The sequence below is a fragment of the Herpailurus yagouaroundi genome, unplaced genomic scaffold (genome assembly GCF_014898765.1).
Source record: "Herpailurus yagouaroundi ecotype Mexico unplaced genomic scaffold, PumYag 162, whole genome shotgun sequence".
In the NCBI taxonomy this organism is placed as follows: domain Eukaryota; kingdom Metazoa; phylum Chordata; class Mammalia; order Carnivora; family Felidae; genus Herpailurus; species Herpailurus yagouaroundi.
In genome coordinates, this window is record NW_024412403.1 from 55645255 (window position 1) to 55789433 (window position 144179).

The window sequence follows — 144179 nt, forward strand, 5'->3', positions numbered from 1 at the left end:
CTCCACCTGGAGCAAAGGACTGGAGTCAGTTGGCTCACCTCTCCCTATGTGGGGTTGATTCCATGTGAAATAAGACTTGCAGGTTCTCACAGCTTGGCTCCCAAGCTGAAGTAGGGGTTCCTTGCTCTGTTAACCATTTGGTAGATAGTCTCCTTCACTTTATACCAAGGACCTGGTCTCTTGATTCTCATACATCCTTTGAACACCATTTGAAGAGTTTCCATTTGTACAGCACTTCTAATTTTGCAGAACTTTGCACAGAGATTCTTATTTGATCCTGACAACAAGCCAGTGAAGCAGGTGGCTGGATGTTACTGCCCTCACTTTACAGATTAAGAGACTGTGGTTATGTGATTTGTACCAAGCCACCAGCCTATAAGTGGCAAAGCGGCCTGTAAGTGGGACCCCAGGGTAGGAACTGTGGTTATAAAAGTAGTTTGCTTCTGCTCCTGGCCTCTTCCTCTTATTCTTCCCCTCCCCCTTCTTTTTCCTTCTTTCTCTTTTCACCTTCTCCATGCCCTCTGGCTCAGTTCCCTACTATTCATCTTCCTCTCTATTCTGATTATTTCTGCCAGTCTCCTAAACCTGAGTTTCTATACTAACTTCTTTACTAATAACTGTGTAACCTTAGATATATTTCTTAACTTCTCTGAGCCTCAATATCTTCATCTGAAAACAGGGTTAATACTGACTTCCATGCAGGGCCATCGTGAGGCTTAATAAGATTTTATACATACATACATACACACACACACACACACACACACACACGCGAGCACACCCACACATATCTATAGAGACAGAGAAAGACAGAGAAATTAATAATCTGGCATTTGGTTGGTAGTCAACAGACATTTCCTTTCTCTCCTTTTTTAGTAGTGTGGACACATAGCTAAGATTGTACATACATTCTTGCCCCCATTCACCTGTGTCATCCTTATCATAGAACTGTTGGATTTGATTTAACAGAAGACCCTGGCTGTGCATCTGTGACTATGAACCGTGGCCAAATGAGAAAAGCCTGATAGATGTGGCTGGGGTGATTAATAGCAGCCTGTCTCAGAGCTCTGAGAGTGGTGAGTGAGACGCATTGCCCTGGCTCTACTTCTAATTCTGTGTTGTCATGTGCGGCTGTTTGCCCAAGAGGAAGCCCTGTGTCCACAGCACGGCTTCTGGCTGCAAGCCCTGGATTTCTTGGGTCATCAAGACAGATTCTCTGAGTGGAAAAGAAAAGGATACAGAGCAGTGGTATTTACCCAGAGAAGGGTGTGAACACAGGGTGCGTGTGCGGGTGGACTTTGATCCCTGACCAATCTCATTGCTGGACACAGTAGGACCCAGAGAAGACACAACAGAGCCATGCCAGTGCTGGTTTGCCCCCATTCCCATGATGCCAGTATCTCCTGCTTTCCCAGTGAGAAATTCGTCATTAGGACAGAATGCCTAGGAATGGAAGAGCCCAGAGATATGGCTTGTTTTCAAATGTGCTATTTACTGACCTTCACCCATCTTCTGCAAATGAGATAGTGTTATTTTGCAAAGCCAGGTACTTACCTGCTTCTCTTCTGCATTTATCTAACTGCCTTAGCACAAGGAGGTTTAAACAGAAAGAATCTTGGGCTGTGTCATCGTTGCCTACTAAAGTTAGGATTTTCTCCCCCCACCTACATGTCTTGAACATTGTTGTCAGGCTGGAAATAAATCTTGAGGCAGAGCATTGATTCCATTCAAGGGGAAACAACAGTGAATATGACGTATTCTTTCAAAGGCCAGTTGTCAGTTTCTTAAACGGTACTTCCAGGGCTGTGATCAGCCAGGAATCGGGAAGCGGGGGTCCTGGTCTGCTGCGCCAGTGTCCCTGATATCAGCCTCACTCTGGAGTTGGATAAAACCCACAGTTCCTATTTGAAATTGGATAGTTAGATGATGTGTCTCTTGGCTTCAACTCTGAAGGCTGGTGCCCAGAGCCAATCTTTGGCAAAAGGGAGAAGAATGAAGTTTGTTTCTCCCTCAAACTTTCCCAGCTTCCCTCTCCCTCCCCTTTTCTCCTGTTCCTCTCCAAGTTCCCAGGACTTTGTCCCTCTTGTACCCCATCCACATGTGGACTCTGAGAGGATCTGAGGCATAGTTTCTACATGTGCAAGTGGATGATATCTATCATCCAGAGCAGTGCTTCACAACTTTAAAGTGTGTACGGATCTCCCACATTATTAACATGCCGGTTCTGGTTCAGCAGCTCTGGAGTGGGCTCTGAGATTGTGAGTTTTTAACAAGCTCCTGATGATGTCCATGAAGCTGGTCTGTGGACCACACTTTGAGTAATGTGTAGGGAAAACCTGCAATCCTCCTCTTTTGTTTCTTCATTACTCTGACACCACTACCACACTGACAATGCTTCTGGGACACCAGTTGTGTGGGCTTTCCCCACACCACCAGGCAATTCTGTGACACCAGCTGGGTGTTCTATAGTTTAACTCAATTCTGGCACTGTCTACCTGAAGATAGTGTCCGATCCCCCAAGGTTAAGCACTCAGTTCCATAACACTGTCCCCCCTCCCCACCTGATATGCCTCTCACAAGTAGTGGGTCCCTACGTTAACCACAACTTCTGTCCAACTTGGCTACAAACTGGAGGTTCCCATGACCTCCTCCCCTTTGGATTCAACACTTTGCTAGAACAGCTCACAGAACTCACGAAACACTTACTTATGTTTACCAGTTTGTCAAAGGATATGAAAAAAGATATGGATGAACGGCCACAAGAAGAGATACATAGGGTAAGGTCTGGGAGCTTCTGGAGTGCAGAACTTCTGTCCCTGGGAATTGAAGTGCATCACACTCCTGGCATATGGATGTGTTTACCCACTTGGAAGCCCTCTGAACCCCACACTGCTGGGAATTTTTTGAGGCTTTGTTACAGAGACATGATCAGTTATTTATTCCATTTCCAGCCCTCTCCCCATTTTGAAGAACGGAGGGAGGGGGCTGAAAATTCCAAGTTTCCAATCATTACCTTGATCTTTCTAGTGGCCAGCCCCCAGCCAGGAGCCCACCCAAAGTCACCTCACGAGAACAAGAAATGATTCTCGTGCTCTTATTATTTAGGGATTTCTAAGGGTTTCAGGAGCCCTGGTCAGGAACTGGGGGCAAAGACTAGTATATATAGATATTTCTTATTATTTCACAAGGACCAAAGCCTTAAAACAGCCCTAAGGGGAGATAACAGGAATGGAAAAATTCCCTCCTTTTCCTTTCTGGTTTAGGGAACAGTGTGTGTGTGTGTGTGTGTGTGTGTGTGTGTGTATATTTCTCACATTTCCTCGTTATTAGGTATATCTGTGTGCTTTTTTTAGATCCTGCACAACAATTGGTTTGCTTGATCAAAATTTTAAAATTAATTGTTCAGGTCAGTTCTCATTGATTCATACCCACGATAAATATAATTTTCACCTAGAAACCTCTCAAAATACCCTGATCTCTCATTTTGGTAAAGATCAATTAAATTTAAACTAAGTTCCTTACAAATTTTGTTACCACAGTGTGTTTTCGGGGCAGGAGTTAGGAGGGAGGAATCCAGAGATGGGGCCAGTGAAGATGGCCCGGTTTATGCCTTAACCACTGTTACAAGTTAATGAATCTAGTGAACCGCCAGGGGAAATGATTTGCCTGAGAAACCGAAGAGCCTAAGGTGGGAACTCATCTTGGAAGAATCCAGCCTATAAGCCAGACCCAGAACCAACACCTTAGTTCTCAATAAATCAGATGGGTCCTCATCCCAGCCTTCTACTGACTCAATATTCAAATCACTGGCTGTGAGCAAATACAAAACGCTATTTTCCTGAATTATTCTTTAAGAGATTAGCTTTGCCTTTTAACAGAATGGAATGCATAAAGGCAGAAGTCAACCTCAGGGTCTCCCCATCTCCACTGCCCTAGCAAGGGTACTCACTGAAGCTGAGCAGGGCCTGACCAGGCTGGCAGAAGTGCCCAGCAGAGGCAGTAACAAGGCCTGTGGGATTTAGGAACACATTGCCTAGAGCCCAAGGGGGCAACAAGGGCAGGAGGAGAGGGGAACAGAGTGCATACAACACAACGGGCACATGTAGGGAGTTGAACGATATCAGTCATGATCATTGAAAGAAACTCTCTGGAGGCTTCCAAGAATATGAGGGAAGAGGTGCTGGTGAACGGGGATTTGGCTGGGGGCCAAGGCTCTGCATTACCAATAGGAATAAAAGCTGAACACCACTAACTGAATTTATGCAAAATCCCATATGTTTAGGCCTCTACTGTATAATCTATAAAACCAGAACCTAGGACATGATGAGTGGTTGGGGTCTACACTCATGCTTTGGTCACAGCAGCTCTGTTCTTACCTGTTTCCTCTTCTTTCTTTTCTTTCTTTCTTTCTTTCTTCTTTCTTTCTTTTTTCCTTTCTCTCCCTCTCCCTCTTTCTTTCTTTCTTAAAATGTTTTTATTTATTTATTTTGAGAGACAGAGGGAGAGGGAGAGAGCACAAGCAGGGGAGGGACAGAGAGAGGGAGGGAGAGAATCCCAAGCAGGCTCCAAGCTGTCAGTGCAGAGCCCAACTTGAGGCTCAGACTCATGAATTGTGAGATCATGACCTGAGCTGAAATCAAGAGTCAGACACTTAACTGACTGAGCCACCCAGGTGCCCCTTGTCTGTTCTTTCTTATGGGGGCATCCATATGTGATTTTATTTGATGACAGAGTTCCTAAGCTTGAATCCCTGAGCAGGATGCTCCCTAAGGGCCCAGCCAGCACTAGGACCCTCCTGCTCTTCTTCTATGAGTAAGAAAGTAATAGTGGATGGTTTGATAAGGTTTCAGAACACACAGGGCTTCTGGGAGCCAAGACCAGGCCCGGGGAGGTTGTAGCCAGAAAGGATTCCCAGAGTCTGAGCCCTTGTTAGATTAATAGCTCTAAATGTTGACCAAGTCCAATTCCCTGTAGACACCTGAGCCATTTAGCACAGTTGTGGCAGTGTTTAGGGCCAGGGGAGGATCTTTGGGACATGAGCTGAAATCCCTGGAGAAAACGAAGGTGGGCAAAGCCCCAGACCTCACAGGCTATTTTTAACCAGGAATTAAAAAGCTCTTGCTCACATTCCTAGCTTTGCAGTGTTCACATTCAGGCCCCATCACCAGCTGGCCTCAGAAGCTCTGAATGTCCCCAGGGAAGGAGGCCATTTCCAAATTAACCAGGATCCAAATCAGAGACCTTATTCTACCACGATTGAAATGTTCCGAGTAATAGGATTTTGGATAATTTAGTTATTCATCATGAGAGAGGTATTACAGATAAATACCATACCTCATTGCTATTCCAAGCTGTCCACTAGTCATCTCCTTTAAGGAGAAAAATAGAAGAATTAACATGGTTCTGAACAGTGATCTGCTTAGTGATTTCAAGGTTTTTATCTGGAGAAGATTTCAATAAACTACTTTAAAAGAAGTGGAAGCCCAAAAAAACCCCAGAAAACCCCCAAAAACCCCTGTGTGAAGGGCTTGTATAATTGCTGAAAGGTTGGTTCTCTAGGTCTAGAAATCAACGAAAAGGGTGAATGTTATGGAAAGATTTTTAAGTAGTTATTCAGAAGAAACTAAATAGAAAATCAATCAGGAAAATAAAAAATTCATAAATCCAATTGCTTCTAATTGGCTCTGAACATAGTACAGAATTCAAAATGTTTGCCTATGAACAGCTCTGTCTCTTGAAATTATGACTCTTATCATAGGAAAGAGCATTTAGGTTACTTTTTTTTTTTCTATCAAAGAAAATTCATCAAGGGCAAAGCAATCCTGCAAATGGCTTGAGCTAAAAAACTCTTCATTATGGTTATTTATGGAGAAATTCCTACCAAAGATTTACTCAGACTAGGAAGAACATACTTTCATTTCAAGCCTTTAAACATTTATTAAACCCCTACTACGTACACACCACTAAGCTGGGCCCTATGGGAGATAAACAAACTTAAGAGCTAGGATTCCTGAGAATTCACAATTTCAAAGGGGAAAGAGATGAATGCCTAATTTTTTTTTTAATTTTTTTTTTCAACGTTTATTTATTTTTGGGACAGAGAGAGACAGAGCATGAACGGGGGAGGGGCAGAGAGAGAGGGAGACACAGAATCGGAAACAGGCTCCAGGCTCTGAGCCATCAGCCCAGAGCCTGACGCGGGGCTCGAACTCCCGGACCGCGAGATCGTGACCTGGCTGAAGTCGGACGCTCAACCGACTGCACCACCCAGGCGCCCCGATGAATGCTTAATTAAAAAAAAATTTTTTTTAACGTTTATTTGGTTTTGAGAGAGAGAGAAACAGAGTGTGAGTGGGGGAGGGGCAGAGAGAGAAAGAGGGAGACACAGAATCTGAAACAGGCTCCAGCACAGAGCCTGATGCAGGGCTCAAACTCACAGACCGTGAGATCATGATCTGAGCCAAAGTTGGACACTTAACTGACGGAGCCACCCAGGCACCTAGAATGTCTAATTTTTTAAAAATGTTTATTTATTTCTTTTGAGAGAGAGAGAGAGATAGAGAGAGAGCAAGTGGGGGAAGAGCAGAGAGAAAGTGAGAGGAAGCAAGAGAGAGAGAGAGAGAGAGAGAGAGAGAGGATCTCAAGCAGGCTCCACCCTGTCAATACAGAGCTAGAACTCACAAAACATGAGATCATGAACCTCAGCTGCAATCAACAGTCTGAAACGAAACGGACTGAGCCACCCAGGGGCCCCGAGATGAATGCTTAATTAACTTTAGGACAAGCATTAATACAGTAAGGGTTTAATAATAGAGATATCACCACACAGTGTAGGAAGAGAGAGGGGCACAGATGGTTTCTGACGAAGGAGATCTACAAAGGTTTCTTAGAGGAGGTGAAATAAGAATTAAGAAGATACTTCACACAGAGAGAACACTCTGAACGAATGTCCAGTGCAGATGTGGACTAGGCTTGAGGAACACAGAATATTTTATAATAACTGAGAAGAACTGGTACAAGGTAAAGTCCTGAAGAGTATGATATTTATGTTTAGCACTATATTCTCTGCCTCTCCCTCGCAAACTTTGTGGGGGCAGCCATAATTTGTGTCCTGCTCTCATGTCTCTTGTTAGGACGAAAATTTCCCAATAAACATATACACTCTTAAATGTTACTGACTTAATAGGTTACCCCTCCCAAGGAGTATTTGCACTTTAAAATAATTTTAATTTTTTATTATGTATTTATTGAAGGTATAGAAGAATTCAAGATATGGAAGTACTCTTGATTTCAACAGTAAACATACCCTTAAGAATATTCTGTTCCCCTTTTCTTTATCGTGAGCATTTTCAACATTCCAAAGCTTGCTCAGTGTTTGTTTTTAAAACAGGGGCATAAGGAAAAAAACACATTCTGTTCCAAGGTATTATCTTTCCTCTGGTAGAGTAATTTCAGGCATCTGTGTGAAGATGGTATTTTCAGGTGGGAAGATTTACCTAAGAAAGCCCTCTGGGCCTTACTTAGCATTGTGGTATGAGCACATGTTTTAGCGACAGAAAGTCCTGCATTTCACTTCTAGCTATGCTTCTTAGAACGTCGAGCCTGAGGCAGACAGTTCTGCCAGGACTTCCATGTGTGCAAACGGGAGTGCTCTCCGGCCATTATCAAGTCCAGAGTGGGGCATAATATTCAAACCACGACAGCAAGTCACCCCTAGCACAGGTGCAGAGACAGTGAGGGGCGGATGGAGTCCCCAGAACAGGTATAGGCCACGAGGACCTCAGGACAGCTCCCATAGCCCTCTCCCACTGCTCTTGCTGACACCCACACTCTCTCTTCCCAGCCAGTGTCTCCTAGCTGGACTGGGCATCTTTCAGATTTCAGAGGAAAATTATTTCTTCCAGGGGACTTTGTCTTATCGTCCAGACCCAGTCTCTTGTCATTCATGGCAGCTTCTAATTTACTAACATTTAGTGTCTACGTTCCTTGCCCGACTGGAAGATTCATGAGACCAAGTATCAGATCACTACAGCTTACTACCTGGCCCCTGGTAGATGGCCTCAAATATTCTTGGATTACTTAATAAAAGAAAGAGAAAAGGAAGGAAGGAAGGGAGGGAGGGAGGGAAGGAGGGAGGGAGGGAGGAAGGAAGAAAGGGAGGGAGGGAGGAAGGAAAGAAGGGAATGGCGGACCCTGTTAAAATTTACTCCATTATAATCAAATAAGCCATCTAGAGGACTGAAGAAGGGTGTGTTCAGACTGATGTGGCAGCCACTGAGGAAGAATTAGGCGTAGCTTCCATTAATATGCTATGATCTTCCTGAGAGAACAAAAGGCAACACTGGGGCCCACTCATTCTTACATATGTCAGCTTTGCTTTCAGCGCTATTCTTGCTAATGTTTAAATGCCAACATCATGGCCCTGGGGCTTCATGAACTGCACATGATAAATTCCCACGAACTGACACTCTTCTACGGCTTGGCAGAGAACTTCATAATATCTTTCACCTGTTTTGCAAACTGGACCTCTTTTACTGAGTATAGTAGATGAATATTTTAAAAGAGTCTTTCAAGAAAATATAATAGAGTATTCCATCAGAAAACATTCTGCTTCTGTTTGAAATTCAAAATATTTTATGGGGTATAGGAATGGAAGATTTGGATTATTCCTTTCATTCTTATCTTGACTTCAGATAGGATTCTGAAGAGAAGAGTTATGTTAGAGAGAAGTAAGGGTGCAGTGATAAGAGCTTAGCAACGGGATTTAGCATTCAATTCAATGCAAAGAACATCTGTTAAGTACTTATTGAGTTGAGTGTTCAAAATAATGCCAAGGGTCAGACACTGCACTAATAATTAAAATGTTTCATGCAGTTATGATGTCAGGTAATAAATTGCTTCATTTAATCCTATTGGCTCTATAGTTGGTACTGTACTACTGTTATCCCAACTTTATAGATGAAGATAAAGGCACAGAGATTAAAAACAAAAACCAAACAAACCAATGAATTAAAAATAATATCCCCCGGGGACACATAAACATTAAGTGGTGAGTCCAGGAGTCCAACAGGGGAAGTTAACTCCTCAGTGTGTACTCTTAGTCACTACAGAGAGGGGCAGGGTGGGGTCTGAATGGGAAGTGTTGGTGAGAAAAGATTTTACTCTACCCTTCAAGATTCTTTTGACTGGTCATGAGACAGATTAACAGGAGAAAATCAAATTTAATTGCATATGTACAGGGTCCATAAGAATATGGAAGCCCACAGGCAGTCAGGCAACTGAGGCTTATACGACATCCAGAACTAAGAAGAAGGGGGCAGGGGTCTGGAGCCTCAAAGAGAAGGAAGACAATTCATAGAAGATGAAAAAGAGTAAATGTTTCATAAACAGATGCTTGCTAGGCCATATAGAAACAATGAAATAGAGAACTTGCTAAGTTCCTCCCTGTCTACCTCCCCTAGTTCATATCATAATGTTGGTATCTATGGTGACAGATTCCTGTTGGAGCAAGTCCTCTATCTAATCTTCTAGGCAGTTAGGGGGAATGTCAAAGGTTCTTCCTGAGCCTTCTGTTTCCTTTTCTCTCTCTCTCTCTCTCTCTCTCTCTCTCTCTCTCTCTCTCTCTCTGTTTTTTTTTTCTTTTTTAAATTTACATCCAGGTTAGTTAGCGTACAGTGAAACAATGATTTCAGGAGTAGATTCCTTAAGCCCCTTACCCATTTAGCTCATCCCCCCCCCCACAACCCCTCTAGCAACCCTCTGTTTGTTCTCTATATTTAAGTCTCTTATGTTTTGTCCCGCTCCCTGTTTTTACATTATTTTTGTTTCCTTTCCTTTATGTTCATCTGTTTTGTATATTAAAGTCCTCATATGAGTGAAGTCATATGATATTTGTCTTTCTCTGACTGACTCATTTCACTTGGCATAATAATACCCTCCAGTTCCATCCCTGTAGTTGCAAAATGGCAAGATTTCATTCTTTTTGATTGCCGAGTAATACCCCATTATATATATATATATACCACATCTTTATTCATCTGTTGATGGACATTTGGGCTGTTTCCATACTTTGGCTGAGCCTTCTGTTTCTTAAAAATAAACAGCCTAAAATAATCTGCATGCCAAGGAGACACATTTTGGGTGGCAAAGTTTGCTCCCATACAGAGGACAGAGATATTATGAGGAGACAGAATCTCAATCATTGAGAGGCTTGCAATCCATCAAAGTGTCTCACAACAAAAACCCAGATATCATCATCCTTTTAAAATGTATTTAATTTTTTTAATTTTTAAAAATATTTATTCATTTTTGAGAGAGAGAGACACAGTGTGAGTTGGAGAGGGGGAGAGAGAGAGGGAGACACAGAATCCGAAGCAGGCTCCAGGCTCTAAGTTGTCAGCACAGATCCCGATGCAGAGCTTGAACTCATGAACTGTGAGATCATAACCTGAACTGAAGTTGGACGCTTAACTGACTGAGTCACCCAGGTGTTCCCATCATCTTTCTTTAAATGTTTTTTTAATTTATTTTTGAGAGAGAGAGAGAGCACAAGAGTGTGTATGGTGGAGGGGCAGAGAGAGGGGGACAGAGAATCTGAAGCAGGCTCAGCACTGACAGCAGAAAGCGTGATGCAAGGCTCGAATTCACAAGTCGTGAGATCATGACCTGAGCCAAAGTCGGTCATTTAACCGACTGAGCCACCCAGACCCCCTTCCATCATCTTTTTAATACTTCTTTGTAGTTAGAAAGTCCTCCTTCTGGAGTTGGAGAGAAGTCTATTTTGTCTGCACCTGACATCCACACAACTGCCTCTGTTTACCTGATCCTGCCATCATGCCCATGGCTGATTAGCACACAAATGCAAAGGAAGGAGACTACTTTCTAGGAAGAGAAAAGAGCCTCTGAGAAATCCCTGGTATAGAATTTTCCAGGAACTGAGAAAATAGTGGTATATAGAGAAAGACAGAGACAGACAGAGGAAGAAGAGCAAGAGGTGAGCAAGGCTGGACTGAATCATGTCTAGCCCTGTGGTCCAATACATGGCACCCTTTAAAACTTTGTTTTTTAAATATTTACTCAACATTTGTTTATAGCAGAAGCTGAGAGCTCTGCTTGGGAAAAGGGCAGAAGAAGAGGCTGTGCTCATTTGCTCATTTGCTCCATTGTCACAATTTAGCCCTGACCCCAACCATTACATCCAACTCAGCCAAACAGAGGTTCTAGGGTAACTAGCAGCTTCCTACTTCATATCGTCCCTCTCAACTGACCCCAGGTCTCATTCTAGCCATCTTCTGTTACTTCTCCAGCACATTCCTTGGGGTGTCATCCTCTCCCCACCGCCCCAGAGGGTCACAATCTCCCTGATCAGCTCTGGTCAGGATCTTGAAATATTTTAAGATCTCCAAACACATGCCATAATCTCTAAGAGGGGATATTTCTCTGGTAACGAGTCGGTGCCTGGTTATATTTTGTTGTCTCCCACAGAGAGTACTCCAAGCCTGTCCTTGTTTCTGAGATGAGGATAGATGGACTGCAGTGTCAAGTTTATAATCCCACGGGGCATTGTCCTAAGGGCATTGGGAGCATTGGAGGGTTTTATGCAGAATGAAGCGGCTTGTGTTCTAAGCAGACTACCCTGGAGGCAGTGGACAGAATCCTGCACAGGCCGTGTTTGGTGGGTCTGGAGAACTGAGGATGGAGAGGGCTGACGGGGACGACATTGGCACCTTTCAGTCTCTAGTCTGCCCAAATCCCCCACTCTCTTCCTTTTTCTTTTCTTAAAAGTAGTCATTGTTGCCATTGTGATCACCTTCATTATTATAAATTGCATGGCCCAGGATAAAATAAAAATGCAGAGTCCCTTGTTTAACAGTTATTAAGAATTTCAGGGCAAAAATTGCAAGTTGAGAGTTTTTTTGAGCCCAGTGCTGTGAGACTGCACAGGTCACACATCTGTGAAGCTGGCCTTGCTGGTAGCCACAACTTCTCTGTTCTAGTATTTTCTATGACAGGAACCCAGCTACTTACTGTTTCAACTTCTTCTTTGACTCTTTATTGACTCTACTCTATTTTTTCTGCTTAATAGTTTCTGCTTGCTGTTTTCTTTCAGTATGTCATTTGACCTCCATCCTGCTACTGACTAATGATTTTCTCTGAATATCCTGTTTTCACACCCCACATAAGAGGGTCTGATAGGTTGGAATAGATACTACCTAGGAGAGATTGTTTTTGTTGGGAAGCGCCCCATCATAATTACACTCAAGGTCATAGGCTGACCTTGACTCAGGTGTCCACTTCTGGCCAGGCTGGCAGTGACACGTGGACAGAAGGGAATCCTGTGTAGGGCAGGCACAAGTGTATAATAGATTCCTCTCCAATAAAAAAAAAAATGTAGGGTTGAACCCTTGTCCGGGTTCTAGAACTATAAAGAATTATAGGAAACCATGATAGAGTCTCTCTTCCTGCACTCTCAGGGCTTATAAACTTACTGGAGGAAAAGGAGATAAAAACCTACATCACACTGTGAAAAACCTTACAGGACTGTGATAAGAAATACACCTCACTGGTTACCTGTGCCCCCATGCCCCTTGCTCTCCCAGTGGTAGTTGGGGAGTCAGATTGCCTGTATGGCATTCCTGGCCCTGCCACTTGATTGTTATGTGTCCTGGGGCATGTTCTTCTTCTTTGTGCCTCAATGTTCTCAAATTTGAAAAATTAGGACAATAAGAGTACAGTCCCAATCTCAGAGAGTTTTGTGAGATTATATGAGGTCATCTATTCCTGGTAAATAATTTGGCCTGATACTTTCTACCATAAATCTTTCTCTTCTTTGGGGTGCCTGGGTGGCTCAGTCCGTTAAGCGCCTGACTTCAGCTCAGGTCATGATCTCATGGTTCATGAGTTCAAGCCCTGCGTTGGGCTCTGTGCTAACAGCTCAGAGCCTATAGCCTGCTTCGGATTCTGTGTCTCCCTGTCTCTCTCTGCCCCTCCCCCACTCTCTCTCTTTCTCTCAAAAATAAATAAATAAATAAATAAATAAACAAACATAAAAATCTCTTTCTCTTCTTTTATTTATAAATTTCTCCTCCACTTCTCGGAAAAGCAAATCATCTCTCTCTTGGTGCTGAAGGCCCATGCTCCTTTCTGATCTTATCATTTTGCTCAGAGTATTTCCACAAGAGATTTATCTTCACAGGCCAGCTTAAGTCCCAAGGCCTTTATGCAACTTTTCTTGATTATTTCAAATCACATATGGAGACTCAGAGAAGAGCTGAGTGTTGAAAGGACTTAGAACTCAGAGTGCTGCACCTCTTTACAGCTCAGGAAATTGAGGTTCTCAGAGCCCAACCTCTCTCTTTCCTAATCTACTACATCACTCATCTCTGGCATCCATAGTCCTAGGACTTCAACGTCCACTTCCTCTGGTCCTCCTGCTTCCTGTCTTAGCCTATAGAGCACAGTTTGAGTGACTCTTCCTTATCCTTCCTCTCCCCAGAATAGGTTAATCCTATAGACTGCCTTTTTGCTGAGCTGCCTGTTCTTCCCCTTGGAAGACTTCATCAAAAAGCAGTTTAGGAATTACTACTGTAGTTAGTGGTTTAATACTCCTTCACTCACTGGAATGAAAGCTTTTTTGTTTGTTTGTTTAATCAAATATTTGCTGGGTGTCTACCATGTGCACGGTGGTATGCTGTCTGTTGGAGATTTAATGGTGAACTGGACAGGTCTGGTCCTTGCCTTCATGGATTTTAGATAAAGCCATCAGATTGAACAGTGAAAGGAGCTTCTGGAACTTTTGGGAGCTCTCATGGACTACATGTAGCTAAAGAAAATGAACAGTACTGGAAATTTTATCCCTGCTAAACGGAAGCAAAATAGTGACGTTATTTTTACAATCAAACATAAGCTAACAGAAATATCTCAAGTGATCCGAGTAGCACAACAAAGAACAATGTTTTGAAAATGAAATACTACCTTCTTTAACCTAGAATCCTCTTTCAAAGGCCAAGAATCAACATTTACTCCAGTCTTAGTTGTCTAAGCCACTCTAATCCTCTGTTTTTTCCAACTGTTTGTTTCATAAAACCAATCTAGTTCCTTGTCACACAAGTGGCATGAACCCTGAGCACCTGAGCAGTTATCTTCCTTTGCAAACTAATCTGAGTGCAAACAAAGCCCTTCACTTGAAGGTCAAGAGTTTCTTTTGTCCTTTTTTTTTTTTTTTTCCAACATTTATTTATTTTTGGACAGAGAGAGACAGAGCATGAACGGGGGAGGGGCAGAGAGAGAGGGAGACACAGAATCGGAAACAGGCTCCAGGCTCTGAGCCATCAGCCCAGAGCCCGACGCGGGGCTCGAACTCACGGACTGCGAGATCGTGACCTGGCTGAAGTCGGACGCTTAACCGACTGCGCCACCCAGGCGCCCCTCTTTTGTCCTTTAAATAAAAAAAGGAATCAAAATCTGGTGAAATGACACTAACTTGTAAACATCCAATCCATTTAGGGTGAGACTAGTAATTTTCTAGGCTTCAAATTGTCCACTTAGGGAAACCACCTTCTGCTAGTCTGTTTGAAAATACTCTACTTAGAGATTACAACGTTCACGCCATCCTTTGAATGTTAGGTTTCAATTGCCTAATGGACATTTCTGTTTCACTGTCTCATAGGCAGTTCAATATCAACAAGTCCCAAATTAAATTATGATCCAGTCACCCTCTTTTTATTTTTACTATGTGTTAATGACACCTCTGAACTAGAAATCCAAGATTCAGTCTCTTATTCAAAAACAAATTCTACACTTTTAACCTAAATGTCTCTTGAATTTGCCTCCCAATCCCCCTTGCCATCCTGCCTTCTGCTGCTGGCTCAGGTCTTCACATCTTCATCAAGCCTTCACTGTACTTGGGCTGTGGCTTCCTAATTTTTCTCAAGCCATCACTCTCCTCTTCCTGTATCTTACATTCCCATTGCACCACAATGAACTGTCTGAACTTCCCCTCCGGTCATTTACCTGTTGCAACCCCATCAGGGATTTTGTATTATTACCACCAGTTTTTCTCAAGATGATGGGACTCTTTTGAAAGTTTTTGAGGGAAAAGAAATTCTTCGTTGTGCTGGACAGTCCACTGACACCGTAAGACATTAAATGTACCTGGATGCGGGCTACTAAGTGCCAGTAGAAACCCCCTGGTCTTTGTGACAACCAAGAAATGTACTCAGACAAGCCCTGGTACCGGCCCTGTAAAAGAAAAGCCTGTACTTCTCAATGTGGTCTAGGAAGCCCTCAAAGACCCAACCCCTCAAAGACCTAGACTTCTGGCTGCTGTACTTCTACTGCACACTGGGTTCTCTTACACTGATTGCTGTGCAGTGTCACCCATGTGACATCTTCTCCAGCCTTCTTATCCAGTTAAGTCCTCATTCTTCAAGACTCAGTTAAGGGTCTCCTCCTTCCAGAGGCCTTCCATGAATATCTTCCTTTACTTTGTCTCTCTTTGTCTCTTCCTTTTGCCCCACCCCCATTCCAGCACCAACTGGACAAATGCTCCTCCTTTGAGTGCAGCCCACACCGTGCGAATACTATCCCAACACCGATCAAGTTACAATGACCTTTCCATGTTTGACTGCTCCATTAATGTTTCTGTGCACAGGGTGGAAGAGACAGATGAACCTTCCAGGTTCCCCTATATTTGTGTCCTAAGGCTGCTGAAACAAATTCCCAAGGACCAGTTGGCTTAAAACAAGAGACATGTATTCTTTCAGACCTCTGGAGCCTGGAAGTCTGAAACCAAGGTATCAGCAGGGCCAGACTCCTTCCAAATGCTCTAGAGGAGAATCCTCCTTGCTTCTTCCAGCTTCTCATGGCTCCAGGTGTTCCTTGACCAGTAGTTGTATCACTCCAGTCTCTGCTTCTATCTTCACTTGGCCTTCTCCTCTTCTCTGCCTCATCTGCTCTTCTGTCCTTTATGTGGACACTTGTCATTGGATGTAGGACCTACCTGGGTAATCTGGGATGATCTTGTTTCAAGATTCTTAACTTAATTACATATGCACAGACTCTTGTTCCAAATAAGGTCATAACCACAGATTATGGGGTTTCAGAGGTGGACATACCTTTTTCGGGGAGCCATTATTTAACCTGCTGCACCGTCCAACTGTGAGAAGTCTGTTTGCCAAATAGCCTCAGGCTGTCAGCTTTTTCAGGGACTGAGGGATCAGTTCCATTAGGAGAGCTCTGTTAGACCAGGTTACCTGATCATAGCAAATTGGGATGGGTCACTGAGAATTAGGCCGCCTTATCACCTGGCACTGATTGGAAACACCCATAACCAAATTCTTTCTTCTTTACTTTAATTTCCTTATAGAGTAGTCTCCTCTCAACACCCCATGCCCGGCAGTTTCACTTTCTGTGGTTTCAGTTACCCGTGGTCACTGCAGTCCCAAAGCAGATGATCCTCCTTCTGACGTATCATCAGAAGGTCAATAGTAGCCTCATGCTATGTCACAGTGCTTACGTCATTCACTCCCTTCATCGCATCATGCAGGTACTTTGTCATCTCACGTCATCACAAGAAGGAAGAGTACAGTGTAACAACAATATTTTGAGAAACAACATATTGTTATAATTGTTCTATCAGTTGTTGTTAATCTCTTGCTGTGCCTAATTTATAAAATCATAGGTGTGTATGTACAAGAAAAAACAGTGTATATAGGATTTGGTACTACCTGTGGTTTCAGGCCTCCTCTGGGGGTCTTGGAACATGTCCCCTGCAGATAAGGGGGCTGCTGTACTCATACTCACCAAGTGTCTTTCAATGCAGGTATTTGTGGAGGGCCTTCTGAACCTGACACAGAATGAGACACTGAGGTTGCTACAGAAAAAGCCCCCTAGATTCCCTTGTCCTCCTGAAGCCAACCTTCCCATAGGGTAGATGGGAAGCAGGAAGAACACAGGCAGCTGGCGAGTAAGTGCCATGAGGAATGGGAAAGTGGTGACTTCTGAGAGGGGGCGAGGTTGGGCTCTGCCAACCTCAATTTCTTGAGCTGTAAAGAGGGCTGCGCTCTGAAGTCTAAGTTCTCTCAACACTCGTTTCTGCTCTGTGAGTCTCTAGATATGGGTTGAAATAATTGAGTAAAGTTTTTTTAATGTTTATTTATTTATTTATTTTGAGAGAGAGAGAGAGAGAGAGAGAGAAGGTAGGGGAGGGGCAGAGAGAGAGAGGGGGAGAGAATCCCAAATAGGCTCCACACTTTCAGCACAGAGCCTGACATGGGGCTTGAAGTCATGAACCGTGAGGTCATGACCTGAGCCGAAACCAAGAGTTAGACACTTAACCAACTGAGCTACCCAGGCGCCCCTTGAGGAAAGTTTTATAAGGGCCTTGGGACTTAAGCTGGGATGCCAAGGGTAGGTGGGGCTTAGAGAAGAGGGAAGTGAAGGGAGGACAGCCCAGCCTGAAGGAAAGGATGGGGGCAGGAAAAGCATGGATATCTTTAGGGAGGGGGGTAGGATGTGCCCGCCCCAGAGGAGGAGACATGGCCGGGGCGTAACATCAGGGCTTCAGATGTGAGACAGCAGGCAATGAGGATGGGAAAATGCGGCCCATGTGCAAGGCCTCAAAGGCCAGTTTGCTGACAGTGAATGGCCCTTCACAGAGCCATTGAAGGAGTTTCAGAAAAGAGAGGAGTTGAGGTTATAAAAGTAGTATTTTTCTTTTTTTACGCGTTCAAGACATGGTATAGGTGAGAAAATGTGAGAGACCAAACACCGGAAGCCAACTCAAGATGTTGTGGTAGTTGCCCGGGTGTATGACAGAGGAGGATTGGGAATTAAGGCAGCAGTACTATTAGAAACCCACATGAGTTGTAGGTTTAATTGCTATGAACTTTAAAGAGAGAGGAATCCTAAATGATTCCAAAGTTAAGATCCTGGGAAACGCCCAGAAGTAGGAACACTTGGCAGTCCAGATGAAAAAGACTCTGACCTTGCTTTGGGACATGCTGAGTTGTGGTAATGTCAGGACATTCAAATAGAAATGTCCGGCTGTTTGTTAGAGATGCCTCATTGCGGCCCTGTCACTGCGGCAGCACTGTCCTGTCACAGTCTGTCCTAATGGGCTGTCTCTCCATTGCTCCTGGGAAGACAGCCTCCTGTTAACTCCACAAAGGCATTCTCTGTCTTATCTTGAATGTGACCTTTCCCTCAATGTGTAATATCTCCTTCTGGATCTTTTGGTGTGTTAGCATCTGTTTTCCAGTCTCTGGTGGCTGAAAAGAGGCAGAGGAAAGGAGGTCAGGGCAGCATCTATTTATTTGGGCAACAGGTATTTATTGAGCACCTCCTGTGTGCCAGGCATGGGCCTCTGAGAGGAGTAAAACAAACCGGGTCCACATGGGGGTGGGGAAGACAGATGGTAAATGAGGGTGAAGAGGGCAAGAAGGAAATTGTAGGATTCTTTGAAGTAAGGCAGGGAGGCCTGGAGAGCCCCGAGGGGTTACGAGAGTTTCTAAAGGAGCAGCTTTTAAGCAAAATCTCAAAAGGTCCTCAGGAATTATTCAGGGCAGGGCTGCACAACCGCAGGGGGTGCCTTTCACATTGTACTCTGTGTAACTGAACCCCATGGAGATAAACAAGAAACTGGTGCAGGATGAGGGTTGGGCAATGTGATGGGGTGGGGGGCGGGCAGCAGGTGGTGGGATGGGACTTTTTTAGTTAGAAGAAAATCTTGGGGAATTTACTGCAGCTCAGTTCTTGCAGGGACCCTGAGCTGATCAGAGTTAAGATACTGACTCATGCTAACTAAACTCACAAGGCATTAATAAATATAAACCAGCATAGTTATTTGCTCATTTCCATGAGAAATTAGAATATATATCTGTCACGCAGACCGGAGATTGACAGCTTTGAGGTGCTGATTCATGCTAACTAAACTCCCAAGGTATTAATATATGCAAGCCAGCATGCCAGTTTGTTAATTTTCTATGAGAAACAGAGTTGATCTGGCAAGGAGACTAGAGATTGACAGCGCGTCCTCTCCTTATGTGGGGGGCTCCCTGGGAAGACCAATTATCCCAGGGTTTCGTGGAGAGCCTGGGATCAGAGGAAAGAGCAGTTAGTGACACAACTTGAAGACCTAAGGGACCTCGGGCTTTATGTCTAAAGTGTCCATCTCTTGTTGGGGACAGGCTCAGTGGGTTTGTCAGGGGAGAGGGGCGAGGTAGGGGCTCAGCCTACCTTGACCTCTTTGCACCTCTCTGCTCCAAAGCTTATTAACCTTCCTGACCCTCCCACTCTTCCTTTAAATGTGTGACTGCTAACGGTAGCTTGGGATTAACCCATTTACTGCATAACTTTATAAAATCAGCCTTTCATGCGGGTTTCAGTAATTTAACTCTCTGGTACTCCCATTGTTCAAGTTCTCAGTGTCACCTTTCTGCTGATTTCGGCTCCACCCTCTCGTGGGTGCCTGTGCAGGCCTGGCTAAGCACTGCCCTGCCACCGGAAGCTCGGGCGTGACCTACACGGGCTCCTTCTCAGTCTGGATACTCAGCGTGAAAGGCAGAGTCATAGCCCCTCCCAGAGATGGCCATGTGACCATGTCCCTCCCACAGCCCAGGGACTGACACAATTGAGGATTTTGAGATGGGGATTTGGGGCGGTGGCTGGGGATTGCTGTGGGTTATCCGAACCCAGGGTAATCACAAGGGGCCTTATGGGGAAGATGGGAGGCCAGAGAAGTGAGAGAAAGAGACGTATTGATGGAAGCAAGAAGTCAGAGAAAGGGAGAGGTGGCGGACTCTGCTCTGCTGGCTTTGAAGATGGAGGAAGGAGACCCCAGCCATGGAGGGTGGCAGCCTCTAGAAGCTGGAAAGGGCAAAGAAGGACTGTCCCATGGAGCCTCTAGGAGAAACACAGCCCTGCTGGCATCTTGATATTAGAGTTTCTGATACACAGAACTGTAAGATAATAAACTTGTGTTCTGTGTGTGTGACACCACCGAGGTTGCAGTCATTTGTTGTAGCGGCGATGAGAAACTTATATACTCAGCTTTTCTTGTCTCCAGGACCTACCTGGCAATGTTCCTTCTGCGCTTGAGAGCCCTGAGACGGAGCAGAATATGGGACCACTTTGGCGTGTGGACTATTTTGAGCTGATGGCAATCTTAAGTCCTAACAGACTCAGAAAGAATTGGGTTTTTCTCTCTTTCTACCTCCTCCCGCCCTCCCATCCTTCTTCCCTTCCTTCCTTCCTTTTTCTTTCTTTCTTTCTTTCTTTCTTTCTTTCTTTCTTTCTTTCTTTCACCTCTCCCTTAACTGCTTAAAAGAATTTAGATTAAGGGCTTATACCAGGAAGAGAGCTATTCCCAAAGATAACTTTTTTAAAGTTTATTTATTTGAGAGAGAGAGAAAGAGAGAAAGAGAGAGCACCAACAGGGGAGGGAGAGAGAGAGAGGGGGAGGGAGAGAATCCCAAGCAGGGGGGGTATGCACTGACAGCACAGAGCCCAATGCAGTGCTCAAGTTCATGAACTGTGAGATCATGACCTGAGCAGAAACCAAGAGTCTGGAGCTTAACCAACTGAGCCACCCAGGTGCTCCCAGAGATAATTTTTAAAAAATGCTTATTTTTGAGAGAGAGAGAGAGAGAGAGAGAGAGAGAGACAGGCAGAAAGAGAGAAGGAGACACAGAATCCAAAGCAGGCTCCAGGCTCTGAGCTGTCAGTGCAGAGCCTGATATGGGACTTGAACTCACAGATCATGAGATCATGACCTGAGTCGAAGTTATATGCTTAACCGACTGAGCCACCCAGGTGCCCCGAGATAACTTTTTATATCTGCATGGCATGCAAACATGTGTGTATCAAGCATTGGCTTTTCCCAGCTTTCTGTGAATTGTCTTCCTCCCCTGTGAAGTCCCAGATCCCTACCCCCTTTACCTCAGCTCAAATTGTATACAAGCCTCAGCTGCCTGGCTATCCAAGAGCCTCATATCTTTGGGGTTCCCATACATATGAAATTAGCTTTTTTTTTCCTCCTGTTAATCTGCCAATTTAATCACTAGACTAGCCAAAGAATCTAAAGAGAAGAAGGGAAAAGTTTTCCTCCCCTACAGCCCCATCACTCAGGATACATCCGAGAGTCTGCTGGTGACAGCCAAGTACCCAGTGTTTATGTAGGGTGACAGTTATGCTTCTCACAAATAGTACAGCATTAAAACCTCCATCTTGCTGCTGCCTGTTGGTAAGTGGTGGTCCCATGCCCTGGGCCCAAAATACAGTTGTGCTGTCCCTGCCTGTGCTGACTCGGCCCTCCTAGGGTGCTGATGTCACCCCTGCAACTTCCCCTGCAACTACTTGTTCAGATCAGCTCTATGGGGGCCTCAAGCAACATGAGAAATAGGTCCAAGATTCTCATCATGATGCAGGTTTTGTATCAAAAATGCACAATCAAGCGACTGGAACAGGAAATAATTAATCAGGACATTACAGAGCAGTTAAGTATAATTAATTCATACAAAAGAATGTGAGTGTGCAGTTTTAGCTGCCAGAGTGATTTTATTTCCCTGCAAATTTAGTTCAAGATAAACAAACATCAGAATAATCTTTTCAGGTTTTTCATGACTCATGGGTTATTTCCTTCTTTCTAGTTACCAAAAATATGATTAAACTCGTACACTAATAACACCTCTAAGTTGATCATAATCCAGAGAAAGAGCTCCTTGCTCCTAGGAAATGAGAAATTAACCCTGTAGTAGAAATCGCTTCCTGCATTTGTGTGTGTGTGTGTGTGTGTGTGTGTGTGTGTGTTAGAAGGTGGTGCTGAATAAAAGCTGGAAGGAAATTTGATTTCTGACCAAACATCTTAAAATCTAAGCAGGATGCCTAAAAGAATTATGTTGTGAAAACACCATCTAAGAAAGTGACTTAATCTCAAGGGTAAACTTACTGATATTGTGTGGATTTTCCTTTCCTCTTATCCTTTTTTCCCCCCCTGGCTGGGAGTTCTTTATAAGGAAAGAGGTGAAAAATGTAAGGCAGTGTGAGTTGGGTGCACAGCAGTGCTTCAAGTCAGTTCTCCTGTCATAGTTGGGGCATTAAAAAACCCAAAAAGACAAGACCTATAAGCAGGGTTTTATGTAGAGGTGGGAGAATTTATCATGCAGGAATATTGGAGGGAATATTTTCTCCCCTTTGTGGCTCCAGAGAGCACAGTGTGCCCTGTAGAGCTAGAACAATAGAACTGGGTCCATGTGATGGATGGTTATTGTTTAGAAGTGCAGATCTGTCACAGAAGCAATAGGAGAGGCCGGGCTCCAGATGCGCGCAGGGGCGGTGGGTTCCTCTCCCTGATAGACTCACTGCTTGGATCAACCTAATCCCAAGTGACAACCAAAGAGCTGTCTGATCACCTGAGCTTGAAATAGTAGCGTCCTGTTACGTGACAGACATAAACATGCTCTAGCTTCTGATCCAATTCGCAGTGTAATGATATTCCAGTCTCTTAAGAGTCTTAATTCTTACATTTGGAATCAGTCTAGCTCCCAAGAACTTTACTGTCACGCCCTGTGATTTCCACCTTCACTGCAGGGTTATAGTTTTTAAGATGAAAGTTATGACCCATCAGTGGGTTTTGAAATAAATTTGGTGGGCCACACCCAGCATTCTTTAAACAAAGGCATAGGATTTAAAAAATCAGAATATCTCACACAAAGCAAGGGTGATAGTGTGTGAAACTTGAGTCTGAATGATTATATGTGTGTGGAAGTGTGTGCATTTATATATCTATATCACAACATACACTCACCTACATACCTGCACTTCTGTACTTGGCCATGATAAAAATTTATTAAATAGTGGTCAAAAAGTTTGGGAGTGTCTGCTATATGTATTGGGCATTCTAATGGCCTGTCTCGGCCACAGAGATATGCAGAGTAAAGCCTAACGAAGCTAGTCTATACTGGCAAGAGAAGTGCACAGAGCCAAGAAGAACTGAACACGCACACTGGGGGGCTACTCTGGTCCCTGCAGCTGCCTCAGACCCAGCTGATGCCCCTGGGAGGTCTGCTCGCACACTTGGCACTTTCCCTGCATGCCTGTAAGATCCCCATGTTTCTTATTGCTATGTGTGTGTACACATGGGTTTCATATGATAAACGGAACATTACATGACTTGATTAACTAGGGGACATGCACAGACTCTTAAGACCAATGCAGAAGTAGATAATGTGGGCACAGGGAAGGACCCGTTGCTTAAGAGTATCAACCCCTTTGTTCTGCAGAGGTGAGGGAAATGTGTAAGTGTTACATAGGTGATGGCCTGTGACATTATTCTTGAGCAAGAGTCAGATGGAGTCCCATGCTGCTTTTTTATGTGAACATTTAAGTAACCTAGCTCTATACCTGAAACTATAAATAGTGATTTTGTTATAGTGATTCTTACAGTCCCCAACGCTCTCCCCATTAAAAAAAAAAAAAAAAAGAAACTGAAACACAAGTTTCCATAATGCTGTTTTGTTAGGGGAAGGTTGCCTGGGTACTGGACTCTCACATGACCAGAAATGACTGTGCTTCTGTTATTTGGGCCAGCCCAAAGGAATTGTTTTTCCTTGTCATCAAAAGAATCCAAGACTGGGCTGCCTGGGTGGTTCAGTCAGTTAAAGGCCAGCTCTTGATTTCAGCTCAGATCATGATCTTTTTTGTTTTGTTTTGTTTATTTATTTTTGACAGAGAGAGAGACAGAGCATGAGCAGGGGAGGGGCAGAGAGAGAGAGGGAGACACAGAATCTGAAGCAGGCTCCAGGATCCGAGCCGTCAGCACAGAGCCCGACACGGGGCTCGAACTCACAGACCTTGAGATTGTGACCTGAGCTGAAGTGGGATGTTCAACTGACCGAGCCACCCAGGCACCCCACTCAGATCATGATCCTAAGATTGGTGGGTAGGAACACCAAGTTGGACTTTGCACTGACAGTGTGGAGCCTGCTTTGGATTCTATCTCCCTCTCTCTCTGACCTTCCTCCACTTGTGCTCTCTTTCTCTCAAAAAAAAAAAAAAAAAATTGAAAATTAAAAAGATTCTCTCCCTCTCTGTCCCTCCCCCGCTCATGCTAGCTCTCTCTCTCTCAGAATAAATAAATAAACATGAAAAAAAGAATGGGACCTAAGATTGAACAGGTAGCATATCCAGCATCTCAGACTCATTATTTTTTATGGAATATTTTTGAGGTAGTTTTAGTAAATGGAAGCCATTTCAAAAATGCTAGTCACAACTTAATGTTATGATCATTAACAACTAATAATATCCAAAGACAGAGACAACCAGGCATTATGTACTTCCTAACGCAAGTACCAAAAAAAAACCCCAAAAACCAAAAAACCAAACTAAGTTTGCCCAAATCTCCTGCTCTTAGTACCTCTTTACAGGAAATACAGAAGAGAAGGAAACAAATTAAACAATGTCAAGAGGGTGTCATCAGCAGAATCCAAATCGTGGGAAACTACCAGACAAAGATAACTGTTCCCTTCAACAACAACACAGCAAATAAGAAACAGGAGTATGCACTTTATTTGGATTCTGAGCAAAGGAAATATGAAGAAATAGAGAGAGAAAGCGCCAAGAGAGAGTGAGCGAGTACAAGGGGGACTATTTATAGGATAATCAAGGGAATGTAAATACTGAATGCATATTCCATAATATTAAGGACTTATTAGTATTAATTTTAAGGAGGTCTGATGATTGTTAGAGAGGTGTGATAATGCTATCATCATTGGTTTTAAAAAGGGTAGTTCTTGTCTCTTATAGATAACATGTGGTAACATTTAGCAATGAAATGCCCTGGCACCTGGGATTTGCTTCAAAACAATGTGGGGCAGGGAGGGAGCAGAGCAGGAAACAAGATAGGTCAGAAGTTGAAAACTGTGAAGCTGGGTGATGAGAGTTCATTACAATACACTATACTTTAGTATACTTTAGTATATAAATTTTTCCTATTAAATAATCCAGTGCCAGGGTGCCTGGCTGGCTCAGTCAGTGGAGTGTACAACTCTTGATCTCAGGGTTGTGAGTTCAAGCCCCATACTGGGTGTGGAGATTACTTAAAAATAAAATCTTAAGGGGTGCCTGGGTGGCTCAGTGGGTTAAGCATCTGACTTCTGCTCAGGTCATGATCTCCCGGCTTGTGAGTTTGCCTGCGCCTGCGTAGGCTCTGTGCTGATGGCTCAGCTGGGAGCCTGGAGCCTGCCTCGGATTCTGTCTCCCTATCTCTCTGCTCCTCCCTTGTTCACGCTCTGTCTCTCCCTCTCTCTCAGAAATAAATAAACATTAAAAAATAAAAAATAAAAAAATAAAATAAAATCTTAGGGGGCACGTGGGTGGCTCAGTTGGTTAAGTGTCCGTCTTTGGATCAGGTTACAACCTCACAGGTTCGTGGGTTCAAGCCCCGTAGTAGGCTCCACTCTCAGTGAGAAGCCTGCTTCAGATCCTGTTTCCCTCTCTCTCTGCTCCACCCCCACTCTCTCTCTCAAAAATAAACATTAAAAAAATTTTTTTTTAAATCTTAAGAAAAAATTCAGTGCCTATTTTATTGAGATATTGGTTCTTTTAACAACATATATTGAAATCCTATTGCACATACAAAATAATGGGGATACTAGAACCAGTTTGTGTTCTTCTGGCCAGACTTATCATTGCTTCATATTTCTTCTTTTCTAAGATTAATTTTAATTAATTTTAAAGACACACAATTGTTTAGACTGCAGCTTTTGAATTCTCCCAACTTGCAGGTCAGAGCTCAGTTGGGGTGTGGGAGAAGAAGAAAAAAGATCGTGCCATCAAAATCACACACTGATTTTAGGGCACACCTTGATTTCAGAGTATCCAAACTATGTATCTTGGAATAAAGGAAGAACAGTAGTTTTTATCTCCTTTTGGATCTCTAGTAAATATTTGGTTGTAAAACCTGAAGGTTTCCTAAGACAAAATATGACTGTGTTCAGTATAACTGTGGGTTTTGTCCTTTATGGACCTTTTTTTCTTTTTTGTAAGTGTGTCAGAATCCAGCCATCAAGTTGAAATAGGTTAATCTGGTCTTATCACCAGCAAACGCATCTCAGTCGTCTGGAAGAAGATGCTGACATAAGAAGTAAACTACAGGTATGCTCTTTAGAAACTATGTAGCTGGTTTAAATGCTTCCGGTGACTCAAGGTGAATTCAACGTCTGAGACCAAAAAAGCTTTCTCCAGCACAGCCTTCCCAGGCACAGCTGCAGAGAGCAGAGCTGGGGCTTTGAGCCAGAAAGAACTGGATTGAAACCCGGCTGAAGCAGTTACCAACTGGGTGACCTTAGGTGTGTCTCTTACCCTCTCTGAGCCTCATATGCCTTATGAAGAAAATAAGCTGGAGAAACCTACAGTTGAGTGCTTCAAGATTGAAATGAAGTAACAATATATAGAAAGGTGGTAGGACATAGTAGAAACTTAAGTTCTTACCATTTTTTTCTGGAACCCAGTTCAGGCTCCATTGGTACATGTGTGGATTAAAGTTTTTTGTGGTCTTTTGACTGGTACCTAAAGTTAACTGGTCATTCTGCAAAGCTATCATTTGGTGAATTCATTGCCAAAGAACAGAGTTTGGGTGATGTTGTTGCAGGATTCTTTACCACAATACCTGGCATTCGTTGTCTCACTGCTTTGAAGAATGAACTGGTGGACGTAAAGTGAACAGCAGGCAAATGTTTATTAGAATATAAGATTCGAAAGTAAGAGTAGTAGGAAAGTAGTCTTTACAGAGAGGGGACATTGGAAAATAAATGCCCACCGACAGTAGGCAGAGGTCCTTGTTTTATAAGGTTCCGGTCGCCCCCCGCACCCAACCCCATCCTTTCCTCCTTGTTCCTTCTCAGGTTTTACCTTTATTGGCTGGATAACTCTAGGTTGTCCACTCCTGACTGGCTCATTTCCATTGTATGAGGGGTGGTCTAGGCCCATACCAGTTCCTTGTGGGTCATATGTTTTATGGTCTATTTATTTTTAGTTAGGTTTTTTGTCAAATTCTTGAAGCAAACCTCAGGGGGAGTCACTTGAGGGGGTTGGCTATGGTCAGACATTCTCAGCATTGTTTCAAAATATGTCTTTCCCCACCCAGGGACCTCAGGTCCTAATCCTTTAGCTCTCTGCCTATTTCATCCTATTTTTTTTCCTATCATATTCTCCCCTCTGAACATGTGACTCTTGAATGCTGTTAGGAATTGGGGTGATGATCGATCTTAACTGCTTCCTGGTGAAGGGGGGCGATGATGGGGAATGGCAGTCAGGGCAGGTTCAGAGGTCATCCAGAGGTCCTGTATAATGGGAGGGTGTTTGGAACATCTGGGCTACCAGAATTTTCTTGGATGTCTTATTTTTCTGGCATATACAATGGCATCTACGAATGACATATAAAGAGAATTAGAAACCAACAAGCATTAATATTCCAAATGCAATGCCTTTTAGGGAGGAGGTCACACCATAAGAAGGAAAGTTAAATTGTAGCCATTCAAAAAGTCCCTGACACATCTGGTGATATTTTTTATTAATTTAATTATAGTCTTTCCTCCCTCTTCCATACTTATTTGGATTTGTGTGATGTTGATTAGAATAATTAAGCACCTGAACTAGTTTTTCATTCTCAATCCTCAATTTCTCGTTTGGCCATCCAGTTTCCATAGGAACAACTCCATAAGGCATATTTAGTTCTACCTTACGAAAAGATTGATCTTCGATATCCAGATTATACTATAAGTTTAGGCAATTGTTTATCTGTTCTGGACGTACTAGCACTATCATCCCAAACTTAGTCATAATGTCCCTTCCTAGCAAGGGAGTGTGGCTTTCTGGCATTCATCAAAAAAGAATGTGAAAATACCAAGTCTCCCCATATGCACCCCAGGGGCTAAGAGAAAAATTTAGTCATAAGTTCTCCAGAGATGGCTTTAATTATACTGCATTTGGATAGTGGTCTGGGAGTGGAAAGGAGGACTGAAAAGGTGGCTCCAGTGTCAAGAAGCAAATCAATCAGTTTTCCTTTTATTTCTAGTTACCCAAGTCTCTGGGTTTCCAATAGACCGTTGGTTCAGGGGAGCCATCAAAAAGAGCCCTGAGTCCCATCAATCCCTTTCAGAGACATTGGTTATCTCAGCCCTTGCAGATTGAGGACACTGAGGGTATTTAGATCTCTAGTGATGGTCTCCACACAAGGGGCATGCCTTATGGGGTTTCAACATTGGTTGTCCCCTCTGAGGACATTCTGGTTTCCAGTGTCCTAAATGGCCACATAAATGGCACTTGGTGCCAGAACCTCAGGAAGCCTGGTCTGAAACAATATGTAAAGATGCGACTAAGGCCTCAGATTTTTTTCTTTTCTTTTTTTTTTTTTAAATTTTTTTTTCAACGTTTATTTATTTTTGGGACAGAGAGAGACAGAGCATGAACGGGGGAGGGGCAGAGAGAGAGGGAGACACAGAATCGGAAACAGGCTCCAGGCTTCGAGCCATCAGCCCAGAGCCTGATGCGGGGCTCGAACTCACGGACCGCGAGATCGTGACCTGGCTGAAGTCAGAGGCTTAACCGACTGTGCCACCCAGGCGCCCCTTTCTTTTTTTTTTTTAATTTTTTTTTTAATGTTTATTTTTGACAGAGAGAGACAGAGCATGAGCAGGGGAGGGGCAGAGAGAGAGGGAGACACAGAATCCGAAGCAGGCTCCAGGCTCTGAGCTGTCAGCACAGAGCCCGATGCGGGGCTTGAACTCACGGACCACGAGATCATGACCTGAGCCGAAGTTGGACACTCAACGGACTGAGCCACCCAGGTGCTCAGGCCTCAGATTTTTTCTTAAGCTTCCTTTCCTGTTCCTTACTCTCCTCTTGATCTTGGTTATAACATACCCAATTGACAGCTTGAAAGAGCTCCTCCAGGATCCCTTCCAGACCTACAGCCAATTTTTGCAGCTTTCTCTGAATATCTGGGGCAATTGAGATTCTGTCCTTCAGAATCAGCTAGGCCTCGGGTGTTAAAGGAAATGGCTGTATATTTAAGGAGAGCCTCCCTTAACCTCTCTAGGAAGGCCGCCAGGTTTTCATTCTGCGTCTGTAAAATAGTGGCTAATTTAGCATAATTTATTATTATTATTATTATTATTATTATGTTTTTATTTTTGAAGGAGAGAGAGACAGAGCATGAACGGGGGAGAAGCAGAGAGAGAGGGAGACATAGAATTTGAAGCAGGATCCAGGGTCTGAGCTGTCAGCACAGAGCCCAACATGGGGCTCGAACTCACAAACCGTGAGAAGCAGGGAACTGCAAGTCCCACAATAACGAGTTATTCATCCCCATTTCTTAGCCGCTGCCAGAACCCCACATTTCTCTGTCTCATTGAGTCTTGATTCAACAAAGACATTATATATTTTCAGGTCAATTAAAAAACGTACATAATATACTTCTGAAAGACCTCTATATACTTAACCAGATCAGAAAATTTACTTAGATCTCCTTTTATCTTTCTTAAATCTTGTAAACATATCATAGTGGTGCCTCCTTAAATCCCTTCTGCTGGCACGCTAGCTTCTTGTAGAGGACACGTGACTGTTACATTACAGAGAGGGCCTAAGGTGGGCAGCACGGAGAAGTGCACGTACTTAAGTCTGGATCTATGGATCAAGGACCCGAGGAGGAGGAGGTGGAAGATTTCTTTTCCTCCTTCTCTAAGTCTGCTTTGGGCGCAGGCAAGGAGCCCTTAATTTCCCCCTCCTGATTGCTGGACTTTAGAAAGGGTTGGCATTAAATTACGATGAACCTTACATTGCTTACACATCTCGTTGTTTTTTCTTAAGGCCCCAAAACACTGAACATAGGAGCCTTCTCCCCGTTTTCCCTCATGTTTGCAAAACAAGTCCAAGTATAGGATAGTGTTATAATTGATATTTCCTGGGGGCGCCTGGGTGGCTCAGTCGGTTAAGTGTCCAACTTCGGCTCAGGTCATGATCTCATGGTTTGTGAGTTCAAGCCCTGTGTCAAGCTCTGTGCTGACAGCTCAGAGCCTGGAACCTGCTTCAGATTCTGTATCTCCCTCTCTCTCTGCCCCTCCCCTGCTCCTGCTCTGTCTCTCTCTCAAAAATAAATAAACATTAAAAAAAAATTTGAGGGGCGCCTGGGTGGCGCAGTCGGTTAAGCGTCCGACTTCAGCCAGGTCACGATCTCGCGGTCCGTGGGTTCGAGCCCCGCTTCGGGCTCTGGGCTGATGACTCAGAGCCTGGAGCCTGTTTCCGATTCTGTGTCTCCCTCTCTCTCTGCCCCTCCCCCGTTCATGCTCTGTCTCTCTCTGTCCCAAAAATAAATAAACGTTCAAAAAAAATTAAAAAAAAAAAAATTTGATTGATATTTCCCTCTGGCATCCAGGTTTCCTCCTATCCCAATTTTTCACAATGCATTCCAAAGGAGTAAGTACTGAACTTGGTGGGGGAATTGCCCATCTATAGGTAGAAGGAAGAAAGGTGTCCCTTATCTCAATTTCCTATAGCTGGACAGGAGAAACCTCATGTCCTGACCCTGTGTTTTGGCTGGCTATGCTACTGGCACTCAAAAGTCCTGTCAGTCTCACGAGGTGCTGGTAGTAGTCACTCTAACCAAGGCTTGATTCTACCTCTGCAAGAGCTGACTTGTCTTCCCTGATGTCTCCTACGCCTCCGTTTCCCACCTGCAGGAGCTTGGGAGTAAGACTGTGACCAAGCAAGATTCCCCTGGTTGTAGAAGGATGCACTAATTTTATTTTGGTCCAACAGTAATTTACATATCAATCAACATCCATTGAGGGGGATGTTAAAAGGGCCAAAATCAAGGTCTATTCCCCTGCCGTTTTCAGCAATGCCTATATAAATATGTTCCAGCTAGGTGGATATCCATTTTGGGCATACACTGGGCTAAGTTGAGCAAAATGGCGCCCATGTATCTTAGTAAAAGCCTTTCCTATATCTTCCATCCCTCACATGGCACAGGTGTCCATTCCATCCGCTAAACAGGAACAACACAAATGTGGAGCATTTGGAGGCTGGTGCAAGGGTATTGCCACCAATTCCCCAGCTTTTGGATCAAAAGTAGGGGCAATTTTAATCTTATACCAGTGTACTTTAAAAAAAAACAACTTTTTTTTTAATGTTTATTTGTTTTTGAGAGAGAGAGAGAGAGACAGAGAGACAGAGCATGAGTGGGACAGGGAGAGAGAGAGAGAGAGAGAGAGACAGAACCTGAAGCAGTCTCCAAGCTGTCAGCACAGAGCCCAACACGGGGCTTGAACTCACGAACAGTGAGATCATGACCTGAGCTGAAGTCAGACGCCCGACCAACTGAGCCACCCAGGCGCCCTACCAGTGTACTTTTAAAATCCATTTCATTTTAACCTTAGTCCATCCTGACCAGACATAAAGTTCCTGTCCAAAGATTTCCCTTCACAAACCTTCTACAACTTTCCTTTGCATTCAGATTTTGTCCCAAGCCATTTCTCTCCAAACAACTGGTCTCATTTAGGACAAAATTACTTTCTTTTACCTTCAACCAAAATGTATTTCCATTCCTTATATCTTTTTTACACATCTACTTTTTTACATACAGAATTGCTCTCCTTGTTTCTGTCAGTCTTAACTACATTGTGCAGAATTTTAACTCTTAGAAACCTTAATCTTCAGTGAAAACTGTAGTAACCAATTGTAACCAATTGTAAACTGTTACACCAGAATTTTTAGATGGCAAATTTATGAATTAATCAAACACAAAGCATGTTTTCCCAACAGATGCAAATATCCTTAGTTTCTCTGCAATAAGTCAAAAGCACAAACCTATGTTTAGTAAGCCATGCTTTAATTTAGCATTCCATCCAATCTGGAAAAGGCCTAATGTCCAATGAATTTAATCCAGTTTATCATCCAAGCAAAACTTTAAAGTTTCAACAATTACCCATGAAAACTTTGAGACAGACAAAATTAACCATCATTTTAAGTCACCTTTTTGCTGACAAATTGCAACAGAAATAACATGAGTTTCCTTGACCTTCAGCAAATCTAGGTAGAACAAGTTTTATATTTAATGCTGATAACTCTAAAGTCATGTCTATCTTAATTAAACCAGACTTAAATTAGTTTAAATACCAATATGTTCCATCTGTGTCCATTTAAAAGTCAATTTGTGCTCCATTGTCAGTTTTACCTGGGACACCAGTAGGGAAATCTGAACCTGGGCCACCAGGGTGGTCCACGTGGTGTGCTCTTCCCTCCCAGAGTGAGGGTGGGAGGAGGAGCCAGTGGTGCCTGAGGCACTGAGGATGGTACAGGAATCAGTTTGTAGGCCCCACCCAAGGTGGTGCTGAAACAGGAGGAAGGAGAAGGCTGATGAGGTAAGGTGCCACCAAGAAGCCTGGAGGCAGATCAAAGTCCAGAGGGCAGAGAAAGAGGTCTCCTGGTCCTAAAGCCTGTCATCTCAGAACAGATGAGAAGATGCAGATTTTCTCTCTTTCTTTTCTTTTTTTTTCTTCCCACCAAAAAGTGGAAATGGGTGATCCATGTTGGGCCAGAGAGGACAGGGAAATTCCTTAAAACAAAAGGAGTTTCTGCAGCTGTTTGGGAATATTCCTTAAAGTCCCCATCCCAAGGCAGACTAACCAGAGATGGTTGGCTCTAATTATCATCTGCATCTTCTGGGAGGCTGCCAAATGTCTTCTCTCCCATCCCCACTGTGGGCATCAGGAGGAGGGTGAGCCCAGAAGATGTCGAAGTAAGTCCTGCTCTCCACTCTGCAAGAGGCCTTTGCAAATGAAAGGTCCAAAAAATGGGGACCTGGGAGGTGATCCAGGCCAGAGCATTAGAAATAGAAGCAAGCAGAGGGCCATCTTCCACTGTAGTTGGGACCTGTGAGGAGGACCCCTTGGTAGGTCCTGAGTAGGTCACTCAGATCACTCCTGGGAGGATATCTGAGGGATCAGTTTGAGCTTCTCTACTCATTTCCCAAAGGGAGAGGCTGGCCAAGACAGAAAAAGAAAATTCCACCCGATACCCAAATGGGATCAGGTTCTGCCAATAGCCTTCAGGCATCCAGAGTAGAATTGGTCAGGCCCTAGAAGTTGCTATTTCTCCTCCTGAGTTCAGTGCATCCGGGGTTTTTTCCTGAAAGGAGACTGGGACTCCACCACACCAACGTTCCCACCTATGATGGGGGATCAGCTGGGAGGAGATCCAAGGAGCCTGTCACCCGAGACTTGAGAACGGCAGTTGCGCTATTCGCTCTTAACTGGCTGACGGGTGCCCATTGCTTGGCCTGAGAGCTTTATTTAGGATAGAAAGAAAAGACGGGGTGCCAGCTGCTCTTTACTTATGGCTAGAAGATGTTGATATCCTGGACAAGCCCCCAAAGAAATGTTGCAGGGCTCTTTATCACAATACCAGGGATTCGTTGTCTGGCCACTTTGAAGGATGAAGAGGTGGACACAAAATGAGCAGTAGGCAAATGTTTATTCGAATATAAGATTAGAAAGTAAGAATAGTAGAAAAGCTCTCTTTGCAGAGAGGGGACATTCAAAAGTGAATGCCTACCAATAATCGGCAACGGTCCTGGTTTTATAAAGTTGTGGTTGCCCTCCCCCCTCCCCCCGCCTTTCCTTTCCCCTTGTTTCTTCTCAGGTTTTACCTTTATTGGCATGATAACTCTAGGTGCTGCATTGTCCATTTTTGATTGGCTTGTTTCCATTGTATGAGGGGTGGTCTAGGGCCACACCAGTTCCTTGTGGGTCATAGGTTTTATGGTCTACGTATTTATAGTCAGGTCTTTTTGTCAAATTCCTGAAGCAAACCTGAGGGGGAGTCACTTGAGGGGGTTGGCTGTGGTCAGATACTCCCAGCATTGTTTCAAAATATTTCTTTCTCCACCCAGGGGCCTCAGGTCCTAATCCTTTCCCTTTCTTCCCATTTTATCCTATTTGTTTCCTATCATAATGTCTCAGTCACCTCGGGCTGTTATAACAAAATACCAGAGACTGGGTGGCTTAAACAACAAATATTTATTTCTCACAGTTCTGGAGGCTAGGAAGTCCAAGATCAAAAATCTGGCAGATTCGGTATCTGGTGAAAGCGCTCTTCCTGATTTGCCTTTCCCTTTTTATAAGGGAGTTAATCTCATCATGAGGGCCCCACCCTCATTAACTATTCTAACCCTAGTCACCTCCCAAAGGCCCTACCTCCAAATACCATCATATTGGGTAGGGCTTTGGTATATGAATTTAAGGGGGGGGGGGCACATTCAGTCAATAGCTGCTGAATTGACTGCTTTAACACTGACTTGGAACTTCAGACACAGAAGCCTCAGAAGTTAGTCGGGATTTTCTGCAGATCTCACTCATGCTCAGCAAATATGCTCCCCTGTGGATTGTGTGGCCTTAGCCAGGGATGCTGGGGAAACTGTGTCTGTCTAGGTACCTAGCACTTCGTAGGTTTTGTACATAATTGGTGCAGAGTAGATGCATATCACTATGAATACAGTGATACACAGTAGTGCGTAGTAGGTGCATATCAATAGGGACTGAGAGTGTGACTGGAAAAAGGACCCTCAGAATCCACATCCAGGGTTGTATTTTTGCCCTGTCAGTGCCAATGCAATGGGTTGCTCTTTCTTTAGGATGTTTATATACACTCCAAGTCCCATGATATTACTAATCTTGCTTCTCTGCATCTTGGCAGAGTGGTCTCAGCTCCATTTCTGAGCTCAGATGAGTATTTACCCCTTTCCTGGTGCTCTCCCTCCTGAGAACTGGGTAGCACTGGCCAGCCCTACATAGAAAACTAGGAGACCTTCTGGCCTGTCCTTGTCCACATGTGGCCAGGTGCTCTGCTGAGGACTCCAGGCCCCTGCTCTTCATGGTCAGGCCTGCTTGGGGTGGCTGGAGTGGCTCCCCCACAGGCAGCAGGCCTGCGGCGGGCAGACACCAGCTGGCTCCTCTCCCCACACTGCCCCATCTGCTGGATGAAGGTGACCTTGGGCGTGGGGGGGGGGGGGTTGGCCAGAGATGCTGGGCAGTTTACAGCCTGAGGGCTAAGTGTGTGTGCGGGTAGAAGAGAGAAGGAGGTTGTGGGGGAAGGGCACCTTGCTTCCCCTGGAGAAAGAAGCAAGAAAACCTCCTTTCCCCACACCCCTTCTAGACCAGACGGTGCTAGAATTCCACCCTTTCAGCAAGTTACTTACCTGTCTGAGCCCGAGTTTCCTCATCTGTCTGAAAGACAGGGAAGATCATAATGGAAATTCATGTTATTAGTACTTCAAGCAAAGAAGCTAAATTAGTTTGCCAAATTCCCACCTGCCTTAAGATGAGACTTAAGTCTATGGCAGGTGATGAAGCAAACAAGGGCTAAGGACAACCAGAATCCTGCCAAGATCAGGTGCCAAGGCAATCCTGCCGTGACCTTGAATAACTCCAGAAGAGGAAGGGCTGGACAGAAGTTGCAGGCTGTCTGCAGATTTCCATCCTCCCAGTTTTCCAGGGAGAGGACAAGAATAAAATGCCTTTAAGAGCCAGGCCAGGTAATGCAAATGAGTGGAGTATGCCGGGGATTGCACAGAAAACACTAGCCACGTGCTGCACTTCTACAAAGATGTGTTCTCGACTTGCTGATAAAGCAAATGGTCCTCTGGGTATGTTTTATTTTCTCACTTTTTGTGGATTCATGAGCTCAGAGAAATTATTTCTCTACCACAAGCAAAATACTAAAATACAGGCCCAAGTAACAGCTGTGGAAAGAGCTATAAAGACCTGGGGAATGCGTGTCCCCCCCAACCCCCCAGAAGAGCAGAAGCTGGTAACCCCGGCTAATCCATGGGGGGTGAGCATGTGGGCTCAGGGTGGCCAGATCTTCTCCTTTTTTTATTTAACAGAAGCTGGAAATCCAGACTTTTTAAAATCTGGAATCTCCTGTTGTTTGCTGGGATATCTTTTTCTTTTCTTTTAATGGAACAAATGTTGTTTACAACTTTGTACACACCAAATAAAACCCACCTGCCTGTGGTCCATTTGCATCCCACCTTCTACATAGTCTGCTGAATGTTGAAGTGCTCTTGACAAATTACTCCAAATTCGGCATTCCTGGGAGGGTTTGCAGCTGGGAGGGCCATGTCTTTGACCTTGAGTTGGGCCTTGTATCCTCAGGACATTCCAGGGGGCTGGTGCAGGCTGGACAGAGGGGCAATCTCCTTTTGTCAGCAGAATTTCTTTCCTGGTGTCTTTATGTCACCCTAAGGTAGTCACTGGGGCACCAGCTCCTTTTGTAGGCCACCTCCTGACCTCTCCTTGGGTAGATATTAAAGAAGAAACACTTCCGATTGTCCTGATCAACTTCACAGCAGAGACGACAGGCCAGCAGCGTTGGGGGGAGCCCTGGTGGGCTCTAGGCCCAGCCCCTCATTTTAAGCATATAGAAGCTGAGATGCAGGAAGCCCAGCCACCTTGCTGGAGCCCCCAGCTCCTCAGTGACAGCTAAGAAGTGAGCTCCTAGGCTTCCTGCCTCATTGTCCAACAACCATGCCATTGCCACCCCCACCATGGACACTTAGCCCCTTTAGGCCTTCTGTAGAGGTTACCTGGACATTGGAACAGACTAAATGGCCAAACTTCAGAACTGAGGCTGGGAAAACTTGGGAAGGCCAGAAGAAGAACAGGGGTCTCTGCATGTGGGCAGAATTCACCCAAGATCCATCCAGAAGAAAGGTGTGTTATTTTGTTATCAGGATCTGGGGTCACCCATGCCCTGGAACTTACTGCACCATGATGCCAGGCAAAGCCAGCAGGAGGGCAGGCCTGGAAGAGGCATTTCCCTGGGTCTGCACAGGTTTTCCCAGAGCTGCTCCCATGGGCGGGTCAGGGAGGCAAGCTAAGGCTCTCCCTCCACCCTCCTCTCAGAGGGCTTTACACCTGCACACTTTTCAGTCTGGTGGAGGGTTTGCGTCTTCTGATGGAAGGTTTCTTGGAGGGAAGTGTGGCCAAAAAAACTGTTAATCCTATGATTCCTAACCTGTGATCTGCTATTTGATCTTAAATCACTCACTTTTAAAAATGAAGAGCTTTAGTGGCACTGGGGGTGGCTTTGTCGGTTAAGCATCTGACTTCGGCTCAGGTCATCATCTAATATGAGTTCGAGCCCCGCATCAGGCTTTGCCCTGACAGCATGGAGCCTGTTTGGTATTCTCTCTCTCTCCCTCTCTCTCTCTCTCTGCCACACCCCCCTCCCCAACCTCTCTCTCTCTCAAAATAAATAAACTTTAAAAAAATATCAAGAGCTTCAACTATACCCACCAACAGTCTTTTTGAAAAAGGTATAAATTATTAAGAAATTGGAAAATGTATTCATTTAGATTTTATTTCTTTTACTGCTTATGATTGACAGGGGTGAGTAACATTAATTCAACCCTGGTTATAGTTCCCTGAATACCTTTGTATACCTTATTTCATGGAGTATTCAAAGCATGTCTCGAAGGTGGGATTCTTATTTTTTACTTTTATTCCTTTCCTATGTACCCTTTGGGGGAAATCAAGGCTCAGAGACAGTAAAAAGCTTATTAAATTATCCACCCCAGCTTAGAAGGTCTGTCTGTCTCATTCTGGCTGCATTCTCAGGCTCTGACATGGTGCTTACGTGAAGCAGGTGCTCAGTAAGTAGTTGCTGATATGTAATTCCCCGGGTGGAAGTGCAAGAGGGTGATGAGACTTTCATGAACGATGAACAAAGACCTCATGGGATGAAGAAGGAAAGAAAGAAGTTTGCATAATTAAACAAAATTTTAATGCTTATTTATTTTTGAAGGAGAGAGAGTGTGTGAGGAGGGGAGGGGCAGAGAGAGAGGGAGACACAGAATCTGAAGCAGGGTCCAGGCTCTCAGCTGTCAGCACAGAGCCCAATGTGGGGCTCGAACTCACAAACCGGGAGATCATGACCTAAGCTGAAGTTGGACACCCAACGGACTGAGCGACCCAGATGCCCCAAGAAGTTTGCATAATTAATCTTGAAATAAGAAATGACTTTATATGTCACAACTTCTTTCTTCCAAGGACTTTGAGGTGTTTGACAGGTACCTCACTTGTCTGTCCACCCATCCTGGCAACATTTCTGGCCAGTGAGGAGACACAAGCCCAACATACAGTGATCTCCTGCCTCTGTTTGCTCCTGCACTGCTGGAATCTTCAGGCATCTTGAAGGAGAGGCCCTTCACTGCCCCATCACCTAGGAGTGGCCATCACTGATTTCAGCAAGGAAGATTAACTCAAATGTCACCTTGGCCTCTTAGTAGGTGTAGAGAAAACAACTTAACATTGATCGTGGTAGGGTATTTAGAGAAAACATGTGGGCACAATTCCCAAAATCTGCCTTCCACTCAAAATATGACCTTTAATGGAAACTGTGATTCCTAGAACATTGCAGGAGATAGAGTTGAAAAGAAGCAAAACCTCAAGTAAATGCAAAACATTTCTGTAAAGCTTTTATTATCAGAAAGCAACATACTTCTAATTTTAGCTATAGCTGTAGATATAAGCTTTGCTTATATTAATTCGTCCGATATGGTATGTTTTCATCAAAATCACAGAGAAAAAATAGGGGAAGTGACTTTACAGTCACAATATTCCTGGGATATTTCTATGTCCAAACTGGAGATACAGAAACCTGTAAATTGCACATCGTGGGAAGTTCACATGAGACTCCTAAATTCACCATTGCCATGACCTGTCTTAAAAGTTGGTATGAGACACAGAAGTCTCAATTAAATGCAGATGACAAGGTGTCCTGAGTTGATTTTTCTCACTTAACATTAGACTTTCTTAATTTAAGCAGCTCAGTAAGAAAGAAGACATAATAGAGTGTCTTGCTTTTAATTAAACATATATATATATATATATATATATATATATATATTTTTTAATTTACTAGTTTCACTGAGATATTGCTTAATTTCCATTAATGCTGTGGATTTTTTTCCCTTTCCATAGAACACCATTCTTATTAATCTTGCTTGGATACAATTAGTTGTGCTGTGTTTATCTTCCTGGTTCCACAATTAATTTCAGCATAGAACCAATTTATTTATATTTTTCACTGCTCAGAACATCCTTCCCACCGAAAATTCATTGATAGTGGCACAATTCACGTTGTACTTTTATTTTGGGTGGAACAAAGAGAGAGATTGGTTTGGAGGAAGAAACGAGAGGGAGGTGTCTATAAAATGTTCTTCATCCGGTAGCATGGAATAGCAATGTTCCTAATGGAGGATACTAGCGCCCACTTCTTGGTGTAATTATGGTGCTGTGATCGGCCCTCTGCATCACTTTCTGTTCCCTCGGAAACAGATGACAGACTAAGAAAAGACGCCAGTATAGTTATTGCATTTCTAAACACCCAACAAACATAAACAGCGAAGCATCTTTTAACAGACTGTGACATATTGATTCACCACACATCTCTTGCCAAGTTAGGAGTCAGGAACTAAAACATTGACATAGGACAGCTCAGATTCGCTCTCTATGGAGAGTGTATAATACTGTAAGCATTCAAGGCTTAATAGAAAACCAGGTCTTCAGATGTATCTGGGGCCTTTAACCAAGCACTGTCTCAAGCAAGTTTCCACACTCTGCTCAAAGGACAGGCCGTGCAGCCTCACTTGGCGTCTGATTCCCCCTTGAACTGGGCATCATCCATGGCCATATGAGTAGGCGGAGAAGAAGCAAATAGAAGCTACTTCCAATTCACAGCATGTCTCCAGCTGCCTTTTTTGCTTTCTACAGCCACCCAGAATGGAGCGAAGACTCTCATCATTTTAGAGAATGGGCTGATTACAGTATAACCTAAGCCTTATCAAAATCCCCCGACTGCAATCCTTGCATTTGTCAAATAATATTTACCAGGACTCAATATTTTCAACATTCATATTCTCTCCTATATACTTGGATTTAGTTTCTGCTGGTTTATTAGCCTAAAGGCAGCTCTAAGTTCTTAATCTAAGTCTTCTATCTAGAGTGATTGGAGGGCCTGCTCTTAACACATTTCGAGAAGTCTTGAGAATCAGCCACTGACACGAATGCATAAATGGATGAGCTGAGTAAAAGTGGCAGGAGTAGGGCTCCAAAGACCCTCCCTGTGCTATAGGGACGGGATCCTCCTCTTCCATCTTTGCATTCCAGGATGGGGAATTCCTCCTTGGCCAGTGTTTAATAAGAAGAGGAAAAAGAAATAGTTTACAGTTCCTGGGGACTCCCGGTGGGTCGGGTGCTGTGCTGAGTACTTCCCATACGTGATCTATTTCAATCTTCACGTTTCATTTTTATCTTGCAGATGAAGACACATAGGCACTGACAAGTGAGTTCCCTTGCACGGGGCCACACAGCTGGTGAAGTGCAGGGTGCTCTGACTCTGCACATGGCCTCTCCTCTAAGTGCCTGTTCTACCAGGTGCTTGGATGGCACGGTGTGTAGAAGCAGAGGAAACCTCGCTACTCCACAGAAGAAACTACGAACAGGAAACCAGAAACCTCTGTGGCTCTCTTTCAAGAGTAAGAATAAATGTGCTGAACTATCCTTCAAGGCACTAATGACTGGGCTGCTGAACACTGTCATGGCTATTATTGTTTTCCAGGCTGACACTTGGCCCGTTCTCTCTCTTCTTTACTTTCAGGCTAGTAATTAGATTTAAATCCCTGATAGGATTCTAACTTTGGTCACCCTGGGGGGTTCCAGATTTCTTTACTATTGCTTGCAAAGATTTTATTTAAAAAAAAAAAAAAAGCCCTTTGAAACTAAGTACGTTACACTCAGCAACAGCTTTTTAAAAAATCTATTATCTTGTTGGGTCTTTTGAAGAACACATGCTGCTCTCTCTCTCTCTCTCCTCTCACCTTGAGATGTCAACCCCTATTTTTATCTCCCAATACAAAGAATAAAAATACTCAGGAGGACCAGAGAAGGCAGACTCCTAAGACACTGTTTTCATCCATGCCTGTGTTACTGCCAGGTTCATTTGGACAGCATCCAGGCACTTGGAATCTGTTGACTCAGGAATTTGTTTTTTTTCTTTTTTTAAAAATAAATTTGTTTTCTACATATAGTAGGACTTATTGTGGTGGTTTTGCCTCTCAGGGGAAAAATAAGGAACTGTTCTTTACACGAATGAATGAATCTCTTGGCCTCTGTGCCCAGTTACTTTGAGCAAGGGAGCTAGAGGCATATTTTTGCATGGAGCTGTTTACCCACCACCGGATACCCGTGCCGATTTGTGGCAGCACCCAAGTGCTCGTGATCATGAAAGCAGCTTTTCTCTACGTAGGTACCTGACCCAAACAGGTATGTTAAGTACTTTGAGGAACTAGATGGAGTCCTATAAATGAGTAGCTGGCTCGGGAGGGGATCACCAGTCTCATTAACACATGTTAAAGCAACTGAGTGGCCTCCCAGGGGATCCAGTCACTCAGGAAAAATCTGTTCCGAGACCTACTCATCGCTATATGATGGCTCCTTCAGAGGATCCCGGATGCTTTTGAGGAGGGAGCTTGTTGGTTTCTCTACTGAGTCTACTCAGTTCATACAGCAAAGAAGGATCCCAGCCAGAAGGCACAAGGATGAGGTTTGGTAATTCTTCCAGTCAAGCCCTTCAGCCGGATGTTTCCCAGGAGACTGTATTTAATACTTTGCCAGAAACATAAAAATAATACAAGAGCATTTAATTTTACTAACTGGGATGCTTTTAAAAAAGCTTAACTTAGGGGCAGCTGGGTGGCTCAGTCAGTTAAGTGTCTGAGTTCAGCTGAGGTCATGATCTCACGGTTTGTGAGTTCGAGCCCCGTTTCAGGCTCTGCGCTGACAGCTTAGAGCCTGGAGCTTGCTTCAGATTCTGTCTCCCTCTCTCTCTGCCCCTCTCCTCCACTTGTGCTCTTTCTCTCTCTCAAAAATAAATAAACTTAAAAAAAGACTTTAAAAAAATTGTTGTATAATTTTGTTCACAATTTAGGCAATGAATGAATGCCTCATATCAGGCTAAAGCAATGAGCTTAAAGCATAAAGAAAAATTCCATTAATTTTCTGACAACTTCCTCTGAAAGTGAAAACAACTGATACTTGTTGATGTGTTCAAATATATCCCTCCATAGGTCCCACGGTAATATTTTCTGTTCCGATTTAGTAACAGTTGTTACCAGAACAATCCCTGTTGATAGCTAGGTATGTAGCTAAAGATAGGAGGAGATGTGGGCTCTATTGAATCCAGGATAATCAAATTAAAAAAAGATCCAAGACATATATACCCAACCAATTCAATTGTGAGAATTGAACACTTGATAACAGTGCAATAAAAACGTTTTTTTCAATTAACCAAATATAGGCATCCTCTAGCTTGCTAAAATGGGGTTTATGAACATCACATTCTAAAAAGGTCTGGTTGAGTTGGGGATGGAAATTCCCAAAAGAGTGAGAAGCATTCCTGGGGGGTGGGGTGAGAGGCCTGCCACCACCCAGCTCTCACCCAAGGTGGTGGGGAAACTAGTACTACAACTGGCAGGCAATGAAGCAAGAACAAAGATTCCAGTACTTTCCAGTTGCCCTCAGCACGAGAGCTATCTCCCCACACAATCTGTTATGTATACTGAAATTGCTAAATTACTCTATACTTAAAAAGTAAGTGAGTAGAGTGCTCCCACGGAAGATATACTCCATATCTTAAGCAAACAACACTTATATTTTGCCAACAATCCATGTGTTTAGACTGTCTATCAGCTTATATATCATGTCAGTTTAACCTTGAGGAATTTCGCAGGCAATTCAAAGAAAATTAGGAAGTGAAACGACAGTTGTCTTTTCTGGAAGGCAGGGCTGTGATCAAATAAGATTATGTGAAGAGGAGGGTCCCGAGCCTCGTGCCATGCCGCCAGTGTGACAGCATCTATAAGGGAACTGCAATTTTGCAAACGTGCACAACTCGCAGGCTACCTGGCATCGAGACTGACATGGAATTGCGGTTTTTAGACTTCTAAATCATTTCTCTCCAAATTGGACTCCTCCCCAAGCATACTGCTTAGGAAGCATTTCTCATTGTAACACCCTTGGGAAAAGATACCTGGCCCTCCGCGGGTGGTGGGCTATTCTCAGAGCTGAAGCGCTCCTGCATTCCAGTCAAACAGCTGACCAAAGGGATGGGTGTTCGCTAGAGTTCTAATTTCTAGGTCCACCATCACTTCTGTGCAGTCTGTACTACTATCTTCAACATGAAGCCATCAGTCCAATTATCCAGAACTCAGGGTTAAATACTTTATTTCTCTGATTCGAGCACGAAGCTTCTACATGCAAAATAAACACTGGGTGCAGAGTTCCGGCACGGCCTCATACTTACTAACACCAAGGCTGTCGAGTGTGCTCGAATCTCTGAGCTTCTGGGGAAATCATGTCCTACATAGATGGTGTTACCATAATCCAGTATTTTCTAAAGCTGTCAAACTTGAAGCCTTCAGCTGGAAAGGCGCCGTGCAAAAATGAAATCGAGTTGCATCTGGAAGGCTGCACCTCCGTGGGAGTCCTAATCAGGTTGAGTGCAGTTCCGTGCTATCCAGAGCAGCCTTCAGTGCAGGAGGTAGGCCATTTAAATGCTTTGTGAACTCCATTAGTTACTCCTGCTGAGAGTGAAAAAGTCCTCATAAATGCATAAAAAATTAAATTGCCTATAAGGTAAGAAATGAGATGGTACCTTGCTGCCAAATATTATTTTCCATTCAAATAGTCTACAATCACACATACAATGCAGAATCATAGAGCACATACCTGTAAGGCATGTGGCGCTGACTAGGGATGCTGTGCTGGAAAAGCTAGGGACATCTCATCACCTGGTAACAATCCCCTGACTTGACTTCAAGTTTCCTTCCCCTCTGTCCCCACCCCCATCCCAGATGGCACTCCCAGTCTCCATTCCAGGCTCAACATGGGGGTCAGGCCAGCCCAGGGGGAGTGTCAGAGACGCCTGGTCTAGATGAGCGAGAGAAGGAGGCCCAGACCTTGTCAGAACTGCCAAGGTGCAAGCTGGGGTGCATGGGACTTCTGAGAGAGATGCACTCTTTTTTTCTTCCCTCTATGTTCCCAGACCTTGGCAGAAGGTGTCCGGGACTGCAATTGCTGTTTCGCCATACACGTGCAACCTGTGAAGGTAGGCAAGAGCTAGCTGGAGAGCTGGCGAGACGCTGGGTCCTTAAGACACCGTTCTGAGGCCCACTATCCAGCTATGCATCTGAATTTTCAGTAACATTAGCCAATAAACCCCATTTTTCTTAGATACAAGTTTTCTTTCACTTGTAATCAAAACAGTCCTGACAAACAATTGAAATGGAGAACCGTTTTAACTTACATGTATCTTGGAAGAGGTTTCTCTCATTCTGCTGGTGAGGAAGGGCACAGAAACGTGGGGTGGGGTTGTCAAGTTCTCTGTTAGTTAGCAGTATAGATGGGACCATAACCCAGGGTTCTTACTTTCTCATGGGATGTTCACACTAGACCATGGGAAAAATTCAACACAAGGGACTTGCTTAAAACTTTTAGTTAAACCTTTGCTCCAATTAAAAGATTACTTATTGGTGGAGTGCCTGAGTGGCTCAGTCAGTTAAGCGTCCGACTTTGGCACAGGTCATGATCTCACGGTTTGTGGGTTCGAGCCCCACATCTGGTTCTGTGCTGACAGCTCAGAGCCAGGAGCCTGCTTTGGATTCCGTCTCCCCCTCTCTCTCTTCCCTTTCCCCGCTTGCATTCTCTCTCTCAAAAATAAACATTAAAAATATGTTAAAAGATTACTTATTGGTTATTTTCTTTAAAAAAGAACTTCTAAATTAGTATCTTAACTGATCCTTTGCATTGTTACCTCGAATACGGACAACTTGAAAATACAATAAATTTCTTAGAAAGGTGCTTGTGGCCTGCTTTAACAACAATAGAAATAGCCCAACAAAATAGCTTAAAATGTTTTATTAAGTATATATAATATTACAGGGTAATATTTACAAAGTTATGTTTTTAAATAAAAAAGTATCTTGGCAAAGATTGCAGATATTCAAAGCTTCAAACGGTGATAAATTGATTTAATACATATAAAAAAAACCTTTAACGGTAACACAGCTGTAAAACAACTTTGGTCTTTAAATCACTGCAAAAAATGGCTACTGACAAATAGCACACCTTTAATTGCTATGGAAAAAAGCCCCAAGAGAGGATCTTGCACATAGCAACACTGGAGTTTTTTTTATTTAGAAATGGTTAATGGATATTTATATGATGTGGGATCTAAATCTCAACAATGGCTTTTTGTAAATAATGCTCCATTTAATAAAAACAGAAATGTTTCTTTCTCTCATCAACCCTGATAACAACACTTTTAAGATTCCATTGATGTCGCCTTACAGAGAAGCTTATTACAAATGCTCTCTTTTTTTTCAAAAGGCTAAATTTATGGGAAAGCTGGTCTTAAATGATAAGTAAGAGCTGTCAAAAGCCAAAGGCAGGAAAACTTCCTGCTCACTGCTTATCTCCTAAAAGTTACCTGGATTATTATCCCTACTAGCCACAGAAAATGACTTAACAAAGGACCCCACTGGGTGATGGCAGTTAGTGATTTTGAAAATATGACACATGTAAAACTAAAGTTTCTAAACAAACTCTCCATCAAATAAAACATAATAAAAACATAAAGGGTTGCCCAACAATCATTTCTCCAGTTTCCAATGGCAGGTAAATAAAGAAGTATGCATTTCCATACACATCCCACAGGTCTGTTTTTGAATACCCCCTTTAGGACAAAAAAACTTCTAGAAGGTGATACAGAGCTTAATGAGATGGAGGAGTTGAACACATCACTTTTTGAGCTTTATTCATTCAAATCACAATTTGGTCATTTACTAAATTGACTGTAGCATCCCAGAATAACCAATACTCTCAAATTTGGGATAGCCCCATTATTTTCATCTTGACATTCTCAGAAATTTAAACAAAATGAACCTGGAGTTTCCAGGTGAAAAATCATCACCTTATCACCTTTTAAGGTTTTCGGAGCATGTGAAATTTGTTGGAAAAGAAAACTATCTAAATCACTCTACTGAAAATAGTAGGGCATCTACACACAGCCAACTCTCAATCATCGAACCTATGTACTGAACATCTAATGTATGCAAAACACTGCAGGAAGAGAAAGGAAAAAAAAAAAAAGCTCTTGCCATAACAGAATTTCAACATCAAGTGAGAAGCAAGACAAAAAAACCCACTAGACCTCAGCAGACACACGTGAAGTATTAAGCAAGGTGTTAGATGAAAGAGGGGGGTGGACTACAGAGGAGAGCCAGTAGGGGAGGCAGGGCTTGAGGAGAATGTTTTGAAGGAGACGGAAAAATCAGATTTGGCCAAAAACATTGGAAAGGTTGTTGCAAAAACGACAAGGGGTGTCAGAGAATGTACAATAAATAAAATCGAGTGGAAGAGTCGGTGGCAAAAATTGGGATCACTGAGTTAAAAGCACGTTGTGTGGGGGAGGAACAGATACGTGATGCTCAAAACTAATGTTAATTCTAATTTGGTAGAACAAAAAAAATCGGGAGCCCACTACACGTCTGATTTAAAGAGAATGACCTGGCCCAATGATGGCCAAGCAAGAGGGCTCCCGCTGATGTGGTCCCTTTTCCAGAGAAGCTGACAACTAGTAAGACCGAGAGTTGATGTCACCTGGCATCTCTCCTGCTTCCTCTGTGCGTTGTCTAGGGCAGTGAGTGCCTCAAAAGACAGGCAGCATTAAAGAGAACACAAAGGATGGGTGGGTCCCAAGACTGAACCCCAAAGAAATGAGAGTTTATTGCATATTAAAAGGTACAACCTTAGTTTATAAAAAAGTTTACTATAAAGGTTTTCATGCCTTTCTTTTTCTTAATAGAGAATAGGTATCTGGATCGTTTTCAAGTTCATCTGCTTTTCTCCTCCCTTCATCAAAACTGATTTCTAAAGTAACAAACAATATAGTAAAATATAAATATTTTCAGAGGGAAAAAGGGCAGCAAGAGCCATCAGATTTATATAAAGGAACACAGCTCCCTCTACATATGATAATATTTTGGACAGCAACACACTTAGGAAAGAAAAACAAAAAAAAATTTTTTCAAGAAGAGCTGTCCTCATCGTTTGTTCGGTTTTCTGAGAAGCATCAGCAGGTCATAAAATTGAGGTCTGCCATGGGCAAAACCATTTGGTCCCAACATGAAATATGAAAATTAATTTGGCATAAAAGAGGCACATGGGAACAGTTAGTGGACTAAGAAATAACTATTAGTAATGTAACTGCAGATATGAATGTCTTATTAGACAGACAGGAAGAATTACTAGTATTTTTAGAAGGTATTGTGAGCAGTCAAAAAGCTTGGCAAATTACCTAGAAGTTTTTGAAGTTTTAAATGATCAAATATTCGCATCAAATATAATTCCACCCAATAAAGATCTTTTTAAATGTTTTTACTAAGAGCATGAAATTAACATTTGCTCTCCTGTGGGTACCCACTGTTGTCCACACAGAAGATGCACGTGCCTACCTTATACATGTGCGCACACACACACACACACACACACACACACACACACAGAGGGAACCGAGTGCTAATAATCTAAGAGTACTCCAGGTGATCACAACGGTCAGAATGTTAGTTTTCTTCTAATGGGGGTAGGAAACGTGGGGGTTTTGTTTTACTTTCCAATCTTAGGGTAAGGGGCTTACGGAGGCAGGACTACAGGAGGGAGATGATGAGTGTTTATCATGCAACACAGACACAACAGTAACAAAACCACCCTTCCGAGGGCTGGCTTGTTGGCCTGACGGTGACACGTTATATTGCCATGCAGGAGACTCACAGTTCAAATCTCAATCTTGGTTTTTCATGCCCCAGATCAGAAAAGAAGTGAAGAAACATTGTAGATTGTGCCTTCAAATCCGAGGAAGGAAATACATATGTTACAACCATCGCTACTTTTGCTGAAAAGTGTGAACATAGTTCTCTGAAAATAAGTCTGGCTCCTTTCTGCAATGATGCTACCATGTCACGTGTCACGGGACCATGTTCAAAGAGGAGAAAAGGTGCTACATCTTGTACAGCAGAAGCAAATAACAGGAGGACAAGACAGGGTTTAAAGGGTTGTGTGAATAAGAGATAAACACATTCATCAATAAAATTACCCTAACTCTGAAAAGGATTCATCACACGGTATGCTGAAGGAAGAATGTGTGAATGGCAACCCCCAAGAATGAAGACCATGGTCTCCTGCCGGAGATGTAGGCGGCATTCAAGATGTTCCCAACCAAACTCCTATCTGTACTTAAATTTGCTATTCCTTTGACCCAGACGTTCCAGAAACCTTACTCGGCTAACACCAGCCATACTGCCAAAGTGGCTGTGAACCCGAGTGTGCTAAGGTTCTGTGGAAGCCACTGTTCTTCACAGATCTCTCTGGGAAACCAACAGGTTAGCGTCACGTGATTCTCAACCTCGAACCAATTCAAACTGGTAAACTACAGTCAAGAGGCCCTAAGATCTGAAAGGCATCATTCTTGGAAATTAGCCACTCTACCCTTGCCCTTTACTGAATAAAAATAACAACAAAAAACTGGATCTCAATTGGGCACACAACACAGATAATAATTCTTTTATTAACTAAATTACAAATGCTTTGAATAAAAACTTAACTGTAACAATCATTTAAGGGTCAAAGATTTACTTTCTCCCACAGATGAGAACCAGTAATTTTTCTTGTTTTCTTCTCCTGAACAGTGAATCAAGGCCATGGTGCTTAAACACAATTGTATTCCTTTCATATCTTACTACTTTCCAAATCAGAGTCCATCACTTCACTTCAGTTACTCTGGAAAATTGAAAAATGAACATATAATCATTATTCCTGTCCATTTTCTATGCATTAACAAGTTGATGAATTTTTAAAAATTAAAAGTTTCAGATATACAGCATCTAAAAATAAAGAAAAAGTGTTTAATCTTAGATTTACAAAGGTCACAGATGTAAACCGGGTAAATCATTAGTCTTTTTAGTTGTAGTAAGTAAAAGGCCAATGCCACATGAAAATAAAAATCAACAAAGTCTGATAATCTCAGTTGGCTGGGTTGGCTGAGAAGCCAAGAGATGTTGGTTTTTCAATGCAAAAGATATTGACCACAGAATAATATTCTATCACATTCACTTTAGCCTACATCATTCATTTGATGTAAGTGAAATAAACATGTGAGTAGGTGCAAGTGAAAGAGAAAACGGGATTGTGGTCCTTAGAAAGACAGTCTGGGGGCGCCTGGGTGGCGCAGTCGGTTAAGCGTCCGACTTCAGCCAGGTCACGATCTCGCGGTCTGTGAGTTCGAGCCCCGCGTCAGGCTCTGGGCTGATGGCTCAGAGCCTGGAGCCTGTTTCCGATTCTGTGTCTCCCTCTCTCTCTGCCCCTCCCCCGTTCATGCTCTGTCTCTCTCTGTCCCAAAAATAAATAAACGTTAAAAAAAAAAATAAAAAAAAAAAAAGAAAGTCTGAAACTGACGAGGCAGACACACTGTGAGGGCCTGGAGCCCACCAGAAAGATTTAAAAAAAGGTTAAAAAAAAGAAAAAAACAAGAACAAATTCTGAACAGCTAAATATTAGCAAAATTAAGGGAATTTCAAAGATCATCATAGACTTTGTATGCTATGAACACACAAAAACTGCTGTATCTACTGACATGGTGGTTCCAAAAAAAGTCACATGAAATTAATAAAGGAAAATGCACTTGAGGTTCTTATACTAGTTTTCTGAAAACAGAGAAAAGGAGTTTCATTTCTTTATACAACTACAGAAGAATCACATGGCAGAAGAAAAAGAGCAAAGAAATAAAAACAAAACAAAACAAGAGAATGTAAACATGGACGAACTATGCCACAATTCCAGGTACTAGTTCTTTTTTTGAATGTCACTTAGTTTATTCCTACCAACTGCAAAATTTTTTTTTATTAGGAAGGTGGTGGTTGGTAAATAAAACAGACATTTTTGTAGTGAAGGCTGTGCCTACAACACAAACCTACAAAAGTGGAATCGTTCTGTGATTCCTTGTTGAACACAGCCTAACCATTGTTTTAAACTTTGTCCACCAGTACACAATTGGTGTGTTTTTAATCTTATGCAAAAATTAATTGCACTCATGGGAATATAGCCTCTTGTGTTAAATGCTGCACTTTGCCACAGAGGTGAGGAGGTTAAAGCAGTAAAATAGCACACTATTTACATGATCAAGGAATGACTAAATATCAAAGGTATGAAGAAATGTTGGATAAGATAAAAACATACAGTTATTAAAATATTAACAGAATTGAAGTATCACAGCATCTTTAAGCAAAATCAAAATGAATACTCATAGCACTCAATATGTCCGACTTACTTATCTTTAAAAACTAGCAAATGTCTTTGAAATAATACAAAATAGAAGTGATTAGCCCAGAGTTCCAAAACAAGAAGCAAAAGCTGAGTGACTAAACATTTCTTTTTAAATCCTTTTTCAAATGGTTACAACTGAGTCCCTAGTTGGAAAAGCAGAGATATTAAGTCCCCATGAATTAAATGCAACAAATCACCAACACAAGCACAAAAGAAACCCTGTCAAGATGATAAAGATTTGTGCCAGATTATCTATGTGTCTTCTAAAAATCATTTTTAAAAGTTACAGGCACCAGACATTGTAGCTGAAAAATGTTTTTAAAAAAGCAGTAATTTCTCTTTGCTACAAGCAGTAAGACTGGAAAGTCTGATTCGTGACACCCTACAGCTTTTATATCACTGGTTTTGCAACTTTTAAGAGTAGCTTTAAGTTTTATAAATCAAAAAATGTAGACCTTTATGATTTGACAGTGTCCCTTTTATATACAAAAAAAGCATACTTTAAAGAAGCCCTTTTATTTCTTTTCAATGTTCCTATTTTAATCAATCTATAATTGCAGGTGCATTTTACACTTACCATCATTCATCATTCCTTTTGATTCTTTAAATGCTAAGAATTAGTAACAAGCCAAGCAGTTAGTAAGGTTCAACAATTAGAAATCATTTCTAAATAAATATGCAGTAATATCATGCTAACTATTCCACAGCTATGAAGACAAATTAATTTTAAGTCTATTACTTTATTACAAAAGCATGTCTGTGGCTCATATCCAGACTCTCAAAGGAAACAAAGTCAGTTGGGAACATAGATCTAGGTTTAGGGAGAAAGAAAGTGAGATGCTTGGGTCTCACGACATGACAGTCTGTATCTGAATTTGTAAATCAGAAACTGAAATTAATTGAGATTCTTTTCTATCGGCTAATATAAGGCAATGGTCTTCTTGCCTAAGTATTGCTTGGCCAGTGCAAGCAAGGACTGGAGAGATACTGAGGAGTGCGTTTTTCTTAGAGGTAAGAACATTACAATAGTAATACTCTTAATTATTATTTTAATTATTATATTAATTATTATAATCAAGAAAAGAGAGGTCAGGCAAGAAAAAAATGGGATTTTTTTCCCCAGACATAGATGGAGCATTCTAATTGCTTTGGGGCCAGCTCAAATTATCATCTGGTAATGGATCAAGAAGAATATACAAGTTTGTAATAACCACATACCATTAAGGGGTTCCTCTACAGCTTTCTGGAAAATATTTAAAATATATTTACGTAAAAATAGAATTTATTTCATGTCCTTTTATACTAAAATTTATATATGCTAACATTTAAACTCTATAGTAAAGAGTGAATCCTATAGGCTAAAAACAAAGTAAGGCAATAAAAGTTAAGGAAACAAAGATTGCCAAGTTTACCTGATAGTTTAATAACAACTATTAGTCTTTTAATATTTTTCTATGCAGAATTTCCCACCCACTCTGCCTCTTTCAGTTCAAGAAATTCAAACTTCTCAAAAAAAGTGCAAACATAAATAGCAACACAATAATAGATAATACAGTTAAACAAGGGGGGAGACAAAAACACAATCATTTTTAAATCATGCAAGTTGAACTCAGTAACAAGGAAAGAAAATGTGTTAAGATTTAAGGGTCCAATGGTTGGATTATCTCTAACAGAGGCACTTTAAACACTGCTGGCTGTTGGTGACCAATGTAGCTACAGCCCCAATCTTTTCAGAATAAACACCCGTGGAAAGATGCACCCTCAGGCCCTCCTTGCCTATCAGACATGTCTGTGGAAGCTTGTCAGACTCAGGAGTATATGTAATCTCCACTTCCTGCCACAGACAAGAGTCTCAATTTTGGCATTTCAGATAGAGCTACTATTATTCCTTCTAGGAAGGTGAGTACAGTATAGTCCTCTCCAGGTCTTCTTTCCATAAAATAGTTCTTGGGCCTGTCACATGATAATTCTCTACACGGGTTTTTTCACCTGCTCATTTATCTGGTTTATTTCCTAATTTGTTCCTTTTCTTGGAATTTTCTTAGATAGTTTTTAAGGTATCCAAGATAGAGTAAAAACTATAGTACAGTTTGGAGGAAGAAAAATGCTTCTAAAATGAGGGAAGAAGGGAAACGAATCATAATTCAGAACAGATATATTTCAGCAATATGTACATTTATTGCATAGATTATTATTTTTAATGAAATCAATTTCATACAAATCTCTCGCTCTCATTTTAAAAGCCTGAAGTAACATTTTGTATACCTACATCAAATGGAGCCAATAGGTGAGGCAATATACTGGAATCAGCTTCCTTCAGCAGAGATAATAACCATTATTCTTACACAGAAACTTTCCAGTTCTGAGAAAGTGAGAAGTCACTTGAGAAATTATTAGCACAATGTTAAGGAATCACTGATTCTGTCCTACTGCAACTAAAATGACCAGATATATTTTAAAGTAAGTTGGATCTACTCATGCAAAAGTCATGAAATTACTTCAGTGTTCTCTTAATCTGATGGTATACACTGAACAGAGAGCAAAAGGCTTTAGTATCTATCTCAATTATCATTTCTCAGTCAAAACCATCAACTGATCATTCCAAATTCATTTAAGAAAGTTTAACTTACCCTAGGAGGTTGTATAGTCTTCTGATTGGAAGCTGATATAATTAAAAATTGAGAAAATAAATTTAATACGTTAAGGCAATATAATGTTTAATCTCAATGACTATTAATGGTTAATTTCAAATGATTTTATGCATTGATAGAATATAATGATCAAATGACCCACCTACATCAAATAATAAACCAATACATTCTCTCATTTGTACAGGCTATACTTCTCCTAAATCAGCCATTTGTTAAACTTCTTGGTGAAAAATGCTGTCTATCATCTATTCATCCCCACTGTGGACTCTATACCCCTCCCCACTCAACCCAGCCAGAATGTGGACAGAAGGTGGCAATGACCAATCTTCACCTCTACTCCACTGCCTGCCCTTATTAGCTCACTGTTCTCATTCCTTGTGACCCAGTCTTCTCTTCTGCTTCCATCTTTCCAGTTTTCAATGCTCCAAATAGCTAACAAACTGAAAAAAAATATTCAGATCCCTCGGAGTTCAATGAATTCTCCCAACAGTTAGTTTTAGCCACAATCAACCTCTTCTCCATGTACTCTTTCTCAGTTTTCCAAGTTACCCTCTGCACTGTTTCTGAGTGGACTGGTTAATGAAGGAATACAGGGCATGGAGAAAGAGAGAGGGGAAAAACATTTACTTCAGTTGCATAGGGAGAAAGAGAGAACTTCGTTACAAAAGCCAAGTGAGAAGGACCCAGCGCAGCGGAAGCCAGTCCTAAATCAGAGTCCTATATGTATGAAAGCATGAACCAGCAACATCCTGTGAACAGGCTGGTGGGAGGGTAATGCTATGGGATAGTCAATTACATTATCCTGTGGATTGGATGGAAGGCTGAATTTGCTTGTGAGCTACCGATGCAGGGCCCCAGAACCGCTCTAGTGTTCTGTGCTCTTTACTTACTACCATTCCTCCTCCACATTCACCCCTACCAAGCTTCCAAAGCTGATGGGCAATGGGAGTGAGACCCCACGCAAGGACAGCCAATGTAGAAACCAGCCAGAAGCCAACAGGCTCTCTCAAACAGAGACCATGGTGACTAACTAGCCTGAAAAGTTTTTCTCTCCCACTGAGACCTGAAGAGGAGAAAGAGAAATAGACCAGAAAGTTGGTGATGGAAAGGAAGGTGACAAGGAGACAGAAAGCAAGCTGGGAGAGAAGCTCAAAGATTAGAGACAAACATAAGAGAAACTACCAAGGAGAAGACAAGAACAAAATATAAGATGAGGCCATAAAGGAGAGGATGAGCTCTTAGGGAAAGAACCAGAAAGGAACTCACAGTATAATCTGCAGATGGGCACTGACTAACTCTTGTTACTCAGAGGGCAACACGATGATTCAGTTTGTAGAGATGTATCAGAACTTTCTAATTCCTAAATGGCTTACTGTCTCAGCCCCTGTGAGGTCTGGTTATATCTCAGTTCTCAAGAGATTCCCCATCTCTGCTAGTGTCACGTGTGGCTTTAAAGTAAATCTCCCTTACAGGAGGCACGGGGGCAGCGGTGTGGTCCTTGCAGCCAAACAAGGAAACCACTTTCTAAAGTAGTATGGAGTGAAATGGGTTGGGAATATGGGTGAATCACATTTAGCAGCCTCTCAAAAGAAGCCAAGCAGAATTATAGAACTTCATTAGGGATCATCACAGTAGTTACATATATATACAAATCACTTCAACTAAACCATGACTCTATGTTCTATCCAAGAAAAGAAAACTGAACAGCTGTGCAAATTTCTGACTGGTAGCGTGAAGGATCAGAGGCAAGATTTTAGAGCTATATTTTTGAAATCATAAATTTATTTATCAGGATTAACATTAAGAACTTCCAAGTAACTCCTTTTCTATCCTAATAATGTGTAAAGAATAGTTTCTGAGTTCCAATTCTCAGGTCCAGGGAACATCACATTTTGGCTAGACCATTCTGGAAAATAAGAGCTGGGATACCAGTCAGCTGTGCTCTCCCTAGTAGTAGTATAAAACCCAGAAGTGCAAAAGCTAATTTGAGTTTTCACTTGAGTTAATTCTCTCCCACACACATATGACCGAGGTGACAAAATGGCTGTGGTTTATCTGTTCTTACCATGCCTAAGGCACTACACACATACATACATATGTGTATATGTGTGTGTGTGTATGTAGTCACATATATATGTAGTTTAAATACATATATTTATTTATTTTTAAGCCACAAGCTTTAAGGATTCCATATGAGCCCCCTTGCAAGGTTTCTTCCTGATTTGTTCTTCTCTCCCTGAAACATCTGATGACATGACACAAATATATTTCTACGTTTTGAATTTTCAGAAATATTTTTCCTACTGATAGCAGACCTACCTCTTCCTAACATCCTAACAGTGAACTATAAAATATCACTTATATATATTCACTCCATGTCATTCTAAAACAAGTGATATGTTGTGATAAATCTGGTTTTTGATTACTAGTAGGTTGATTTATAACAAAACATAATTATATGTCTTTATACTGAACTGGTAATGGCTTAAAAAAAGGAAAACAAAATGAACAAGTATGGACTCTTATAAATAATGGATATAAATGCCCCATATAATCAACAAGCCTAATTCTAGTGAGTTTAGTTAGCAGTATTTAATTTTCTATGTGATTCACATTATTATTTCCAACCCCAATTTCATTTTGTAAAACTTAAATACTTCCAGTAATAAAAAAAAAATCCAACAGTTTAAAAAGACCATAAAAAGTGAAAGTTAAAATCTTACTTCTAAAGTAACAATTAAGGCTACAAATTTAAACTTGGAAATAATAAAAATAACAAAGTTAAAATTCTCATAGGGCCATTAACTTACTCTTAAAAAAGATAGCTTGGATTTTAACAACAACAAAATCTGAGAATTTTATTGCATTTAAGTCAAGACACATTCATTAAGCTTTTCCAAAACAGAGCACAATGAGTAAAATTTATTTTGGAAACACAATTACTTGCCTCCTGATAAAAATGCTAAAATTTGCAACCTTAATGTTACATATACTGATATTTACACACTCAGGTTATATAAGAAAAACACACTAATTTTCCTATTCTACCACATTATCTAAAGAGCAACTTTCCTGTACCTTTTCTCTTCTTGCCCTTCAACTGACCGAAGGTGTGCCTCTGAATTCTGGCATTAGACAAGTTGATTTGGAAAGTTAATTTAGAATATTCTCAAAATGTCAATAAAATTGGACTAAATTCTTAACATATAAATATCTATATGCTAAACTATGATAAAGAAAAAATTGGGGGAACTCTTTTAGGATTTTACTTTCACTTCGATTTTTCACATGAGAACAGTATGTGTGTTACTACACTGGTTTCCCAAGCTTCTTTGGGAGATAAGCTATGGAGAAGGGAGAGACAGGACCCAGGAGGTGGTAGCTAGACAATGCCTATTTCCACCTGAGTCGGCATTCCAGACCTGTTGGCAATTCTACTGAACATCATTCTTTGTTAGACATGGAAGGCATGGGGAGCAAGGCAATAAAAGGGAGGATGATCCGGGGTGCCTGGTGGCTCAGTCGGTTAAGTGTCTGACTTCAGATGAGGTCATGATCTCACAGTCCTTGAGTTCAAGCCCCATGTCCCGCTCTGTGCTGACAGCTCAGAGCCTGAAGCCTGCTTCAGATTCTGTGTCCCACTCTCTCTTTGTCCCTCCCCCACGCGCGTGTGTGCTCTCTCTCAAAACTAATAAGCAAACATTTAAAAAAAAGGGAGGATGATCCAGACAATGAGGAATAAACAGAACAAAGAGCCATCAAAGACACCTAATACTACATCATGTTGTAGGAATATTGAGGAGAACATTGTATTCTCAAACATTCACACAGAGCAATGTAACTAGCAGTATAAACTTCAAGAACCACACAAATGGGGACTGGAATATTCAACAAAAATAGAATATGTATCAACATTCATAATGTGATGCTCATGATAGCTACTACCATTGGGCTGAGAGGTCTTCATTGTATTTTATGGACCTGTGAGTCATGAACTAAGAAAATTTTGTTGAGGAAATAACTCTGATTTATGAGAACACATAAACCAAAGATAGGGAGATTTTAGTTAAGTATTTTGTTTATCTAACAAGCATTAACTAGATAGGGACAAAAGAATATGTAACAAAACTGAACTCAATGATCAGTCAGCAAAAGCTGAGGTTAAGAAACAAAGGTAAAGTTTCTTTGACAATATTATGTAAGCCATATGGAAAATTATTTGACTAACAATTCAAGGTTCATATAATTTTTGAAACACAGTAAAGTTCACCTAAAGCAGAACACTGATTTTTTTTTTACTCTATTATTTGGCAACTTTTGATTATTTTGACAAATTTTTAAGAGTCTGGTTTACTGCTTAAATAAAAAAAACAACTTTTTTAAAGGGATACTAATGTAAACCAATCGTAGGGAACATTTTTAGCTTAAATCAGACAACATACTACCTAAAAGCATCTGCCTCTATGTATAAAAAATAAGAATTTATATAGACATCTGTTATTTGAAAATTGGCAGATTAAATATGTAATTCAAAAAAATTAGCTAATTCCAACTTACTAACCATTTATTTTAAAGGTAGTAAAAACAACATGGAAGGATCCAGAGTGTATAATGCTAAGTGAAATAAGTCAGTGAGAGAAAGACAAACACCATATGATTTCACTGATATGTGGAATTTAAGAAACAAAAACAAAGGAAAAAAGAGACAACAAAAATAAGATTCTTAATTATACAGAACTGGTGGTTACCAGAGGGGAGGTGGGTGGAGGATGGGGGAAATAGGCAAAGGGAAGTAAAAAGCACACTCCTCATCATGAGCACTGAATAATGTATAGAACTATCGGGTCATTAATATTGTGTACCTGAAACTAGCATAACACTGTATGTTAATTATACTGGATTTTAAAAATTAAATTAATTAATTAATTAATTAATTAATTAAAAGGTAGCAAAAGCCTAAATTTTAAAGCTCCATGTTTTTATTATATTCGTTTCGTTGCTGTTGTTGTTGTTTTGGGAGGTTTTATTTTTATTGTATTGTATTTTTAATTTTATTGAAATCCAAGTTAGTTGACATATAGTGTGTTAATGGTTTCAGGCATAGAATTTAATGATTCATCACTTACATATAACACCCAGTGCTCATCCCAACAGGGCCCTTCTTGGTACCCATCACCCATTTAGCTCATCTCCCCTATTCCCCTTCCCTCCAGCAACCTTCAGTTTGTTCCCTATATTTAAGAGTCTCTTAAGTAAAAATATTTTAAAGTCAAGTAAAGTCAAAAGACACTGTTCTTTTAACAAAAGTGACAGATTTTGAATTTCAAACTGTCTACTTAGGGGAGCCAAGGTCTATAAACAATCTGCAAGAAGAGCAAGTAACAACTAGGTCTCTCATAGAAACAATGGGACAATTAAAAATCTTTTTCTATTAAAATGAATCTTTGCCCCACTTCAGGCTCTGTGCTGACAGCTTAGAGCCTGGAGCCTGTTTCAGATTCTGTGTCTCCCCCTCCCTCTGCCCCTGTCCTGCTCACACTCTGTCTCTTGTCTCTAAAAAAGTGGGTAAACGTTAAAAAAAAATAAAAATAAAAATAAAAAATAAAAAAATATAAAACAAATCCTCAACATTCTCTCCTTTTAGCTAGTATAGTTTATACATTCTAAAACATAAAGCCATTTTTAAAAAAATAGTTTATAATCTAAAATTTTCATTAATTCATATTACTTCTACCCTCTTTCATTACCCCCAAATCATTCCAATTTTATTATTTAAGAAATACAGCTGCATTCATGATATATTCTCGTTTTTGGGAAAACTGATAAATTTCTTTAGTCAAACCATAAGAGCCAATCAAAGCATTACATTCGTTATATTTCAATTATATAACTGAAATTCTCGGCACAGGCTAACAAAAAATAAGATTGACTTACCAACAAGTTTCATATAAACTAATCCAAGTAATTCTGCTAGAGCTATAATACCCAAACCTGAAATCAGAAGAGGGCCATTCACTGGGGTGCACTCTGTAAAAACAAGTGAGATTTTACATTAAAAATCTACATGAAATAAGTTATCTTTTTAAAAAAACAAACAACAATAAATCAAGTTTTAAGGAGAGTAATTCTTTTTCTAATTATTAAGAAACAAAAACTACCTACATATATTCATCATTATTAACTCAGTGAAATGCCTCCAAATTATTAAAAGACAAAAGATTTTGTTTGCATAACATGTGCCTTATCACATCAAGACTAATAGAAAATAGTGTGTAAAGCCTTAAGTTCCAACCAATTAGAGGCTGGTTATTTAAAAAATTCTCCCACAAATATAGGCACAGCAGTTTGGCTGCTAGAATAATCAGCCACAAGCCATATACAGCCAATATTCTCATGGCAATATGGAAAGCACTATTCTCAGTGGGGAAAAAAAGAAAGTTAAAAAAAGAAAGCTCACAAAGCCCACAACACCAAATGCTGGCAAGGATGTGGAGCAACAGGAACTCTCATTCATTGCTGGTGGGAATGCAAAATGGCACAGCCACTTTGTAAGATAGGTTGGCAATTCGTTACAAGCTAAATATGTTCTTAACATAACAACCCAGCAATCACACTCCTTGGTATTTACTTAAATGGAGTTGAAAACTTATGTCCACACAAAAACACGCACATGGATGTTTATAGTAGCTTTATTCTTAATCATCAAAAACTGAAAGCAGCAGGATGTCCTTCAATAGGGGAATGGATGAATGGATAAAGAAGAAGAAGGAGAGGAGGAAGAAGAGCTCTGTCCAAGAGAAATCTGTAGTAAGAAAAACTGGGATGAGAAAAGAACGTAACCCTTACCTGAGACACAGAGGCTTAGTCCAACCACAGAGAGCACATAGCCCAGTACCTGAAGGATCAATATGGCGATGGTGAAAGAAGACATCCAAACACCTGAAGAAAGAAAAAGTGGGTTGAGAGCATTTAAGAAGCAATCATACCGACTTGTATTTTGTGCAATCAAAAATAATATCCAGTGACCATAGACTGACTCTGGATTTCCTTATGAGATGCTTGATTCTTTCCCAACGATTTAAACTTTGCCTTTTCACACAAGTAGTCTGTTCCAGAGTCACACGTTCAGCAGTCTTTTATTTTCACAGTGAGCTGAGCTGGACTGGTGCTTTTTACCCCAAACCTTAGAACAATGCTGCTTTTACCACATTTGTGCATTTTACAGTATGAATGGCTATTATGCGTGACTTCACCACATGCACATAAAATTACTCTAGCAAAGAGAACCATTATGCAAAACATGCTGCTGTAAACATCATAACCTCTGTCTCGTGTGCCTAGATCCGTAATTTTATAACAAATTAATAACTTTCCAATGTACACCAAGCCAGAGATAAGCTCAAAGACCGAGTTAAATGTGCAAATAGGAAAAAACAGACTGTAATAATAACAAAAATATGTTAGTGATTGACTCCAAAAATGCAGTGAAGATTATACCAATTACAATTTGGATACTTGCATCATCTTTTAAAACTACAATGTTGAGATTTGCCAATAACTAAAAAAGATATTTCTATTTATAATTGATAACCCTAATTTGTAGAACTATTTTTTAAGACAGGCTTGGCAAAAGAAGAGAAAGGGCATGTTTAATGTCTACTTATAACTTGAAAAAGCTGAAATAAAAATATGAAGATAATCATTAAGAAATTATATAACATAATTTTAAAAATCCACTGGCTAGCATCAAATATATATGAAAATTACTTTTTATTAAATAATAGAATGCCCTGAAAACCTAAGCTAACCTTAAAATTAATCCACACAGGGGAAGTGTTACTAAGAACATAAGCCGACTTTTATTAAGTTGTGAAAGAAAGAAAAAAAGAAAATCATACAAGAAATATTTTAACCAAAAATGTTTTCAAAAAGAAAAAGGTAGACAAAATCATGCTATAACATATACTTACCTATCATAAACACACAGTACTGAAGTAATATTAAAATCACTGTAGGAACCACAATTAAACCAAGTCCACAAGAATTCTTTGTTGAATATTCACCTGTTAATAAAAATAACATTAAAAATATTATCCTGTGTACTTCCTACTTTACAGGAAGTTAAAGTACTCAAAGTTACTAAGTGTATTAATCTCAATACTACTCTTACAAACTGCAAAAGGTTCAAAAATATATTTCTCCCGAAACTTCACACAAAACAACTATTTTTTAATTTTATTTTTTAATGTTTTATTTATTTTTGAGATAGAGAGAGACAGAGCATGAGCAGAGGAGGGGCAGAGAGAGAGAGAGACACAGAATCCAAAGCAGGCTCCAGGCTCTGAGCTGTCAGCACAGAGCCCAACGTGGGGCTTGAACTCACAAAACGTGAGATCATGACCTGAGCTGAAATCAGACGCTCAACCGACTAAGCCACCCAGGCACCCCACAAGTATTTTTTTATTAAGACCAAACTTAAAACATCTACTAAATGTAAACATCTAAGTCTCAACATGTGGAAACCTTGACTTGGCTTTGCCTCAACTACCCACAGAATTCCAGTGAGAAACTTGGGAGTCCCTCTTACTATTCCCTTTACTTGCTGTGTTCAATCTGTCCCAAAGTCAATACAGTTGTTCTTTCAAGTTATCTTCTCAACTTTTCTCGTCCTCCCGGTGTCCTAACTCCAGAGGCAAACAGAGCTGCCAAATTTATGTTCCTAAACAGTACACTGTACTGTATCTAGCTCCAAAGCAATGACAGATCTCTCCAGTCTGCACTGTGGGTCCCAGCTCGTATCTGCCATCTTTCCATGTGCTGCACTCCCTTTCTTCCCCCTTCCACTCCCATCTTCCAAAAACAAGTGGTTTCAGATAGAATTGTTTCCTACACCCATCCCCACTTCCAGGTCTTGGCAAATGAAGTCTGCCTCTCCAGTGGGGTGAATGATGGCCCTAAAGATACATCCACCTCCAAATCCCTGGAGCCTGTGAATATTAACTTCTATGGCAAAAGAATATTACATTATATAGCAAAAGATGATTCAGTTAAGGATCCTGAAAGGAGGAGTTTATCCTGGATTATCCAGGTGGGCCCTAAATGTAATGACAAGTGTCTCTGTAAGACAGGCAGAGAGAGATTTGACAAAGACACTACTGCGGCAGCAATGGAAATTATGGTGCCATAAGCCAAGGAGCTACAGAGTGCCAGCAAACATCAGAAGCTAGAAGAGGCAAAGAATGGTTTCTCCCCAAGAGCCTCAGGAAGGATTATGGTGTTGAGGACATCTTTAGTTCAGCTTTATGGCTCCAGAACTGTGAGAAAATTTCTACACTTTTAAGACACCCACTTTTTGGTAATGTGTTACAACAGCCCTATGAGCTCCCCCCACCCCACTGCCCCCGGGTCCTCATTTCCATCAATCCTGCCTCACTCATATAACTGTGTATCTTACCTGGGACAAAAAGAATGGCTCCAACAATGACAGCTATAGTGAGCACTAGTCCACCAACAAATAAAAGAATGGTTTTCTCCTTCATGAGACTGGATTTATATTTAAGTGCTTAAAAAAAAAAACACGAAGAATTACATGAACCCAATCACAAAAAGTAAAGCCATTTCTGTAACATATGAAATGCAGAGATAAACTGTAACTTACTGTAACTGAATAATCTTTGAGGAACAACTCCCTCCTATCATGTGAAGCTACCTCAAATCTTTTTCATAAGTCATTATCTAAATTATTGTCATGGCAGTATAAATATGGGTACTAAATTTAAAGGTGATGCTTTATTCCCCTATATTTAAAGAATGAAGGTATATACATCAGGCTTTCTAAATTAAGGCATTATTAACATTTTGGGCCAGATAACTCTGTTCCGTGTATTATACAATGCTTAGTATCCCTGGCTTCTACACACTCTATGCCATGAATGGCCCCCCAGTTGTGTCAATCAGAAATGTCTCCAGACATTGTTAAATGTCCCCTGAGGAACAAAACTGCCTCAGGTTTACAACTGATATACATACACTGATGAGAAATAACTGGCTACTTAGTAAAATATAAAATTAGGAAAGCATTTGGAATTCTAGATTGTTTTGAAAAAGTAGAACATTAGATACATCAGACCCTTTTGGTATCCTGAGGGTAAAACGTGTTTACATTGTTCAATTAAAAATAATTGTATAAAAATAAACTACAAATACTCAATAGCACTCATCATATGTGTTCCTGTTTTTGGTGCTAGCTCTATTGTCAAGTATCTAATACCGTCCTTGAAAGAATATAATGGATAAGCCTAAAAATATTAGAGTTGCCCCCTGAAACAACACAGGTGTTGGGGAGCACTGACCTCCCTCACCATCTGCAGTCCAAAATCCAAGTATAAAACTTTTGACTCCCCCAAAACTTCACCACTAATAGCCTATTGTTGACTAGAAGCCTCACTAATAACATAAACAGGCGATTAATACATATTTTGTATGTTAGGTGTATCATGTCCTGAATTATAAGAAAGTAAGCTACAGAAAAGGAAATATTAAGAAAATCATAAGGATGGGAATATATATATATATATATATATATATAAATATATATATATAGCATTGGACCATAAAAAATCCACATATAAGTGGACCCACAGAGTTCAAACCCATGTTGTTCAAGAGTTAACTGTATTTCTTTTGCTATACATTCACCTTTTGGGTTCTGTTTTGGCTAATATTAATTTTTCACCAAGAAAGTTGTTAAAGTAACCTAAAAGGAGGCTGAGTAGCAGAGTGTATGACAGAAATTCTGCTGTGTTTCATACACACAATATTTTCCATGCCATTAATCAATGGGTGACTGAACTGAGGTGAAGATTTTTTTAAATGTTATATTTAGCATTTAATCTGCTTCAACTAAAATGACAAACTATAAATATATATATTTATACATTATTAATTATAAATATCTTTATTTATAATTAAATATAATTTTAAAAACAACAAATAAACCCTTAAATGACCATAACAAAATCTATGTATAAGGTATTATAACCTAGGATTCCATTACAATCTATGGTTAAGATGTTAAGATACAATGCAGGCACCTGAAGATTTTTTAACTCCCTACCTATTTTAGGTTGTAATCATACTTTAGATTGTAACCTCAACTTTATTCTCTTCAGGGGGCTATGGAAGGCTAAGCAATAACCAGTCCTGAAGCTGAGTAATCAAATCCACGTTCATCAGAAAAGAGAATCAATATGGCAAGTTACCCAAGATTTCATTTGACTCATCCAGCCTTGAAACTTATGTGACTATGATTCAATCATGTTCCTGACTTATTACAGGGCACCAGTGTTCACATCTTCCCTATTTTCTAGGCTCAAACACTGTTTAGGATGAAATTCCACGTATAGGTCACAAAAGGCACAAATATGGTTTAAAAAAAGAAAACTTTCTCTAGACATATGTCAGATTTCTGATTTAATCCCATGCATACTGTTATCTAAATAGAGCCTGAACGTTCTGCAAAAGGGTTATAAAATAGAAGTTGTGTTTCAAACGTACCTCACAATCAATCAAACATTTATGAGACTCTGGTTTAATTCAACACATAAAAGAGTTACTAAGATCACGTAGCAAGAATTCACCTCGGAGTACAGTACAAATTCATGCAAAGAGGCAGACATATCATTCTTAACAAAAATAAGAGTGTGAACCTCATATAAAATTCCACCTTTTCAGACTCAGAAGAGCTTTAGGAGAAAAATAATGCCAACAATAGTCACAAAAATAAACCACCACTTTTCAAACCTTTGCATATAAATGCACTACATGTTCCAGATAGCTGTTGTTCCTGTTAATTAGTTCAACTACTACTTATTTTCAAGGATACTATCTTCTTCCTTAAATTAAGTAGCCATTTCTATCAAAAATATCAGTGGAGTCTACTTATGTAACCACAGGCAATGAAGGAGTTCATCTCTATATACCTTTAGTGAACCTATAAAAACAAATTCTTTTGACTCATTTTCTTGCTCACGATGGTGCCTATGCAGGTCCTATAGCAAGTATGGAGAAAGCACCTTGTTGCTAAGTCAGCTGTCAAAGTTTTCAGTGTAGCTAAAAAGTCAGGAATCTGATATAGATGTCAGAGAACCCAATAATCTCAAGGATCTTTTATTGGTGATTTTTTTCTGGCCCTTTATTAAGTATAATTACTCTTATTTATCAAACCTATAAAAACTTTAAATGTATCAAAGAAAATAAATTCAAGTAATTTCCCACTTAGCATTAAGATAAAAATGATACAATGTGCCTTTTTTTGTAATTCAAATCTAACAGACTTTATTTTCTTTTAATATTCTGACAATTTTGTTTCAAATTTTTATTTCAATTCGTTAGCCAATAGTGTAATATTGGTGTCAAAAGTAGAATTTAGTTATTCTTCACTTACAACACCTAATGCTCACCACAAGTACCCTCCTTAATGCCCCCTTGCCCATTTATAGCCCATCCCCCTGCCCACCTCCCTCCACCAATCCTCAGTTTGTTCTCTACAGTAAAGAGTCTCTTATGGCTTGTTTCCCTCTTTTTTCCCTTCCCACGTGCTGTTTTGTTTTTTAAATCCCACATACAAGTAAAATCATATGGTATTTGTCTTTCTCTGATGACTTTCACTTAGTGTAATACACTCTAGCTCCATCCACATTCTTGTAAATGGCAAGATTTCATTCCTTTTGATGGCTGAGTAATATTCCAGTGTGTGTGTGTGTGTGTGTGTGTGTGTGTGTGTGTGTGTGTGTATCCCACATCTTCTTTATCCATTCATTGGTCAATGGACATTTGGGCTCTTTCCATAGTTTGGCGATTGTTGATAGTGTTTCTATAAACACTGGGGTGCAAGTGTCCCTTTGAATCTGTATTTTTGTATCCTTTGGTTAAATACCTAATAGGGCAATTGCTGGGCTGTAGGGTAGTTCTATCTTTAACTTTCTGAGGAAACTCCATACTGTTTTCCAGAGTGGCTGCACCAGTTTGCATTCCCAACAGTGTAAGAGGGTTCCGCTTTCTCTGTATCCTTGCCAACATCTGTTGTTTCCTGTGCTAATTTTAGCCATTCTGACAAGTGTCAGGTGCTATTTCATTGTGGTTTTGATTTGTATATCCCTGGTGATGAGCAATATTGAGCATCTTTTCATGTGTCTGTTAGCCATCTGGATGTCTTCTTTGGAAAAATGTCTTTTGAGGTCTTCTGCCCATTTCTTAATTGGAAATTTGTTTTTTGGGTGTTCAGTTGGATAAGTTCTTTGTAAATTTTGGATACTAACCCTTTATCAGCTATGCTGTTTGCAAATGTCTTCTCCCATTCCACAGAGTGCCTTTGAGTTTTGTTGATTGTTTCCTTTGCTGTGCAGAAGCTTTTTATCTTTAAGTCTCAATAGTTCATGTTTGCTTTTGTTTCCCTTGCCTCCAAAGATGTGTCTAGTAAGAAGATGCTACGGCCAAGGTCAAAGATGTTGTTGCCTGTTTTCTCCTTTAGGATTTTGATGGTTTCCTGGCTCACACTTAGGCCTTTCATCCATTTTGAATTTATTTTTGTGTATGGTGTGAGGAAGTGGTCCAGTTTCATTCTTCTGACCTTAACTGCAGGCTCTTATCAAACTTCCTGGTTGTTTAGCATAGATTTTTAAAATCTATGTAATTTTAAAAATCAGCACGTGTTAAAAGATCCTCCTCAGCTAAAAGTACTGAAATCAATACAAAAAATAAAATAAGACAATAACACTCCTTATGTTTTAAGACTTTATTTTTTTAGTATAGTTTTAGGTTTACAACAAAATGAAAGGAAGGTACAGAGAATTCCCATATATACCCTACCCCTAAACACGAGTGACCTTCCCCATTATCAACATTACTCATCAAAATGGTATATTTTCTACAAAGGATAAACCTATGTTGACACATCCTAATCATCCAAAGTCCCTAGTTTACCGTAGGGGTTCACTCTTGTTGTATGTTCTTTAGTTTATAGAAATGTATAATGACACCTATCCATCATTATATAGTACAGAGTAACTTCACTGCCCTAAAAATCCTGTGCTCTGGCCTATGCATTTCTCCTCCACCCCAGCCCCTTCCCTGGCAATCACTCATCTTTTTATTATATCCACAATTGTGGCTCTTTCAGAGTGTCTTATAATTGGTATCATAAAGTATGCAGCCTTTTCAGATTGACTTCACTTAATAATATGTATTTAAGTATCCCCATGTCTTTTTATGGCAACTTGAGAGCTCATTTCTTTTCATTGTTGAATAATATCCATGTATGGATGTACCAGTTTATCCACTCACCTGTTGTAGAACAGTAAAGCTGCCATAAATATCTGTGTGCCAGTTTCTGTGTGGACGTAAGTTTCCAACTCCACTTGGATAAATATCAAGGAGCACAACTGCCAGATTATATGGGAAGAACATGTTCAGATTTTAAAGAAACTGCCAAACTGTCCTCCAAGGTGGCTGTACCATTTTGCATTCCCATTAGCAATGTATGAGAGTTCCTACTGCTCTACATCCTCATAAGCATTTGGTGTTGTCAGTATTTATATTTTTAACAAAAACTTATAACCCTAATGCTGCCTGACAAAGGAGTACCAAATATATGGGGGAGAACTATTATATTTTTGATAATAAATTAGGAATTCTAAAATTTTCCCCTTTTACATATTCTATAAAATAATTAAATATAGCCAGCTACTTCTCAGAAATGAGCGAGGCTGATTAATTTGTTTGTTTTAGAAATATTTACTATGTACCGACAATGTAGCAAGCCCTTTTCTTAGCTGAAATTCTATCAATGAAATCAAGGTACAAGTAGAAGATTGTGCAACAATAATGGTGCACTTACCATGTGATAATCACTATTCTAAGTGCTGGCATTGAACAAAAAACCCAAATACTTCTGCCTCAAAGCCCTTACATTCTAGTGTGTGTGTGTGTGTGTGTGTGTGTGTGTGTGTGTGTGTGTACACATGCGTGTGCACCTGTATGTGTGTGTTAGGGGTAAGGGAGAAGCGACTGATGGAATGTTACTCCCTGGCCTTCTTTCCCAGTTCAGTAAAAGGTGTGGGTCTCCTCTAGCCTAAGAAAGCCCCTTTATGTATTTAATCTTCAAATTCAAATGTGAATAAAAAATGACATGTCCCTCTAACCACCTGAAACAACAGCTAATGTCATGAATACATAGTCCATTTAGGTTTTCTTGTCTCCTTGTGACTAACAGAAGGGACATACAAGAAAAAAATGCAGGCTGTGGTTGATAAAATATAGTGAAATTACCAGATCAACTTGGAGATCAAATAAAAGCTGTCACCCTAGTTTTCATGATATTCCAAAGACAGGATTCAATATGCCCATACAGATCTACAAAGACCTCAGTCTATCCAACCAACAAACCCCCAAATCTATGAATGCGATACCTGCTCAAAGGCATGACATTTAGATGTTTCCTCTACTGAGTGGTCAGTGAGTTAGTGGTCAGATAAGAAGGCTAATCAGCGAGATGTAATGCATACCAGATTAAGAAGAAATCATAAAGGAAGACATGTCTGACTTCATTATTTTCTGACAACTTTAGGAGAGTAATTGTAAGATCTTTTTGGTATCTGTTCAGCTGCAAATCAATATTGTCTTTGATGCAGGATAAAACACATCCAATCACTTTGAAAGTGAAATTACAATTTCCAAATTTTTAATTATTTAATTAAATTACTACTTTACAAATATTTAACATACTCATAAAAAAAATAACAAAGGCTATGTGAATCTGGTGCTGGAGAAAACAGAATATGAATACCCATTATAAACTGATTACTTGCCAAAAGGCAAGTAAAGGATTTTATAATAAACTGCATGCACTATCCAACTGGCTTTGATGAAACAATTTAGTAAAAATGAATCCTGACTAAAAATCACATTCCTGGTCTATAGGACGCAGAAATAAAAAAGCCCAGGCACTGTACAGAAAGCACTTTGAATACAGAAGATTAAAGAAGAGGATGTCCAACACAGTAACTGCCTTTCTTTGGTTCCAAATGTTCCCTGATCTTATGGATGGTGCCATAACTTCAGAGTATATGCAGGAAGCTGGGATGCTTGAATTTGTAAAAAGTCGAAGGAATAACAATTACATTTCTACAAGAGTACACTGCCAAGCTACAGTTTTGTTCAGTTCTTCCTACAATAAAACCAGGGCATAAAAACATTTAATAACACAGTGTGATAATTATGTGGAAAGGACCAAGGGAAGGCACTCTAAGTCCAAGATTAGTGAATGAAATTCAAAGGAAACTTAATAACAAAGTCCTATTAATAGTATCCATCAACCAGGGCACAGAATGATTCTTTGTAATAGTATTTATTGTGCCAATATTTTACCTTCCTGGATAGAAATTTCCTGGAGCAAATTAGTATATATCCTCACTTCTTCAGAATGATTTTTCTGATCTACAAAGAAATCCCCTGCTCCGTTACGTTATTTTTTTAGGTGTGCTCACGGTCTAACTAATTTCAATGTCAATAAAATAGTCCTAAAAATTGGATTCAAGGTCTTAATAGGATCTCAAAGCTGTTGTGGTAATTTTTTTTCTTGAATTTCGCAACAATGACTTCTACAGGAACATATAACCAAATACCTCTGAGCAGTAACCAAAATCTTTGTGGAGTAATTTTGAGCAAGGACTAGAAAGTTAGAAAAGGACATGAAAGATGCCCAGAATGCATGAATATGAAATAAATTACAGTGGTCCTTGTTTGGCTCAGTTTCAATATGCATGAATTTCAGTTGCCATGGTTTAAAATACACAAATGCCCCCAAATTACAGTAGAAATTTCAGTTATCGCAATACCACAATAAATTAACTGAGTACTTGCATGAAGTGCAAACTTCACTGTTATCTCTTCAGTACACAAATCACCCTGTTAATATCAGATGTGTATCATGATCAGTGACCAATCATGTCACTTCTTTCAAAGACTGTTGGTGACTGCTCACTGAACACCTGTTATTCAGTTCATGCACAGACAGCAAAGCAGGTGTTGTGTAACTTTGTTGTGTTCCAGTAATAAATCAGTGTGATACTTTATGATGGATTATCAAAGCAGGAAACAGGCAACAAAGATGAAAGAGTAAAGAAATATAAAGTGGTAATGTTGGAAGTGAAATTCGAATAAAATGTAAATGGCATCATAGAAGAAACAACTGGATGAGGGAATATCAACAATACTGCCATTCAAGGGACTCTAGATATACAGTCAGAGAAACTCAGTAAAAGTGAACTTATTGGCATAAATGGGGAGAGTGAGTAGGTTGTGACAAAAGGAACACAGATGTCCCAAGAGCGGTGACTCTGGCAAAAAACTTCACATGAAAGAAATTGTGGGAGATATTGTGTAACCCTGTAAATGCAAAGGATAAAATGCTGGAAGCTGATCCCAACTTAAAAAGGAGTATGACAATTCACTGAGGCATAAAAAAGATGCCTGCTCTGTATTCAAAGTTCTATAATAAGAAGGCGGTAAGTCCAAATGTCCACAGATGGACAAATGGATAAAGAAGATGTGGTATATATATATATATATATACACATACACACACACACACACACACACACACACACACACACACACACCATGGAGTATTACTCGGCAATCAAAAAGAATGAAATCCTGCCATTTGCAACTATGTGGATGAAACTAGAGGGTACTATGCTAAGCGAAAATAGTCAGAGACAGATCACATGACTTCACTCATATGAGGGCTTTAAGATACAAAACAGATGAACATAAGGGAAGGGAAGCAAAAATACTATAAAAACAGGAAGGGGGACAAAACATAAGAGACTCTTAAATATGGAGAACAAACAGAGGGTTACTGGAGGGGTTGTGGGAGGGGGGATGGGCTAAATGTGTAAGGGGCATTAAGGAATCTACTCCCGAAATCATTGTTGCACTATATGCTAACTAACTTGGATGTAAATTAAAAATAAATAAATAAATAAATAAATAAATGGTAAAAAAAAAAAAAAAGGAGGCAAGCACTGTTCCAACTACTCTTGATGAAACACTTTAATTCTCAATGTTTTTGATGTTTCAATTTACCGTCTACTAAGTATTACTTTTTTTCCTTTCCTACTAGTGTTATTACTGACAGTAAAAGTTTTAATGTTTTGACAAAAATGTTAAAGGTCGTGGAGCAATAGTAGTTTTTTGCATTTATTTTAGATTGCTTTGCAAAGTTTCAGCTTACCTGGTCACGTTTATTGTCTCACAGTTTTGTGGAAAGACTCCTTGTAAAAAGTTCAAAGGAAGGAAAAGTAAGAATGTATATGCCTAACTCAAAGAATTTCAGAATGTTAGTAAGTTCCTGATATGGAATTGAATCTTAACCCTATAGGAACCAGAGATTTTGGTGGGTAACACTTGAAACCACTTATGAAACACCTAAATGATAGAAATTACCTGGTATGTTGTCAAAGACTAAGAAAGAAGAAACCTGGAAATCAAGCCAGTACCTTAATTGTCATTAAGGGAAACTGTCAAGCAGGAAACTGTGAGTTGGTATAGTTTTAGAAAAAAACACAAAGTGCCTCAAATATAATACTACTAGGGATTTGTGACTTTGGTTGAGACTCAGTGTTTGATTCTAGTAACCTCTGAGCTTGCTAAGCATTAAGATTCTGCTTAAAAGTTTATGAGTTAAAGATAAAGGCAAAGGTATTCAGGAACATTTCCCTGTGAGAAACCTTTGTCTTCAAAACATGGTCTAGGGCTCACCAAGTCCTGGCTTGGCTTCAGCAGTTTAAAAGTCTTCTCAGGCTTCTTCCTCAGTAGGATCAATCGCATCTTGAGATACAGTTCAAGATACATTTCTGGTAGAAAGTAACTCTTTCTCCTAAAAATGAAGGTACAACCTGTTCTTTACTACATGTTTAGCCTATGGGAAGTCCAAGTTTAATCTTGGGCTACCAAAAGACTGACATGCAGAACCAGAAAACCACTGAGAAAAACCTCCAGTGGTCAAATACAGTCTATAAATGGTAATCTGAAACAGTTAAGGAGAACTAGCAATCTAGAAAGTGAAAGTCATGGGTCTGAGTTACTATTAATACTTCAGGGGCTACATGATACCACACTGTAAAAAACATATAACCAAGTGGCAAGTGAAAAACAGAGGGGCTCTCCTGTTTGGTGGAATCTCTAGGCCATAAATAGGAGGTCTCTTAGAAAGCATACCAAAGTAAAAGGTAGACTTAGATCCATAACTATCCCAAAAATGTGACAGAAGGCACAGAACATGCACACTTACATGTCTCCTCAACTGAAATGTGGGTGCTACAAAGCCAGGGGCAATATGCATTTCACTTCCACATCTCGAGCCTATAGCCCATGCCTAGCAATCAGTAGGCACCCTGTCAATAGACATTTGTTGAATAAATTAAAACAAAGTAGGTCTACATTCTGCTCTGTCAGTAATAGTTTCATCTACTCAGTATGTGTACCCACATATAGGTTCACTCTTCATGGAAAAAAAAAGTTCTCAAAGTAAGTTCAAGACACGGAGGCAGTATACTGCAGTGGTAAATAGCACTGGTTCAAATCCCAGTACTACCAGAGAACAGCTGGGGGGTTGTGGCCAACTGCCTAACCTACCTGCACTTCCGTATTTTTCTACAAAATGGGAATAACAATGGTACCTACCCCCACAGAGTTCTTGTGAGATGAAAATGTGACTGCAGATGTGCTCCGCAGCATCTATCATACAGAGCAAGAGTTCCACAAATAAATAGGTGTTCTTATCATAAACACCTTTAAATGTGAGTCCAGACTGAGCGAATCAAATATATAGGTCCTCCTCCACACATACACACACACCCCACATATACTTGTTCTAAGAAGAGCCTAAATAAAAAATTGCCATCAAAATATTTTCTTAGCTTAATTAGCATGTTCTTTAAAATATGATCAGTGGAATAAACAAAAAAAGAGCATTCAACCTAACACAAAAATGAAAATTAAAACAAGATGCTTTTTTGGTCATCAAATTACTAGCAAAGATTTTAGAATTATAATTATGTCAGGATTTGGAGGTAAAAAACAGATATTCTTGGGGCACCTGGGTGGCTTAGTCGGTTAAGCATCTGACTCCTGGTTTTGGCTCAGGTCATGATCTCACAGTATGTGAGTTCAAGCCCTGCGTCAGGCTCCGCAGTAATAGTGCTTAGGATTCTCTCTCTTTCCCTCTCTCTCTGCCCCTCCCCTGCTCATTCTCTCAAAATAAATAAACTTATTAAAGAAACAGATATTCTCATCTGTAAGTAATTGATACAAACTTTCTAGAAAACATTTTGGCAGTATGTATCAAGAGCCTTAAAATACCTCTGCCGTTTCCAGTCTTACCTATCTTTAGCAGAATTACTTTCATAGTATCAAAAAACTTGGAAACATCCTTAATATCCATCAAGATGAGAGCTAAGTAAATTATACTGCATCCATAAAAGTAGAGCATAGGCAGCTATAAAAATTTTTCTGAAAACAAGGGGGGAAATTAGGATGTAAGTATGTAAGTTACATCAGTCCATATATGGTTTTCCTTCTTAAAGAAAGGTTAACAAAAATACATAGAAAAAAACAGAAAGGGAAGAAGAAAATTCACTATAATATACCAATAGTTTATTTCTAGGTTCTGGGACTTCAGATTTTTATTTTTTCTCTATAATTTCCAATTTTGTATAAGGGTTCTTAAAGTGGTATTTATTATTTTTTAAGTCAGAAAAAAATTGTAAAGCTTATTTTGTAAAAATAGGGCTGATAGTAAACAGGCTAACTCCTGGTTCAGTCAATGAAGAGTAATGTCATTAATGAGAATGCTATGATCAGCAAACTTCAATCAAACCAAATGCAACAAATCACACTGTTGTGAAATAATTTCATTATCTTAAAAAAAAAAAGACTATTCTCTACTTCAAACATATGACATAGGCTTAAGGCCTGGGCTGCCAATAAGGGTAAAGGCTTTCCCTAACATCAATACAGACTGAATAGGTCTTGATGCTGTATCAGTCTTTTTCGTGATATAAAAGACTTACCGAAATCCTAAGAAAATTTCCATAAGAAGTCTAGAATCTTTTTTGAAAATAAAAGTTTTGAAATGTCTTGACAGTTGTCACTGTTAGCCCTTTTCTTCCCTTTCTTTGCCTTTTAGACAAAAGTTGAGAACAGCTTTGAAATCACAAAGCATTTCCAGAGTGTGATACATTGAGAAGAGCCCTTAGAATATATAATCAGTCATCTCTCTTCCATTTTCAGATCACTTTAGATTTCTGAGTAAAAGTGAAATTCATGAAATATACAATAAGCCAATCCACTACCACATTTTATTATTTTTTTTACTTTTTTAAAAGTTATAGAATGAAATAAATGAAATCAGCATCATTCACACCTTGCCTTGTATAAATGCTTGCTGGCCTTCAATGACTGACCTCTCACTGTGTGAAAGGGAGATGAGGAATACATCTCACATGTTAAAAGTTTAGAAGTTTACACTGTCACCTCAGAACTTCACTAATTTAGTAAATTTCTTTTACCAAACCAGTAGGGAAATATGGTTGAGTATAAGCATCAACCAGAATACATACTACCTTTTCACCTAGTAGTGACCATTCTACATTGTTAATGCTGATTCTGATATAGCATCAAGATTTTCCCTGACAAGTTTGGTCACGTGATTATTACAATAAAACACGATCCAAAACCACAATTTTCCTGTGGCCACTTCCTTACAGAATCATAGTAAGAATGACAACACACAGTTCAAATGGGGCTTTTGATGAACACATGGACACGGACAAGTGCAAACTGGGAAAATAAAAAGTATAATATTCTACCCTAACACTAAGGTGGGCTGTGACCATCTCTTTGCCAAAATAATATGTGTAAATGCTCTGAAAATATTGAACTCTACATAAGTTTAAGGTATTGTTATTGCTAGGATTCCCACCAGTCATTCTTAAGAAATTAAAAAAAAAAGGCACTTATGAATCAAGAAGAATATTAAGACTGTATATTCTTATTTATCACATTATCACACTTTTTAATACAAGTCAGGTAAAATATTTCACTGATATTACCTCCCAGAAATAATCTTTTCATCATTAAAACATAAACAAAAAATAGAAATAAATACTTACTCACAATACCAAACTGTCCCCAAGAAAGTAGTACAGCCAAAATTGGGAAAATGACAATGAGGATATTTTCATTTGGAGAAAACCATGAAACTGGGAAGAAAACAAAGTCGCAATTAATATTTACTATAATCATGTTAAGTCCTGCCATTGAATAGTCAACAATATATTTTACTGTAAAGATAGAAAATAAAAATAATTTATTAAAGCTGTGGCCTTAAAATAATTACAAATTACACAAATAATTTACTTATACAACAAATTTTATTTATGAAAAAAGAAGCTAATTTAAGTGTGTTTTCCATGTTTTCCCTAACCTATCATTTGTGGAAGAAGACAGTATGGCACAGCTGAGAACAGGGCTCTGGCTGGCTTGAAAGCTAACTCTATGTTACAAGCTTTGTGACCCTGGACAAAGTCTTAACACCTCTCTGTTCTTCAGTGACCTCAATTGTTAACCCCAGTACAACAGAATACCTATACCCTGAAGGACTGTTGTGACTATTAACAAAGCTAATAACGTGAAATGGGCTTAAAACAAAGCTTGACATGTACCAAGTACTCAGTCAACCTTCACTACAATGATTGTAACATTAGGTATTCAGGAAGCTTCTGTTAAGTGGGTCACATGTTACCTAGACAGTGAAAATAATAGTCACACAGTCTATATGAAAAAAATCGTGACATTAAGATATCAAATAACTTGAGAACTTTTTAAAAATTAAATTGAATCATATCTTAACACTAATACACTGATTTTATCATGGTATTTCTTCTCTAACAATAAAGCTAAGCAAATGCACTAAAAACATTTCAAAGTTTGCCTCTACAATGGGGACTTGCTGAAGAACATTCCTCAATACTGCCCAAAGCAAGCACTGGTGTTCCTCTGAAACCAACCCTATTCATTCAAATCCTCCCTGGCTCTGTCTTTCCATATTGGAGTGTGAAGAATCTTGTGTGCTTTCGTACCACCACGATAGCCATGTATTTCTTATGCTACTCTTACGTTAAAACCTGATAAACGTTCGCAATGATCCACACAAAATAACGTTACAAATTCTGTCTTAGAGATACGACCTTTCAGAATCGAGCATTTTGCCCTGTATATACTAGAGATTCAACGGTTTACTGCTAAAGGTTTAATCATGAGATAGTTTGGTGAGTGAATGGAAGACCGTATCTTAAATTTTGGGTTTCTACCAAGAGATGGATTTTTCAGATACTCTAAACCAATACCGTAATTTCCAACTATATTACTGTGTATCTTCCTACACCAAAGAAAACCTATTTCAATTTGGCCAAAATTCCTACCAGGAAAAATCTTTGTAAATTATGCCTAGGTTTTTGTATCTAATGCCCAAAGGATTTAAAAGCTCTATGATCTAATGACTATTCTTAATCTACGTTCTCTATTATTTTGAGTTGTCTACATTAACTCTTTAATTCTCACAATTATTATATGAGGAACTGTTAGCCCCTCCTTAATGCTGAGGGAACTGAGGCACAGTGAACGAAGAATCCTAAGTATCTTAAGTTTTCATGTCCCAAACAGATTTCTGAGAGTCCTCCCCCTACTTCCCCACCAAACCTCCCCCCTAGGGTTTCCCCATTTCATCAGGCCAAAAATCTTATTGTCATCCTTGACTCCTTGGTTTCTCTGACACCCCATACCTGGTCCAACAGCAAATCCTGTGCCCTCTACATTCAAAATACAACCAGTATCTGATCAACATGAACAGTGTATGTTCAAGATGAGCTAACAATGAAATGTTCTTTCACTGACCTCCCTGCCTACGCAACAAAATAATCTCAGAACATATTGACAGAAACCTATTAATGAGAGAGGTGTTTAACCATGGTCTGACCACTCATTTTTCACTTATTTCACAAACATTTATTGAAACTTAAGACCCACTGTGAATTTGGCAAGTAGGACCATGAGCGTGAGCAGGGGAAGGAAATGAAGATCAGACTTTTGTGGGTAGTAAGGAGAGGTCTCTGGGTGAGGAACTGGATCTGCGCCACATAGACAGGGAAGAAGAGACACCAAAGGAACAGCAAATTCAAGCAACAAAATGGTGGCCACTGTGGCTAGAATTTAATGATACAAGAGGGGATGGGAAGAGTCTCCTGGGGTAAGGTCATATTGGGTCTTAATAGCTTGTAATAAGAGTTTGGATTTTATCACAAGAACAATGATAAGTGATTCGAAAGCTTCATCCAGGGGAGAAAAATGACCTGATTCATTTAAAATCTTTGCTAGCTATGTAGACAATGGATTAAGAAGCAGGACTGATCATAAAGTTGCTGCAGCAATTGTGTAGTAGCAGGAAAGCAACATGTGATCCACAAATACAATCTTGAGTTCATTTTCACTCCTCACATTTAAACACATAACAAGGAACTGTTTCCAAAGCAAGGTGATTAGAATGGGGATCCTGAAACATAAGCAATGGCTAGAAGAACTGGGGATTTCTACCTTAGAGAAAAACAAGCTTGGGAGAGAAACACCACAGCCTTCTTCATGAGAGAAATTACAGAATGTCAAGTTCTAGCTTAAGTTACAACTAGAACTGCCTACTAATAAACCAAGACCTTTGGGAAGGAAGAGAGTTTCATCATGTCACATGTTGAGGTAAAATGTCTGAATGACCAATTACCTGGCATGTGATAGAAGTACTTCATGAGTGAGATGGTGAAAGAGACTAAATGACTACTGGAAAACTCCAAGCCTCTATGCCGAAATAATGAGAAGTATGAGAAACATTTCAGTGACATACAGAAAGGAGGATTATAGAATAAAAAATATTATTGCCTAAGAGATGCTTAACTGAAACTTACTAGAAGGTTTATTCAAACTTCACACACTCTTTCCTCTCAGCTCTCACCCCAAGACTGTAATATGTTCTCCACAGCAAGAGTGTGTGTATGTGTGCATGTGTGCACATACGCACACATGTACATGGTGGTCCATCATTCTCTCAGTTTAAAATCACTGCTTCAGACCTCTGGCATAATTTACCTCTTCTCACTGGCACGAATGTGTTACCTCTCTCTAATTTGTTAAGGTGGAGAGTCCGAGGGTCACCAAAGTGGACATTCAAGAACCAAATGAGATGCTGGGGGGAAAAAGCCAATGTTTTATATAAAACCACTTATATACCCATTAAGCTATTGATTGATCTGTCTTGGTACTATTATCAGATGACTTTAACTATTGTTTCTCAAGGGGCGAAAAGAATAAGATACTTCTCTAAGGTCCTTCTCAATTTTCAATGTTTATGGTACTAAGAAAATAAACTAAGCTTAAAATAGTCCCTATTGGATATTTTTCCACCTTAGGAATAAGAAAGATAGTCCAAAGGCAATGCTATTCCATTCAAGCTGTGGCTGACAACTCTGCCCATTATTCTTCCCCAATTCTTGTTCAGGTAGTGTGGTCTCAAGAAGATGAACTTATTAGTGGAAAAACAAAGAAATGATATTAAGAGGATATGGTCTATGAATGAGTGTTTAAATTTTTCTTCCCAGCCTAAGTATTCTAAAAACCCAGTACTTCACTCCTCTTATCACTGTATACAAAAGGGGTAACTGGAAAAAGTGAAGAGATCACTTAAATAAATTAAATGTGCCTTTCCTTCAAATATATACATGGTAAACCTTCACAAACACCAGTTTCCACAAAAGAAGGTTAAAATAAAATTTATAACACTAAAATTCAAGCCACATTTTTATGTGATGTTTCAGGCCTGTGATGACTTTTTTGATGTGTTGACTAGGCTAGGCTAGTCCCCAGTTACTTAATTAAACCCATAATTCTACGGTGGCTCCCCAAATCCCTGCTCCCTACAATCAGCCTTTTATAATTCTCTCCCCTTGAAGAAGGGATGGGGAAGTGAATATGATGGATTTCATTTCCATGATTCTGTTATGTTATGTATCAAAAGGGATCCTGATGATGTGATTAAGGTGCCCAACCAGTTGGCTTTACAAAAGGGAAATTGCCTTTGGGAGAAGAGGGGGCTGGTCTTATCAAGTGAGCTCTGAAAAAGGTCTGAGCTCTTCCTGGAAAAGAAAATCAAAATGTGAGAGAGATTCTTTGTACAAGAGGAAGGTTCTCCTTTGCTGGCTTTATTATATGGAAGAGGCTGTGTGGCAAGGAATGAGGTGACCTCTAGGAGCTGAGAAAAGCCCCTAGCAGACATCTAGCAAAGAAACAGAAGTACAAAGAAAGAAGTCCTACAATCACAAGGAACTGAATTCTGCCACAATCTCGCCTGTTGCCTCACCTAACAAATGGTAAGACCTATGTCTATCTCCTAGAATTCTTGAGAAGATCACAGGACACAACATACATAAAGTATCTGGTATGCGCTCAAATAAATGTTAGGTTATTTTACTGTTCTTATTTATACTGCTATCATTTCCTTGAAAGTAGGGATCACATCTTACTCATTATTGAATCCCTAGTGCCTAGCACAGTGCCTGGGAATAGTAGGTACTCAATAAATCTTTTTAAGAAAGAGAAATATTAACTTATATACATCCCAAACAATTCTGTCATGGAGACAGTATCCCCATTTTACAGGTAAAAAATTGAGGGCCAGATTGGTTGAGCTTCTCAATCTAGTTTTCTTAAACTAGAAATGGTGAAGTATAGAAAAATCTTTCTAAATTCAAGTCCTGTGCTCCTTCCAAAAGTATAATACTACACAGAGACACCAGAGGTATATAAAACTCTAATTCATATATAATATTCTACACATTCAGTCCTAGTGCTCAGAAAAGGAACACAAATGGTCACCATTACTCCACATTCCATTAAGTAGATTTCTCTATTAAGTAATTTCTGTTCCTCATTTATGCCTACATTGGCAAAAAACAGCACAACATAGTGATAATGGTTTCTCCTGCTAAATCTCCAAAGTCCACATGATGGGCAAGCAGCACTACTATAGTAACTCTGTACTGCACAGTAAGAGTCTTGCCCCAAATTAACATTTTTGAGCAGAGGAGGTTTATTTCTTCTTCCAGTCAAAAATGGGTGTAAAACAGAGACAACACCAGATGCTGGCGAGGATGTGGGGAAACTAGATGGCTTGTATGTTGCTGATGAGAACGTAAGATGAAATAACCACTCTGAGAAACAGTTTGGCAGTTTCTTTAAAAACTAAGCATATACTTACATACAACCAGTAATCATACTTCTGGGCATTTATCCAGAGAAATGAAGACTACGTCCACACAGAAACCTGTACATGATTTTTCACAGCAGATTCATTTGTAATAGCCAAAAGCTGGAAACCACCAAAATGTCCTACAACAGGTGAATGGTTAAACAAGCTGTGATACACCCATACCGTGGAATACTACTTAGCTCAGAGAGAGGAAGTGTGGGGGAAACAAACTATTGATACGCACAGCAAATTGGATAGTTCTCAACAGCATCGTGCTGAGTAGAAAAAGCCAATCTCAAAATACTGTATGATTCTACTTATATGACACTGTTGAAATGACAAAATCATAGCCATAGAGAATACATTAATGTGTGCCAGGTTGGGTACAGTTGGGGGTGACTATAAAGGGATTGCATGAGGAAGATCTTTGTGTTAATGGAACAATGGTTCTGAATCTTGACTGTGGTGGTAGTTACTTAAAAATACACATGTGATAAAATGACAAAGAAATATGCACACATTGTACCATTGTGAACCTGCTGGTTTTGATACTTTACTACAGTTACAGAAGACGTAATCACTGGGGGAAACTGGGCACAGTAGACAGCATCTTTCTGTTCAATCTTTACAATTTCCTATGAATCTTTATTTCAAAAAATAAAAATGGGTGCAAAGCCAAATGTCTGAAACTTCTTGTATAGTATTCAACATTCTCTGCAAGAAAATAATACCTTCTCATTCTAATGGCCCAAAAGGTAAGTACAACTCATTTTTTTATAGGGTACTTTGAAAACAAAGAAAAATAAAATAATTGCACATGAAAATATAAATTTGGTCTTCATCTCAGATACTGGTATTTCTTTCCCATCCATCTTCACGCCATCTTCTGGCCTTTCAAATCTCGTATCTTGAGTTTAACAGTCTGTCTCTCAGGGACTGACACTATACTCCAAAACTGCTGCTCCCCGCCCGCTCCATCTTGTTTTTTCATTCCCACAGAAGTATACATTCCTTCAGAAAAATTTCAAGTAGGTGTCAGGTTACCTAATTCTAGGTAATCCCAGTGTTTGAATGGTCAGACCCTGCTGAAAGATACACATTTTTTTTTTTAAAGCTTCTTAGTCCCAGTTAATGTCAAATTAATACAAGTTACAACATAAGAGATTTCCTAGCAGCATCGCCTTCCAAACTCTGCCAGCCCGCTCTAAACTATCTCCTACCCATTCCTCACTGCACAAAAATCCCTCTTACAATATCCCAGGCCAGCTTTAACAACTTGATAAATCTTACTTCATAAAATAAACATTCCAGGAACACAACCAACATTTGCAAAGCACTTTGATTTACAAAGAACTTACATATGAGATCTCATTTGATGCTCATTACACTGCAGAATACATAAAAGCAGGGATCTACTTTCATCCCCATCCCAGAGATAAGGGAGGTAACTTGGACTCAGAGAAGATAGTTCTCAAGATCATATGGGCAAATAGTTAAGTTGCAAAATAGGTGATCGAATTTAGATTTCCTGATTCCTAACCCTAAACACTGTCAAAAGATTCCACCAAATTAAACAGGTCATTCTCAGTCTGGTGACAGACATTTTATAATGTCTCAACACTAGGGGAAGACAAAGAGGTGATCCAACTGAACTGTTCTGGTCCCATCAAAGCAGAGGTTCTCAAAGTATGGTCTAATCCTAAAATCAGTAATATGTCTAGTGATTCTAAACAGATACTTCAAACAGAAGGTCATGATGCACTTGTATGTGGTTGAAGAAATCAGATGGCACAATAAAGAAAAGAAAGCAGGTTGTTTACTTCAACTAACTACTGCTTTATACAACTCACCAAGCCAAGTTTGTGAAGAAAGGGCAGAACCATGGTGCTATAATCAAGGCTGAATTCAAACACACTGAATTGGATCTCTAGTTCTTCCAAATCTTGGCCAATGAAGAAAACACCAAAGCAAAGCTAAGCATAGGAAGACTTAAGGACTCATCCATGATAACCTGATTTTTTAATCTCCTGAGTCTCCTAATCTAGTCTCTGCAGAGGGGACACGGCTGGCACTCGTCAACCCTTGGTCAAAGTGTAAGGTTAAAGAAAAGGCCAAATAATTGGAAAGAGGCTGGAAAATTAATCACATGAAAGAGAGTACTTTTGATGGCAGCAAACAGAAATGCAGCATAGATGACCTTAGGACTGTTCACCCCAAAGGAATAGTCCTGGGACCAAAAGTGTGAGAACCACACAATATACAAATTAACCAACAGCAAAGGAGTTTTACTCTGAAAAGTAGAAAAGCAAGTAAGATAAAACTCATGATCTTAAAGCTGATAAACATTACATCAACATTATTAATAGCCTGTGCTTTGCCTAGCCCCATTCTGCCCCCTTTCTAATAGGATCAGGATGCTACAGGACAAATAAATGAGAAGCTTTTATAGAAATCTTACCAATACGGTATTTTAGTTCTATGATGGTTTCGCCTTCTCTGCTTAATTCTGTTACTTCACAAGTGTAGTTTCCTACAACAGCCTCTTCCTTGTTCATCTCCAAAGAGGCAATGCCATTTAGTAATTTTTGTGGTATGATTTTTGTACTCTTAAATTTATTGTCGCGAGTGGTCTTTTCTACAGCGCCATCAAAGGTGAAAATGTCTTTTCCTCTAAATTTCCACTTTACATACATTTCATTAATGTTTGTGGCCTCCACATTATTAACATAGCATGGGATGATAACAGTTTCATTGCAAGCAGTATATTCTACAGATCTGGTTATGTTAAATATTAGCTGAGCTGAACCTGAAAAAGAAAAAGAAAAAATTGTTTCATTTCATTATAGAATTCTATACTTTAAGATGTTACAAATCCTTAAGATAAAGAGCAATGCTTCTCTTGTTCATTTAAGAAAACAGTGCAACTATACAGAAGACAGGCAAGGTGAAAAAAAAAACCCAAATTATTTCAATATTAATGTGCACAGCTGGCAGAGAACACTGTAACTTTTCCTTATTCAACCTCAGTAATACAAAGTACACATTACCATGCATCTTGGGAATAAATTCAGCAACCCTGCTGGAACATGCAGGTGTAGTATCTGGCTTTGGAAGCTTTGAAGTAATCGTTACTGCCTACTGATATATGTAGAAAAATACTGTCCTCACCATGTGAAAATTTTGAACAGAAAATCAAACCAAACATTATATCCAATCTCAACTTCATATACTTCCTCCAAATAGAACTTGCTAAACTGATAGGAAGTTTATCTCTATCCTTATGTTGCATTTCCAAAAAGATGATGGAGTCTACTATAATATAAAAAGGTAAACCAGATGAATCACATCACATCTCTCCATGAGGATGGAAAGTCTTAGAATGCTAAGAAGAAAAAGCACTTTCTATGGCTTTCTTCCCACTGCAAAATACAGACAGCAATACTCATTTTGTACGTATTAGAAACAAGTATATACAATTGAAAGGCATTTTCCCACCCCTGTATTTCATTAAAACTATGGAACAACAATTTCCAAATATGTATTACAGGTATTCTTTCCTCCCAGAAACCATAAACCATTCAAAAGAAGCTAAAAAACAAGTTAAAACCAAGAGCAGATACTGCTAATAAGTAGGGTCCGGAGTAATCCTCTCGTATCCATGGTCATATTTTCTGTGGTTTCAGTTACCTGCAGTGAACCACTCTGGAAGCAGAGAATCCTCCTTCTGACACATTCTATAATTCTACATATTATACATTCATTTCATTATAAATTTCTATATTTTAAGATGCTAGAGTAGCCTAACACTATGTCACAGCGCCTACATCCTTCATCTCATCATGTAGGCATTTTATCAAGAGAAGATATTTTGAGAGACCACATTCATATAACTTTTACTATAGTATACTGTTGTAATTGTTCTATTTTATTATTAGTTACTGCTGTTAATCTCTTACTATGCCTAATTTATAAATTAAATATATAGATATGTATAGAAAAAATAGTATATATAGGATTGGTACTATCTGTGGCTTCAGGCTTCCACTGGGCGTCTTGGAACATATCCCCCCGCAGGTAAGGGGGACCACCATATTTTATCCAGCTCTTCTCCGTATGATAAACTATTGTTGCCTTATAAATGAAATCTAAAATGTGCAAGAATATGGGGAAATTATAGCAGTCTTCCACATTGCTCAGCCATTTATCAACTCTTTTACCTAAGTAGTTAGCCGGCTCTTTCCTCAAAAAAACAAAGCACTAACAAATATAAATAAAACATCATCTTGAATAGCTCATCCTTAAGATTTCTTCTTTCTACATTCATAAAATGGGAATAAAAATCAGGGGTATAGAATGTTATTGTTCTAGGAACATAATTATTATTTAGTAACTGCCCACTTAAATGCCAGGATGCATAGTGGAATATGAAGTGAACAATGTTCAGAAAGCCTGAGTAAAAAGCAAGCAATTAACTTAACTTTTCTATGCCCTGGTTTACTCTCTGTGAGTAAGAGGATCAAAAACAAACACTGGCTACTTCACACAATTGTGGGGAGCACCAAAGGAGAAAACTTCTGGGCAAGCGCTCTCTAACAATACCACACTCTAAATATGAGGGGCAGTACTGTACAAGTGAGGCAACATAGCCTTTTAATGTGACAATCTGGACCTGGCAGGTCCAAACTGTTATATTTCTGGGAATGTGCAGTTTGAACCAACTTTGGGATGTCCACCGCTCACCCCTTCCCACTTCTCGGCATTGCTTGCCATCCAAACATTCACAAGTGCCAGGCAAAACCTGTACTTCCAGTAATTGTCCCTAGCCTTGGGGTTGTGAATTATTCCCCCTGAGAAGGAAGCACTGGAGGTGAGGGGGAACTACAACGTACAAAAAGGAGAGAAGTAAGTATGACGTTGGAATTAGAACGGAACGTATCATAAAATATAATGAAAGGTTTTGAAATGGACAAAAAGATTCCTGAGTGTCCTTTCAATAGAGTGCTAGGAATTGTGTGACAAATTCCCTGGGAATATCTGATTCTGTAGAGGGCTTGTGCCTTTCACTGTGTTTGTCTGTCTGGGCTATTTTACAATTTTGGTAAAACTGAGTAATGCAAATGATTCATGTACATAGAGACACAAATAAACTTTGTTCTGTAATTCACTTCTCCCTGCTGGAAGAAGAGAGGATTTCAAAAAAGCACATTTTATTGCCCTGAGGATACTGACCAGTCTTGCATCTGTTTGAAAATTCATTTCAGCATTCCTGATTGCCTATAAATGTGTCTGTTCTCTCAATTTTCTTTTAAAATCAAGGTGGTTTTACCATCTTGCTGGCTTACTTATTAAGTAACATGTGAAATAAAATCTTTGACACTTGGTCATTTTGTATTTGAGTCAAGATAAAAAAGAATATTTCTAAAAATTACCGTTTAATAAAAGAGATAAAAGTGAAGAGCTCAGTTCTCCTAACAAACTTTTTTAGAAGGCTCTAAGAAAGAAATGGCTGGCAAATACTCCATAATTTCATAACTTACATTTAGAGAATGAATTTTCTAAAGAATACAGAAAGCACTAATTGCACTCCATTATTTGTTGTAACAAAAGAATTTTATAGCTGAAGCAATTTAAGTAGAATAAATGCTGTCAATAAAATCCAAAGCAAAATTGACCTGGATAAGCCATAACTTTAATAACCCTTGTACTAATTAATAAATAAAAGTAGTCCAAATATACCACTCTACTAGCTGTTAACTACTAGCTCCATCCCTACAAACATTTATTAAAACAAAAAACCTATCACCTAGTAAAATTATCTGATTTGGGTTTTCTCTCTTTTGTGTATTGCTTTCTGATGAAACATCAAAGTGAAGAAAAGATTTAAAATAGAGCAAATAAAAGCACATAGGCAATTAACATGAATAAGTAAATTCTGATATGCCTATAGCAGTCTATATCAGATAGGAATAGGTAAGTATAACCATCAGTGATACAAGACCTACAGATAACAAATGAAATGGTGAAATTATTTTATATAAAATGCCAAAAATACTGGACTTCACAACCTCTGTAAATACAGACCACCAACTGAAACCATCTCATACCACAGTCCTGAAAACAGCTATTATGTGTTGCTGACAGGGCTCAATACATGGTGGTCACAGCACACAAGTTTAGCTCAGAAATGTACAAATTCAATAAACATTTATTGAGAATTACCTGACCTGAAATATTTTGATAGGATGAGAGGATACAATGATGGGGGGGGGGGGCCCAAAAAAAAAAAAAAAAAAAAAAAAAGCAAGAATTATCTTTTAGAAGCTTTCGATTCTCACTTGGAAGAATGATACATACTTTTTGTAACACAAGGTCCTAAGTGCTATCCTTTGGTATGAAGAAAGTGCTATAGATGGGCAGGAGTGTAACCAGTCTTACAGATGTCTAAGAAAATTTGCATTGCTACCAAGGAAACAACAGAAGACTGTCATAGATGCCACCCATCTCAAGTCTTCAATCTTTTATCTTTCTATATATGCTACGTAAAGCCTCTGTCCTTTGCAACAACTCTTAAATCACTCTTCTTTTGCAGGAGCTTATCATATACTCTCCAAAGGAACCCTATTACTTTTTTTAATTTAAAAAATTTTAATGTTTGTTTATTTTTGAGGGGGGGAGGGGCAGAGAGAGAGGGAGACAGAGAATCTGAAGCAGGCTCCAGGCTCTGGCTGTCAGCACAGTCTGACATGGGTGGGGCTCAACATAACAATCCTCGAGATCATGACCTGAGCTGAAGTCTGATGTTCAACTGATTGAGCCACCCAGGTGCTTCAGGAGCCCTATTTCTTAGAGTCCTTCACATGAGAAGCCAGAAGCTTCCAATACTTCCCACTTATAAATTTACCTACAACCCCAACTATCCACAACCCCCTCACCTTCCTCCTCTTCAGAATTGCATCCCTTCACCTGTTAGTTTTCATTTCTGGCTCCACACCCACTCATCTCCCTAAGGACTTCCCCTAACTGATTATCAGCCTCCTACATCCTTTATGCCATCCACATAGGGTTTTTTGTAATACTTTAAAAAATGCTTAAATATTAGTCAATGTTTAAAAAATCATTCATCTCTTCCCTAGCATCCTAAAATAATCTAAATGCATTTCTTCACCTCCCATTCACTTCTTAAATCTCTGCCACCTGGCCTCTACCTCTTCTTCACTATAATAGTTCTTGCCAAGCCCTAATAATCCCAAGTGAAAAACTGAATGTGCACAGTTTTCTCTGTATCTTGACTACTCTATAGTTCCTCAGCCAGTAGGCAGCTCCTTTCTTGCTCTTGTCCCTTGGCCTCTGCGATAGCTCCTGATTCTGAATTTCCTCCTACTGCTTTGTCCACCACACTTCATCTTTCTTTCTTTATTGAAATCTATTCCTTGACTCACAATAAATATCAGTGTTCCTCAGAACTTCATAACCAGCACTGCCCACCTTCCTCCCAATGCCCCAGGTCCAGCATTCTCCTTAATCCACAGTTTTAACATCTACACACTTTTTGTTTAACCAAGCCCCAACTTTCTCAACTGCAGACCTGGAAAGCCAACACTCTGCTGTGCACCTCCACTTGAATGCACTATACTTAATTTAAAATTTGGACAACATGTCCAAAAGCCTATTTACCCTCTTCCTATCCCCCTCCCAAATACTCACCATCCAAAGTATTTTCTATTACCTATTCATCAACAAGACCTGGACCTAGTAAGAATCATGCTAGATTTCTCCCTCTCTTTAGCCATGAAAAATTCTTGATAGGCTCAACCTATTATTTAATGGTTCCTCAATCCAATGTCTGTTGTACGAATTAGACATTTATCATCTTTCTTTTGAGATACTGCCGTAACCTCTTGACTAGCTCCTTACCTCCAGCCTCAGTGTTTTCCCATCTTAGCCTCAATGTATTTTCCACAGTTCCCAAAATAACTGTTCTAAATGCAAATGTGCACTCTTTTGCCTAATACACTTTAACAACACCCCCCGCCCCCTTCAAGCTAAATTCTAAGTGCATTATCATCGAATGCAAACTAGATCCTTCAAGATCCTGTCCAGCCCCACCTCCTGTACTCTCTCATTTCCAAACTAAGCTCCAATCATAATGACCTCTTACAATTCCATGAATCTGCAAATGCCCTCTCATCCCCATACCTCTGCACATGCTGGCAAACGTGTACAGGTAAGAGTACACACTCTGAGGTCAGACCTTGGCTCAAGACTTAGCACTTTATACTTGTATAACCTTTGGCACGTTTTTTAACCTCTGTACCTCAGTCTCGTCATCCAGAAAATGTGTAGTGACAGTGTATACATCATAGAGATTTTAAGACTTAATGAGATAATAAATATTAGGTTCTTAGTGCAGTGCTTTTGCATACATAGGAAATGTTCAATAAATGGCAGCTATAGTCTGCTACTTTTGGTTCTTCCTACTAAAACACAATGGAGATGTTCAGTCCTGTCCTCCCCTCCTTCCCTACCACTACTCAGTCGTATTCATCCCCTCCTTATTGCTCATACTGCCCCCTGTTCAAGTTTTGTCACTGCACTCAACTATTGAATCCTGCAATTACTGTTTTCCTTAACCGAAATCTCCATTAGTCTCAGAAGTTAGAGAAACAATGAACAGTGTCTTCATTTGGTATCCTATATATGGATCCAGGGTCCAACAAATACAAAGCAATACATTCCCTATGAATGTAAAACAATGTAAAGTATGAATTCCAAGAAATCAAAATCTAAACACTGTAGCAAAAAGGATTCACTCTTCTTTCATATGTCCAGTGAATCTTCCACTGCTTCTCACTTCAATAGACATCATTATGGAATTGAGAAGCAACATAGTTTAGCGGACAATCTGGAACAAGTCAGTTGCAAACTGCATGGAAGAGTTTCTTAAGAATTACACGAATGTAATGATCTTCCTAGAGGATGGTATTTAAGCTAGGTCTTGAAGGAGGAGTAGGAACGGTATAGAAAAGGAAGGGCTTTTCAGGCAGAGTATGTAACATACACAGAGGAATAAGGAAAGTGGGTAACAGGAGGCAGAAGATTATTCAAGTGAACACTAGGAACAAGGGATGGTAAAGAAATACTGTAAAGGCTTCCCTGCATGTCACTCTGAGGAGCTGGGACTGGATAATATAAGCAACAGCAAAACACTCAGGTTTACTTGCATTAAAAAAACAGTACAGGGGCGCCTGGGTGGCACAGTCGGTTAAGCGTCCGACTTCAGCCAGGTCACGATCTCGCGGTCCGTGAGTTCGAGCTCCGCGTCGGGCTCTGGGCTGATGGCTCAGAGCCTGGAGCCTGTTTCCGATTCTGTGTCTCCCTCTCTCTCTGCCCCTCCCCCGTTCATGCTCTGTCTCTCTCTGTCCCAAAAATAAATAAAACGTTGAAAAAAAAATTAAAAAAAAAAAAACAGTACAGTAGTATGAAGGGTAAACTGAGGACAGGAAGGGAGATAGGAAAGGAAGGCCCACTAAGAGATCACCACTGCAATAGTCCAGGTAATTGACACCTGGAGAGAAAGCCAAACATTACAGTAAAAATCTAATATAATCAACATATGTCGGATGTGGGAAACAAGGGGAAAGAGGAAAGAATTAAAGTTATTTACTAAGAGTATGTGTAACTCATTAGATTGTGGATTTTATTGAGAAAAGAGTTTTGGACATTTACAGGGGAATATTCTTTCTTTCTTTTTTTTTTTTTTTCCAACGTTTTTATTTATTTTTGGGACAGAGAGAGACAGAGCATGAACGGGGGAGGGGCAGAGAGAGAGGGAGACACAGAATCGGAAACAGGCTCCAGGCTCCGAGCCACCAGCCCAGAGCCTGACGCGGGGCTCGAACTCACGGAACGCGAGATCGTGACCTGGCTGAAGTCGGACGCTTAACCGACTGTGCCACCCAGGCGCCCCAGGGGAATATTCTTTCAATATTTAATAGGCTAGGTATTAAAGTACCTGCAGTAAAATGAAATGAGGATGTCCAATAGTTCCCAGGTCATATGGATCTGGATTTAAGAAGAAAGGTCAGAACTATTAATACCTGGGAATCACCAAGATAACAGCTGGAAAGTGAAAATTGTGAGCATAATCAAGATTGCCCAGAGAGTACTTGCAAAGCAAACAGCAGGAAGAAGAGAAAAAAATGTTGGAGGACACCAAGATTTATGGAAAAATCATTAAAGAGGAACAAATCAAGGAAGTGAGAAAAAGAAGTGAGAGCAGCAAAGAATACCACTGCAGACCACCAAAGAAGGGTCTTTATATGAACAAAATAGTTCTTAAATGGTATGAGTAAAGACAGCCTCTAGATTAAAAACTACATTATTAGCTTCTTTATCTACACCAATATCAGCAGACTAGTGGGAGCAAACATCATGCACTGGGAAGTGCATGGGTGGGAAGAAGGAAGAAGCAGTTATTTTTTTCAACAGATTTGGCAGTGTAAGAAAGCAGACAGAGAAAGCAACAGAAAGAGTCTGGAGAAGGGGACAAGGGCAAGGTTTTTTGGTTTTTCTTCTTTGTTTGTAATAGGGGGTAAAAGTTAAGCATGTGTGTAAGAAGCCAATGGAGAAGGAGAGATCTAAGATGAAAGATCTAAGACCAAAAGGGGTAAAACTTGAGCATGTGTGGAAGAAGCCAATGGAAAGGTAGAGATCTAAGATGAAAGAATTAAGCTGTCTGGGCAAGTCTCCAAGATGGTGGAAGTGAAAGAGCTGTAGACAGGTGAACCTTTCCTTGGAAAGGTGAATGGGTATACTTCTGAAACTGGGGGAGGGAGGAGAATGAGATGAAGGCCGCTTAAGATATTGCAGATAAGTTTAGTAATGGTGGGAGGGAAGCTGAGCGAGTCCACACCACACATCACTATTTTTTGCAGTAGAGTAGGAAGTTAATTATCTGCTTGAAATGGATGTTCAGGAATGGGGTAAGAAGCCTAATAGTCACTAAGGTAAATGAAGCAAAGCTCATGAGTAAAGACAACAGCTCAAAGTGAATCCTACCAGTTTTTGCCATTAGATCAAGCCTTTGGTATGAAGACCTGGAGTCTCAAACTGAATCGGGTTAGAATTAGGGTCAAAAAGGAGGATCTAGACAGCTCTCTCCCCAACAGAGACCAAAAAAGGCCTGGAGGAAAGTAGGGGTGTCCACAAGGTGTTCAGTAATCCCCCACTAGATTTAAAGTGGCCTTATAAGGACAGAAGTGGTCAACCTAGAATTGCAAGGGAGAGAAAGTTTCAAGTTAGTAACATCCAGAATTATGGGCTTCTCAAGCACTTAAAATATATTAAATGTCACCAGGAGATAAAAACAAACAAAATTTCCTATCCTTTATATACTACATTTTAAGTTACTGAGAAGCAAAAGATCTGAAATTTATCTGTTATACACAAGAGGGCCTTACAAAGTGCTTAGAGCATAGCATGGGCTCATATTTGCTCAAAATGGAGAAAGGAGTTTTGACAGACCTTGCAGTTGCCAAATGCCTTACCTTACCTTTTAACTGTAAGTGTGACATGTATTCAAATATGCACTTTTATTCTCTTAATCTCAAACTCTGGGGTTGACCAGATTCTGAGTCTTATATAACTGTTCCACAGATAGCAAATGTAATATTCAGAGTTTAGAACTCATAATTCCCATTTCAACTCTATGTAACTACAAGGAAAAGTCCTTAGTCTAGGTATATCAGGATCAAATTTCTTGGGTGCTCTATGTACTTTAGTACTACATGAGTTTAACAAAATCAATCCTACACTATTATTTTTGCTCTTTTGTCATGGAACTACTATCTGCACCAGGACACAAAGTAAAAGTAGCTTTATGACAACCCAAGAGTGCACTATATTAGTCTGAGTGAGACACAAGATATAAAAATATAGAGATTTTTATCTTATATAAAAAGGTAAGAGCAAAAACCTATAATATGGCTGAAATGGTTATAGGAAAATTATATCACAAAAAGAACATTAAAGTATTAAAAACAATGCCTATATAGCTATAGATGAACTAACATTCAGGAATACAAACTTGGTTTTAATAACATGAGTGATTACTGTGGACTTAGAATATTTATCAAACTTGGGAAAAACACCTATTTTTCTTCTTTAGAACCTGGTCTTTCAAATCTCCATTAACAGCTCAGTGGCAAAGATAAAACATCTGCCAAAATACAGATGACAGCATGAGCAAGTGTCCTAATGGTAGGCATTTAGTGTAATGCTTTAACACACTGCCTCTAGACTGCTGGGGAGGCCCCATAAATAAGTACTTTTAAATAGGCATTTACTTCCTTAAAATGGCAACTTGTGTTTAAAAGTAATACATTCTTTAAGAGAAAAGAAAACATTTTCATTTAAGCAAGACACGTTACTACCAGACGTAGATAATAAAAATGTTTTTTAATCAGTGTACCGTTGATTTTAAAAACTCACTTTGAACAAAGAAAAATCATTCAACCGCTGAAAAGACAGTTAATGTCCCTGCCATTATTTGAGTAAAGTTTTATTTGCCAGTTGCTGAAAACTACTGAAACTGCTGATGTGCTTTAAAAAAAAAAAAAAGTATAATTGGGCTTATAAGGGAGGGGGGAGGAAAGGAGCCTAGTAATTCATTCTGCATCTTGTAAACCAACAGGGGGGTGGCAGTTTGCCTGAAAGCAGATGAAAGGAGCATTTTAGATAACTTCTTTTACCACAAAGGTCAACTGAAACTGTAGTGTCTTCAAAAAAATGCCTTCGATTAACAGTCATCTATAAATGAAACTGAAAGCAAAATCAAACTTCAGTACAAATAAACCTATAAATACGTGACTTTCTTACTCATTTTGGATTCTAAACTCAGTCTCTTAAATACCCTGGTTGGTAATTACTCGTGTTCTGAGACTGTTAACATATCTTCATACATGTCCTTTTTAAAACCACATATTAAACACACACAAAATCTATTATATCTTATGACAAACACGATCACTTCTTGTTTTATAGTCAACAAAACTCAAAAGTATAATGCCTCTATCTTTTTTCCGGGTTATTAACTAACTACAATAAAATACTATAAATTGTGAATTCTGTGACTGTGGGGACTTGAGCATATTTATATTGTATGTAAATGAGTACCAATTACATGTGATCTTAACTATTATTAAATATGGCCTAACAAAAATCCTATCTCCAAAAGTACCATTATAACAGTTCTTTCCGATCTGCTTGAAAACAGGACCTCTGTTTTTAAAATACTATATGACTTACACTTCTTATTCTTCAGACTAGCTTTGATGCCAATGGTCTGAGTTATTGATATTTTATTACAAATTTGTAATTTGGTTCAACATGAAGGCTTCCTCATCCTACAACAGGTTTCTGAAAGCAGTATTATTTTAGGTATAGTAATAGTAATGGCAATAAGCCACTAATGATAACAAGAAAATACTACCTTATCTAATAACTCTTTAGATAATAAAGATATCATTAACAGCTCCAACAACCCAGGATGTTTCAGAGATTGAGGAAAGTGGTAACCAAGGATTTAAAGGCATAATGGAAGTGGCTTGAAGTCACAAACCTTTATAAATGACACAAGGAGGCTAATAATCGGTTTAAAATCTAATTAATTTAGCATTCTAGAATTTAACAATTGCTTCCTACTTTTACTCAAATTCAGTTCTGAATCTTACAAAAAGTTCACAGAAGACTGTACAGATGTGAAGTATGACAGGCACCTGAGAACCACAAAAATTCCTATTCTTCACTTTTTACAGAGGAAGCACACGTTAAAAAAAAAAAAAAAAAAAAAAAAAAGCATAATGGATTCCAAAAGCCTGGGGGGACCAAACGCCTTTGGCGTTGAAAGACACCAAATCCCACTCTGCTGCAAATATGTTTGGACTCTAGAGAGGTTACGGTCTTCATATTTCAAGCGAAATCTGTATTAAGACGGTTCGCCCAAATAAAGTAGAAAAACTTGGAACGGGCAATAGGGCGTGGGGGTGGGTAGCGAGAGTTTCCAGGTAGCTTATTTCTAGAGTTAAAAAAAAAAAAGCACTCAAAATATTCTTCCTATTAAATGCTGGGTTGGAAATGCAATTTAATTGTGTCCTTTATGTTTCCTTAACTCCTATGTTCAAGTGGGAGGGCAAACAGGAGAAATCCCATCTTGCAGACTTCGCCAAAATGCGCACTTCTAACGCAAGAGGCCCGGGCCCTCCCACTCTCCCTCCTTCATCCCCAAATGCGTTTAAACACAGAGGAGGAAGCGGGGTGCAAAAGAGGGGGGCCCCCAACAGTTGCCACCCCTCGCCTCCGATCGCGCCCTTTCTCTCCACAGTTAATTTCTGCGCGAGGTGCACGGCTGAGAACCTTCTTCGGTGTGCATCTGGAGGTGGAGTACGGGGGGGGGGGGGGGTGTGGAGGAGAAGAACTCTTCTCCCACCGAGGGGGGAAAAGGAAGAGGAGGGAAAGGAAGGAAGGGGGCGCAGGATTACCCGAGGGCCCTCCTACGCTCGCACCAGGAGCGTGCAGGGCCCGAGCGTCCCGCGCTCGGACCACCCTTTCCAGGGCGACGCCGAGCCAGCCGGGGCGCAGCCCACACACCCGCGGGGGCGCCGCGGGGGCGCCGAGACACGAGTCGCCGACCCAGGAAAAAGGGTCCACTCACCGCAGCAAGCCGAGCCCAGCAGCAGCACCACCAGGGGCCACATCGCGGCCGCCGTGGGGTCGCCGCCGGCGCCGCCGCAGGTGTCTGGAGCAGCCACCGAAGCAGTCACAGGCAGGATCTGCCGCCACCGCCGTCACAAGCAGGACCGGCCGCCGCCGTCCGTCACTGGCAGGACCCGCCGCCCAGGCTGCCTGGCCGTGCGCACGCGCGCTCCTGCCACCCCCCCCCCCCCCCGTTCCCGCTCGCTCCCCTCCCACCCTCCCGCTCTCCCGCCGCGCGATACGCGCACGCGCACTCGCCCCCGCCCCGCCGCCGGGGCTGTTGACGCGAAGCCCTTCGGCTTTGCGGGCTCGAGTCCGCGCTCCGGTCTGCTCCGACGAGGTCTGGATCCCGCTCCCCCGCAATGGCACGCGCCGGACTTGCGGGTCACGTCCCGCCACCCTCCACTCCCCACCCCCACGGTGTATTCGCCAGCCGCCACAGGAGGCTGAGCGTGTGTTCCTACGTTTACCCGGGACCTCCTCGCCCCCGCCCTCTCCGCGGTTCTCTCGGGCCTCTCACACCACCCAGGGCCCCGTGCCCTCCTTGCAACGGTCCTCTTCCGCTCTCACGCCCACCGTCACGCTTCGGGAGCGCCGCCTGGCGCTGCGCTCCCAGACCTGGGCGTCTCCGCCCACAAGAGCCCCTCCTGCCGCGTCCTCGCCCGAACCTGTGCCTGCGCCCCCTAATTGCCGCCTCGGCCCCCCCACCCCTCAACGCGAGCGCACTCGCGTAGGGGCGTCGCTACGCTTCCCGACAGTCTGGGAGCCCGGGGCGCCTCTCTGAGTGTTGGGCGAGGGGGCGGGCCTGTCTGCGGCGAGGTCCCGCTCGCCCTCTTGGGCGCCGCTTCGGTCCACCTGCCCCACAAGCTTTTGTTTCCGGTGCGGTTGTGGGCTCCCCTCGCGCTTTCTCGCCTTGTTCTTTAGTGTGTTTCTCCTCTGAACAGGGTTCCTCCAGCACCTTCCTTCGTGGTGGTAAACATCTTCAGGTGTGGTTGACGCCAAGCCCCCAGGTTCAGTCAGGCACGGTTGTAAACGTTGGCTGACACACTCAAGACGTCCCTTCCCAGGATCCTCAATTGAGCCTGGTGAGTGACCCCAACTCCTGCAGCCCGCTACACCGTTCGGGGTTAGCGTGCTTGAAAAATGGGTTCAAAATGTGGACAAGGCCTTTGACTGTGTCATTGAATCATCATCCTTCGTCCTGAAGCGAAAGCCCTTTTACAACACTTAACCCTAAATGGTGACACTTAACCCTAATGGTGAACTAACTCCTTAGTTAGTTACTACTCCTGAGTGTAACCCAGGTAACACTTAACCCTAAATGGTGAACTAACTCCTTAAAGAGTCCGGCTCCGGTGGCTACCTTAATGGGGTGCATATATGTCTGCTCCCCTTGGTTGTTTTTCTCTTATCCGCTGGAAAGGAAAGCAGTTTCTCACCACAGTATCCTGCTTCTCCAAAGCCTCTACCCGTGATGTCTCTTCCATTGCACCCCATCCCTGTCGTAATAAAATCCAGGAAATAACAATTGCCACCCCCGCCCCCCGACACTGTAGCAGTATATTGTATACGTGTGTAACTTTTTTCTATAATAATTATTATTTTTTTGGTCTGGACCTCTTGTGCACAGCATTATCGATTCTTTCAGAGAATATTTTAAGTATTTCCTCCAAGACTTCCTATCGAACTGTGAAAACAGAAGGGGTTTAATAAATGTGTTGATGTGACTTGAGGCAAGCATTCTTCCAGTGAAATTTGTTTTTTAATGATTAGAAAAAAAAGAAAAACAGTTGCCTAGCAGATATCTCACTAAAATAATGGTTAATAATTATGGTGGTAATGATTTGAATGGCAGCCTTGACACCCTGAGGCTACCAAAGGGACTGATGGATTCTCCTCCAACTGCTGCTTATATGGATACAAAAGAATCATCCACCAGACTTTGAGCATTCGGGACATTGTGTATCACAGAGCAGCTGGTTGGCTAAATAAGGCTGTCAGCTGTCCCTGAGACCAACCGACCCCCCTAAAGCTGAAGAGTGACTGGGAAGGACTGTCCCCAATCTTCAGAGGTAGAGATTGAGGGATACTCTGTTTCATACTAGGAGCTGCCGAGGCTATGAGCTTAGTGTAGCTGTGTGCAGAAAATGCAGTAGGCTCATGTCAGGTGAATGAGAGGCCACCTGGGTGACTATTTCTACTCTTGGGAATGTGTTTTGATGGTGAAGCAAGAGGAGGCCTTTTCCAGAGATAGAATCCAAATCTCTCTTAGATAACCTTGGGCTCTTCTCTCCAGTATCTAACCGCTTTACATTTATGTTTCCCTTTTAGTGCTCCCAAACCTTTTTATTTGGATTTTGAGCTCATCTTATCTTTACATAAGGGATTTTTTTTGGGGGGGGGGGGCGTGGAGGGGAGGGTGGAAGGCAAGGGAGTAATACACATTAGAATGTTTTAAACAGAGGTAATACACATTAGATTTATCACCTAAATTAGTCTTCATAACAGCCTTGGAACAGATATTATGATCTCCATTTTAGCAATGAAGAAACAAGGGTAGAGAGAGATAATGAGCATTTTGTCCACACTTATATGTGATAATTCCTCTCTGTCTCTCATTTATGTCTATCTCCCTTGTCCTTTTTCTGTCTCTTCCAAGAAGCCTTTCCCAAATGCTACTTTTCCTCTTTCCTATAATTCTCCACCACTTAAAGGATTTAATTACCGCTTCCATCATACTTTGTTCATGCTGCTAATAAAATATATCAATACATCTTTCTACATATCTGTCTCCTCTTCTATCATGTCAGCTAGGAGAAAATGAATTTTTTCCTGGGTATATTTGCATCTCCAGGGCCTGGCACAGTGCCTGGTTGAGACCTAAAGAAATCAGTGTGGTATGTAGTATATAGAAAACTTTAGTCTAGCTTTGAGTTACAGCTCCAGCCATGTATTACCAGGTAACCTTAGACAAGTTACTTAAACTTTCTGAGCCCTAGTTTCTTCATTTGTAAAGCTAGATGATAAAGATAATAGAAATTAAATCTTCAAATTGCCTTAACAGTGTAATAAGTGAACACTTTACACTTATATTAAACAGTGCCTGGTGTACAGTAAGCACACAATACTAGCTCTTAATATTATAGTCTCCTTATAGTGAGATGGTTCTCCTAGAATAGAAATGAAAATTATTATCAAAAGGATCACCAGTTGCTGGTCTGGAGCCTTGAAGAAGTACTGGGACTTGGCAAAATGTCTACATTTGATTCAAGCTAGAGGCACATGTCTGTGCCCAGTGGGTAGCCCTTAATCCTCTTGCTTTTCTGAACACTTTGTTAGTGATTGAATGCCGAGTGGCCCACATCTCTGACACCTGGCTCAGGGCCCAGTGTCCTAGGATGTTATTTCAACTTGACCTAGTTATTAAAGCATAGGAGCTCCAGTCATCAAATAAAGCGATGTAGCAAGGAGAGTCTGTGCTCTCTGGTTAAGGACTAGGTTTGGATGGTTAGGCAGCTGGGAGATATTGACATGTGGTTGGAGAGATGGATTTGGCTTAGGGGGACAGAAGGAAGGCTTTAGCAGCAGGAAATGCTCTTCATCCTTGCTTGTGCTTCAATTAGGAGCAAATATTAGGAACAGAAACTGCCTCCATATACAAGGATGGCAGGACTTAATGGTTCCAGGTGAGAAGTATGCTACCAGAGTGCTGACAGTTGGCTCTGGTGTAACTTTCCTTCTGGATGTCAGATGTGCACAGGTGTGTTTTACTTAAGTCAGGGGAAACAGCATTTCCTTCTCCTCTTCCTCCCCCTCTCCTCCTCCTCCTCCTCCTCCTCCTCCTCCTCCTCCTCCTGTTCTTGCTGCTGCTGCTGCTGCTGCTGCTGCTGCTGCTGCTGGAGGCTACCCATGTAGGGGGCCCACACATGACAGCTGGAAAGCACGAGAGAAAGCCAGCTTCTGGGTTAGGTTGTAAAATCACAGCAGGCTTATTTCTTTGAGAGCATGTAATGTTTGGGGTCCTGGGAAGGCCCCTCTGTATCTTGCCTAACTCTGCCCTTTGATGGCAGATAACATACATGTAGTGGGTACATACTATGCACCAAGACCTCACTGTGCTAATGCATTTATTTTCTATTGCTGGCAGAACAAACTAACACAAATTTAGGGGCTTAAAACGACACTCATTTATTATCTTACAGTTCTGTAGGACAGAAGTCCACTGGACTCCGCTGGTTTCTTGGCTTCCGGTCTCACAGGGCTAAAATCAAGGCGTTGCCTGGGCTGCTTTCCCTTCTGGAGGCTCTAGGGGAGAATCCATTTCCAGGTTTATTTGGGTGGTTGGCAGAGTTCAGTGTCTGAGGTCCCCATTTTCTTGCCGGCTGCCATCTGGGGTTAGGGGGGCTGCTTACCATCTAGAGGCCTCTTTGGGGTCATTGTGTGTAGTTGCATGTGGTCTCTGAACATCTCAGAGCTAGCAGTGGTACATTAAATCCTTCTTATGTTATCACGTTTCTTCTGCCTCCCCTTCCTCTGCCACATTTCTATGACTGACTTTTCTGCCTTCCTCTTCTACTTTTATAAGTGCTCAAGTGATTAGATTGGACCCCTCAGTAATCCAGGATAATCTCCCTATTTTAAGGTCTGTAACCTTAATCACATCCACAAACTCTCTTTTGCTATGTAAGGCAACATATTCACAAATTCCCAGGAATTAGAGTTTGACAATCTTTGGGAGGCATTATTGTGTGTACCATAGTTAGGTTCTTTTCATATTTATTCCCTTTATCTTTGTAACAGCTCAGTAAGGGAAGCGTTGTTCATATCCATTGTGTATGTGAAGAAACTGAGCTCCAGAGAGGTTTGTATCACAGGTGACTTACTTTGCCCAGTGGATTAGTTTTCTTAGGTCTACCCTAAAACCAAAAAACGAGGAGACTTAAGAAAAATGTATTCTCTCCTAGTTCTGGAGGCTCAAAGTCTGAAAAGAAGGTGTCAACAGATCCATGCTCTGTCTGAAGTCCTCGATAAGAATCCTTCCTTGCCTCTTCCTAGCTCTTGGTGGATCCCGACAGTCCTTGGAGTTCCTTGGCTTGAGCTGCAACACTCCAATCTCTGACTCCGTCTTCACATGGCCTTTAATATCTCTATGTCCCTCTTCTTTCTAAATTTTTTTTGACATTTATTCATACAGAAACAGAGTCCAAGCAGGGGAGGGGCAGAGAGAGAGAGAGGGAGACACAGAATCTGAAGCAGGCTCCAGGCTCTGAGCTGTCAGCACAGAGCAGAGCCCGACACGGGGCTCGAACAAATGAACTGCGAGATCGTGACCTGAGCTGAAGTCAGACACTCAACCAACTAAGCCACCCAGGTGCCCCGTCCCTCTTCTTATAAGGAGACCAGTCATTTGATTTAGGGTCCACCCTAATTACAGTGTTATTTCCAAATACTTAACTAAATACACCTGCAAAGTTTCCTGTTTCAAAATAAGGACACAGTCTGAAGATCCAGGAACGGGCATGAATTTTGAGGGGATACTATTCAACCCACTGTAGCCAGTAAAGTGTATTACTTCTGGACAAAAGCATAAAACCTAGCATGTAATTTGCCACTCTTTCTTTCCCTACATCATGGCAATCAGCAATGCTCCAGACAGTGTCTGCTCTGTCGGCCTGGGCCCTAGAGTAAGGATGAGGCAAAGCAGAGCTCTGGCTGACCTACAAAGAACGTACAACGAGAATAGAAATAAATGTGTCATCTCTCCTGACAGATACCATCTACAGCATTTAATGACATAGTCCAGCCCTTCAGAAATATTCCCAGCAGCTAAGGCAGCTCCCCACTTCCTTGTTTGTATACAAAAATACCCTTGAATACTGGCATTAGCCAAAACCACTCTGAGGCCTCACTGTACCTCTTAGTCCCAGCTCCACTGGCAACGTTTTACTGCACTATTGTTCCTCTATGGAGCAAGGTGTAGAAAGAAATAGATTTCAAAGACTGCCTTTTGTATCCTTAGAGGGGCAAGTTTTCTAGGAAAAGAAAGAGTAAAGGCTAGAGCATATGAATGTCCTTTGAAATTAGCTGCAGAGTAGCTGTCTGCATGTCAGGCTGATAGTCTCCTCTCCAGTTTCAGAAGAGTTCCCCACCTGCAGCAGCCAGGAATGTCTGTTGAGAAAGCTTTGTTCTCTGCCTAAACAGTGCTCTCTAGGTGTGCTCTCCCTTGCCCGTCCATGGCCACTTGTGCAAAATTACTCAAGACACTGTGCTTCGTCGAGTTTGCTTATTGATGCTACATGAGTTCTCAGCGTGCATCTGCCAATCTGCTCTTCCCTAATACTGGTCTAATTGCTATGGGTGTGGGCCAGCGGACTCAAACTATCATCAGATGGGCTTTAAAAGTGAAGTGGATAAACTAGGATCAAACTGCCAGACAAGACAGATGTACATATTTGGAATCATGAGAAAGGTTGCCTGATTCCATGTGCCCGTAACCTCACTTACTTGTCTGTCTTGAATGGCAGCCTGGACTTGAAGGCTCCCATGTGCCAAGTGCTATTGTTGCAGCTGCAACTTCTACCTTCTCTTCCCCAACCACAGGCCCCATGAACAACAACAGTAGGAGGAAAGGAAAATGTTATAGAAACACTATGCTTATAGGAGTAGTTCTCCAAGTGTGGTACCTGCATCAGCAACAGTTGTAGCCACTGAGAGCTTGTTAGAAATGCAAATCCTTGAGCTCTATCCTGAAACCTACCAAACCAGAAACTCTGGTGTGGGACCTAGCAATCACTGTTTCAGGGAGTCTTCCGGGCCTTTCTGGTTTATACTAAAATATGAGAACCACTGGCTTCAGGCCTGACCTTGGAAGTCCGGTGCTCCTCCTAGGAGATAATCCATCTTGGTAAAAATGTCATCGGTGCCTCTGTCTCCTTGGATTTGGTGGGTACAGTGTAGAATCCCTGGCAACCCCAGTTGTCTCTTGGCCCACTGGGTGTTTTGTATTAGCTGCAGGTTTCTCTAACATCTTATGGTGAAAGAGCACATGCACTACGTCCGTACTGATAGAAACCAAAGTGTGCTTCAGAGTGACTTGAGGATCACTTTAGTTCTATAGTTGGTGGGTTTACAAGTAGTTTAAGAAATTGGTTTCATGGTAGTTTACAAGCTGCCTTTTTTGTGTGCGCATCCAGATATTTAGTATGTGAAATCTGGGCTAATGTCTTGTGAGTTTCCACTTACAAGATGCCATTTTTTAATAAATTCATTTATTTAAATTCAAGTTAGCTAACATACAGTGTAGTATTGGTTTCAGGAGTAGAACCCAGTGGTTCATCACTTACGTATAATATCCAGTACTCATCCCAACAAGTCCCAATAAGTGCCCTCCTTAATGCCCATCACCCATTTAACCCATCCCCCAACCTAATACCCCTCCAGCAATCCTTAATTTGTTCTCTGTATTTAAGAGTCTATTATGGTTTGCTTCCCTTTCCATTTTTATCTTATTTTTCCTTCCTTTCCCCTATGTTCATCTTTTGTGTTTCTTAAATTCCATGTTTGAATGAAATCAGATGATATTTATCTTTGACTGACTTATTTTACTCAGCATAGTACCCTCTAGTTCCATCCAGTAGTTGCAAATGGCAAGATTGCATTCCTTCAATCACTGAGTAGTATTCCCGTGTGTGTGTGTGTGTGTGTGTGTCTGTGTGTGTATGTGCATGTGCATGTGTGTATGTATACCACACCTTTATCCATTCATCAATCAGTGGACATTTGGGCTATTTCCATAATTTGGCTATTGTTGATAGTGCTGCTATTAACATTGGGGTGCATATGCCACTTTGAATCAGCATTTTTGTGATTTTGGATAAATACCTAGTAGTGCAATTGCTGGGTTGTAGGGTAGTTCTATTTTTAATTTTTCGAGGAAGCTCCATACTGTTTTCCAGAGTGGCTGCACCAGTTTGCATTCTTACCAACAGTGCAAAAGGGTTCCCCTTTCTCCGCATCTTCACCAACATCTGTTGTTTCCTGAGTTGTTAATTTTAGCCATACAAGATGCCATTTTGATAAAAATGTAGAAATTTTCATATAGTCACATAAATGTGTCTCTTTGTCTAGAGAAGGAAGTAAATGAAACCAAGGATTCCCTGGAGGAATGACAAATCAATACCCATTTCACCAGATGACAGATTCAGAGGCACCTATGTGGTGGTATGTGGAATAGGGGAGAAATGAGTCATGCTCTATCATAATTCAAAAGAAAATTATTTGTTCGTTTTCAAAAATCACGTGGGCTAGATCACCTGCAGCTGGTTCTGATAAACTAAGATAAAAGGGTCATCTAAATCTGCTCTGTACTAAAAAGGTAAGCAGCATTCTTGCCCATAGGTGTGCATGAATGCTCCTTCCTCTGGAGATGTTAGAAGGGTTTCTGATGGACAGATCAGTCAGATTTGGTAATGGATATATTCCTCCTCTTCAGTTGTATAGATGATTCTCTTAATTTTGTCTGGCAGTACTGGATTGCCTAAGAAAATCTGCTTTCCTTGCATACTACTCTTATGAAACAAATTTGTTATTGCTGCTGGTATTATTTTTTCGTGTAAAGGTTGCACTTCTCAATCTTTTCCTCCTTTGTACTCTCAGAACCCACACTGTGTTTTGAAGCATTGTAAGTATGGCCCCAGAAGACCAATGGAACATGCTTGTAATTTGTGCTCCAATAGTCATCCGCTTTCCCTGTCTCACCTCTTTGGGGGCTGAATACTATGCCTACCCAGCTTCCTTTTCCTCCCCAAGCAGTGGCTTTGTGCCAGTGGGACCACAAGTTAGATGAAAAGCTATCAAAGCACTAAGGGAAGAAATCGATAGTAATATATGTAAGTGTGCACATATATCACAAGTGACAGTCTCATTTCCATGCAAGTTAAGATGTTCTCAGTGCCTCTAATTGACACCCTGTGTATCTGGGTGCACACATAGTCTGATGGGGATATACATGGCTGGATTCATCTTATAGAGGCAAAGTGGACAGCTGCCGATGGGCTGTGATTTGATTTTGCTGGAGGGACCTTTCCATGACTACCCTAGCTGGCCCAGGCCTTTTGCCTGCTGGGAATTCCCACATCACTGGTCGCTTTGGATTGAGGCACTGAAAGTTGTTTAAATGCAAATTATTTTCTAGGAGGTAGAGACATTATTATTCATTAATATTTGGGCTTTAATGAGTTTATAAGCTTAGACGAGAACAGGCCAGAGTCTTTTGGTAATAGAAGCCAGAGAGATATGTTTTAATGATGATAGGCAGAACAGAAAAGACTGAGATCTGAAATGCTACAGAAACTATAGCCATAGACTTAAGGAATAGAAGAAGTATGCTAGTTACATCGTGAGAAATAAGATGGATGGAAAAGAGAAAGTAGGAAAGTGGGAAATAAAGTGCCTCCCCAAGTACAGAGGTCATTTCTGCCTAGAGCTCCTGGTGATTCTTTCTCCTAAGCAGGAGTGTTTACAGATACCCTGCTGAGACACTTCTAAGTATGTATGTATGTATTTATTCAAAAAGAGCTATTGAACAGCTAGTACATGCCTGGGCACTGTGGGTACATCAGGAAAACAAACCAGATAAAACCCTGCCCTCACAGAGCTTGTGTTTTAGTGGGAGGGTGGGGAGAGACAACATAGGAAATAAATAAAGGGAAGTGTGGTACACTAAATGGTGGTAGCAGCTGTGGAGAAAAGTAAAGCAATGAGAAGGGATGGGGAGGACATGCCATTTTATTATTATTTTAACGTTTATTTATTTTTGAGACAGAGACAGAGCATGAACGGGGGAGGGTCACAGAGAGAGGGAGACACAGAATCTGAAACAGGCTCCAGGCTCTGAGCTGTCAGCACAGAGCCCGATGCAGGGCTCAAACCCACAGACCGTGAGATCATGACCTGAGCCAAAGTCGGACGCTTAACCGACCAAGCCACCCAGGCGCCCCAGGAAATGCCATTTTAAATAAGGTGGTCAGGGAAGGCTCACTAGAAGGTAACATTTGAAGAAAAAGTAAAGAGTGAGCAAGTCAGGCAGATGTCAACATGGAGATCATTTCTGGCAGAGGAGACAATATATGCAAGGTCCTGCATTTGGAGCCCACCTGGCTTATTTGAGGAAGAGCAGGGGGAGGAAGACAGGCCTAGGGGCAGGGGAACAGACAGTGTGATCAGGTGACAGTAAGCACAGGGGAGAATAGTAGGGGATAAGGTCAGAAGATCATGGCAGGGGCAGTTTACGCAGGGCTTAATAGGACTTGTACTCTGAGTGACAGGATTTTGTTTTTTGTTTTTTTTTTTAAATGTTTATTTATTTTTGAGACAGAGAGAGACAGAGCATGAATGGGGGAGGGTCAGAGAGAGGGAGACACAGAATCTGAACCGGGCTCCAGGCTCCAAGCTGTCAGCACAGAGCCTGACGCAGGGCTTGAACTCACGAACCGCGAGATCATGACCCGAGCCGAAGTCGGCCGCTCAACCGACTGAGCCACCCAGGCGCCCCTGAGTGACAGGATTTTGAACAGGGCAGTGATACTATCCAACTTTCCATTTAGTGGGTTATTTCAGGGGTTGGCCAGAGATAGTAAATTAGCAGGCCACAAGATCTCTGTTGCAACTCGTTGATACTGCTGTTGGAGCACCAGGTAAACCAATGAATATGGCTGTGTGTCTATAAAACTTTATTTACAAAAGCAGATGGCAGACCAGATTTGTCACAAGCTGGTCCTTGGGCTATTGCAGTAATCCACTGGGGAGATTAAGGTGGCTCAGACCAAAATTGTAGCAATGGAGGTGGCCAGGAGGGGTTAGATAGTAGCTATGTTTTGAAGGTAGAACCCTCGGGATTTGCCATGGGACCAGATAGATGTTGGTTGTGGCCAGATAACTCCAGGGTTTTCAGCCTGTGCAACTAGAGAAATGAAGTTGCCACTACCAAAATGGGCAAACTGAGAAGGGGAGGTGTGGTGGGGAAGTGGGGGAGGGGTATCGGGAGTCTGTTGGAACATGATAACTGAAGATGCCTTTAGGATAAAGGAATTGGACTAGATGTTTCTTAACTCCACTAGATGTTTCTTAATTCCACAACTGTGAGAGAATAAACATCTACCCTAGTGGCTTCTGCTGTGAACGCATTCTTCAGGGAGACCTTCCACACTGCATTACTCCATCTTTCCCAAATGCAATTGGTGATTATGCTGGCTAGAGATCAGTTGCTGGGAGGAAGAAACATCGAAAGGGAGGCAACTGGCAGCTGAAACTAGCAGGGGGAGTTGGAAGAGCAGCTTAAATCGTGTATGTGCCCGAGGAGGCTTTAAAGGGCTGGAGGCAAATTCCTGTGAATCTTCGTTTCCTGGAGGTTATTCATAATGGAGGGTTGTCAGCCGACCAGGCTAAGAATATTCAACTCATTTTCAGAGAAAAAGCAAAGCGTCATCTTCAACTTAACCTCTGCTGCTCTCTCAGAATGCCTACACTTCAGACCCACTCACCCCTGCATTAGGTACCCCTGGCAGTGTAAGCTGATTTGGTGGCCCTTGGAGACCCACAGGACATAGCCAAGGTCTTTGTCATTAGCTTCTCCAGGCCATTTCCTCCCTCTTCTCTCTCATCTCTCCTCACTGGGAGGTATGTCTTCTGTCTGCCCAAATTCTTTCTACCCAAGAAGTGGCTCTGTGCCAGTGGGGTTGTTTGCTGCATGGAGAGCCGGCAAACCACTTTGGGAGTGAGCTGATAGTAATATATTTAGAATATGAGCATTTATCAGAAGCAGCAGATGGAGGCAGCAGAGTGGAGCTCCCAGAACCGAGGGCAGGGAGTGTTTCATTCAAGTGTAAAGCGCATGCCATCTAGACTCGGCTGGCACCAGCTCATGAAACCAGTGAAGAGAAGGAGGAAAACAAAGAAAGGCCACCTTTGTGCTAGGTTCGATAGAGGTTACAGCATTGCCTGACCAAGAAGCTTCGGTGCCTCCAAAGACTGCATTCTCTCTGGGATAGGAAGGAAAACCCTTTGCAGTTGCTTTCCTTAACATTTTTTACTTCCCTAAAGCTTAATAAAAAAAAAAAATTCTGAAGCCCAGAATAAGTGGAAATATAGACCATTCATTTACGTATGCATGGATTAATTCATCTGACAGATATTTGTTATATGCCTCAGACATGCCAGGAGCTGTGGGATATTCTGGGACAGAGAAGAACCAGGCAGATATATATGTTGTAATTCTTAACTATTAGAGCTGTCAAAAGTATTTTAGTTTTAATTTTTTACCACCATCCCCACAACTAGCCCTTAAATATACAAATGTATTCAAGACCTGTGCTATTACCTATTTGAACTAGAGGAGTATATTTTTTAGTGGTAAATTTCCTGAGGGCATAAGTACCAAATTCAGCATATTAGTGAAGAAAAAATAATATTCCCAATCACCTTTTGGAGAAGAATACTGTGATGAAGCCATCCCATTTGGAAAGGCTGATTTTAATGGTGAATATCAGGTCTGTAGAAGGGCCCCAAGTCACCCCACAGAGGGCATATCAGTATACCCATAACAATGAACCTTGAGAAAATGCCTCTCTTCAGTTTTTGATTTTTGAGTTGTGTTTTTTTTTTTGAGAGATTTTAAGTGTCATCAGTGAATGAATCACATATTTTTTCATATAGCCTTTATATGAGAGCACCAAAATGTGAACTTTTGCACTATTATATATAGAAGATGTGGATCTCAAGTCACCTGGTCAGAATTACTCCTGGTGGTTGGTGCCACAGGAGGCTAAAATAACTTCACATTTAGGGGCGCCTGGGTGGCTCAGTCGGTTAAGCGTCCGACTTCTGCTCAGGCCACGATCTCGCAGTCTGTGAGTTCGAGCCCCGCGTCGGGCTCTGGGCTGATGGCTCAGAGCCTGGAACCTGCTTCCGATTCTGTGTCTCCCTCTCTCTCTGCCCCTCCCCCGTTCATGCTCTGTCTCTCTCTGTCTCAAAAATAAATAAACGTTAAAAAAAATTAAAAAGAAATTAAAAAAATTAAAAAAAATAAAATAACTTCACATTTAAATATACCAAGTTGTGTACTTTGCTCTTTCTCATGATGCATCATAGATTCCTCAAAGGAATGTGCAGCTCAGTGCCTGACACACAGTTGGTACTGAGTACATCGAATAAAAGAATAAAGGCTACAGAGGGGTGCTGGGGTGGCTCAGTCAGTTAGGCATCGACCCTTGATTTCAGCCAGGATCATGATCCCAGGGTCCTGGAATCGAGCCCTGCGTTGGGCTCTGTGCTCAGCATGGAGCCTTCTTGAGATTCTCTTTCTATCTCCCTCTGTTCCTCTCTCTTGCTCATACTCTCTCTGTAAAAAAATTTTAAAAAATTAAAAAAAGAATAAAGATTACCAAAATACTTGCAGTTATAAAGAAAACAAAAGAAAAATTACCAAATGTTCATTTTTATCATACTATCTTCAGGATAAAATAGATATATTAGAAAACATTCAGTTGTTATGGATGAAAATGTCTCTAATTTACATGCTCTCAAAGTTCTTTTGTTTTTGTTTTTTTTTTTAAATGTTTGTTTATATATTCTGTAAGAGAGAGGGGAAAGGTGTGCATGAGTGAGGGAGGGGCAGAGAGAGAGAGAGAGAGAGAGAGTCCCAAGCAGGCTCTGTGCTGTCAGTGCAGAGCCTAATGCAGGGCTAAAACTCATGAACTGTGAGATCATGACCTGAGCTGAAATCAAGAGGCAGACACTTAACCAACAGACTCATCCAGGCATTCCTTTTAGTTTGTTTTTTAAGTCATTTATTCAACCACTTTTGTTAAGCATTTACTCAACAAAAGATTGTGTGATTTAAGATCACACAAGATTGTGTGATCCCCTAGAGGGTATAAAAGTCCTGTACTTCAAAGGGCTGAACCAGAACCATGTTCGGGGGAGCTAAGAGTACCACTGAAGCATAGAGCCAGAGTAACACCAGTGACGGAGAGAGAAACTGGGTAAACAGATTTGAAGGAGGTCTTAAAGTGGTTTTGGCAGACCAACAGTTCTCAGCAGGAGAGGTGTTGTCCCCTCAGGAACTTTGGAAATCTCAGGGGGCATTACTGGTGGTGGCACTGCTGAGAGGATGGTTCTAACATTTAGTGGATGGAGGCCAAAGATGCTAGATGCCCTGCAATGCGTGGGTTAGTCCTGTATAAGACAGCATCGCCCTGCATCCAACAGACATTTGAATGTCCCACCAGACATTCACGTAGGTGAAAATCTGGTTATAATTACCTGAGACAAAAACCTGATTCCTGTCATGTATAGACACAAAGTATGACTTGCACAATTTTATTAAAAACTGAATTTTGCAATATATGACTCCCTTGTGAGTCAAAGGAAGATTGTGTTTTGCTCTTTGGAACTTTGCCAAGAGTCATTCTCCATCCTGAAAAGTCGCATCACTAACTGTCTCATTGCTCATGGTATTTGTGTCACCAATGCAATACACCTGAATTGGTCTTCATTTGTATCCGTTCCCAGTGATTTTAGGCAAATATTTCATTACTTTGTTATGTTTTTAAGTATAATTGTGCCCCACCATTTACATATAGAAATATGTTTTATTCTATATTACTTGCCTTTTTTCACATTATTATTAAAACATTATATTGAATTTTTTAAATTATGAGCATAGATACATTATCACAACATTTATTTCAAGATAGTAAAAGGCAGGTTGCTTTTTTTTAATATATAAAAAGGGGGTACTGGGTCTCTAAGCCTGAGAACCAGTGCGATGAACAAAGGTGGAAAGAGCATTCTGTGCAGTACTCTAAAACTTTAATGTGTTTAAGAATCACCTGGGTATTGTGGTAAATGTGGATTCTGCTTCAGTATGTCTGGGTGAGGCCTGAGAACCTACATTTCTATCAAGCTCCCAGGTGATGCCGATGTTGCTGGTCCATGGACCACTCTTAAAGTAGCAAAGTTCGGGGCGCCTGGGTGGCGCAGTCGGTTAAGCGTCCGACTTCAGCCAGGTCACGATCTTGCGGTCCGTGAGTTCGAGCCCCGCGTCAGGCTCTGGGCTGATGGCTCGGAGACTGGAGCCTGTTTCTGATTCTGTGTCTCCCTCTCTCTCTGCCCTTCCCCCGTTCATGCTCTGTCTCTCTCTGTTCCAAAAATAAATAAACGTTGAAAAAAAATTAAAAAAAAAAAAGTAGCAAAGTTCTAGACAAAGGGATTTGTAGGTATGAAAGTATGGAGCCTTGGAAGAGCTTTTCTGGGGAACAACCAGTAATTTGGTATGATTAGAGCACAGAATGCAAAGTGTTATGTGGTGGGAGATAAAGTTAGATAGGAAGGCAGAGTCAGAGCAGTCAAGACCTCGTCCACCCTATTTGTACTTCATTTTGTAGATGAAAGAGCACCTTGAAATGATTTCAAGTAGAGGTTGTAACCATGTGGGTAGGCTCTGCTGGATTCAGGGAGTCCAGTGAGGAGGCCTTTACACTTATGTTGCCTGAACACAGAAATAATGAGGACCTGAACCGAGGAAGCCACAGGAGAAGCGGAAGGAAGAAGACAGGTTTGCTTTTTGGACTTAGGTCTACTGGGACTTAGTCATTGATTGAGTGTGGGTAGTGAAAGAGAGAGGCATCAAGGAAGACTTGCAAGTTCCTGCAAAGAGTTCTGGATAGATAATGATGCTACTGACCAGAATAGGGAGCAAAGGAGGAGATGCAAGTTTAGGGGCAGGGTTAAGAGAGAATGGTTTTCAGATAAATGAATTCAAGCTGCCTATCCTATCAAAAAACAGAGAGGTGTCCAATTGGACTTTAATTGTGAGAACTTTTTTTTTAAGAGTGCATTTTGTTTCAGAGAAAAGGGAACCCTTGTGCGCTGATGGTGGGAATGTAAATTTGTGCAACCACTATGGAAAACAGCTTGGGGTTTCCTCAAAAAATTAAAAATAGAACTCCCGAATATGACCCAGAAATCCTACTTCTGGGTATATTCTCAAAGTAATTAAGATAAGGAGGTCAAAGAGATGTCAGCACTGCTGCCGTGTTCATTGCAGCATTATTCACAATAGCCAAGGCATGGATACAAACTAGATGTCCATTGATGGATGAATAGATTGTAAAAAATGTGGCATAAACATACAGTGGAATATTTTTCAGCCCTAAAAAAAGAAGGGAACGCTGCCATTGTGACCACGTGGATGAACCTGGAGGGCATCATGCTAAGCAAAATAAGCCAGATACAGCAGCCATGATGCCGTTTATATGAGGAATCTAAAATAGTCAAACTCATAAAAGCAGAGAATAGAATGGTGGTTGCTGGGGCTGAGGGGAGGCTGAAACAGAAAGGTATTAGTCAAAGGGCACAAAGTTTCAGCTATGCAATATGAATAAGTCCTACTAGAGATCTACTGTATGGCCAAGTGCTTATAGTTAATGATACCATATTGTATATTTAAAAATTTGCTAAGAGGGTAGCTATTAACTGTTGTTATCACCAAAAAAGAAGAGGTCAGGAGGAAACTTTTGGAGGTAATGGATATGTTTGTGGCATACATCGTGGTGATGGTCTCATGGATATATACTTATCTCCAAAGTCATTATGTGGCATACATTAATTATAGACACCTCTTTGTGTGAAAACAGTGTATTATATTTTACCCTAGCAGGCATTGGCTGGACAGGTACACTCATCTGCAATATTCCAGTGGATTTCTGAGGGAGGTAGAGGAGAAATGTGAGCAATCTTTCTAAGCTCTGTGGTTGTCCAAGCCAGGTGTTAGGATGAAAAGAAAGGGACAGTTGAACATACTCATTTTATTATGGAAAGTGGCTTAAATATGATAATAATCTGGGTGTCAGAGAGTAGTAGACACAGGTGGAATGAGTTTCCTGCTTCCCAAGATTAAGCTTCCCCTCTCTCTCTCTCTCTCTCTCTCCCTCCTCCCTCCCTCCCTCCCTCCCCCCCTCCTACCCTCACATCCATCGTACACACACACACATACACACACACACTGAGTTTATAGATACTGGCATGGCAGTGTGTTTGAGGTGGTCCTGTGAGGTCTTGGGCCTGGCATCCCATTCTTGTATTTAACTGTGTCAACTTCCACAAACACCATGAGCAGCTAGTCTTCATTGAGTACTGGGGAGCCAGTCCTTATGTATAATCTTCAATTTATGTCATTTGGTTTTCACAGTAATTCTAGGAAGAAATTTTATAAATGAGGAAACTGAAGCTTATAGAGGTCAGGTAATTTGCCTAAGGTCATGCAGAGAGAAGAAATGACAAATCTAGCCTTGACCCTATTTCTTTTCTCACTCATGCTGTAGTTTATTTCCTTTAACATCTCCCAGTCACACTGAAGCAATAGCTGTCCCTCTAATACCCGATGCTGCATCACACCTCTGCACAAAGTAAGTAGTTTTGCTTGGAACCTCTCTTTTGGATATTCACTTGTCAAAGCCCTACCTGATATTGTGTCAAAATCCTAGCTTGGAGCCACTGTATCTATGAAGACTCCTGACTGGGTGCCCTACACATATTTCCCCTCTTGCATGTGTCATGCTCCACTGCAATTATGTGTTTATACGTCCCTTCCTCTCTGCTGGCTGTGGACTCCTGAAGGATAGGACCATATCTTAGTGCTCCTCCCTCACTGTGTCTGATGCCCGTTACTGTCCAGTAAGGGCTTTTTAACTGATGTAAACAGTTATTAGTGGGTTCTCAGTAAATTTTACTTGATGTTTATAGTGCCTGGGAAGTACAAACCAGTTTCTAAAGAAAGTAGACACTAGCGATGGGCAAAAAGGTGACTTAGAGAATCATAATCTCTCAACACATTATTTATGTATAAATTTTTAAATAAAATATGGGTTTCACAATGGATTTCCTCCTCCCTGTAATCCCTCACCATTAATATTAGACTTAATTATTTAGGGGAGCCTAGCTGGCTCAGTCAGAGCAGCATATGACTTTTGCTCTCCGGGTCATGAGTTTGAGCCCCACATTGGATGTAGAGATTACTAAAAAAATAAATAAATAAATAAATAAATAAATGAACTTAAAAAATAGGTTTAATTATTTAAATTTAGTTTATTGAGATCTAATATTTAATTTAAAATCTAGTTTTTAATAGATTTTTAATACATAATAATAACATTCAGTAACTAAAAATGACACTTCATATAAAAACACTTTTTATCATAATTGATTTTTAAATACACTGTAGTGGAAAAATTATGCTAGCTACAATGCTACACCTTGACCAAGTTTTAGGTCTGATCCTCATCCTTGGTTTTGTTTGTATTGCTCATGTTCTCAGCTTTTCTTCTTTTTCTTCCTATTATTTCTTCAGTGAGGTTTATATGAAAGAAGGTGGACTTTCTTCAGGCCTACAATAAAGTGGGGGCAATCAACACTGACTTAAGAAAAACAAGCAAAAATATAATTACTTTCAATCTACAGAAAGATAAAAAAATCAACAAATAAATATATTTGGGTTTGAACATTAAATTCAATTTTTCTATAGCATGTGTTTATTAAAAATTAACACATATTTGAAACATCTAGAATATTGTCCATTCTGGCCTTTGTGAATAAGAAGAGGTTCTGGAATGGGACACACACACACACACACACACACACACACACACTTGTATCTCCCTGAGACCAACCTCTGCAGTTGTTACAATCTTCAGGGAATACTCAGATAACCTCAACTAATGTAGGTTTATTGCAAGACCATGTTTCTCAAACTGAGGTAGCCATACCTCAGAAGATTACATGAGTTATCAGCCAGGAGTTATGGGAAGGAACTGAAAAAATAAAAAAGGGATATATCTCTAAGTTGTTAATTTAAATCAATGGGCTAAACATTATTTTGGTATAGAAACTAGTGCAGATCTCTTAAGGAGGAGGATGGAAATTTCTCGAAATTTTAAAGATAAAAATACCATGGGACTGTAAAGAAATGTTGAACTGATGATAAACTGCTTGGGCCATGTCCCAAACTACCAATAGCACACTTTCTTTTCTTTTTCCTTGGTAAAATGGAAAAGTCAGAGAAGTATTAAATAGGATTTACAGAGAAATAAGGACAATAGTCCTTAAGGACAATAGTAAGGACTGCAGAACAGACATTGTTGGAGACTGGAATGTTGTTCTGAGAACAGAGTTAGCTAAACACACCCAAGATGGCTCTGGTGAATGATTTATCTGGACACCACCTCAGCAGTTCAATGTTTCTGCCTCTGCTCTTAGGAGAACTCTGGCAAGGGCCAGTATGTCTGCTTCAGCGGTTCCTACTCCCACCCGCCAACCATGGTCCTCACTCCTTGCCATAGTTTTTGGTTTCTGCTTCCCTATGGCTTTTGCCTACTAATAATTTAGGTATATCCAGTGGGCTTTCACAGCCTCTACAACTTTCTTTCTGTATATCTTTTGCCTCTGCTCCATCTTCCAAATGCCCAACCAGTTTGTGTATTATATATAAAACTCTCCAAAATAAGCAATATAATCCCTTCAATTAATCACCATGATCTCTCTATTTTAACATAGATTTTGTGACAAGCCACCTCTTAGAGCACCAGCCAACCTCCACGTTGTTTGCCCTCCAGTTCAGTTTCCGCTTATGGTGAGGTTGGCTGTTGTTGACTAACACAGCGTAAGGTTTGAAATCCTGTCAGCTTAAGGATTCACCACGGTTGGGTTTCCTCTGTGGGATGGTGGAAGTATGTCATGGGCATTCTTGCCTTTTCCAAAACAGCCCCTCTAAAAGATGTCAGAAACAGATGACTTCAGAAGGATGAACAACTGATATAACCAGATAAGGGTCTGAAGGCTTTTCATGGCATCCAAAATTCTGGATAAACTTATATAAAAATTTAAAGAATGGAATATTTGAAGGGACTGCCTATGTAAGGCAGGTGTCCTTTTTTATTTTTCTTTCACTTAATTTTTTTTTTTTGTATTTCAATTACAGAAGGTTGAGTTAAACATACTCCTTACTTTCTAGCCCACCATCACCACTGGTCCATGCTAGACCTCCCTTGATTGATTTATTAATTGGAATCCTCTGTTTTAACCAACTGCTGGAATTCATCTCTAAAGGGAACAGCCCATACCGTATTTAGAGCCCCCTAATTCTTAGATTAAGCCAAAAATAACTTTCCTATAATTTTGCCCGTATATTCTCAGGTCTGTCCTGTGGACCCACACAGAAAAATAAATTCCTTCTTCAACAACTCAATAGTTTCTTAGTCTCATATTGTCAGCTATCATGACATGTGAACATTCACTTTTCTATGTGAAATGTATTCTGTTCCTTAATTCTTCAATAGGATGCGGGTTTAAGACTACTACCTAGTCACCTTCTCTTGGACACTTCTAGTCTGACAGTGGTTTTTAAAAAATTCAAATATTTTAAAATAGATGTGCTCTGCAATGCAAAATATGATGGGTGCAACCTTGCCTCTCTATTCCTTAATTTCAGTTTCTATTAATGCACCCTAAAATTTGTATGAGTTTTTTAAAAAATAATATCACATTTTTGACTCTCATTGAACTTTAAATCTTTTTCAAGTGAACTGCTGTCAGTCCAGAGCTTTCCTACCTTGTATTTAAGTAGTTGATTCTTTGAACTTAGAGGCAGAACTTAACATTTAACCCTATTAAGTTTTATACTGTTAATTTCATTCCATCATTCTCCTTTGTCAAGGTCTTTTTCCAGTTTGATTCTTTAATACAGTTTATCAGCTTTTCCTCCAACTATGAGTCAGAAATTTGATAGGCAAAATTTATACTGGGGTTCACCTAATTCACTGATTAATATGTGTAAGATTTCAAAACAGAGGGTAGAGAACTTTAGTGTAGTTCTCAAACTTCAGTGTACCAAGAATTATCTGGGACATTATCTGGACATGGAAATTCCCAAGTCTCATTTCCAGAAATTTTGATTCAGTAAGCGTGTGATGGGGCTCTAGGAATGTACATTTCTAACAAGTACCACATGTGATCCTGATGCATTTGGTCCTAGGTCAACTTTAGAAGCATCTTTAGAAATGTCCTTTGAGTCTAGGTGGACAGTAATGTGTTTGTTAATTCCAGGGGGGTGGTTGCCTAGCACAGTGCTGGATACATGATTGATAATGAATGAGTGAAGGGATGAAAGAATGATAGATAGAAAGGAAAGCTCAACTAACAACCCAGCTAACGTTTCTCCATTTTAATGACATACCCAATCTGATGGGCTTTTTCAACTACTTTGTTGTAATTAAGTTATATCTTTGATGTTCCCCACTGGGAAAGGTGTATTATGCATGACCTATTCTTCATGAACATATGTTGTCTCCTAGTGATCATTGCTTTCCTTCCTAAGTGCTCACAGATGATGTGTTTCTCTCCAGAATTTCATTGAGAATTAAAAAGTGTCTTATTTTAATTTTTTTTCAACGTTTTTAAATTTATTTTTGGGACAGAGAGAGACAGAGCATGAACAGGGGAGGGGCAGAGAGAGAGGGAGACACAGAATCGGAAACAGGCTCCAGGCTCCGAGCCATCAGCCCAGAGCACGACGCGGGGCCCGAACTCACGGACCGCGAGATCGTGACCTGGCTGAAGTCAGACGCTTAACCGACTGTGCCACCCAGGCGCCCCAAAAAGTGTCTTATTTTAAAACCCACATGTCTGCCTCTATTACTTCCTGCTTGACTTATAAGAAATTAGGGCTTAGTATTAGTGTTGAACCTATTTGCTGCCCTTCAGGCCATGTAGATTCTCTTTCCTGTTTTAACATGTTTGAAAATAAATAAGAACCCAAGCAACAGACATTTCAACAAGCAGACATTTCTTACTTTCCCCTGAATTTATATTTTTTGAAAACTTTCAAAATGCACAGAAAGACTCAAAGAAGAATATAGTGTTCTTGACCCAGACCAACAATCATTAGCATTTTGCCATATTGGTTTTTTATATCTATAGCTAGATAGATATTTTCCCCTTGAACCAGTTGGTCACCATATTTCTTTAGTCTCTTAGTCTAGAACAATTCCTCATCCTGTTTCTGACTTTCAAGGTGGGCTTCTGAATTCTCTGAGAATATTTCTGGGTGTTTTGTTCATTTGTTTGTTTAAAAAAAATTTTTTTAATGTTTATTTATTTTTGAGAGACTGAGAGAGAGAGAGACAGACAGAGTATAAGCAGGGGAGGGACAGAGAGAGAAGGAGACATGGAATCCAAAGCAGGCTCCAGGCTCTGAGCTGTCAGCACAGAGCCTGATGCGGGGCTCGAATTCATGAACTGCAAGATCATGACCTGAGCAGAAGTTGGATGCTTCACCAACTGAGCCACCCAGGTGCCCATTTGTTTGTTTCTAGAAAGAGAAAGAGTGAGCACTCACATGCAAGCCAGGACTCTGGGGGAGGGGGGGGGGGTGAGGGGGGGGGGGAGAGAATCTTAAGCAGGCTTTATGCTGGGTGTGTAGCTCAATGCAGATCTCACAACTGTGAGAGCATGGCCTCAGCTGAAATCGAGTCAGACATTTAACTGGCTGAGCCACCCAAGTGCACCTTCTTCTTGTTTTTGTGTGTTTACTATTTTTTTTTTGAAATATTCAAAAAATAAAGAGGATTGGAAAAGGATAACTTTAACATTTGTTCCTAAAGGGAGGTTGGAGCACATCACAATATTCACCATAAATTTTAAGGAATCAGATCCTAAGTAAATGTGACAGAAACAGAAGGTGGAGTGGAAGCATCCTAGATCACTGTAAAATCTAAGGAAGTGAATGTTCTACAAAGCCAAGGGGGTTTTCTGCAGATAAGATAAACTATCAGATAAGCCCCTGTAGTATTTCAGGGGGGTTCAGATCCCTGGGGATTTAAGATCCTAGCACCTGGGTCTGTGGGAGGAAACCTGAGAGGCAATTCACAGCTGCCATACCCGGTTCATGACCCCCTCTCAGAGTGGTCACCATCTAATGGATTGCAGGGGTATCGAGGCCAAATACCCACTGTCCCCAAATCACGACACATCTGGGGCCATCCCCACTAAGGCTCTGTCAAGACTTCATCACGGCTCATCCTCTCCTTCTCCTCAGCTTCTTTCCTTCAGCTATCCCTGGTGCTGATTTTAGGAGTATTCTCTAGTAAACCACCTGTACACTCATCTCCCAGCACTGCTTCAAGCTTTTATTTGTGAACATATTTAATCCTCACAATGCTATGAGGTGGGTGCTATTGGCATCTCCATTTTATTTTTTTATTTATTTTTGAGAGAGAGAGAATGAGAATGAATGGGGAAGGGGTAGAGAGAGAAGGAGACATAGAATCTGAAGCAGACTCCAGGCTCTGAGTTGTCAGCACAGAGCCTGACTTCGGGCTTGAACTCATGAACTGTGAGATCGTGACCTGAGCTAAGTTGGATGCTTAACTGACTGAACCACCCAGGCGCCCCAGCATCCACATTTTATATGTGAGGAAACTGAGGCACAGAGAGTGGCTAAGTGACTGGCCAATGGTACTTACAGTGGCAAGGCTTGACACGGGCATCTGATATCCCCACAACCCCCTGATTAGCCACTGCAGCTCTCCTCCATGACGCAGAGATTGCTCCTAGCACATTGAGTATTGTAGTTCTATTATATTTTCAAGATATTTTCCAAGCAAAGATGTAGAAGAACTTCCTGTAGATTTAGCATGGGAGAGGATTTGTCCTGATTGTGTAAGAAAGGCAGGCAAAAAAAAAAAAAGCATTTCAGACCCAATTCTTTGTTCTTCCATAGAGCTTTAGCCCTAACCAGCAAGTTCATTTCACCCTCTAAGCTGATTCCCCAGAGCTCACTTTTCCTCTGGTGACATGATACACCTGCCACTCCCTCTCTTGCAAAGGGAAAGAATATGTACAGCACAAAAAATGAAATGAGAGATAAATAGGTTTCTTCTCCCAAAGACAAGAGGTAGTTCTTGTTTCCTGACCTATTTGAACACACATTCAGAGCTCGTATAATGTCGCTTAACCAGCCTATTTAGCGTTAATGCAATCTGCTTTGCTTTCAACAAGCTCTTTAAGATGTGACTTATTTAAGGGGTGCCTGTGTGGCTCAGTCGGTTAAGCGTCCAGCTTCAGCTCAGGTCATGATCTCATGGTTCCTGAGTTTAAGCCCCACATCGGGCTCTGTGCTGCCAGCTCAGAGCCTGGAGCCTGTTTCAGATTCTGTGTCTCCCTCTCTCTCTGCCCCTCCCCTGCTCCTGCTCTTTCTCTGTCTCTCAAAAAATAAATGAATGTTAAAAAAAATTTTTTTTAAATAATAAAAAAAAAGATGTGACTTATTTAAAAAGCTTCATAGGGGCACCTGGGTGGCTCAAGTCAGTGAAGCATCTGACTCTGGCTTAGGTCATGATCTCATGGTTTGTGGGTTTGAGCCCCGTGTCAGGCTCTGTGCTGACAGCTCGGAACCTGGAGCCTGCTTCAGATTCTGTGTCTCCCTCTCTCTCTGACCCTCTCCCACTCATGATCTGTCTGTCTCTCAAAAATAAATGTTAAAAAAAATTTTTTTAAAAGGCTTCATAAATCTGCAAGGTCAAAATAGCCAGTTCTATAGAGAGACTGAAGGAATTATCAAGACTACTGTTGCAGTTTACAGTTGGGAAAGCTTTTCACTTCAGTGATTCCTTTAGGCCAAATGGTAGAATGACCAACTATGCCTACTTTATCTGTGGCTGAGAGGGTTCCCAGGATGTGACCCTTTCATTGCTGAAACTGGAAGAGTCCCATGCAAGCTGGATAAGGTGAGCGACCCACAATGCACACTTTGTGACCCAGCACCGCTGGGTTCCAGGAAATGCCTGCCCCTCTATTGCAGATACTTCTTATTATCTGGAAAAATACTTATATTGTATCATTAAATTTGAAAATTTAGGAATCGTGGAAGCTGATAAAGGAGAAACTAAAAACCACACATGAGCTCATATTGCACAGATCACTATTTCATCCTTCTCTCTCGTGAGTTTTCCTTGATTTGTGTATATGTGTATGTGTGTGTATTTTACAAATCTACAATTGTGCCATATAAATAACTTTGTATCCTGATTTTCCTTTAGTGTGAGCATTCTCTCATACCAGTAAATACTTTTTGAAAACACCATTGCTAATGGCTGCCTAATTTCCATTGAGGATGTACTGCACTTTATTTAACCGTTTTCCTATTGTTCAGTATTTAGGCTAATGTTTACTGTTAAAAATAATATGGTTAGGAACATCTTTGTGTTTCTAATTATTTCTTTTGGAAAAGTTTCCAAGATGTTATTAGGTGAAAAGTTATGGGCTTCACTAGAGCTACTGAATCCTATCTCCAAAATGCTTTTGGAAAAGGTTTATATATCAGCATTTATGATGGTTTCATTGAACTGCCAGCACTGAGTATTTTTTTTATTAAATTTTTTTTAATGTTTATTTAGTTTTGAGAGAGACAGAGACAGAGCATGAGTGGGAGAGGGGCAGAGAGAGAGAGAGGGAGATGCAGAATTTGAAACAGGCTCCAGGCTCTGAGCTGTCAGCACAGAGTCCAATGCAGGGCTCCAACAAACCGTGAGATCATGACCTGAGTTAAAGATGGATGTTTAAGCCACCCAGGTATCCTACTGAATATATTTTTAATCTTCATCAATGTTATAGGTTAAAAAAAAAAGTTACTGTAAATAATCTGTATTTCTTTGTTTACTAATGAAGTTCAAACCTCTTTTAAGTCTCTTTTGAACTTTCCTATAAATTGTGTGTTCATATATTTTCCAGATTTAAAAAAAATTTTTTTTTCAATGTTTATTTATTTTTGAAGGAGAGAGAGACAGAGTGTGGGGGAGGTGGTGGGCAGAGAGAGAGGTAGACACCGAATCTGAAGCAGGCTCCAGGCTCTGCGCTGTCAGCCCAGAGCCCAACGCAGGGCTCAAACCCACAAACCTCGAGATCATGACCTGAGCCGAAGTCAGATGCTCAACTGACTGAGCCACCAGGCATCCCTCCAGATTTTTTTAAAAGTGTATTTATTTGTTTTTGAGAGAGACAGAGACAGCATGAGTGGGGAGGGGCACAGACAGAGGGAGAGAGAAATAATTCCAAACAGGCTGTGTGCAGTGAACACAGAGCCTGATGTAAGCCTCAAACTCTCAAACTGTGAGATCATGACCTGACCCAAAACCAAGAGTCAGGCACTCAACTGACTGAGCCACCCAGGAGCCCCATATTTTCCAGATTTTATATTGAGTTTCAATGTCTTCTCAATTTATACAACTGTTTACAAACTAACTCTAATGACTTTTTAATTTCATGCTTATTTCGAATACTTCTCTTGGTTTATCGTCGGATAGATGGATGTTTTTCAAATAGTGACCCTTAAAAGTTTTGGATGTTTATGATCTCAAGCAGTGTATTAAACTGCACACATGTGCATGCATACACACAATCCTGGGGGGAGGTCTAAGATTTCCTTTAAATGTTTTTTTTTTCACTCTTAGCTCTTCAGACCTAACATTATTTTGTAATATTTGAAAAGAATGTGTGTAACACGCATGTAATTTTGAAGAAAAATAGTAAAAAAAAAAAAAAAATCCTATGAATCCACCACCCAACGTAAGAATTGAAACATGCGAACTACTCTCTGTTCCTCCCTGTATGGCTCATTTTGTGTCAACCTGATTGTACTGTGGGGTGCCCTGGATTAAACATTATTCCTGAGTGTGTCTGTGAAGGTGTTTCTGGATGAGATTAGCATTTGAATTGGTGAACTCATTAAAGTAGATTGCCCTCCTCAATGTGGGTGGGCATCATCCAATCTGTTGAGGGCCTGAATAGAACAAAAAAGAAGAGAAAGGAAAAATTGGCCCATTTTGCTTCCTGCCTGCCTACTGAGCTGGGACATTGGTCTCCTGCCCTTGGCTGGGATTTGCACCATTGGCTCCCCTGGTTCTCAGACCTTTGGAATGGAATTACAGCACTGGCTTTCCTGGGCCTCCAGCTTGCAGATGGCACATCATGGGACTTCCCAGCCTTCCTCATCACACGAGCTAATTCCTTATCATCAATCTCTTCCTATACATATCATATTGCTTCTGTTCTCTGCAGAATCCTGACTAATATACTGCACAGTCTCTGATCTCTGCCTTTCCCAAGATGGAGCTCCCATCCTGCTTTTGCCTTTATCATTCCCTTGTTTTTTAAAAACCAATTTTATCCTGTATATGTTTGCACCTCTGAGCATATGTTTAGTTTTCATATTTTTTGAGCTTCACAAAAATAGATTAATCTTTTATCTCATCTTCTCAGTTGCTTTTTATTTTTAATGTTTATTTATTTTTGAGAGAGAAGAAAGATAGCGTGAGCAGGGGAGGGGCAGAGAGAAGGAGACAGAATCCGAAGCAGGATCCAGACTCTGAGCCCCTGATGGCGGGCTCAAACTCACAAACCGCAAGATCATGACCTGAGCCGAAGTCAGACATTTAACCAACTGAGCCACCCAGGCGCCCCCAGACTTGCTTTTTTTATTAAGTACTATATATGAGATTTATCCATATTTTATGTGAAGATATAATCCATTAATTGTCATCCCTGGATAATAATTCATCATATATATATGTATATATGTGTATATATATATATACACATATATATGCACATATATACATATATATGCATATATGTGTGTGTATACACACATGTATTATATGTATACATATATGTATTATACATGTATATACATGGGAAAGGAGTCGCTAGGTTGAAGTCTATGTGCCCATTCAAATATACAAGCTATTGCTAAATTGTTTTCCTGAGTGGTTGTACTAATTACATTCCCAACTGCAGAATATAAGATTCCCGTTGCTTGACTTTCTTGCCAATACTTTGATATTTTCAAGTTTTGAAATCTGGTAGCCATTTTTCATTCGGGAGATTTGCACTAAGTCGTTAGGCTTATTTGGCCAAGTTCTTAAAGTCTGAAAAGTAGTCCTCAAAAACAAGTCAAACCTTTTTATTTGGGCTTCTAGTTTCTCCTTGAGGTCAGTCACCTTGGCATGGTAGCTTTCCAGTAAAACACTTAACAAGCTGTTCTTAACGTGTCGTGCTGGGCCTAATGTTCAGCCCTTCGAAGAAGAGGCCACATCAGCTAGGACAGGTGAATAGTAGACTGAGTTAGGAATTAGGAAGCTTGGGCTCTAACCCGGTTCTGCCCCTGCAGCTCTGCATGGCAGGCATATGTCACATCACCTCTCGGCATCCCATCTGCTCACGAGGCATGATAGAGCTGACCTTCCTCCCTGGCCTGCAGTGAGGATGAAATCCTGTTGTGGAGCACTTTGAAATCTTTGGATGAAAAGCACGACAGAAGTGCCAAGTGTGATTGTTACCCGTGCCAGCAACACTATAAGACAGCATAAAAATAGGAAGCAAAGAAAATTTTATTTTACAAAAGCTTCAATGAGAAAATTGGCTGGTCAGAGTGTCATTCCCTGTTTTTGGTTCACATAGATGTTGGCTTCTATAAAATTAAAAAAAGAGTACACAGTTTTGTCTTTGCCAGGCAGAGACCCTTTGATCATCACTAGCCCTGTGACATTAGGTGAGTCACTGATGCAGAGGGAAGATCAATACCTTAGGAGACCCTGTGAAATCAGTTCTTTGTAGCTGCTCCCCCAAATAATGCCTCTCAATACAAGGCATGGAAGCCATAAAGTATAAGGGGATGTTGGAGGTTGAGGCTTAGGGAGAGGCTAAGCCTCAACATTGTTACGACATAGGATTGAAGAAGCTTCCAGCCCAAGTGGTGGCCTGGCCTCCAGTCAGTTGCTCCAGATCCTCTGTCCTGCTCCTAATATGAAAACATGAGAGATGCAGCTTTAAAATCTTACAGGGGGCCTTTGAAACACCCTTTGGTATATCAGGAACTTCAAAATAAGGTGAGTTGTACTGATTAATGTGAAAGTGCATTCTAAAAATGATTTAGCCATAGTTTTGGTAGCTTATACCCACCTAGGTATAAAGCTATAAATGAGTTGTAATAAGTTGTAATCAACTTTACGTATGAATTAAATGGGCTGTTGAGACAGTTCCAAGCCACAGAAAAGACATTTCAAACCCCAATGTTGCCACCTGGCATGACACCCAATGAATTTAGAATAGGAACTTTTGACTCTTGCCACATCTTTACCACCCAAGTTTTTTATACTGGAGTTTTACGAAGTCAGTCCCCCACACCGTGGTTTCTTTGCTATACCCCACTGAGAAGTTGAGAAAGTAAAAGGTAAGGAGGTGTAGCCTGGGTGTGAAGGGGGACGTGGGTGATTCGAGTCCACCCACAGCAATTGTTCCCTGAAGTTATGAATCACATTGTACTTGACTCCTAATTTCGACCCAGGAAGGCAAAACTACTGAGCACTATTGAAATGTTTTGTTCACAAGTTTCTCAGAGCGAGGGTCCACATCGTGTTTTGTGGAACAATTTGCATTCTAATTGGCATGATTAAATTATTTCCATAGAATTGGCATGTTGTGACTCCAGTAGGATTACTTTCCATTAGGAAATACTCCTTAGGGAAAAAAAAATGTCCACTGTAGTACCCAGTCACACGGCAATCTCTATTCTATTCAGTAACCCTGCAAGAAGGGTCATTCGCACTGGATTTTCAATTGCTTAACTGAAGAAATTAGTTGAAGAGTGAAATCCAACCTGCTGCTAGTTTCTTTACCTGCCCACACCTAATAATTGGTTTGGCTGATTTTTTTTTCTTTAGATTGACAGATTATTTACGCATCTGTGAATTGCAATGCGGCTAAATTTCTCTGGTTTTTTCTTTAATTTTTTTTTATGTGGTGGTTAGAACTGTCATAGTCAGTCTAAGATTCTGTTCCTATCTTCATAGTTCTCATTTACATAATACAAATTTCTAACAATGGCAGGATAGTGGATTATTATGCAGCCTTGAAATATCACATAGATTAAGACAATGGAACATCATAGAGAAATGGTAGCATGTTGAGTGAAAAAGAATATGAAATTGTGTCTGTACCATGATTTCAAGTACATATATTATGTGTATATGAGCACAGACTGGAAAAGGAATATGGAAAAAGGAAATATGGAAAAAGGAAACAGGTAGTTGGTTAAAATGGTGGGATTATGGAAGCCTTCCCCTTTTTTTAGTTTTCCATTAATGGTATTTCAGTACTACTTGTGTAAGTGGCATAGTTGCAAATGCATTTAGGTGCAGGAAAGATATAGCATGAAGGTAATAAATTGTAAGCTGCAGTTCCCCTCACTTGCAGGGCCCCTGTGAGTGCCTGAATTACTGAGTTATAGAGGGTTCCAGGTGGGAAGAGAGGATTGTGTTACAATCAGAAACATTTCTACGTCAGCACTTCTGGTAAATCACTTGAGATCTCAGAAGAAAGGGACCTAATTCTTCAGCATTCCTGTAATCTGTCATGATCTGTTTTCTCATTCTAAGTAAATATTCACTTTTGTTCCTCCTTTTGTATTTGTATGTCTGCATCCTTAAAAAAAAAAAAAGTTGTGTAAGCTTCATGCCTCACAAAACCTGAAGGTGCCTTTGATTAAGCAGGTCATCAGATCCCCACCTGAGTTCTGAGCAGTGTGAAATCTACCACAGGGTCTAATCCCAGACTTTCCCTAAGAACTGCTATGAACGTGTTGGACAAACTACTGTTGTGCTCTGTGCTTTGCACATCACCACACTCCTCATTTCACTTCTGTCTCCTAAGCTATTCTCAGTTCTTTATCCTGAGAAAAGCAGCTTGAAATACCAGGTCAGGGGGCACCTGGGTTGGTTAAGCGTCAGACTTCGGCCCAGGTCATGATCTCACACTTCATGAGTTTGAGCCCCATGTCAGGCTCTGTGCTGACAGCTCAGAGCCTGGAGCCTGCTTCAGATTCGGTGTCTCCCTCTTTCTCTGCCTCTCCCCCACTTGTACTGTGTCTCTTTCTCTCTCTCAAAAATAGACATTAAAAATTTTTGAAAAAAAAAAAAAAAAAAAGAAATTCCAGTTCAGAATTTCAGGGTAAGAAGGGACTTACCTGATGGTGATGCCCAGCCATTCCTTGGACACTTGATTCTCTTCTTCAAGGCATTTGGGCCAAAATGTGAAATTAACTTGGGCCAAATGTCTTTGGAGAAGAGCTACCAAATTGTAATGCATTTTACATGACAACCTCATTATTTTTATTTATTTATTATTAAGTGTTTTTATTTATTTTTGAAGGAGAGAGAGAGAGAGGGAGACAGAGCATGAGTGGAGGAGGAGCAGAGAGAGAGGGAGACAGAATCCGAAGCAGGCTTCAGGCTCTGAGCCGTCAGCACAGAGCCTGACGTGGGGCTCGAACTCATGAACCATGAGATCATGACCTGAGCCGAAGTCGGATGCTTAACCAACTGAGCCACCCAGGCGCCCTGACAACCTCATTATTATGCCCATTTTGGAACTAAGGAAATGAAAGTTCAGAGCCCGGCAAGTAGCAGCACTGGAATCCAAGCCCTGGCCTTTGACTTTATTTTTTATTTTATTTATTTTATTTTATTATATTTTATTAATTTAATTTAATTTTCATTTTCATTTTATTTTGAGAGAGAGTGAGAGAGAGAGCACACATGCATGTGAGCAGGGGAGGGGCAAAGAGAGAGGGAGGGACAGAATTCCAAGCAGACTCCATGCTGCAGGGCTCAATCTAACAAACCGTGAGATCGCGACCTGAGCCAAAGTCAAGAGTTAGATGCTCAACCGACTGAGCCACCTAGGTGCCCCCTGCACCCAATCTTTGACTTTAAAGCTCACTTTTCCCCTCACTATATGATACAATTATGTCATATCTCCCTCTAACCCAAGCAAAATGTGGAATTAATTTGTCTCTAGAGAAGAACTCCCAAGGCTATTCAAACAAACAAAACAAAAAAACAAACACTCTCAGCTAAGGAGGAAATCCCCAGGACCTACTGGTCCATTCATTTGACATTGTAAGCAGAATTCCTGGTGAGAAACTAGCAAAAACTTTAGCCAAGAATGAACACTGGAGGTGTGAGGTGACTCTGAGAAAGGGACTAGAACAGTGAACTGAAAGCCCCTTCCGTTAAACAGCTATTTCCAAAGACCTCTGGAAAGCACCCTCCTTTGTCACAGCAGTGATGGGAAAAGGGAGGCTGGGACCCTGTTGCACACCTTTCCACCTGGGTGTCACCAAACCCTGTTGTCCTAATCATATTTCCCTGTCACCTCTCAGCGCTGATTTATTTTCTCCTCCCATTCTACATGCTGCAGAACTAATTGCCTGCCTAATTGCCAAAACTAATTGCTGTGACATTCATTGTTCATCTGCTCTCTTCTCTGGCTTAAGCTCAGGCAGGTGGCTCATATGAAGGCGAGGATGAAATTATTCCTGGGTTGCTTCGGGGACAGTGATGTCCCAGCAGTTGTTTTTCTCATGGAGGTAGACCAAGGAACCAGCTTTCTCACTGCAAAGAGGATGGTAATTCTTGGCAGAGGATCACCTTCTTCTGGCTTGAGATGGGGTTGCTTTGACTGGTTTTAAGTCTGTTAAGTTGAACTTCTCAGGAAGTCCCTCTTCCCCATTTAGATATTAGAATTAGATTTGCTGATTAAAAAATTGAGACCCAGAGAGATGAGCCTGCTTCCTGTTGGCCACAGAGCTCATTAGTGGAAGAGCTGGGTCTGATGCTCTGATTTCCCAGTTCATAGCCTAGGATGATTTCTGCTGCATCACACTGCCAATGTTGGAGATGTGGTAAGTATTCTTTTACATTTCCTTAAAAATTTTTATTAACACACTATCAAGTAGTAATCCTTATCGGTAGTAATAATCATTAGTATTTATTGAGTTGTTATGAATACCAAGCCCTTCCCATGCATTATCTCCTTTAATCCTCAAAAACAGCAGCATGAACAGGTGCTATCAGTATCCTTGTTTTGTATATGGGGAAACTGAGGCAGAGGGAAGTTAATAACTTGCATAGGTTTGATGCCAGAGCCCATCCTCTGGCCACCACAAGGTCACACGCATGATCCTGCTGACAACGTCTGGATTCTGATACATGAAAGAACTTTTTTTTTTTTTTAATGTTTATTTATTTTTGAGACAATGCGAGAGACAGAGTGCAAGCAGTGGAGGGACAGACAGGGAGACACAGAATCTGAAGCAGGCTCCAGGCTCCGAGCTGTCAGACCAGAGTCCGATGTGGGGCTCAAACTCACGAACTGTGAGATCATGACCTGATCTGAAGTCGGACACTTAAGGGACTAAGCTACCCAGGCGCCCCCATGAAAGAACTTTTGAAGACAGATTGGAGGTTGGAGTTGGAGAAACTTGAAACTAGTCAACCAGGCTATGTAAATTATTATGTAAATTCATGTTGCTGAGCCAGGAGTCGTGACATTCTCTTTTCTTCATACTGCTGAGATAAACACAGATGGATTACATTTCTACTTTGGGATGAACCTGGGAAGTTCAGGAGGAATTCCTGGGACTTACCGGACAGTAGCAAAGACGGTGTGTTGGGAGGGAGGCCCGAGGTTTGGTTCTGGGTCTGCTGCTATGCCACTAGCTGGCTGTATGGTTCTGGGATGACCTGATTGCCTTGGATTCTTCTTCTGTGGAATGAAGGGAGTAGACTCTGTGGTCCTGAGGATCGCTGCCATTCTGTGCCTCTTGATAGCACTCCCAAGGTGAAGCACACAATGGCTGAGGCTTGCCATGACCTTCAGGACAGCTCTGCAGTGGCTGTATATAAAAGTCTTATTGTTTGGTTCTTGATCTTTACCCCCTCAGAGATAGGAATAAAAGCAATGGCACTATTGTGTGAAATAAGGGTTTTCTCATTCAGAAGAAAACTATGACACATACAATAGCAAACCATTTGGAAGCTGAAAAAATAATTGTGCAATTCATTGAATAGGGTATGAAAAGTGATTTAGGAGATGGGAGAAGGACTAAGGGTTAAAAGATGATTAAAAAACAGTTTTGGAATTTTATTTGCTAAAAAGGGGAGTATAGTGTGATTAATACATACAAACTATTTTAAGGATGAAGGCCTAGGCACTATTAGAAGAAAACCAGGGAAGAAAAAGAAAATTATAATTTCATCGGAGTGGCAAAAGCCATCTTCACGAAAAACAGATTTTGAAATAAGGACATCTGTCAATTGCCTTTTCAATTCTTCTGGGTAATTTTATGAGGCTCTTGTGACCTTTCAACTTCTAAAAGCATGTTTGAGGGAAAGGTGGTAAGGCATGAATTTAAAAAATTAAGTTTCTCACTTTAATTTTCATTCAAGTATAGTTAACATACAGTGTTACTAGTTTCAGGTTAAAAAACCTTAATTTCTACTGTGTGGATTTTATAGTAGAAACCTCCTTAGCAGGTAGCAAGGGAGAGAGACCTCTGGAGGAGAAGGCAGGATATGAGCCCCAGTCAGCTCCTTCCTGATGTGGGACTGTGGGCAAGTCCCATCTGCTCTCAGGGCTTCATAGTCCTATCTACATGAAGCGGTAGGCTTGAATGCCTCCAAGGCCCTATTCTGTATGTTTGCGTTTCTCATTGTAAAGCATGGTTTAAAAAAAAACAACACCCAAAACCAAAGAACCCAACATTTTATAGTCACTGGTCTATGGGATACTAGACATTAGAATAAAAAAACCAGAAAATCTATTTTTAAAATTGTGAGTGTTGGGTATAGTGAAAATGTTCATATTCTGGACCAAGAAGTTCTGTTGATAGAATGATTCTAGAGTAGACTGACTTATTCTCATGCCAAAAAGGAAGTGGATACAGGCTCTTCTTCCTCTTCTGCTTCCTTCTTTGTTCATGGGAGTGTGAAAATTTGGGGGGAAACCACAGGAGTAAACCATTTGAGAAGGTACTGGCATAATTCATTACGGCAGTAACTATTTTTCCTCCCAGTACCCCCTTGCTGAGCTGCTCTGGGTTGGGGTACGGTGTGTTCAGCAGGCCACTGTGACCCAAGTTAGAGCTGTAGCTGCAGGCTGGGAGTCCCTGAGTCCCTGCCTGGTGGTGGGAGGCAGAGACACCTATCAGAGGGAAACACCTGCCAGAAAAGGTTCACTGAAGAGGGAGAAAATAAAGATCAAGGGCTCTGGGCTGTCCCACCTCCAGCCTCTACCATTATTCTAGGGCGGAATGCACCTGTTGGATCACAGTGCTGGGAAGGAAACCACAAAAGCCACAAATGTGAGCACTGGACTGTAGAGATAATGGCACCATTGCAATAGTTCTGAGACAGGGGCTGGAGGGGCAGGGACAGAGGGGGCAGTCAGAGAGTGTGACTGGGGAGATCGAAGGGGCTGGACACAGTAGTCTAGTGCCTTATCTCATTCCAGATACATGACCTGAAGATCTGTATGTGTGCAGGGTAGTGGTCAGGGATGTGACTGGAGTGGGAGCATGGGAAAAGAGAGGAAAAATAACATTTAAATCAGGACACGATGATAAAGATCTAATTACCACAAAATGTTCTGAGGCTTTGTCCACGGCCATATTTTCCAAACCTCAGGTCCTGTCTTAGCAGTTGGTTGTGAAATCAATTTAGTCATGCAGGGTTTCTTAATCTGGGGTCCATGGACGTGGCTCCCTCTACCCCCAGAGGCTCAAGGATGGGACCGTATTTCAAAGTAATTAATTACCTTTGTAATCCTATGAGTTTTGTTTTATTCATTTAAAAACATTAGTCCAAGAGGGTGTCCTTTACCACATTTAGTACAAATGGCACCAAAAAAATAAAAAAATCCTAGGGTCAAGACCAGCATTTTTAAAAAGCTATTATGATAGATTAAAAAATAGAACAATTTGTGCTCCACATGTAGTAAGGGTAAGTAGTGTTTTATGAAAATTTTGTTTCAAATATTTAAATATGTGTGTATACAAATATACATATGTATATATGTGATATATATATATATATATATATATATATATTTCTAACAGTACAGCATGGTCAAAAAATTTGACAGCCACTCATCTATATAGGCTTCTAGACACTAAGTTAAAAATTAAAAAATCCATTTTATTTGTTTGTTTGTTTTTAATGTTTGATTTGAGAGAGAGACAGAGAGCATGAGGGGGGAAGGGGAGAGAGAGAGAATCCCAAGCACTAGATCTGTCACCACACAGCCTGATGTAGGGCTCGATCTCATGAACAGTGAGATCATGACCTGAGCTGAAATCAAGACCTGACACTTAACTGACTGAGCCACCCAGGTGCCCCATAAAAAATCCATTTTAAAAATTATGGGTGTAGAATGTGATGACATATTCATATTTTGGACCAGAAGGTTCTGCTTTTATGCAGACATTTGACATTGTACACTCAGCATAGCTACATTTCAGCCAGCCTCTCAGTGGTTGGCAACCAGCTGGCCCTGACCACAGCCTGCAATGGATGGCCACATCCCTCTTTGCCTCGTTGAGCCCTGAGTTAATTTGAAGTGAACAGACCTCTCCAAGACACATGTTGATTCCTGTGGCTACAAGGCTCCAGGAAATGTTAGAAGCAGAGGTCTTGTTTACTGAGAGGTGTGTCTTCCTGTTTTTCTACCAGGAGGTTTGCTCTCTAACCAAAGGACAAGGCCATCTGAAGAAACAGCTTCTCTCACTGAGGGTGACAGCAAAGGGGAAATGGGAAAGTGAAGAAAAGAGAAATAGGGGCCGAGAGGTGAGATGTAGCAAAAATTCAGGTGAAGGGGGTTAGGGTCATAAAAAAGAGAAAGACAAAGAGAAAAATAGTAAGTGTAGAAGGCAAGTAGCTGGGCCAGCTGAGCCCTGGGTGTAATAAGAAGCTATCCCTGGCCCATTAGTCTCCTGCAGGATTCACAGCATCAAGAGTGGTGAAACTAAGAGAAAGAAAGGCAGTTCAGCAGGAAACATTAGCAAAGACAAGTCCTGGGACAAGACCAAACTGCAATTAGACTTGAACTGACACAGACATGGCCTTCTCTGTTTGTGAACTGTTGCTAACTTATTAGTATTTTAAAAATGAAATTTGTATGTACTTGGTTCATTTAGAAAATGTAAGCTTCACCAGAGCAGGGACTTTGCCCACCTCATCTCCTAGGTCAGCACCAGTGTCATGGTAAGGGCACAATAAAGATTTGTAAAAAGAAAAAAAAAATGTTAATTGATCAGCTGGTAAGTGATATTTAAGATTACTTGGAATAATAACAATAGTGATAACTAAAATGTATGTACTGCTTAATGGTTTAGAAATCAATTTCATGTTATCATCTCATTCAGTCCTCACACAGTCCCATCAAGTATCACCATTAGCATCCTTATTTTAAAGATGAGGACATGGGGTACCTGGGTGGCTCAGTTGGTTAAGTGTCCAACTCTTGATTTTGGCTCAGGTCATGATTTCATAGTTCATGACAGTGCAGAGCCTGCTTGGGATTCTCTCTCTCCCTCTCTCTCTGCTCCTTCCCTGCACACGTGATCTCTTTCTCCCCCAAAATAAACAAACAAACAAACTTAAAAACATAAAAATGAGAACACTAATTTGATGTCACTTATTGATAAGTGTCTGGGATTTTAATCTGCACTCCCTAATGCCAAAGCCAGTAGAGCACATTGTGTCTTATGGAATGTTGTACATTTAATATAAATGCCTGTAAATCTAAGTAGCCATATCCAGAGTAGGTGTGTGTATCAGCTTGGGTCCTTCAGGAAACACTCTGATGGAATTGGGTGTGTGTGAAGAGGACAGAGTACCACTTGTGAAAGATAAAGGGGGAAGGAGCAGAGTAGGGCAGGGATGCTGGAATGGCACTTGTGAAAGGAAAGGCAGAAAGAAGCAGAATCAAGCTAGGAATATCTCAGACAGATGATATAATGACACAAATCTTATGAAGACTTAGCCAATACTACATGAGTTCCAGAACAGAGATTGCCTGTAGTGGAGCCCTGCATTGGCTATAAATGGCCAGGATGTAACCTCCCTATCTCCACCATGCTCAATGTCTGGGTCTGCCTAGACATGCACATGGCCTTGGCTTGAAAGTTGAGGTGAGTTGTGCAGGAACTGTATTGGATGTTGTCAGCTAATTGCACTTCTTACAGCTTAATTGCAAGCTCTTTCTTAAGAGAGAGGAAATGGTACACCCCCATGGCCAGCACAGTGTATATTAAATTTTTCTTAATTGGAATTTCTTTACAATTCCAACTTAAGTACCCTAGGTGGATATTGTTTTATTTAGGATACCTTCACTTTCTAGTTAGTAAACTATAGCCCACATAAGGACTATGAATGTCCCAGCTTGAAATGCTAAATTCCTATCAACAGGATTAAGAGAAGAGAAAGGATGGTAGTAGGTTGAGCAATTAAAATTTGATACCCTGGATCAGATCAACTATTAGAAAATACAGGTGCTGCCAGCCCATTTTTCACATTCATGGAAGACTTAGCCGATTGATCACAACACTCTTCCTCATGAGTTGTGTTGTCTGCCTCAAAATTATTCTCAGCATAGTGATCCAGACAGCCACTACCAATCTATCAATGTTGGTGCCTGAGATGAAACCAATTTATCATCCCAGCGCTAGGTAATAGGGGCAAATATAGGTCTTTGAGCAGGTGTGTGTGCACAAATGTGTGTGTGAGTGCTAGCGAGAGCATGAAGGTAAGGGAGACATAATGAAAATGAACACTTGGACTTGTTTATCCTTTAAGGGAGTTATGCTCCAAATTTTTTATTTATAAGTCAGAACACTCCCCTCACCCAAAAGCAATGTTGCAAATAAGAATTATACACAAAAGTCAGCACCTAAATTCCTACTTGCTTGTACATAAGCATTAGTGAAAATGCTTTTGAATCCTAACACAAAACAACACCCATTGACCTTAATAAATAGGGGTTATTTTTTTCTTGCATAATAAGAAATTTGTAGGTAGGCAACTGCCAGCATAGGTTCAGGGTTTTAACAATGCATCCCCATAATCCTGTTGCTATTTTCCTCATGGTTCCAGAATGGCTGTTGTAATTACAAGCACGTCATCAATGCCAGGGGAATGTGGAAATGGGGTATCCCCATTCAGCAGGAAAGTAAAGCTATTTAAGTAGCCTCCCCCAGAAGACTTCCATTTTCATCTCATGGGCAGACAAGATCATGTGCCTATCTCCAGCTTTAAGAAAAATGAAGAAAGCACATACTTCATTTTCCAACCTCTATGGTGGGAGGCAGCAGGGAAAAAGGGATTAGGAGCGGCTCTTGAACAGGTAGCCAGTAGTCAATGGCATTTATACTTAAAGGTTAGCAGTAATCATATTTTAGAGGTTAAAGTGATGCTCAGATGTTTTTGAGCAAAGGTGAAAATACTCTGTTCATTCTTCTGCTTTTTCCCACTTTCCAATAAAAAAAAACTTTATAAAAATAATAATGTGTCTCTTTACAAGTACTTTTGTTGAGCAAGGGTCGATTCTACATATAACAGCTTTAGCAAAATAAATTCTTATTTTGAGCTTCTGTGGACCTATGTCTTAAAATCTAGTCATTGGATAATTTTGACCCAAGATACTGTTAATACATTACCATTCACGATAGGATTAACCCAACAACTCACCACAAACTAAAATGAGAATTCTAAAATTAAATGGACAATGAATTATACTTAAAGGTGCAAATGTCAGAAGTTGAAATCTCTAGGCTTCTCATGATTAACAACACTCAAAATGTACAGCATATTTACTACAAATTCCAGAAGTTCCAAACTATCTCTATGTCTTTAAGTAGGTCACATGCCAAAGTGACAATCCTTTGGTGATATTCAGGCTTCTTAGTAGAATAGAGAATTAAGTCCTTGGTAAACTCTAATAATGTGTTAATTTTAGATCATGATACCATATTTTAGTAACATACTTTGTGGGTTGCTAGAAAGTTTGTCTCATCATATGTAAAAAAAGATAATCTAGGGTGTTGAATGCCATTTGCTTCTAGGAGCTGAAGGAGGGAAATTTGGGGAATCAGTTTTTGGTCCATCTATAGGATAGAATGTTCAACCATATTATAAAGAATTAAGATGAAGTAGAAGAGAACTCTGGTTTGAAGTCAACAGCTGAACTGAATTTTCATTCCACTTCTGACTTCTTAGAGCAAGTCTGTTTAACCTCTCCAAAGCTCACTTTCCTCATCAGTAGACTAGAAATACTAATATAGAAACTCCTCTACTTACAATCAAGTTGTAAGTGAGTCTGTTTGTTGAAAAGTCCAAAGTGACTAAGCTTGCAGTCCCAAATGCATTTCCAAGAATAGGAGCATGAATCAGTTTCTTAAAGCTTTTAATTAAGGCTAGTGTTCTTATTCATACATCTCCTATGTCATGTGGGCCTAGCTAAGCGAATAATGCTTGGCACAAAGAAAGATTGAGTGAGTGACATGTTTTCCCCCAAATCATCCTAATTAGCATCTACTGGAAGTCTCTGGAGGAAGACAATTGCCTTCCTTGGGGGGGTCTCCTAGTGTCTGGGGCTGCTTTAGCAGCCCAGCTTCCATTCTCACCACCTCACCCCTTGTGTAGATGGAAACCACATTGGAAGAGGCCAGAGACCAGAGTTTTAGCAGCAGGGCCTCATCTGCTAATCCTTAAACTTCTCTGATGCTTGGCCCCTTCTGGAATTAACATGAGATTCCAACAGGGTCCCTATTCCATTCTCTTGTTGGTATTGCCCATTGGCACAGGAACAGCACTTTTGTACTTTCCATGATTGTTCTTTGTCCTTCAGAATCATTTCTACTCTTGAATAATTCATTCAATATTCACGTGAAAAATTCCTCCTTTTCTGACCACTTTTAATTTTAAAAAATCTCTTCTGTTTCCATGGTAATTATATATCTTGACAAGGGCGTCTAACACTACCACTGCTCTTGGACTGATTAGACCTGATGTGGTTAATGATGTTTGGAAAAATGTCTCAAAATAAACACAAAAACAGCAAAATGTATTGATGGCAAAAAGTGCAGTTTTATAATCCAAAAGGCAGCAGCAAACATTATCTGCTGGTACCATGTAGTGTGTTCTCATAGGAGAGCTTTATTTTTATCTGTGAACATCCATAGGTTGAAAGTCTGTAAACAGAGAAGCATCTGTAACTAACCTCCTTTCCTCAGAGGTTTGATGTTTGTATAAAATAAAAGTGAATGTGTAAAATGTTATTCAGATCTTTGTTATAATTTCTATGAAGCATGCCTCACTTCCACACTTTCATGTTGGAACACCAGGGACAGATCTTTGTCCCACAGCAAAAATGGGAACTCTAAACTTAATCTCTCTTCATTCCAAACATAAGAGCATGTGTGCATGCATGCACTCACCTACACACACACACAAATGCACACACACAGACACAAACACCCCACTATCAGGAGGAGAGATAGGGATCCTGGCTCACAGAGTTCACATGTCTCCCAGCAGGAAAAGGAGTAGAGTGAAAATTCTTAGTTGCTAGTCACTTCTTTTCATTTTCACAAGACCAAACTTCCTGTTGTTTGGAAACAAATCACTTGAGAAATGTTTTGAATTGGATTAAAAAAAGACACAGGTTGAGATTAGGGTTAGAGATTTTATTATATCCTAGAGTGCCTGTATAACTTGTGCTGCAGTGATGTTTAATTGAAAGCTTTTCTAGAAATAAATAGGAGACTCATTTTACTGGCACTTCTAAAATGCTATAGGAATGAGTAATGTAGATGCCAGCACATGTTCATGTAATCAAATAATGAATGACCAATTTTTATGCTGAATTTTAGAATCACGCAGTTATAAACAATTTACATAGAAGGAGGGGTCATAGAGATAACCTTTAGGAAAACAAGATGGATTTTTCCAGCCAAGCTTGTCTTGGCGCACAACTACCTTAGACATATTGTCAGATTTTATGAAGATATTTTTCCTCTCACACTTCACTTTCACTATCTAGAAGCCAAGTTGAAGCATGTTCCGTGATGAGTGGGACTTGCAAGGACTAGTTCGAAAGTAGAGTAGGCTTTTAGCAAAACTTTAATGTAGGGAAAATTATTGGTTTAGCCTGCATCCTGTTTCAGTGTCTTGAGGCTTGTTAAGCCCTATCCTTACCCCTAGGCACCCAACTCTATGCAGACACAAAATTCCCCCACAGAAGCATGCCTTGAGGTAATATTAAAATTGTTAAATTTTAGATGGCTGCAAAAGGAAAATTAAGCACAGGGCTTCAGTTTGTGGACATTAATCTCTCCTAATGCTCACAGTTTTTATGTTTGTTTTAATCTAAAAGTCTTTTTCTTCTGAATAAGTGGTTTGCATTTTAACAAGAGTAAATAAATGCCTAGTTCAAAAGAGTGGCACCATAGGATTGTTAAAATACCATTTCTTCCAGGAAGTATCTCCAGGCTCCCTCCATCTCCACAGGCTAGATGTTCCCAGTAAGACTCCTAAGCAAGGTGTACTTTTTCTGTCATGGCACTTAGCACCCATTATTGTGATTATTTGTTTGTCTCTCTTGCAGTTCAACTTTGAGCTCTGTGAGCGTATAGATGTATATTCATATACATATACCATTATATGAATTCCTACCACATAGATCTGTGATTAAATACTTGAAGGATCTCAGGGCACCTGGCTGGCTCAGTTGGAAGAACATGCAACTCTTGATCTCAGGGTTGTGGGTTCAAGCCCCTCATTGGATGTAGAGATTACTTAAATAAATAAATAAACAAACAAAAAATATTTGGAGGACCTCAATAAATACTTGTGAATTGAAGACTGAATGAACAATGCTAAGAATTTCAGGACCTCTAGAAAAGTGATAGGGTGAGAGAAGAGGCATGAAATATTTTGGAATTCAGATGGCTTTCATTAATGTCTCCTACTTAGTTATTTTATAATGCTAGAGGACCTTGCTGACAAACCTCTGAAAATGCCACCTGAAGGTAACAGGTAGAGATTTCAGTATCCCTTTAAATGCTTTATAAAGCTACTCAGCATTGAATGTAAATGGTTAAGGAGTATAGTCTTGATCTTCTAGAACCACAGACACCTTTAATATATGGAAATTATACAGAAAGTGTCATGGCATTCTCTATAAATCCTGTGGGAGTCTTCAGTTCTTAGGAGGAAGTGTAACTGTTGGGGAGGAAAATTTTTTCTTTACACTTCAAGATTCTTTTGGCTGGTCTAAGACTTTAAGTGGCATGAAACACATTAACAGGAGAAAATCAAATTTAGTTACATAGCTAGAGGGACTCCAGAAGAATATGAGGCCCACAGCAATTTGGCAGTTGAGGTTTCTATGCCATTCAGTGATAAGAAGAAGAGAGTAAAGGTTTGGGACTTCAAAGGGAAGAAAGACAATTCACAGGAAAATGGAAAAGAGTAAACAAATGTTTGCTGGGCCATACGGAAATAATGGGACACAGAAATTATTACAGACTTTGCTAAGTTCTTCCCTGTCTACCACCCCTAGTTCATATTATACTATAGGTATCTATGGTGATAGCTCCCTTCCTGGAGCAGGTCCTCTATCTATATTCTTCTAGGCAGTTAGGGGAGTGGCAAAAAAGAAAAATTTCTTGAGCCTTCTGTTTCTTAAAAGTGATCAGACTAAATAATCCACATGCCAAAGAGACACATTTTGTGGGTGGCAAATTTTATTCCTCTATAGTCCTGCCTTTGTTACTGGAAGTTCCAAAGTCCAGAAATTAGTTGGTAGATTGTTTCCTCTCATCGAACCAGTCTCTTAGCCCAAACAGTAGGTCAGTCAGTTCAGTTAAACTCATTTCAGGAGGCAGTGATGGAGGTGTGCTCCCAAAGTTAGGCCTATGGTTCAAGTAATCGGGTATTAAATAAGAGACATCTATGTGGAAAATTAAAAACATTTTTTTTAATTTATATGGAAATTTATACAGAAAGAAAGCAATGGTTAATGATTGGAGCAAATTATAAACCCAGTTTCTGAGTTCTGAAGATAGCCAGTCAAGAAGATTTATAGATGTTTGGCTTAGAGCATTTTTAGATGAAATGAAGGCAAGCAGTGGCAATCTTATATATTTTCCTGGTTTGCAGTTTTAATGTCTCTGGTAATCTTTCTGAGTGGCCACACAACAACTGCTATGAACCTGCTGCTATGGTAATTTCTCTAAAGTTTGTATCAAAGCATTCATATTCAGTTTGTAGGGCTTTAGGAAAAGGCAGTTTTAGTTCTCAATGATTGCAAGTCAAAAGGGTGGGAGAAAAATTGAAAATGTTAGTTTAGAGAGTTGTAGCCAGGTATCAGAGGAAACTAGAAGAATTCATAATGTAGTCCAGTTTAAAATGAACAGTATTAGAATTTAATATCCACAAAGGTGTGCTATTGGAACAGCGTTTCCAATACCTCCCACCTCATTCCTACCAAAGGTAGCCAAAATAATACTAATCTGTTTGCAAAATAAGTCTAATTTTACTAAGCCTGGCCTGATTATCTGTGTAAGTACAGCAAGGATAGTAATTGATCATTTAGGCTTTTATATTTATTTATTCATTTTTTTTCCGTATAGACTCTTTTAAATCTGCTTTACTGGAACTTTTTATAAAGAATCTTGAGACTGAACTTTTATCAGCCTCTTGAGCCTAAGAAGCCAAGCCAAATACTTACCATCAGACTTTGCCTGCAATATCTATAGATTTGGGTTAATTCCTTTTGAGGTTCCTGCAGCTGCTAGGAAGTAATCTTTTTATTCACCTGGGAATGCTACTGGAAACTCCGTAGGCAAGGTATCAGGTTCATATTTCCAAGGGGCTCTATTGGCTCCATAAAGTCAACCTTAGTTCCTTAAAGCTGTCTGGTCACGTCTGAGTCTATGCCCATCTGTCTCAACTATGACATTCCAGTCAAAGCCTTGGTAATATAACCAGTGTTTCCAATTGTGTCAATTTGTTCTCAAAGATACACTTTATCAAATTGCTGTAAGTCATAGTTAGCTCAAGAGAAAAAATATGCTTAAATCGTGTGTGTGTGTGCATGCTGGGGAGAGGCAGAGAGAGATAGAAACACAGAATCTGAAGGAGGCTCCGGGCTCTGAGCTGTCAGCACAGAGCCTGACATGGGGCTCGAACTCATGAGCTGTGAGATCATGACCTGAGCCAAAGTCAGACACTTAACTGACTGACCCACCCAGGTGCCCTGAAAGCAAAACATTTTTAAAAATCAGCAATAAACATCACCAAAATTGTAATTATTCTTATCAGTTGCATTCAGCCCCATATTATTTTGTTCTGCTGGAATCCAGTTTTTTCCATTAGTTCTGGAAATTCTTATCCACTTCAGTTTTATGGTCTTAAAGTTATCAGAAACCTGTATTCTACAGACTTTTCCGTGAATTTTTATTACGATGAGCATTTTTGTAGGAATTCTTTTTGTAAAAGCATCTGAGTAAATGAATAAATAAAAAAAGCTTAAAGGTAGTATGGTTAAGGGTCTGATTAGAGTTCATTACAATGCAACTGATGAAGAAATTTGGTTATTTCTATGACACAACATTTTAGGATAATAACTAGAATTATGATTGATAACATTATACCAGGATATTTAAGAATTTTAAGAATTTTATGCAATTTCTAGAACACTTACATTAATAATATTTACCTATTACAATATAGCCACTTGACACTGCTTCCTATGTAATTTAACATATCAAATACACCTACTCAATATCAAATAAGATACTAGTTTAATATCTAAATCTTTAGTAAGGAGAAAGAACAAATCTTTTATGATTTCTCAGGAACCATCTAAGAAATCCCAAAGTTATTTTGAAGTCAAAAAGACTTCATCTAGATTTTGATTTTTGAGAAGTTTGTCAAAAATATCAAAAATGTAAAACGCTTTATCAAATTGGGTCATAAATCTCTGTGAAACAATACTTAGTTATCCACTTAACCATGATGACAAAGATTTTTTAGGCAAATGCAGAAAGTTAAATGACCATAAAAAGGAAAAATTTAGCTCTTTTAAAATTAAGAAGAGTCATTTTCTTCAATAATCAAGGACCTGATTAAGACAACATGAAGCACAGGACATTATTTTGATAAAACCCAGCATTTTTGTTTTCTAGGCAGATTACTTTAAGAAAAAAGAGAAACCCTTTATAATCTCTTATTATAAAGAGCAGACCAATAGTCCAAGAAAACTTGTTTTTTTTAACAGATAGGAAAACCAAATTCTAATTTTGCACTAACGTACTTTTGATATTAAAACTCATTCTTAAATAAGTTTATTTTTATTTTACCCAGCTGGACTATACATTAAAATTCCTTTTCAAAGATCCCATTTCCACAAACCTTGTACAACTTTCTTTTTTACATTAGATTTTGTGCTTTCCTCTTTTCCATAACCAGTTTTACTTTAGGACAAATTTACTTTATTTTCCTTGACAAAAGCATCTTCATACCTCATACTTTTCTTCCCAAAGTATGTCTACTTTCCTTGTAAATACATTTTACCTCCCATATTATTTCTAGTAGCTTTAACCACATATATTAATTAGAATTATTAATTCTTAGAAACTTTAATATCTAGTGAAAACTAGTAATCAATTGGGAATTTTTATATCAGCATTCTTTATTTTTTTTCTTCCAAGATTTTACTTAAATTCAAGTTAGTTAACATAGAGTGTAGTATTGGTTTCAAGAGTAGAATTTAGTGATTCATCACTTACATATACACCCAGTGCTCATCACAACTGCCCTCCTTAATGCCGTACCACCCATTTAGCCCATCCTCACACCCACCTCCCCTCTAGCAACCCTCGTTTTGTTCTCTATCATTAGAAGTCCCTTGGGGTGCCTGGGTGGCTCAGTCGGTTAAGTGCCAGGCTTCAGCTCAGGTCATGATCTCACAGTTCGTGGGTTCGAGCCCCATGTCAGGCTCTGTGCTGACAGCCTGGAGCCTGCTTCAGATTCTGTGTCTCTCTCTCTGCTCCTTCTCAGCTCACACTCTGTCTCTCTCTCTCTCAAAAATAAACAAACATTAAAAAAAATAATAATAATAAAATAAAAAAAAGAGTCTCTTATAGTTTGGCTTACTTTTTTTATTTTATTTTATTTTTCCTTCCCTCTTCCTATGTTCATCTGCTTTGTTTCTTAAGTTCCACGTATGAGCGAAATCATATGGTATTTGTCTTTCTCTGACTGACTTATTTTGCTTAGCATAATACACTCTAGTTCCATCCATATTGTTGCAAATAGCAAAGTTTCATTCTTTTTGATGGCTGAGTAATATTCTACTGTATTTATATACCACATCTTCTTTATTCATTCATCAATCAATGGACATTTGGACTCTTTCCATAATTTGGCTATTGTTGATAGTGCTGCTATAAACATTGGGGTGCATGTGCCCCTTTGAATCTGTATTTTTGTATTCTTTGGATAAATATCTAGTAGTGCAATTGCTGGATCATAGAGTAGTTCTATCTTTAACTTTCTAAAGAACCTCCATAGTGTTCTTCAGAGTGGCTGCACCAGTTTGCATTCCCACCAACAGAGTAAGAGGATTCCCCTTTTTTTGCATCCTTGACATCCTCTATTTCCTGTTGTTAATATTCACCATTCCGACAGGTGTGAGGTGGTATCTCATTGTGGTGTTCATTTGTATTTCTCTGACGATGAGTGATGTTGAGCATGTTTTCACGTGTCTGTTAGCCATCTGGATGTCTTTGGGGAAGTGTCAATTCATGTCTTCTGCCTATTTCTTAACTGGATTATTTGTTTTTGGGGTGTTAAATTTGAGAAGTTCTCTATAGATTTTGGATGCTAGCCCTGAATCCAATATGTCATTTGCAAATATCTTTTCCCATTCTTTAGGTTTATCAGCATTCTTTAGGTTGGCAAATTTATGAATACATTTCATAATTTCTAGAAACATGCATCTTCATAAAACATATTTGTTAACAGACCCAAATTTATCTTAATTTTTCTGTAATAAGGAAGCCAAAAGTAGATAAACCTATGTTTAGTAGTTAATGTTTCATTATTTTATCTTCTTTGGAGATGATCTAGGTATTCAATAAATTTCCCTCATTTAATTTAACTAAGCAAAATTCTTAAGTTTCAGGTTGTCAAGATTTTGGAAATTATTATTATTATTTTTTAATGTTTGTTTTTGACAGAGAGAGCACAAGTGGGGGAGGGGTAGAGAGAAAGGGAGACACCAGCTCCCTCCAGACTCCCAAGCAGGCTCCAGGCTCTAAGCTATGTGCACAGAGCCCGACACAGGGCTCAAACCCATGGCCTGCAAGATCATGACTTGAGCCAAAGTCAGCTGCTTAACCTACTGAGTCACCCAGGCTCCCTGGAAATTATTTTTAAGTACACATACTGTAAAACATAATTTTTGCTAAAAAGTTCACCTGCAAACTCTTATCTCACATCTCTCTAAATCATTTGCTCCCAAAAATTATGTTTAGATTACCCATGAAACCTTTATGAGACATTGGACAAAATCAGCCATCATTCTAAGTTATTTTTTGCTGACAAATTTTACAACAGAGATAACAAACTTATTTGACTAATAGACTCAAGTAGAATAAAAAGTTGTATGTCTCTATTATAGTGAATGTTGATAACTCTAAGACATGCCTATTTTAATAAAACTAACAACCTTAAGTTGGCTTTCATACTGAATATTTTTCTAAACCATATAAACCTGAAATTCATTTGGATTAAATTTCTATTTTATTTTTGAGAATTTTTATGAATACTAAATTTATAAGTGTTTAATTTTCTTTAAGCCAGT

The 144179-nt window shown here is 40.4% G+C and overlaps 2 protein-coding genes and 1 long non-coding RNA gene across 12 annotated transcripts; 1 reads left to right on the forward strand and 2 right to left on the reverse strand.

The window, feature by feature from the left end:
* Positions 1-38507: 38507 nt before the first annotated feature.
* LOC121036191 (uncharacterized) lies at positions 38508-44349 on the reverse strand. The gene is made up of 2 exons (XR_005793270.1): positions 43420-44349; positions 38508-41723 (listed from the first exon to the last, which is right to left on the reverse strand). It is a non-coding gene; the product is annotated as an uncharacterized LOC121036191 (long non-coding RNA).
* A 668-nt stretch (positions 44350-45017) lies between these two features.
* On the reverse strand, positions 45018-99836 carry CD47 (CD47 molecule). Of its 9 annotated transcripts, none has more exons than XR_005793271.1 (12): positions 95266-95368; positions 83014-83361; positions 75379-75468; positions 62598-62705; positions 61114-61206; positions 59990-60082; positions 59078-59170; positions 56222-56268; positions 53123-53154; positions 51711-51735; positions 51070-51102; positions 45018-48950 (listed from the first exon to the last, which is right to left on the reverse strand). XR_005793271.1 is itself a non-coding variant. In XM_040484423.1 (12 exons), exons 3-12 carry the CDS (start codon positions 83246-83248, stop codon positions 48946-48948), a joined length of 807 nt encoding a protein of 268 aa, XP_040340357.1. In that variant the 5' UTR covers positions 83249-83361; positions 99507-99611; positions 99719-99836; the 3' UTR covers positions 45018-48945. The 9 variants fall into 9 exon arrangements, 6 of the variants coding, with proteins under 6 accessions (XP_040340357.1, XP_040340356.1, XP_040340352.1 ...); XM_040484423.1 differs by lacking the exons at positions 56222-56268; positions 95266-95368 and adding exons at positions 99507-99611; positions 99719-99836; XR_005793272.1 differs by lacking the exon at positions 51070-51102.
* Positions 94423-120860, forward strand: LOC121036192 (dapper homolog 3-like). 2 transcript variants are annotated; one of them, XM_040484415.1, is made up of 3 exons: positions 94423-96391; positions 98744-98748; positions 106424-107448. In XM_040484415.1, exon 1 carries the CDS (start codon positions 94840-94842, stop codon positions 96088-96090), a length of 1251 nt encoding a protein of 416 aa, XP_040340349.1. In that variant the 5' UTR covers positions 94423-94839; the 3' UTR covers positions 96091-96391; positions 98744-98748; positions 106424-107448. The 2 variants fall into 2 exon arrangements, with proteins under 2 accessions (XP_040340349.1, XP_040340351.1); XM_040484417.1 differs by lacking the exons at positions 98744-98748; positions 106424-107448 and adding an exon at positions 120274-120860.
* The last annotated feature ends 23319 nt before the right edge of the window (positions 120861-144179 follow it).

Coding starts and splice junctions, on each gene's coding strand:
- LOC121036192 (XM_040484417.1), top strand. CDS start 94,840: ATGCGTTTAAACACAGAGGAGGAAGCGGGGTGCAAAAGAGGGGGGCCC.
- CD47 (XM_040484418.1), bottom strand. CDS start 95,308: ATGTGGCCCCTGGTGGTGCTGCTGCTGGGCTCGGCTTGCTGCG. Junction 83,362..95,265: donor GCTGGGCTCGGCTTGCTGCG/GTGAGTGGACCC, acceptor TTTCTTTTTCAG/GTTCAGCTCAGCTAATATTT. Junction 51,736..53,122: donor AGACTATACAACCTCCTAGG/GTAAGTTAAACT, acceptor AATATTTTCCAG/AAAGCTGTAGAGGAACCCCT.